Source organism: Manacus candei, unplaced genomic scaffold (assembly GCF_025592945.1).
Source record: "Manacus candei isolate 608988 ecotype Guabito, Panama unplaced genomic scaffold, ASM2559294v1 h1tg000076l, whole genome shotgun sequence".
Taxonomy (NCBI): domain Eukaryota; kingdom Metazoa; phylum Chordata; class Aves; order Passeriformes; family Pipridae; genus Manacus; species Manacus candei.
In genome coordinates, this window is record NW_026138124.1 from 11,909 (window position 1) to 156,087 (window position 144,179).

The following is a 144,179-nucleotide window of genomic DNA, read 5'->3' on the forward strand; positions in this document are numbered from 1 at the left end:
TAAACTTGACTTAGTTAAAGCAACTTACCAGGGTTGGTAAATCTTGTGCCAGCCACAGCGGTCACACAAGAAACCCAAATTAACTTTATACGGCGTAAAGAGTGGTTTTTCATTATCACTTCAACTAAGACTGAAATGTAACCAAGCTGTTATAAGCACAAGATGCATCCAATACTCCCATAGAAATGATCTTAGCTTCATGATCAACAAAACTCCACGAAAGCCAGGACACAAACTGGGATTAGATACCCCACTATGCCTGGCCCTAAATCCCGATGCTTTCACCACTTAAGCATCCGCCTGAGAACTACGAGCACAAACGCTTAAAACTCTAAGGACTTGGCGGTGCTCCAAACCCACCTAGAGGAGCCTGTTCTATAACCGAGAACCCACGATACACCCAACCATCCCTTGCCAAATCAGCCTATATACTGCCCTCGTCAGCCCACCCCTAAACTGAGGGTTTAACAGTGGGCACAACAGCAACATCCCACTAATAAGACAGGTCAAGGTATAGCTCATGAGATAGTAGAAATGGGTTACATTTTCTAGCATAGAATACCTCACGACAAGGAGTGTGAAATCACTCCTAAAAGGCGGATTTAGCAGTAAAGCAGGATAATAATGCCTCCTTTAAACTGGTTCTGAAGCACGTACATACCGCCCGTCACCCTCCTCACAAGCTAGGATTAATTTTATTTATAATAAACCCCTAAGCTAGAGATGAGGCAAGTCGTAACAAGGTAAGTGTACCAGAAGGTGCACTTAGTCTACCAAGATGTAGCTATAACTAAAGCATTCAGCTTACACCTGAAAGATATCTGTTCCATATCAGATCACCTTGAAGCCTAACTCTAGCTCTTCTACCAGATTACATAGAAACTAAGTTAATACTACCCATTAAATCAAAACATTCTCTCACTCAACCTAGTCTAGGCGATAGAAAGGTAAACTCAAGACGCAATAGAGATCATGTACCGTAAGGGAAGAATGAAATAGTAATGACAAACCAAGCAATAAATAGCAAAGACCAACCCTTGTACCTTTTGCATCATGATTTAGCGAGAACTACCCAAGCAAAACACCAATTTAAGCTTACTTCCCTGAAACCCAAGCGAGCTACTTACGAGCAGCTATCTACTGGGCAAACCTGTCTCTGTTGCAAAAGAGTGGGAAGACTCATTAGTAGTGGTGAAAAGCCAATCGAGCTGGGTGATAGCTGGTTGCCTATGAAATGAATCTTAGTTCCCTCTTAATTCACCTCCCAGGACTACACTCAACCCACATGAAGCGAATTAAGGGCTATTTAAAGGAAGTACAGTTCCTTTAAAAAAGAATACACTCTCCCCTAGTGGATAAATTTAATTACAGCTTAATTGTGGGCCTTCAAGCAGCCACCATTAAAGAATGCGTCAAAGCTCCTCACCTAAAAAAATCTAAACTTCCTCATGACTCCCTCTTCCCCAATAGGCCAACTTATATTAAATAAGAGAATTTATGCTAAAATAAATAACTAGGGATCCCCTCTATGGCACAAGCTTACATTACAACATTATTAACAATCCACAGGATTTTTTTTAACCTTAACAAGACCTTATACCCAAAACTCTGTTAACCCACCTATGGAGCGCCTCCAAAGACGATTAAAATCTGTAAAAGGAACTAGGCAAATCCAAGGCCCGACTGTTTACCAAAAACATAGCCTTTAGCAAACCAAGTATTAAAGGTGAAGCCTGCCCAGTGACAATTCATTCAACGGCTGCGGTATCCTAACCGTGCAAAGGTAGCGCAATCAATTGTCCCATAAATCGGGACTTGTATGAATGGCTTAACGAGGTCTTAGCTGTCTCCTACAGATAATCAGTGAAATTGATCTTCCCGTGCAAAAGCAGGAATAACCCCATAAGACAAGAAGACCCTGTGGAACTTTAAAATCTGCTACCACTCCCATAAACAATACTCACCCACAGGGCCTACTCCCCCGGGATTTTGCTGGTGTGCATTTTTTGGTTGGGGTGACCTTGGAGACAAACTTAACCTCCAAATATCAGACAATCCATCTTAACCAAGAACTACCCATCAACGTGCTAATAGTAACCAGACCCAATATAATTGATTAATGAACCCAGCTACCCCAGGTGTGTAGCAGTACGTTCGGATACATGTCCGGAATAAAGACAAGTGGCAAAAATACTCAAGCACACAAAATATCTTTTATTACAGTGAGAATAATAAGAATAGTAATAAACTTAGCAAGAGGAATTAAAAACTAAAAAGAAAAAAAAAAAGGATACAAAATTACTATCTTATCGGGTGTCATTAAAACAAATACTACGAACAGCATTAAATACAGTATTTACTAGTGAAAAAGGGATACCAAAAAAGGATCTTAACACAATATTATGGATAACACGATATTGGTTAGTAAAAAGGGAAACTAAAGGAAAAAATACTATAAACATAAAAGGGGAATTAAAGGAACACAAAAAGGATATTAAAAAGTTTGTTCTCTCAGTTGCTTCCTATCAATAAACTGTGCTTACCCACACAGACAGGCCAGGGCTGTCAGGATCTGCATCAGCTGGTCGGTACCCATGCTTAGCGGGCGTCCCCGCAGAGCAGCACTGTCTCGGTGGTGGGATGAGTATCGTTCAACTCAGCAGCTCTGACACCCCATTTTTATCAGTTCCACATTACACTACGTAGGGCCAGTACGTAGTATAAGGTGATGCCTGAGTGGCAGCCAAACACCGCCTGATCATTACCTAATGGCAACAGTCTGCGCATGCCCTACTTGTAGGGCAAGGGGCGAGCGACCCCTGCCCACATAATCTTCCTCCCATCATCATCTTTCTCACCCCTGTGTATGACCTCTACCATTGTGTTTCAAGGGTAGATGTATCTATCTTGCAATATGGAGCAAAACCAAGGAAGAACTCAGCTCTGATAATAGGGGATATCAGGTTGACTTGCTAAAAAGCACAATGGACCTTACAATTAGCTTGTGCCATGAAGTTACATTGTACCATACTCTAGCTGGTTTCACATCCTAATATGATTCCGTTCTCACACCTCTATGCTCCATTGATCATCTAATTCAAAAGTACCCCCCTTACAAGGTGTTGCAAAACAATTTAAATTAGTAGTAGAATGGCTAAGGCTTAGTAGAAGAGTAGGCCTAGAAAGCAATGCTTCAAAGTAGTAAGCTAGCAACCTTGTTTGTGAGTGTGGAATGTACTGAAGAGATGGCAACAATAACCAAAGGATTAAGTCAAGCATGTATATAATGATTTGTTACCTGGGATGTGGTAAGGGTCTGTTAATCAGTTTCTAGGGGTAAGACAGCTTAAGTAAGATTTATGATTAGAATAGATGATTATTAATCGTTACCAGTATGAAGTATGAGCTTGTTTGTAACTGCACCTGGTTTACTGTGGAAACTGTAACTGTTTTGCCGTGGAAACTGCACTTAAACTTGTTTGTGTATAAAAGCTGAACTGAAAATGAGGGTCGGTGGAATCCTGACTTGGGGTGTTAGCCCGCAGGTTCCCGGGGCCCCGAATAAAGCACCGCATAAACCGTCACTCTGTTGGTTTGTGTTTCTTTTGGATTACGGGCAACACAGGGATAACAGCGCAATCTCCTTCAAGAGCCCACATCGACAAGGAGGTTTACGACCTCAATGTTGGATCAGGACATCCTAGTGGTGCAACCGCTACCAAGGGTTCGTTTGTTCAACGATTAACAGTCCTACGTGATCTGAGTTCAGACCGGAGTAATCCAGGTCGGTTTCTATCTGTGTTACAACTCCTTCTAGTATGAAAGGATCGAAGAAGTAAGGCCTATGCCACAAGCACGCCTTCGCACCCAGTAATGAACCCAACTAAATTACTAAGAGCTCCACCATAACCCCCTCCTAGAAAAGGACCGCTAGCGTGGTAGAGCTTGGCAAATGCAGAAGGCTTAAACCCTTTACCCAAAGGTTCAAATCCTCTCCCTAGCTCCAACGCAAACCACATGACAATTCACTTAACCCTCACTTACTTTATTATATCAATATCCTATGCTCTCTCCATCCTCATCACCGTAGCATTTCTTACCCTAGTTGAACGTAAGATTCTAAGTTATATGCAAGCCCGAAAAGGGTCTAATATTGTAGGACCATTTGGCCTCTTACAACCTATAGCAGATGGAGTAAAGCTATTCATTAAAGAACCAATTCGTCCATCAACTTCATCCCCTTACTTATTTATATCTACTCCTATCTTCGCCCTTCTCCTAGCAATTACAATCTGAACACCACTTCTCCTACCCTTTCCCCTTACTGACCTAAACCTTGGCATACTCTTCCTTCTAGCTCTATCTAGCTTGGCAGTCTACTCAATTCTATGATCAGGGTGAGCCTCTAACTCAAAATATGCCTTAATTGGCGCCCTCCGAGCAGTCGCACAAACTATCTCTTACGAAGTTACCCTAGCCATTATTCTCCTATCCCTAATTATCCTTAGTGTTAACTACACCCTCAATACCCTAGCTACAACTCAAGAACCTCTCTACCTCATTTTCTCCTCCTGACCCTTAGCAATAATATGATATATCTCCACTCTTGCTGAAACAAACCGCGCTCCATTTGACCTGACAGAAGGAGAATATGAACTAGTCTCAGGGTTCAACGTAGAATATGCTGCAGGGCCATTCGCCTTGTTTTTTCTTGCCGAATATGCTAATATTATACTAATAAATGCACTCACAACCATTCTATTCCTAAACCCCAGCTCACTTAATCTCCCTCAAGAACTCATTCCCCCTACTTTAGCTACAAAAACCTTCCTCCTTTCCGCAGGATTCTTATGAATCCGCGCCTCTTACCCTCGATTCTGTTATGATCAACTCATACATTTGCTTTGAAAAAACTTCTTACCCCTAACATTAACCTTATGCCTATGGCATACCAGCCTTCCTATCTCCTATGCAGGCCTACCCCCCTACCTAAGACACTCAAGGAAATGTACCTGAATCCAAAAGGGTTACAATGATAAAGTAAACATAGAGGTATACCAATCCTCTAATTTCCTAATTTTAGAAAAGTAGGAATCGAACCTACACTAAAGGAATCAAAATCCTCTATACTCCCTCTATATTATTTTCTAGTAAGGTCAGCTAATTAAGCTATCGGGCCCATACCCCGAAAATGATGGTTTAACTCCTTCCCTTACTAATGAATCCCCAAGCTAAACTAATCTCCACAATAAGCTTACTCCTAGGAACCTCAATCACAATTTCGAGTAACCACTGAATAATAGCATGAGTCGGCTTAGAAATTAACACTTTAGCTATTCTTCCATTAATCTCTAAAAACCACCATCCACAAGCCATTGAAGCCTCTACTAAATACTTTCTAACTCAAGCAGCCACATCTATGCTACTTTTATTCTCCAGCATGACCAATGCATGATTCTCTGGCCAATGGGACATCACCCAACTAACCCACCCCATATCATGTATACTACTAACTATTGCAATTTCAATTAAACTAGGCTTAGTCCCATTTCATTTCTGATTTCCAGAAGTTCTTCAAGGCTCAACTATAACAACATGCCTCCTACTAGCCACAGTCATAAAATTTCCACCAACCACACTATTCTACCTAACATCCCCCTCACTCAACCCAACTCTCCTGTCTTCGATAGCTATTGCTTCCGCAGCCCTAGGTGGCTGAATAGGACTTAACCAAACCCAAACTCGCAAAATTTTAGCTTTCTCATCTATCGCACACCTAGGATGAATAGCTATTATTCTCAACTACAACCCCAATCTGACTTTAATTACGTTCTATCTGTATACTGTAACAACTTCCGCCATCTTCTTCATCCTTAACACAACCAATACCCTAAAACTATCCACTGTTATATCCACATGAACCAAAATTCCATCACTAACCACAATCCTTCTGCTCACTCTCCTCTCCCTTGCAGGTCTTCCTCCCCTAACGGGATTCCTACCCAAATGGTTAATTATTCAAGAGCTCACAAAACAAGAACTAACAGTAGTAGCCACAGCTATTACCCTACTCTCTTTACTTGGACTTTTCTTCTACCTACGACTGGCCTACTGTGCAACCATCACACTACCCCCAAACTTCACTAACTACATAAAACAATGACAAACTAACAAACCAACTAACACCCTAACCACAACCTTTACCTCCTTATCAATTATACTCCTACCACTATCTCCCATAGTACTCGCAATCCCTTAGAAACTTAGGTTATTTAAACCGAAGGCCTTCAAAGCCTTAAACAAGGGCTAATCCCTCTTAGTTTCTGTTAAGGTACACAGGATACTAACCTGCATCTCCTGAATGCAACTCAGATGCTTTAATTAAGCTAGAACCTCCCCCTAGACAGATGGGCTTTGATCCCATAAAATTTTAGTTAACAGCTAAATGCCCCAACCAACAGGCTTCTGTCTACTAGATCCCAGCGCATGTTTAATGCACATCAATGAGCTTGCAACTCAACAGGAACTTCACTACAGAATCGATAAGAAGAGGAATCAAACCTCTGTAAAAAGGACTACAGCCTAACGCTTCTACACTCAGCCATCTTACCTATGACTTTCATCAACCGTTGACTATTTTCCACTAACCACAAAGATATCGGCACACTTTACCTTATTTTTGGCGCATGAGCTGGTATAATCAGCACAGCCCTTAGTCTCCTCATTCGAGCAGAACTAGGACAGCCAGGCCCCCTTTTAGGCGATGACCAAATTTACAATGTAATCGTCACCGCACAGGCCTTCGTTATAATTTTCTTTATAGTAATGCCTATTATAATCGGAGGGTTTGGTAACTGATTAGTACCATTAATAATTGGTGCCCCCGACATAGCATTTCCACGAATAAATAGCATGAGCTTCTGACTACTTCCTCCATCCTTCCTACTTCTCCTAGCATCTTCTACAGTAGAAGCCGGGGCCAGAACAGGATGAACAGTATACTCACCCCTAGCCGGAAATCTAGCCCATGCCGGTGCATCAGTAGACCTTGCCATCTTCTCCCTTCACCTGGCAGGTGTCTCATCCATCCTTGGGGCAATCAACTTTATCACCACAGCAATCAATATAAAACCACCTGCTCTCTCACAATACCAAACCCCTCTATTCGCTTGATCCGTCCTCATTACTGCAGTTCTACTTCTCCTCTCCCTACCAGTCCTCGCTGCTGGCATTACAATGCTTCTAACAGATCGAAACCTAAACACTACATTCTTTGACCCCGCAGGAGGCGGAGACCCAATTTTATATCAACACTTATTCTGATTTTTTGGCCATCCAGAAGTCTACATCCTTATCCTACCAGGATTCGGAATTATTTCCCATGTTGTAGCCTACTACGCCGGTAAAAAAGAACCCTTTGGCTACATAGGCATGGTCTGAGCCATATTATCCATTGCTTTCTTGGGCTTTATCGTATGAGCTCACCACATATTTACAGTTGGAATGGACGTAGATACCCGAGCTTACTTCACATCCGCCACCATAATTATTGCAATCCCCACTGGCATTAAAGTCTTCAGCTGACTAGCAACCCTACACGGTGGAACAATCAAATGAGACCCGCCCATACTATGAGCCCTAGGCTTTATTTTCCTCTTCACCATTGATGGACTAACAGGTATTGTTCTAGCAAAGACAGTCGATTTCAGCTCAACAAACCACAGTCCTACCCTGTGACTTTCTCAATGACCTTTCTGCATTTAAGCTTCTACTCTGCCTTCACCCTAAGTAGTCTAGGACTAGCCTTTCACTGAATACACCTAATTTCTGCCCTGCTATGCTTAGAAAGTATAATACTATCAATATACATTGCCCTCTCCATATGACCTATTCAAACCCAAACAACATCCCCCACCTTAATGCCCATTCTTATGTTAGCATTCTCAGCCTGTGAAGCAGGCGCCGGTCTAGCAGTCCTAGTAGCTTCCACCCGAACTCACGGATCGGATCATTTACACAATCTAAACCTTCTACAATGTTAAAAATTATTCTCCCTACAATCATATTACTCCCCATAACCCTCCTATCTCCTCCAAAATTCCTATGACTCAATGTCACCTCGCACAGCCTCTTAATTGCAACCGCTAGCTTACAATGACTTCCTTCAACCTATTACCCTAGCAAAAACCTATCACCATGACTTGGAACTGATCAAATTTCATCCCCCTTATTAGTTCTATCTTGTTGACTTCTACCTCTTATAATCCTGGCAAGCCAAAATCACCTTCAACAAGAACCTCCTACACTAAAATATATTTTTACCATAACCATAATCCTCACCCAACCATTCATTATCTTGGCCTTCTCAGCCTTAGAACTGAAGCTACCCTAATCCCTACCCTAATTCTAATCACACGATGGGGTAGCCAACCAGAACGTTTAAGTGCTGGAATCTACCTCTTATTTTAGACACTAATTAGTTCTCTTCCCCTATTAGTAGTGATCCTCTATCTTCACACTCAAACAGGAACTATACACATCACTATAATAAAACTTTCACGCTCATCTCTTACAAACTCCTGAACAGGCCTCATATCAAGTCTAGCCCTATTGCTCGCTTTCATAGCGAAAGCTCCCCTTTACGGACTACACCTATGACTCCCAAAAGCCCACGTAGAGGCACCAATCGCAGGATCCATACTCCTAGCTTCGCTCCTCCTCAAACTTGGGGGATACGGCATTATGCGTACCTCAATAATTACAAACTCCCTATTAGACTACCTCTACTACCCATTTTTAACCCTAGCCTTATGAGGGGCACTAATGACAAGCTCCATCTGCCTACGCCAAATCGACCTTAAGTCATTAATCGCCTACTCCTCAGTAAGCCACATAGGTCTAGTCATTGCCGCAACAATAATCCAAACCCACTGATCCTTTTCAGGGGCCATAATCCTAATGATTTCACATGGACTCACCTCTTCCATACTATTTTGCCTAGCTAATACAAACTATGAACGCATACATAGTCGTACTCTCCTTCTAACACGAGGCCTACAACCCCTTTTACCTCTAACAGGAATCTGATGGCTCCTAGCCAACCTAACAAACATAGCCCTTCCTCCTACCACTAACCTGATAGCTGAATTAACTATCATAATTGCACTCTTCAACTGATCTACCTTCACCATTATCCTAACCGGAGCTGCAACTCTACTAACTGCAGCCTATACCCTCTACATACTCCTTATAACCCAACGAGGTCCAACTCCAACCTATATTACAACCACCCAAAATTCAAATACACGAGAACATCTCCTTATAACACTTCATATCCTACCCTCCCTCCTCCTCATCCTAAAACCAGAGCTAATCTCAGGAATTCCCACATGCAAGCATAGTTTTAAACCAAACATTAGACTGTGATCCTAAAAATAGAAGTTAAACTCTTCTTGCCTGCCGAGGGGAGGTTTAACCAACAAGAACTGCTAACTCTTGCATCTGAGCCTAAGACCTCAGCCCCCTTACTTTTAAAGGATAATAGCAATCCACTGGTCTTAGGAGCCATTCATCTTGGTGCAAGTCCAAGTAAAAGTAATGGACTTCCCATTAATCCTCAACACCTCCATATTCTTGACCCTGGCTACCCTCTCTATACCCATCCTACTCCCCCTCCTATCCAAAAACTATCTAAACTCTCCAACAACCATCATACACACTGTTAAAACTTCCTTCATAGTTAGCTTAATTCCCATAATCCTCTCCATCTACTTAAATATGGAAAATACCACTTTCTATTGAGAATGAAAATTTATTGCGAACTTCAAAATCCCTTTTAGCCTTAAAATAGACCAATACTCCTTAACGTTTTTTCCTATTGCACTATTCGTAACATGATCTATTCTTCAATTTACAACATGATATCTAGCCTCAGAACCCCACACCACAAAATTCTCTCTTTACCTTCTAATCTTTCTCATTGCAATACTCATCTTAATCATCACTAATAACATATTCCTCTTATTTATCGGCTGAGAGGGAGTCGGAATTCTATCCTTCCTCCTGATTGGATGGTGACACGGTCAAGCAGAAGCCAACACCGCTGCACTTCAAGCCGTACTTTACAACCGTATTGGGGATATTGGACTAATCCTCTGCATAGCATGACTAGCATCCTCAATAAACACTTGAGAAATTCAACAGCAATCCTCCCCAAACCAAATATCCCTTCTCCCTCTCTTAGGGTTCATCCTAACCGCCACAGGTAAATCCGCCCAATTTGGCCTGCATCCATGACTCCCAGCAGCTATAGAAGGGCCAACCCCTGTATCTGCCCTACTCCATTCCAGCACAATAGTAGTTGCCGGAATCTTTCTACTTATTCGCACTCACCACATATTATGTAACAACCAAATTGCCCTAACTATGTGCCTTTGTATAGGTGCCCTATCCACCCTATTTGCCGCTACATGCGCTCTTACCCAAAACGACATCAAAAAAATTATTGCTTTCTCTACATCCAGCCAACTAGGACTAATAATAGTCACTATTGGCCTAAATCTACCTCAACTAGCCTTCCTACACATCTCTACGCATGCATTCTTTAAAGCCATACTCTTCCTTTGCTCTGGGTCTATCATTCACAGCCTTAACGGTGAACAAGACATTCGAAAAATAGGATTACAGAAACTACTCCCTACAACTACCTCATGCCTGACAATCGGAAATTTAGCTCTCATAGGAACACCATTTTTAGCAGGGTTTTACTCAAAAGATCTCATTATCCAAAGTCTTAACACCTCCTATCTAAACACCTGAGCACTCCTCCTAACCCTCGTAGCTACAGCTTTTACTGCAACTTACAGCCTACGTATAGCCCTACTAGTACAAACTGACTACACCCGGATTCCCTCCGTTACTCCCATCAATGAAAACAACCCAGCAGTCACAAACCCAATTACTCGTCTCGCTCTTGGAAGTATTATAGCTGGTCTATTAATTACCTCTTATATCTCCCCTACAAAAACCCCTCCTATAACCATACCACTGGTCACAAAAACCACTGCTATCATTATTACAACATTAGGCATCATTCTGGCATTAGAACTATCAAAACTCACACATACCTTCTCTGCCCCCAAACAAAATATCACTATAAACTTCTCCAGCACTCTAGGATATTTTAACCCCCTTATACACCGCCTCAGCTCTACTAAACTCCTAAACAACGGCCAGAACATTGCATCCCATTTAATCGACCTATCCTGATATAAAAAAATAGGCCCAGAAGGACTAGCGACCCTTCAACTCAAAGTATCCAAAATCTCAACTACTCTACACTCCGGACTAATCAAAACCTATCTAGGATCCTTCGCTCTATCTATCTTAATTATAATCTTATTTACACAGAACTAAGAATTAATGACCCCTAACTTACGAAAACATCACCCCCTTCTAAAAATAATCAACAATTCTTTAATTGACCTCCCAACACCACCAAACATTTCCGCCTGATGAAACTTTGGATCTCTTCTTGGCATCTGTCTAACAATCCAAATCACCACTGGCCTCCTACTAGCAATACATTATACAGCGGATATCACCCTGGCATTCATGTCCGTCGCACATACATGCCGAAATGTTCAATTCGGCTGACTAATCCGAAACCTCCATGCAAACGGCGCCTCCTTCTTCTTCATATGCATTTACCTACACATTGGACGAGGATTCTACTATGGTTCCTACCTATATAAAGAAACCTGAAACACAGGAGTTATTCTCCTCTTAACTCTAATAGCAACTGCCTTCGTAGGATATGTCCTCCCATGAGGCCAAATATCATTCTGAGGCGCTACAGTAATTACTAACCTATTCTCAGCAATTCCTTACATTGGCCAAACACTTGTAGAATGAGCTTGAGGAGGATTCTCAGTTGACAACCCTACACTTACCCGGTTCTTTGCCCTCCACTTCCTCCTCCCATTCTTAATTGCAGGTCTCACCCTCATCCACTTAACTTTCTTACATGAAACAGGCTCAAACAACCCCCTAGGTATTTATTCAGACTGCGACAAAATCCCATTTCACCCCTATTTCTCAATAAAAGATATTCTAGGCCTTTTGTTCCTCCTCATTCCTCTAATAACACTTGCCATATTCTCACCCAACCTCTTAGGAGATCCAGAAAATTTTACACCTGCAAACCCATTAGTAACACCTCCCCACATTAAACCTGAGTGGTACTTCCTATTTGCATATGCCATCCTACGATCAATCCCCAACAAATTAGGAGGAGTCCTAGCCCTAGCCGCCTCCGTCTTAATTCTATTTCTAGCCCCATTCCTCCACATGTCAAAGCAACGAACTATAACCTTCCGACCTCTCTTCCAACTTCTATTCTGAATCCTAGTAACAAATCTTTTAATCCTTACATGAATCGGTAGCCAACCAGTCGAACATCCACTTATTATCATCGGACAACTCGCCTCAACTACCTACTTCACAATCATTCTCATCTTATTCCCCATTACTAGTCTCCTAGAAAATAAGATACTCAACCTCTAACCACTCTAATAGTTTATAAAAAACGTTGGTCTTGTAAACCAAAGACTGAAGGCCGCCCCCTTCTTAGAGTTTTCCAAAAAATATCCAAGCACCCCCCAACTTTCCAATCAACACGTACATCAAGGGGAGGGGCCCTCCCCTCCCCCCATACCCTACGGTATGTATTACTTTGCATAGCATCCTCCACCACATTAGACATAACATGCATGTAGGAAAATCTGACATACTCTTATTGCAAAACCATCCAAATTTTCATACTATCTCCCATACAACCCAAAACTTGTCATTCACAGACCTCGGCACATTCCCACACAAGGACAGAACATGTCATGTTCTAGGAATAATCCCGCTAACCGAACTAAAACCTAAGACCACCAATTTTCACATAAAATCCTTCTCAATACAAGGAACGTCACAGAACCTAGAATCCATGGTCCATGGACCACTCACCACTTAACCTTGCTCTCTGTACCAACCAAGAAGTGCTGGGTTATTTATTAGTTGTACTCCTCACGAGAAACCAGCAACCCGGCGTTAGTAATGTTTATCATGTCCAGCTTCAGGTGTATTCTTTCCCTTTCCACCAATAACCCACTCTCATAACTTGCTCTTTGTCGCCTCTGGTTCCTCGGTCAGGGCCATAACTTGCTTAATTTTCCTAAACTTGCGCTCGGTTACTAATGGTTGGGGATGCTCGGCCAACCTGGACCTCGTGATCGCGGCATTTTCTCTCTTCTAAACTTTTGGGGGTTTTTTTGGGGGGAGATCTCAATAAGCCCTTCAGAGTGCTCCGCCAGGGGGCTCCCATATATGGTTGACATGTACCCCTTATGGTCGGCAAGCGGTTTTCTCACTTTCGCGTGAAAATTAATGATATGGTTTCAAGTGTTATTCGGTCTCATACTGTTGCACTGATGCACTGTCACGTGCTGTTGGCTTGGTTTTTCCATTACGTCTCTCATCAAGTTGCAGTTTAATTAATGCACGCCAGACATATTTTTTGTCGTCAATTTCACAAAAAATTACAAAAATTTTGTCATTTTTTGCAATGATCTAGGGACTTTCCCTCTATTCATCATTAATTTTTGTTTTTAAATTTTTTAACAAAAATTTCAAATTTTACAAACTTTCCATTCCCCTAATTTTCCAATTAAGACATTTGCATCATCAATCTTTAAATTTTTTTAACACACTTTAATCTACCCCATCATTTCCTTTCATCATTCATTTGTTCATTTGTTTGTTTACACTTTAATCTACCCCATCATTTCCTTTCATCATTCATTTGTTCATTTGTTTGTTTACACTTTAATCTACCCCATCATTTCCTTTCACCCTCTTACCTCCCCAAGTAATCGCCCCCACTACTCTAACTAATATTCCACCCACATACACCTTTAACAGTTGGTCCCAAACTTTTTTCCAACCCTTCAGAAAAAAAGGAATCAAACCTTTATCACCAACTCCCAAAGCTGGCATTTTCATTGAACTATTCTCTGAACCACACCACCTTAAACCACCCGAATTGCCCCACGAGACAACCCTCATACAAGTTCTAGCACAACAAACAACGTCAGCAACAGACCCCAGCCCGCAATTAAAAATTGTCCCACCCCCCAAGAATAAAACATAGCCGCTACCTCAAAATCCAACCGGATAGATAAAACACCCCCACTATCCACCGTGTTTATCCCTAACCACTCTAACTCAGATAGCCCTATAGAAAACACCCCACCCCCCAACACTAAAACTAACCCAGCACCATACCCAACAACCTGCCAGTCCCCTCAGGTCTCAGGAAATGGATCTGCTGCCAATGAAACCGAATACACAAAACCCACTAACATCCCACCTAAATATACCAGAAATAACACTAGTGATACAAAAGACACCCCCAAACTCATTAACCATCCACACCCTACAATAGACGCCAACACTAACCCCACTACTGCATAGTATGGAGAAGGATTGGAAGCAACTGCTAGTCCTCCCAAAATAAAACTAACACTTAAAAATAGTATAAAGTACGTCCTAACAATTCCTGCTTGGCCTCTATCCAAGACCTTTGGCCTGAAAAACCATCGTTGTAATTTCAACTACAAGAACATAAAACCTTAACAAACCCGCCCACAACACTACAATCCTGCCCCTTTCTACTCTTCTAACTTCTCAACAACACATTTTTGTTATCCACTAGAACTACTTCTCCAACCACTAAACAAATCCTAAATCAATAGCAACTATTACTACAACTAAAACAAGCCCCAATAATAATCACTATGCCTATAACAGCCTTAGTCCTTGTAGCTTACAATAAAGCATAACACTGAAGATGTTAAGACGGCTATTACACATACCCAAGGACAAAAAAGACTTAGTCCTAACCTTACAGTTAGTTCTTGCCAAATATATACATGCAAGTATCTGCATCCCAGTGAAAATGCCCTCAGAACCTTAAAAAGACAGCAGGAGCAGGCATCAGGCACACCACTCCAATTGTAGCCCAAAACGCCTTGCCTAGCCACACCCCCACGGGTTTTCAGCAGTAATCAATATTAAGCAATAAGTGTAAACTTGACTTAGTTAAAGCAACTTACCAGGGTTGGTAAATCTTGTGCCAGCCACCGCGGTCATACAAGAAACCCAAATTAACTTTATACGGCGTAAAGAGTGGTTTTTCATTATCACTTCAACTAAGACTGAAATGTAACCAAGCTGTTATAAGCACAAGATGCATCCAATACTCCCATAGAAATGATCTTAGCTTCATGATCAACAAAACTCCACGAAAGCCAGGACACAAACTGGGATTAGATACCCCACTATGCCTGGCCCTAAATCCCGATGCTTTCACCACTTAAGCATCCGCCTGAGAACTACGAGCACAAACGCTTAAAACTCTAAGGACTTGGCGGTGCTCCAAACCCACCTAGAGGAGCCTGTTCTATAACCGAGAACCCACGATACACCCAACCATCCCTTGCCAAATCAGCCTATATACCGCCCTCGTCAGCCCACCCCTAAACTGAGGGTTTAACAGTGAGCATAACAGCAACATCCCACTAATAAGACAGGTCAAGGTATAGCTCATGAGATGGTAGAAATGGGCTACATTTTCTAGCATAGAATACCTCACGACAAGGAGTGTGAAATCACTCCTAAAAGGCGGATTTAGCAGTAAAGCAGGATAATAATGCCTCCTTTAAACTGGTTCTGAAGCACGTACATACCGCCCGTCACCCTCCTCACAAGCTAGGATTAATTTTATTTATAATAAACCCCTAAGCTAGAGATGAGGCAAGTCGTAACAAGGTAAGTGTACCAGAAGGTGCACTTAGTCTACCAAGACATCGCTATAACTAAAGCATTCAGCTTACACCTGAAAGATATCTGTTCCATATCAGATCACCTTGAAGCCTAACTCTAGCTCTTCTACCAGATTACATAGAAACTAAGTTAATACTACCCATTAAATCAAAACATTCTCTCACTCAACCTAGTCTAGGCGATAGAAAGGTAAACTCAAGACACAATAGAGATCATGTACCGTAAGGGGAGAATGAAATAGTAATGACAAACCAAGCAATAAATAGCAAAGACCAACCCTTGTACCTTTTGCATCATGATTTAGCGAGAACTACCCAAGCAAAACACCAATTTAAGCTTGCTTCCCCGAAACCCAAGCGAACTACTTACGAGCAGCTATCTACTGAGCAAACCTGTCTCTGTTGCAAAAGAGTGGGAAGACTCGTTAGTAGTGGTGAAAAGCCAATCGAGCTGGGTGATAGCTGGTTGCCTATGAAATGAATCTTAGTTCCCTCTTAATTCACCTCCCAGGACTACACTCAACCCACATGAAGCGAATTAAGGGCTATTTAAAGGAGGTACAGCTCCTTTAAAAAAGAATACACTCTCCCCTAGCGGATAAATTTAATTACAGCTTAACTGTGGGCCTTCAAGCAACCACCATTAAAGAATGCGTCAAAGCTCCTCACCTAAAAAAATCTAAACTTCCTCATGACTCCCTCTTCCCCAATAGGCCAACTTATATTAAATAAGAGAATTTATGCTAAAATAAATAACTAGGGATCCCCTCTATGGCACAAGCTTACATTACAACATTATTAACAATCCACAGGATATTTTTTAACCTTAACAAGACCTTATACCCAAAACTCTGTTAACCCACCTATGGAGCTCCCCCAAAGATGATTAAAATCTGTAAAAGGAACTAGGCAAATCCAAGGCCCGACTGTTTACCAAAAACATAGCCTTTAGCAAACCAAGTATTAAAGGTGAAGCCTGCCCAGTGACAATTCGTTCAACAGCCGCGGTATCCTAACCGTGCAAAGGTAACGGAATCAATTGTCCCATAAATCGGGACTTGTATGAATGGCTTAACGAGGTCTTAGCTGTCTCCTACAGATAATCAGTGAAACTGATCTTCCCGTGCAAAAGCAGGAATAACCCCATAAGACAAGAAGACCCTGTGGAACTTTAAAATCTGCTACCACTCCCATAAACAATACTCACCCACAGGGCCTACTCCCCCGGGATTTTGCTGGTGTGCATTTTTTGGTTGGGGCGATCTTGGAGACAAACTTAACCTCCAAATATCAGACAATCTATCTTAACCAAGAACTACCCATCAACGTGCTAATAGTAACCAGACCCAATATACTTGATTAATGAACCTAGCTACCCCAGGGATAACAGCGCAATCTCCTTCAAGAGCCCACATCGACAAGGAGGTTTACGACCTCGATGTTGGATCAGGACATCCTAGTGGTGCAACCGCTATCAAGGGTTCGTTTGTTCAACGATTAACAGTCCTACGTGATCTGAGTTCAGACCGGAGTAATCCAGGTCGGTTTCTATCTATGTTACAACTCCTTCTAGTATGAAAGGATCGAAGAAGTAAGGCCTATGCCACAAGCACGCCTTCGCACCCAGTAATGAACCCAACTAAATTACTAAGAGCTCCACCATAACCCCCTCCTAGAAAAGGACCGCTAGCATGGCAGAGCTTGGCAAATGCAGAAGGCTTAAGCCCTTTACCCAGAGGTTCAAATCCTCTCCCTAGCTCCAACACAAACCACATGACAATTCACTTAACCCTCACTTACTTTATTATATCAATATCCTATGCTCTCTCCATCCTCATCGCCGTAGCATTTCTTACCCTAGTTGAACGTAAGATTCTAAGTTATATGCAAGCCCGAAAAGGGTCTAATATTGTAGGACCATTTGGCCTCTTACAACCTATAGCAGATGGAGTAAAGCTATTCATTAAAGAACCAATTCGTCCATCAACTTCATCCCCTTACTTATTTATATCTACTCCTATCTTCGCCCTTCTCCTAGCAATTACAATCTGAACACCACTTCCCCTACCCTTTCCCCTTACTGACCTAAACCTTGGCATACTCTTCCTTCTAGCTCTATCTAGCTTGGCAGTCTACTCAATTCTATGATCAGGGTGAGCCTCTAACTCAAAATATGCCTTAATCGGCACCCTCCGAGCAGTCGCACAAACTATCTCTTACGAAGTTACCCTAGCCATTATTCTCCTATCCGTAATTATCCTTAGTGGTAACTACACCCTCAATACCCTAGCTACAACTCAAGAACCTCTCTACCTCATTTTCTCCTCCTGGCCCTTAGCAATAATATGATATTTCCACTCTTGCTGAAACAAACCGCGCTCCATTTGACCTGACAGAAGGAGAATCTGAACTAGTCTCAGGGTTCAACATAGAATATGCTGCAGGGCCATTCGCCTTGTTTTTTCTTGCCGAATATGCTAATATTATACTAATAAATGCACTCACAACCATTCTATTCCTAAACCCCAGCTCACTTAATCTCCCTCAAGAACTCATTCCCCCTACTTTAGCTACAAAAACCCTCCTCCTTTCCGCAGGATTCTTATGAATCCGCACCTCTTACCCTCGATTCCGATATGATCAACTCATACATTTGCTTTGAAAAAACTTCTTACCCCTAACATATGCCTATGGCATACCAGCCTTCCTATCTCCTATGCAGGCCTACCCCCCTACCTAAGACACTCAAGGAAATGTGCCTGAATCCAAAAGGGTTACTATGATAAAGTAAACATAGAGGTATACCAATCCTCTCATTTCCTAATTTTAAAAAAGTAGGAATCGAACCTTACACTAAAGGAATCAAAATCCTCTATACTCCCTCTATATTATTTTCTAGTAAGGTCAGCTAATTAAGCTATCGGGCCCATACCCCGAAAATGATGGTTTAACTCTACCTTAAACCCCAAACCGTAAACCCTAAAGCCTAAACCCTAACCCTTGCTAACCTTAACCCTAACCCTAACATCTCATAGCAGAGGGAGGGAGGGGCCTGATTCCTCATCAGATATATCAACAGTCAAAAGCCTGTAAGCTCAGCTCTTGCCTTTTCAGGGCTTCACACTGCCAGCACTGGAGGGAGGGAGGGGCCCGACTGCCCATTAGAGGTATCATGCAAGTCAAAAGCCTGAAAAGTCTCCTAGAATGCATAAATCATTAACCATTTCAGTCTCTGACAATTGGTCCACACAGTAACTGCAAGCTATGCCCAAAGCCTGTTCCCTAACCTTAGAAGAGAGACTGCAACCCTCGAGATGTTGGAGGCTCGAGGCATGGTCCATGACACTAATCATGGCTATAACTCATAACTTCGTGGAGTATGGGGACTTCCTTCCTTCACCCCCGGCAGATCAAGGACACCACTTCAACTGACAGACATGGAAGCATCGCTGGACCCCGCGGGCGGTGACTATATAGATCTGTCCACTCTCAACTTTTCTTTCTCTTACTCTCCCTTGCTCTTATCCTGCCTTTCTCTCCCCTATGCATTTTCTTTCCCCCCCCCAAAGGTTATCTCTGTGTCACATTGTGGTATGACAGCACCCAAACTGCTAGCATGCCTGTTGATACAGAATTGTTAAAATAAACCTTGCCAGTATATGTTTTCAGACAACGATTATTTAGTGTCGTTTCACTTTAATCCACCCCAAGGGAATTATTAATAAAAACCTGAGTTACCCCCTCTCCCCTTTTCCTGGGGGGGGTTGTAACACCAATCAGCACTGACTCCGTCCAGTAGGCGGAGCCAGTGACGCAGAACAATCAACACAGACTCCACCTCTTGACTCCACCCAGGGGGCGGGGCCAGTGCTCTATAGAAGCAGAGTACATACCGGACAGCGGTGGGTATTCTGCCAGACACACAACAGAACAGCAACAGCAAAAGCAGAGACCCAAGAGAAAAAGCAAAAGATTGTGACAGCGGTGGGCACTGAATCGGGCTTATAGCCTGAGAGGGGTTTACTGGGCACCACTGCGTTCCTGGAATGGGGTAAACCCGCGATAGTTAGATCGCGCATTGAGACAGATTCTGACTAACCCTAACCCTAACCCCAACCCTAACCCCTAACCCTTACCCTAACGCTAACCCTAACCCTAACCCTAAACCCTAACCCCAACCCTAACCCTTACCCTAACCCTAACCCTACCACTAACCCTAAACCCTAACCCCAACCCTAACCCTTACCCTAACCCCAACCCTAACCCTAGTAGCTTGCAGTCTCTTTTTTAAAGTTAGGGTTAGGGAACTGGTTTTGCACATAGCTTGCATTCACTTTTTTAGGATTAGGGTCAGAGAAAAGGGTTTGCGTATAGCTTGCAGTCTCTTTTTAAAGGTTAGGTTCAGAGAAAAGGGTTTGCGTATAGCTTGCAGTCTCTTTTTTAAGGTTGGGTTAGGTAACAGGGTTTGCGCATAGTTTGCAGTCTCTTTTTTAAGGTTAGGGTTAGGGAAGAGGGTTTGCGCATAACTTGCAGTCTCGTTTTTAGGGTTAGGGTTAGGGAAAAGGGTTTGCGCATAGCTTGCATTCTCACTTTTAAGGTTAGGGTTAGGGAAAAAGGTTTGCGCATAGCTTGCAGTCTCTTGGTTAGGGCTAGGGTTAGGGAACAGGGTTTGCACATAGCTTCCAGTCTCTCTTTTAATGTTGGGGTTAGGGGACAGTGCTCTATAGAAGTAGAGTACATACTGGACGGCGGTGGGTATTCTGCCAGACACGCAACTGAACAGCAACAGCAAAAGCAAAGACCCAAGAGAAAAAGCAAAAGATTCTGACAGCGGTGGGCAATGAATCGGGCTTATAGCCTGAGAGGGGCTTATTGGGCACCGCTGCGTGTCCAGAATGGGCTAAAACCGCGATTGTTAGATCGCGCCTGAGATAAATTCTTCCTAACCCTAACCCTAACCCTAACCCTAACCCTAACAGTAACCCTGTCTTTTGCTAACCCTAAACCAAACCCTAACCCTAACCCTAACCTTAAACCCTAACCCTAACCCTAACACTAAACCCTAAACCAAAAGGAAATTTCCTTTGCTATGCCTCCTGGGCGGAGTCAGTGCTGATTGGTGTTACAACCCCCCCCAGGAAAAGGGGAGAGGGGGTAACTCAGGTTTTTATTAATAATTCCCTTGGGGTGGATTAAAGTGAAATGACACTAAATAATCGGTGTCTGAAAACATATACTGGCAAGGTTTATTTTAACAATTCTGTATCAACAGGCATGCTAGCAGTTTGGGAGTTGGGCTATCAGTTGGGAGGCATGGCTGAAAACAGGAAACAACAGCCCTAATTCCCAGGAAAGAAAGCCTGGAAGCTTTGGCTTTGTGGTGCTGTTGGTGGGCCACACTGGGCACTCCATGGGCAGGCAGCAAGAGTTTTCTGGATCTGGGAGACAATCTGGGGGCCTCGGAGTGTTTGAGGGGAAGTTGGGAGTGTCCTGTGGGACCAGGATGGGATTTGAGGGCTCCTGGAGGGGCTGGGACGGGTGTATACTGCGGGCATCGTCTAGTATTGATGGGGGTAATCACTGAGCTGACTGTTTCATAATCATCCAAATTTTAACATACAATATGATTACTAGAATAAAAAGCAAAAAGGTAATATCAACAAAACAGTAACAGGGTGAAGCTCTTGGTTGAAGACTGGTTTCTTCTTTTTCTCCAGTGATTTTAATTCTTTTTCGTCTGGGTTTTAATCCCAGCTTTGGCATTTTGCTGCGAACATTTTGTCCCCATATCCATTGGAAATTGTATTCACTGTTGATGAGAACAAAGTGGAATCCCAAGGTATGTGATATATTGATAGGATTTCACTGGTTGGCTTTTAATTTGTCCAGGTTTATCGCCATAATGCTTCTGCTCTTTAACCACTTGAATCAGAATGAATTGAGTTGTTTTCTGGGTCGGGTTCTCTTTTTGAGTCCAAGGATTTTTAGTGGATTCAGTATCAGACACAAAGGAAATTGAGGGAGGTAAAGAATAATCTTCCCTTTGTTCATTATCACAGGGATCACTCAGTCTATTTTCATTAATGTGAGGAAAGCTGGGAGACTCTAGAAACATCAGTTGAACTTCAAATTCTCCTTGTTTCTTTCTCTCCTGAGACTTAGAATCAGGGTTCTCTGTGGTTTCCCAAGTCTCAATGCCAGGGTAAGACACTGGTTTATGAAGTTGCCTGACCAAACCAGGAGTCTGGTTTTTTAGCAACAGTTTTCTCTCTGCACTCTGGCGCAACAAGACTTTGAAGGTGGTCAACCTCAGTTTGAAGCAGCTCATTTTTAGCAACAAATTTATCCGATTTTTCTCCTGTTTCCCTCTCAAAGGCTAACGATGACTTCAGCACCACATTTTCTGATTTCAAAACAGTAGATTCAGCATCAGAAATCCATTCATGACTTCCCTGTCAGCACTCCATCCGAATGTCTGTGCTCTCACTTTGACCTGAGACAAACCTCAGGCAGGTGGAAAAGGGTAGATAAAGAAAAAACAGATGGGTCCAGCAGAAGTGATGCTGCTTCTGTCAAAAGCAGAGCAGAGGTCAAAAGCACTTTAGGAAGTTGCTTACAGAAGCACTTGTGCATTCCAAGTTACAGCTCAGGAGTCTCAGTGACTTGTCCATGAGAGTTTCTTTTCCATTTCTCAACCCCAGATTCCTCAGGAGTAGGAAACTGGAAACACTGACTGAGAAAAGCTCCATTTCTTCTTAATAATTGTGCTTTGCCCTTCCCATTTGACAGTGCTCTTGGAAATGTGCTGCTGTGATCTGGATCTGTGAGCAGCCCTGACCTCCCAGAGCACTCATCCAATGGCAGGAAGACCCCACCTGGCTCCTGCTGGGGTTCTTGCCACCACGACCCAGTATGGGTCAATGGAATGGGGAGCAGGGCGGTGGCACCAGTAAGGACCAGTTAAGGGGGTTGGGGGCACTTCAGCATCTCCATCAAGGTCAGACCAGTACAGAGCAGCATAGACCAGTATAGATCGGTATAGACCAGTATAAACCAGTATGGACCAGTATAGACCAATATGGGTCACTGGAATGGGGAATGGGGCAGTGGGACCGATAAGGACCAGTTAAGGGGCTTGGGGGCACTTCAGCATCTCCATCAAGGTCAGACCATTATAGACCACTATAGACCAGTGTAGACCAGTATAGACCAGTGTAGACCAGTATAGACCAGTATAGACCAGTATAGACCAGTAAAAAACCAGTACGGACCAGTATGGACCAGTATGGACCAGTACAGGTCACTAGAACGGCGAGCAGGGTGGTGAGACCAGTAAGGACCAGTTAAGGGGGTTGGGGGCACTTCATCATCTCCATCAAGGTCAGACCAGTACAGACCGGTACAAACCAGTATGGACCAGTATAGACCAGTATAAACCAGGGTAGAGCAGTATAAATGATATAAACCAGTACGGGTCACTGAAACAGGGAATGGGGTGGTGGGATCAGTAAGGACCAATTAAGGGGGTTGGGGGCGCTTCATCATCTCCGTCAAGGTCAGACCAGTACAGACCAGTATAAACCAGTATAGACCAGTATGGACTGGTATAGACCGGTATAGACTAGTATAAACCAGTACAGACCGGTACGGGTCATTGGAATGGGGAATGGGGCAGTGGGACCAGTAAGGACCAGTTAAGGGGGTTGGGGGCACTTCAGCATCTCCATCAAGGTCAGACCAGTACAGACCAGTATAAACCAGGGGAGAGCAGTATAAACCAGTATAAACCAGTAGGGGTCCCTGGAACGGGGAATGGGGTGGTGGGACCAGTAAGAACCAGTTAAGGGGGTTGGGGGCACTTCAGCATCTCCATCAAGGTCAGGTCGGTATAAACCAGTATAGACCCGTATAGACCAGTATGGGCCAGTATAAACCGGTATAAACCAGTATGGACCAGTACAGGTGACTGGAACGGGGAATGGGGCGGTGGGACCAGTAAGGACCAGTTAAGGGGGTTGGGGGCACTTCAGCATCTCCGTCAATGTCAGACCAGTACAGACCAGTATAGACCAGTATAGATTAGTATAAACAATTATGGACCAGTATAGACCAATATAAACCAGTACGGGTCACTGGAACACGGAATGGGGTGGTGGGACCAGTAAGGACCAGTTAAGGGGGTTGGGGGCACTTCATCATCTCCATCAAGGTCAGACCAGTACAGACCAGTATAAACCAGGATAGACCAGTATAAACCAGTATGGACCAGTAGGGGTCCCTGGAACGCGGAATGGGGTGGTGGGACCAGTAAGGACCAGTTAAGGCAGAACTCAGCTGGGACTTAGTGGTTTGGGGGTGGGTGTGTCCCTTCTTTAGGTGGGCGTGGTCTCTCCCTGGTGGGCGTGTCCCATCCCAAGGTGGCCATAGCCTCTGCAAGTGGGCGTGTCTTTTGCATCCTCTCCCCTTCCCTGAACTGGGAGCTCAACTGGGACTTACTGGGTTTTGGGTGGGCGTGTCCCCTCCCAATGATGGACCCACTTTCAGCCCCTCTCCCCACCTTTAAGGGCCCCCCCAAAGCCCCTCCCCCCCCTTCCTGCACCTCCCCAACCCTCAGGGTCCCTCCTGCCCCTCCCCCACCCTCAGGGTCCCTACCTTCCCCTCCCCCCAGTGAACCTGCTACCCCTCCCCCACTCTCAGGAGCCCTCCCTGCCCCTCCCCCACCTTCAGGGGCCCTCAGGACTCGTCCCCCAACCTCAGAGACTCTCCTGCCCCTCCCCCACCCTCGGGGAACTTCCTACCCTTCCCCCACCCTCAGGGACCCTCAGGGCCCCTCCTTCACTTTCCGGGTCCCTCCCTGCCCCTCCCCAACCCTCAGGACCCTCCTGCCCCTCCCCCCACCTCGGGATCCCTCCTGCCCCTCCCCCACCCTCAGGGACCCACCTACCCCTCCCCCACCCTCAGGGACGGTCCTGCCCTTCCCCCACCCTCAGGGACGGTCCTGCCCTTCCCCCATGCTCAAGGACCATCCTGCTCCATCCCCACCCTCAGTGTTCCCTCCTTCCCCTCCCCCCCCCACTGGGGCCGCTACTGGTCCCTTACTGGTCTGTACTGGGAAGGGAGAGGGGACGGTCCTGCCCTTCCCCCATGCTCAAGGACCATCCTGCTCCATCCCCACCCTCAGTGTTCCCTCCTTCCCCTCCCCCCCCCACTGGGGCCGCTACTGGTCCCTTACTGGTCTGTACTGGGAAGGGAGAGGGGAGGGGCCGTCCCCTCGAGGCCCCTCCCCCCAGTGACATCACCGGGTCCCAAAAATAGCCCTGGGGGCCCAAACTGGAGGGGGGACCTGGAGCCGCTCCCAGTGTGACCAGTTCAGGTACTGGGAGGGACTGGGAGGGAACTGGGAGGGACTGGGAGGGACTGGGAGGGGGCAGGGCTTCCCCCCCGCCCCCCCCCTCCGTGTCCTTGGGGTGACCTTGGGGAGGGAGGGGGATGGGCCGCTCCCAGTGGCTCCCAGTAGCTCCCAGTAACCCCAGTGACCCCCCCAGTAGCTCCCAGTAACCCCAGTGTCCATCCCAGTAACCCCAGTGACCCCCCCAGTAGCTCCCAGTAACTCCAGTGTCCATCCCAGTAACCCCACTGACCCCCCCCAGTAGCTTCCAGTAGCTCCCAGTAACTCCCAGTGTCCCCCCCAGTGTCTCCCAGTATGTCCCAGTTTAACCCAGTTCCCCCCCCGTGGGCCCTGGGCCGGGTGGGGGAGGTGCGGGCTCACATTTCCATGGCAACATCCCTTTCCCTCTGGCCCAGTTTCTCCCAGTTCCTCCCAGTTTAACCCAGTTTTTCCACATTTTTCCCCATTTTTCCACATTTCCCCCCATTTTCCCCATTTTTCCCAGATTTTCCCCCATTTTTCCACATTTGCCTGAATTTTTCCCCATTTCTCCCCCATTTTCCAGATTTTTCCCAATTTTCCTACATTTTCCCAGATTTTTTCCCAATTTCCCCCATTTTCCCAGATTTTTCCCCATTTTTCCCAGATTTTCCCAGATTTTCCACCCATTTTCCCAGATTTTTCACCATTTTTCCACATTTTTCCCACATTTTCCCACATTTTCACACATTTTTCTCCAGATTTTCCCAGAATTTTTTTTCCATTTTTTCCACATTTTCTCTGATTTTTTATCACATTTTTCCCAGATTTGCCCAGATTTCTTCCCCCATTTTCCTGGATTTTTCCCAGAATTTCCCATATTTTCCCCATTTATCCAAACTTTTTTTTATCTTTCCCCATTTTTCCCCATTTCCTGGATTTTCTCCCATTTTTTCCACATCTCCCCAGATTTTTCCTCATTTTTCCCAGATTTTCCCAGATTTTTCCCCATTTTCCCAAGATTTTTTCCCATTTTTTTAAATCTTTCCCCATTTTTCCCCATTTTCTGGGATTTTTTCCCATTTTTCTCCATTTCCCCCCATTTTCCCCAGAATTTCCAGCATTTCCCCCCCAGTTTGTCCCCATTTTCCCAGATTTCTCCCCCCATTTTCCCAGATTTTTCCCAATTTTTTCCACATTTTCCCGGATTTTTCCCAGATTTTTCCCCATTTTCCCAGAATTTCCCACATTTTCCCAGATTTTTCCCACTTTTTTTCCCATTTTCTTCACATTTTCTCAGATTTTTCTCCAGATTTTCTTCCAGATTTTCTTCCAGATTTTCCCACATTTTCCCCCATTTTTCTTGATTTTTCCCGATTTTCCCCATTTTACCGGATTTTTTTCCCATTTTTTTCCCATTTTCACACATTTTTCCTCATTTTCCCCCATTTTCACGGATTTCTCCTCATTTCCCCCATTTTCACACAGTTTTTCCCAATTTTTTCACATTTTCCCAGATTTTTCCCCATTTTCCCCAGATTTTTCCCCATTTCGCCCCCATTTTCTCGGATTTTTCCCCATTTTCCCACATTTTCCCAAATTTTTTCCCACATTTTCCCAGATTTTCTCCCTATTTCCCCAGATTTTTCCTAATTTTTCCCATTTTTCCCCAGATTTTTTCCCAATTATTTTCCCCATTTTCCCAGATTTCTCCCCTTTTTTTCCCATATTTCCCCGGATTTTTTCCCAATTTCCCCCCATTTTCCATGATTTTTCCCACATTTTTTCCACATTTTCCCAGATTTTTCCTCATTTTCCCCCATTTTTCCCAGATTTTTCTCCATTTTTCTCAGATTTTTTCCCCCATATTTCCAGATTTTCCCAGAATATTCCCCATTTTCCCCCCATTTTTTCCCTATTTTCCCAGATTTTTCCCATTTTTTCCCCTTTCCCCCCATTTTTTCCACATTTTTCCCAGATTTTCTCCCATTTTCCCCAGAATTTCCCAGGTTTTTTCCCAATTTTTCCCCATTTTCCCAGATTTTTTCTCCATTTCCCCCCATTTTCCCAGATTTTCCCCCCATTTTTCCCACATTTTCCCAGATTTTCACACATTTTTCCCCATTTTCCCCCTTTTTTCCCTCATTTTTCCATATTTTCCCATATTTTTCCCCATTTTCCCCAGAATTTCCCACCTTTTCCCCCATTTTTCCCCATTTCCCCGGATTTTTCTCACATTTTTCCCAGAATTTTCCGCAATTTCCCCATTTGCCCACATTTTCCCAGATTTTTCACCATTTTCCTGATTTTCCCCCCATTTTTCCCACATTTTCACAGATTTTTCTCCAGATTTTCCCCCCATTTTTCCCCCATTTCCCCACATTTTCTTGGATTTTTGGGTCCCCAGTTTTCCAAATTTCCCAAATTTCCCCAGTGGGAAAAAATGGGGGGAAAAAACCAGGAATTTTGGGGAAAATGGGGAAAAATTGGGGAAAAAAGTGGGAAATTTGGTGAACACGAATGAAAAATTGGGAAAAATGGGGGAAAATTTGAGAAAAAAGTGGGAAATTTGGGGAAAATTGATAAAAATGGGGAAAATGGGAGGAAATTTAGGAAAACTGGGGGAAAATCCGGGAAAATGTGGAAAAACGGGGAAATTTTGGGGAAAAAGTCAGAAATTTGGGGAAATGGGGGATTTTGAGGGGAAATGGAGGGAAAACTGGGAAAAAAGTAAGAAATTTGGGAAAAACGGGTGAAAAATCAGGAAAAATGGGGGATAATTGGGAAAAATTAGGGGAAATTTAGGAAAAAATTGGGAAAAAATGGCAGAATTTGGGGAAAATGGGGAAATTTGGGAAAAATGGGGTGAATTGAGAAAAAAATGGGGGAATTTGGGTAAAATTGGATGAAAAATTGGGGAAAGTTGGGAAAAATGGGGGGAAATTTGGGAAAAATGGGAAAAAATGGGGGAAATTTGGGAACAATGGAAGGAATTTGGAAAAAAAATGGGGAAAAATTGAGAAAAATGGGGAAATTTGGGAAAAATGGGGAAATGGGGGGAAAATTGGGGAAAGAGTGGGAAATTTGGGAGAAATGGATAAAAAACTGGGAAAAATGAGGGGAAATTTGGGAAAAACTTGGGTGTCCCCACCAGGTTCGGCCCCGCCATGGCCCCGATAGCCCCAGGATCAGGTGAGACCCCTACCCCATGCCCTGACCCCTCCCCCTCCCCGAGGTCACTGCCCTGACCCCCCGAGTCCAGGCTGTAACCCCTCCCCCACCCCGTGGCCCCTCCCACACTTTATGGCCCCTACCCCATTCTGTAGCCCCTACCCCACTCTGTGACCCCTCTCCCACTTCATGGCCCCTCCCCCACTCTATGGCCCCTCATCCACTCTATGGCCCCTCATCCACTTTATGGCCCCTCCCCCACTCTCAGACCCTTCCCCCACTTTATGGCCCCTCCCCCACTCTGTGGCTCCTCCCCCACTCTGTGACCCCTCCCCCATTCTCTGACCCCTCTCCCACTCTGTGGCCCCTCCCCCACTTTACGACCTCTCCCCCACTCTGTGACCCCTCCCCCACCGACAGCTTCTCCCTGCAGAGAGAACAGCCAACACACTATTTCACTTCTCACTTTAACAAAGCTCTTTTCTCCTTCAAGCCCCTCAAAGGCACCAAGGCCACATAGGAGGCCACACACAAACAGTACTCCTCTTCCCACTTGACTACACCTTCTCCCTCACTCTTCTACAGGGAACACCAGGAATCTGCTCGCAGAGGCCTCTCGTTTCCCATCAGTAGCTCAGCACAAGGAGTTAAAGGAGCTCAAGCCTTAGGCCACAAGAGCTGACAGCGAGGAAACTTTGGGAGCAAACTAATGCTGCTAACACGGACCCAGCTGAATCCAGCACACAATCACAGAATCCAAGAGTCCTTCAGCTTGGAAAAGACCTCCAAGCTCACTGAGTCTTGTGCAGCCCCTCCCCGACCGCCTGCAGGGACTGGATGATGCTTTGCACAAGAACCAAAAGGAATGTTGTGAAAGCCATGGCCTGCAGGAGGACACTGAGAAGGGCTTGGTTGGGGCTGGGAAGGAGGGCGCTGGCACTGGGGGAGCGGGGATGGAGCCTCGGGGATGTGGCGCAGCAAGGACAGGGGCCCAGGCAGCTGGCAGGCGGCAAGGCCTCACCCCCTGCCCCAGCAGCAGCACCGGGCCCTGCCCAAGGCACTCCTGCCAGGGGCTGGGCCCTGCAGGCAGGGGCAGAACCCACTCCCTGGGGCGGCCTTGCTGCCCTGGCCCTCGTCCGGCCCAGCCTCTCCCTGTGTGCGTGCTCCCCACAGCACAGGCTGCACTGGGCAGCATCCCCTGATGGACCCTGCAGAGCTGCCCCACGGGGACACTTCCCTTTTATGTCACAGGTGCCACAGCCTGTCCCAGCCAGCCCTGCCCATTGTCCCCACCCCGGTTCAGTGACTCACAGTGACCCCTGGCAACCAAAGAACCAAAGCCCCACACCCCCAGAGTGCAGCCCTACCCATGAGCAAGGGGCCCCCAAAGGGTTCCCTGCACAAAGCAGCCCCTCCAAACCCTTGTCAGATAGAAAACTGGGGGACGTGACCCTTGGATGCTTTTAGGACAGAGATACAAGCTTTTCTTGAATAATGGAGGGGGTCACTTTTTTATTATTAATATTTACAGTTATCCATTTGGGGACAGGATGTCCTACAGGCTAATGTGGTGTCACATTTGGAGTGAAAAGTACTTTTCAAAGAAACCCAGGGTGCATGGGTGATGCAGAGGAAGCTGCCAAGTCACCCAATGTGAAGCTCAACACTGCTTTGCAACAGCACTGCCCTTTCACACACATCTTTGGCAAAGACAAAGATGTCAGGCTTTAGTTTCTAAATCAGTAACACTTGACAAGACCTCTTTATGAACTGACAGCAAGAGAACTTAGGAGCAGCTTAGGGTTGGCAAGTGTAGGAGCCAAGAAGAGAAGGGCTGATGGGTATGTCATGAACACTGACAGCTGGATGGTCGTGGAGCTGACTAAGGACTGCCAGATACAAAAGACATCACCTGCTGGACTTGGCCCAAACACCAGCCCCCTCCTCTCCCTTCTCAACCACTCAACCACAGCCTGCACACACCCACACCTGCCAGGGCCAACTGGCTGTTTCTCTTCTCTTATCTGCCTGGGGGCGAAGGAAGAAGGACAGGAGGGGTATTTGCCTTCGGGCCAGAGGGAAGGGGAAGGAGATCCCCCCAAATCCATCCCTGGCAGGATGGGGGCTGGAGGAGACATTGGGGGACCCCCAAGAATATTTTCGAGGGGAAGAAAGGATGGGGGCACCCACAGGGGGTTGGGGGGGGGAGGGACCCAGGAATCTCGTGGTGGGACACTGGGGAGTTCCCAGTAGTTTCTTCGGGGGGGTAGACCCCCAGCAGTCCGGAATGGAAAAATGGACGGAGGAATCCGCCGTAAAGGGTTGGTGACACCCAAAAGACTCTAGGAGGGGGTCGGGAGGGGCCCCGGAGTCCTGAAGAGTGTTTGGGGGTCCCCAGGAGGGAGTCTGGGGGTCTGAGGTGGTCCCAGGAGATTTTCAAGGGTTAAGGGGATGCACAGGAGATTTGGGGGACGAGGGGGAAAGGCAGAGGGTCCCCAGGAGTCTTGGGGGGGATCTGGGTGGTTCCCAAGAGTCTTGGGGGAGATTCGGAGGGGTCACCAGGAGCCCCCAGACCCCCTGAACTCACCCCACACCACCATGGCCTCGTTGGGGCCGCACGTGAAAAACAGCGCGGCGGGGGGAGACCCTGGGTCCGGGATCGATTGGGACCAATCGGGTTCAATCCCGATCCTCCCCTCCCCCGCCATCACCGCCCCGCTCCCGGCAGCCCCCGCGGAAGTTTCCACGTTCTATTGGGTGACTCACCGGCACAAGGACAGGGGCCCAGCAGAATTTGGCAATGACGTCATTCCAGCAGAGCCGTTCTATTGGCTGCGACCCACGAGGGAGCCCCAAAACCTGTTCATGGCTTGGGGGGAAAGGACAGCCAGCACGGCCGGGAACGGGGGTGCAGAGGGTGTTCAAGTGCCCAGGAAAGGGGCAAAAAACTTTCCCCTCTCCCTCCCAGGGCCCCCACAGCCCATCCCGGTCTCTCCCCTGTTCTCCCAGTGCCCCCGTCCATTGAGGTCCCAGCCCGGCCCTGCCCCCTGCTCTGCTCCGGCCTGGATTTCTCCCCTGCAGGGGCAGCTGAGGTGGCTCCAGGGTGGGCGGGAGCTTCCGTGGCAGGGTTGGCTCCTGACATGCTGCTGGAACCGCCCCTGTCTGGGCGGGCCCGTCAGCCTGGGGCACCTCCTCACCCGAGCCTGGAGGACGGGCCGGCAACTGGGAGGGGCTTTGGGAAGGAATGGGGAGGCTGAGAAGGGGTTGGAGGTCGTGGGGGTAAGTGGGAAGGTGTTTGGGGGAGTTTGGGGGTTTGGGAGGGAGGTTGGGGAGATTGGGGCAGCTGTGAGGGGTTTTGGGGAATCGTTGGGGATGTGGGAAGGAACTGGGAGAGAGTTTGGGGGCATACTCAAGGGGAAGGGGGCAACTAGGAGAGGGTTTGAAAGGTCCTGGGAGGGCTGGAGGAAACTGGGAGGGGTTTGGGGGCATCTTGAGGATTTTTGTGGGTCTGCGAGACAGTCTGGGGGCCTCGGAGGGTTTAAGGGGAAGTTGGGAGTGTCCTGTGGGACCGGGATGGGATTTGAGGGTTCCTGGAGGGGCTGGGAGGGCTTTATGCCTTTATACTGCGGGCATTGTCTAGTATTGATGGGGGTAATCCGTGAGTTGACTGTTTCATAATCATCCAAATTTTAACAAGACTTTGAAGGTGGTCAACCTCAGTTTGAAGCAGCTCATTTTTAGCAACAAATTTATCCGATTTTTCTCCTGTTTCCCTCTCAAAGGCTAACGATGACTTCAACACCACATTTTCTGATTTCAAAACAGTAGACTCAACATCAGAAATCCATTCATGACTTCCCTGTCACCACTCCATCCGAATGTCTGTGCACTCACTGTGGCCTGAGAGAAACCTGCCTGTTTGCAGTGCACTGACTGGGCAACTTTCCTTTTTGCAGGTGGAAAAGGGTAGATAAAGAAAAAACAGATGGGTCCAGCAGAAGTGGTGCTGCTTCTGTCAAAAGCAGAGCAGAGGCCGAAAGCACTTTAGGAAGTTGCTTACAGAAGCACTTGTGCATTCCAAGTTACAGTTCAGGAGTCTCAGTGACTTGTCCAACATGGGAGCTCCTTTTCCATTTCTCAACCCCCAGATTCCTCAGGAGTAGGAAACTGAAAACACTGACTCAGAAAAGCTCCATTCCTTCCTAATAATTGTACTTTGTCCTTCCCATTTGACAGTGCTCTTGGAAATGTGCTGGTGTGATCTGGGTCTGGGAGCAACCCTGACCTCCCACAGCCCTGACCACACACACCTCATGCAACGGCAGGAAGAACCTGCCTGGCTCCTGCTGGGGTTCTCACCACCCACCGACAGCTTCTTCCTTGCAGAGGGGTGGGCAACTCCCCAGGCAGGATGAGACCTGACCCCAGCAGGCAGCAAAGTCCCTGCCCTGGCACAAAGAACCCCGGAGTACAGGGACCCTGCTCTGCAGGACAGCCCCGGGCATCCCTGGCTGCACCCCCACCTTCCCACCCCGCAGCCATCCCTGGGAGAAGGAGCCCACCTGCGCTGTCCCTCTGACGGTGCTGCAGGGAAGGCCTGCCCTGGAGAACATCCTCCTCCAGCGCAACAGAGAAACTGGGAGAGTCCTGACAGATGTGCAAGGCTGTGGGATGTGGTAGCTTTAGGAGATTCCTCCAGGAACACAAGCGACATTGCCCTGCACCTGTAGACTCACTCTGCAGAGGAGTGTGAAGTTGTGTCCCAAGTTGTGTCTCAGCTGAACACCTCCCATCTTTCTGCTGCCTTTAACCTCCCTTTGCCTTTCTTCTCTTCTCTCGTGCCTACAGGCAGTGCCCTCGGCCCTGCTGGGCTGTGCAGAGGAGCTGCTCCTGGGCAGAGCTGTCTCTCTGCAGTGCTGCCCGCTTGCCAGGATTTCCCTGTGTACCAGGAGCCCGGCCCAGCTGAGCAGCACAGCAAGAGCCAAAGGCAGCCCTTTCTCTGCCCCTCTGCGTTCCCCGCAGGTGTCCCTGGGGCTCCAGGAGAACCTACTGTGGAACAGACTGAAGGAAACAATGATGTTCCCTCTTCTCACCTCTTCAGTGACACTTCTTTCCAGCAGTGACACTTCTTTCCAGCAGTGACATTTCTCCTCTTAGAAAATTACCAGGGTATGATGATCACCTTTTCTAGTTTCATCATTACACAGGACACCAGGAGGGTGACAGCAAAGGATCTGGTAACTCCCTGGCACAGTGGGGGTTTTCCTGGAGTCACACAGAGAAATGTGTCAGGGCTCTGAGAGGTGTCCAACCCTGAGCTGGACTGATGCACACATGGGGGTGTTCAGAGACACGAGTCCTTCCCTGGCACACACACAGGCAGTTCATTGCAGCAGGGGCAGTGTCTCCCTGGGCTCCTGCTACCACTCCCAGAGCCTGGAGCCACCTCAGCCCTGTAATGCTCCCACCCTGCCCACTCCTACACTTCAGATGAACATTGGGGTTTTCTAGTCACTGGAACTGCCCAGACCAGCCCCTCCCTGGTCCCCCCATCTCCCTGCCCCGCCCCAGCCCAGCAGAGCAACACAGTCGTTTCTGGTCCTGCAGCAAGAAAGGGAGGCAATAGAGGACAGGGACAGTGACTGCATGTCTGGACTGCTCAGGAGATCATCAGCTCAGGCGGCAGCTCCTGCAGCCCCAGGGCCAGACCCGCTTCCCAGTGGCCCAGGCAGCTACTACCACGTGGGCACAAGCTCTGCTGCCCAGGAGGGTCCTGTAGTGAAGGACTTTGCAGATGGCCACGTAGCAGTCATAGGACATGATGGTGAGAAGGGCAAACTCCGCTGTGATCAAGAAGAAAAGCAAAAAACACCTGTGCAGCTCATCCTGAGTAGGACATGCCTCTGGTGTTCCAGAGGGAATTGGCCATGGCTTTGGGGAGAGTGGTGCAGATGCAGCCCGGGTGTGTGGGGGAGAGGTGGAGCAGGAAGAAGTCCCTGGGGGGTGTGCAGGTGGTGGTGGCAGGCTACGGCGCTGAGGATGAGGCCGTTGCCCAGGAGGGCAGCCAGGGAGATGCCCAGGAAGAAGCAGAAGTGCAAGAGCTGCAGCCAGGAGGAGGAAGTGGGGGATGGAGCTGCTGTTGGCCATGAGCTTCCTCCGGGCATCAGGAAATGTCCAAGGAGGAAAAGGCAGTGAAAACTTTGGGACAGGTTTCCTAGATCAAACCCATGAATTCCTCTGAGCATCTACCCTCATCCCAAGTATCTGCAGTCACACATATATAGATTCTGGACTGTAGAAGACAGGCTTCGCATGACTTTAAGATGATTTCTTCTCAATTTTTTGATTTATTTTTCTACTGCCAGGTCTGAGAGGGGCATCGTGGAACCAAAGGAACCCTGAGACATTTCAGAATCCCACATGTGTTGGGTCTGTCTGAGCTGGAGTTCATTTTCTCACTGCAGGCGTCACAGTGCTGTGCTTTGCATTGGGAGCTACAAAGGGGTTAATCACACCAGTGCTTTGGCAACTGCTGAGCAGGGCTGGTGCAGCATCTGCATTGTCGGCTTCGTCCCCCGAATCGGGGGCAAGATCATGGGAGGCGATACAGACAGGTCAGTTGAGCCAAATGGACCAAAGGGACATTGCAGAATATATGGCGTCAGTTCAGCTAAAAGAGCTCAGGAAAGGAACAGGAAAGGGGGAAAATCCTTTTTTTTACAATACATGCCTTCTGAGCGGCTTCTCTGTGTGGTGAAGCCCTGCTTCCCATGAAGTGGCCAGGTATCGCTGCTGACAGGAAGTAGAGAGAAAATCTTTTTATTTTCCTCTTCACTTATGCATGCGCAAACTTTGGCTTTTGCTTTAGTAAAGTGCCTGATCTCAAGGTAGAAATAATTTTCCATCTTATTCTGTCTCTGCTGTCTGACTGGGAAGGGCAGCAATAGAGCAGCTTGGTGGGCACCTGGCATCCAGGTAAGGTCAACCCACTGCAACATTGCAGGGTCTCATGGAACCAAAGGACTGCTGGGAGACTGGGGGAACTCACGGAATCAAGTGGCCGTCGTGGCACTGCCCTGCATCATAGAAGCAAATGTTCCCTGGGAAACTACAGAAACCAGGGACTTAAGGGACATCATTGGGATGTGCGGGACCTCATGGAATTAAACAAACCGTGGGATATCTTTGGAACTTCATGGAATCAAAGGGATAAAACAAAAGAATTAAACCCCATAACCAGAAACCCTTGGATCGGACATTTCTTTAATATGCCAGCTGGGGATTCATGGGGGTACTCTGCCATGCATGAATCAAAGAATCAGTATAAATTTTGGAGTATAAATACAGTGATACTTGAAAGACCCTCCCCTTCACAAGCAGTCCAAAATTCTCTTATGATTTTCGGGTCAAATAGCCTCTTGGATTTTATTCGTGGAGCAAGACTGCCATCTAGCGTCCATTTCTTCTGGGAGGGGCAGTCATTTTCACAGAGTGGCCTTCCCCCTTAGCAGGCCTTGTAGCATCTCTGATTGATCTATCCGACCCCTAACCCCTAAACTAAATGCTTTAGGACCAGCTAAGACGTGTCTTAGAACTTCCCATTTGCTTAAACAATGTAAGACTTTCTTCTTAACAGAACAATCTCTTATTAAACAAGTTTTCTGAGGCCTGTAAGCTAATTTCTTGAAGATGGGCGTATGATACACTCTCTATTAGTTTCCATGTATCATCTACATTCTCTCTCCTACAACTAATTGTAGTCTTAAAAGAAAAGAAAAGACTTCTACCATGCCAAGAAAGCAAACCCCTTTGTTGATTAGGATTTTTATCTAAGAAAAACTTCTGATTTATGAAGCCATTAAGGATGGAGATCCTCTCTCATTTCAGTGCCATTGTGACAATATGGGGCCTCATGTAACACATGGAACACAGAACACTGCGCATTCCCAAGCAATCAAGGGGCCATTGTAACACTCCAGGGCCTCATGGAAGACGGAGGCCCCACAGAGAGACCTCAAATCAGAGGTTTGGGCAATCCTCAACCAGAGGACGTTCAACAAGGGGAAGTGCCAGATTCTGTCCCTGGGATGGGGCAACCCCGAATGTCCGGACAGACTGGGAATGATATTCTGCATAGCAGCGCTGGAAAATGGCCTCTGGGGTCCTGGTGGATGGCCAGTTGACCAAGAGTCAGTGGTGCTCTGGCGGGGGCTCACTGCTCGATCACAGGAGGGTTTTCAGACACACGAGTCCTTCGCTTGCACACAGACACAGACAGTTCATGGCAGCAGGGGCAGTATCTCCTGGGGTTCCTGCTGCCACGCCAGGAGCCTGGATGCACCTAAGCCCTTTTGGGGTGCCACCTGCTCTGCCACTATCTGAGATGCCCCACCGCCTGAGAGATGGAAACGCGGAGCTCTGTCCAAGAGAAGCACATCCCAGAGCTGCACGCATGGGCTTTGCCAGGATTTAGAACCGTAAATGCAACGTGAGACCGAGACACTCTTTGTCCCACGTAACTTCAAGGTCTCCCCAGGAGGCTGATGGCAATTGTTCTTGCTCAGGGTCATCTCCCCACACCAACAGCAGGTGTGTGCTCAAGACTTGTCTGTGCAATGCAAACAGATACACCCTGTCTAGTTCTTCTGGTCTCTCCAAGGAAGGCAAAAGAATCTCTGTGTGCCGGGGGAGAAGCCAGTGTTGGAAGATGTGGTTCTCTTGTGAGTGCCAAGAGTGGATGGCAGATCTGTGATGAATGCCCTGAGGAGATGACCTGGGTTTTCCAGTGCACATGGCAATAGATCACACCCTGCTTTGGTGGTCATTTATGTCCTACGGAGGTGACAGAGATAGGAAAGAGAATGAAATTTTTGAATGTACCTCTGAGTGCCCCTCAACCTGCTGCAAATGTGCAGATTCCAGTACATCCAGTTCAGGTGTGAGAGGCTGTTCCCTGGTCCTCTGAGCAAGAAGAGCTGGACGAGGGACACAGCAGAACTCGCTTACTGAGACTGCATCTCCATGAATCCCAAAGCAAGTGCGAGGGGTTATGCCACGTCCGAGTTTTCTCAGGGGAAGGTGTTTCTCCCATGCACTGCCTCCCCGTGGCCCTGGTGCCACAGCCCCCGACAAAACCACAAGTGGTCTTTGTCCCTAGCAAAAGTGTTCCTACTGCTAGCAGGGATGTTCCACGGGAAAGGCCAGGAGAGGTTGAGTCCGGAGGGTACCGAGCCCGGAGGGATGTTCTGCCTCTCGTGCCACTCGACCATTCTCGCAAGCCCAGCCCGGCCTCACCGGTTCTACGGTGCAGAGCACGGACCGCTGCCGCTCTGCTGCCGCTGTCGCCTGGCCTCCGCCTCCAGCCAGCACCCGAGGAGAGCCCGAGAGGCCCCGGTGCCTGTCCCAGCCCCGGGGCGGATTTTTCGGAGGAGGACAGGGGAGGAGGCGGAGAGGAGGCGGCCCACCAGGAGCAGAGAGTCGGGGCTGGCGGGGGCAGCGAGGCGCCGGGAAGCGGATCGGCGGCTGCGGCGCTGTCGGAGAGCGGGGCTGGTGTCCCTGGCCGCGGTTTTGATCTGTGCACAGGGCTGGCGGCTTGAGACCGTATCCATTCCTACCGGCAGCTCCCGGGTCACAGCCCCGATCTCCTCGTACGCGCTGCTAGATGGTCCAGAGAACTGCGGGCGCCAACGGGCTAGCTGTTGGTGACGTGAAACGGTCTTTCCGCCGTCCTCTGGCTCTCCGGACCCCATCATGGGAAGGCGGCTCTGTATTCCTGGGCCCTGGCTGATACGGACTCATTGACCCTGTCTTCAGAGATTTCAGGGGATTCTCTTAGAAACAAAACTCGGTTAATTGGTTCTACAGCAGAGCAAATTAGCACCCCTATGAAAACATGGCTTTTCATTCCTACACAGAGCGCAGGCTTGCGACAGAATGCCTGAGTGCAAAGTGATTTATACAGCACAGGGTAGCGCAAATCTGGGCATCCTGCAGTCAGCTACCATGTGTGTCCCTAGCTTCTCTTTAGGCATCGTCTCCCGGTTACTCTGATCCACTCCAGGCAGGAGCCGCGATTCTCTGGTTCATGAAGATCTTTCTCTTTGGATAGGAGAAGGGGTTCTTGCCTTGCCTGGAGTGTGGAAAAAACAGAGAGTAAGGGTCCGCAAGATTTGGAGTGTCACTCGTCAAGGTTCTGAACACTACATCTCAGACGTGTAGCGAAGAAACTGTGAAGGCAGACAGTGCGAAGGAGCGAGGTACAACCAAGTCAGACCAAGCATTAGAGGTGGTGAGAGAGGAAAGCAAAGAAGTAAGAAAGGAGAGACCTCCAGCCATGTGGCCCTGGCCTCAGGAAGGATGGTTGCAGGACCATCCTTCATTAGCCTCTCAGTAAAAATGCAGAATTCTCAGCTTCCTCTAAATGTGTTATCTCTCCTCTGATACTTAAGATGGTAGAAAATTTTCAGGAGCACACAGGCATAAGGAGGGTGAACTCGATAATGCTCTTCCACCTGGGAAGCATGTGAAAGCCTCTGTTTCCTGTGGTGTGATGGGTGCCTGGGATCCCTCTGGACTTGGTTTCGGGAAGGGGCTGGCTGTAAGGGTCTCCATCTGCCAAGCCCCCAGACCTTCAACTGCCCTGGGTGGGCCAGGGCTCTCCTAGCCCCACCACTCGCAAGCAGCACTCTGGCAGTTACCCCATGTGCTCCCTTCATGTGCGTCAGGGTCTTCATCCTGTTCTCTGCTCATCCCTCAGTACATTCCCTAGGGCATATGCTCTCCTTGCCATCACTGGAGCTGGGATATCCAGCAGCCCTGCTGGAGCCACGTTCCTCTCACACTTTGCGTTTTCGAGGAAGAGAAAGGCAAATCTAGAGACACTGGGCTACTGCCCAGCAGGGCTCATCTCCCTTTCCCGGGGAGCTGGGAGAGAGGCATTCTTCCCAGGCAGATGAAGAAGGACAGGGGAAAAGCCACAGAAGCGGAGGAGACACGTGTTCCCGGAGGAAGTTGCAAGCAGCCCAGAGAGCTGAGGACAGCACGGGAAGATGTGAAAGATGCAGAAGTGTAGAAGCCCGGAACTCCCAAAAGCACATCAGTGGGTGTGCAGCAGAGCAGGCGATTGCAAGTGGAGAGGGGAGGACTGCACTGCGAGCTGACCGGGAACAATCTCTGCCCATGAGTGAGACCCCAGAGCCAGGCAATGCTCAGAATGCCATCGGCTGAGGGAGTCAGACGGGCTGCTGCTTGGGGAGGGAGAAACCCAAAGAGAGCATTTGAGGTACTGAAAGTACAGTTCATTTCTCGGCCCTCCTGCTTCCTTTGCTCCCCCTCTTAGAGATTCGTTTCTGTCAGCTCTCTTCTCTCGGCACAGGGTGGAGATTTCTGACACTCTCGGCAAACAGGCAGGTTCGTCTCAGCATGATTTTTGGCTACCTCGTCGTCACTTTCTGCCTGGTACACCTCCTCTCTGTATCCCAGCTTTTCATAAATGCATTCTTTTTCCTCCCAGGAAATAGTCAACTGCCCTTTCAGGCCCCGTGGGGGAATACAACTGAATAGAGAAACATCGCTGCAGATCATGTAGTTGCTGTCCTTCATGTGTTCACTCCAGGTGATCTTACTTCTCTAAAAAAATAAAGAGGGAAAGAAGAGAAAGCTCAGGCTTCCTTCTCTCTCTCTGCTCGCCACTTCAACTTCGCTATCCCTCTCCGTCTGTCCTCTCCTCCACATGCTGCCACCAAAAGATATCTCGGCTCTCTCTGTAGTCACACATTTCTCCTTTTCTAAAGAAAATCAGGAGATCATTCAAAAGCTGCTCCAGGTCTATTAAACTCTCATCTCACTAACTTTATTAATGCATCACTTTCAAACTGCAGGCTGCCTCTGGCACGACTTCCAGTTTTCCCCGGCTGGCAACATATTCAAATCTCTCTGTTTGCAGTGGGCCATGGCTTACGGGGGCTGTGATACACCGAGAGACCCATCGACATCTGTGGGGAGCGAAGCTGTCAGCAGGAGCATTTCTGCTGGAGACAAATAGCACCTTAGTTTTAGACTTGGGCTGTGGCACCAGTTCTACGCCGAAGCAGTACATGGGTGAAGCACCTGCCCATGAGAAATCACGGCATGGCATCTCCCACCCGCTTTGGACCAATGGAGATACAGTCTCCGTGATGAGATCCCAGTTGTGTCACTTCTCCTGCTCAGAACACTAGGGAACACCTGAAATATGTATGCTTGTCCTGAAAACAGAGAGTTCTAACTATTTGGGCAGCCTGGAGAAAACTGGAGGTCGTGCCAGAGGCAGCCTGGAAGCAGAATCTGACGCATTATTAAGTTTAGTGAGATGAGGTTTTGATAGACCAGGGGTAAATTCAGTGTTCTAGGACTGGTGCCTCTTGCGCTGCGCTGTTCTTTTTACGTCACTTGGCGCCCAGGTACTCAAGCCTGTTCTCTTTGTATGGCTGAAACCCCTGTTTTACTAGAAGCGCTAATACCCAACTCGTCTCCATGACGGTGCCCGGAGAGCCAGGGGACGGTGGAAATACCATCACCAGTCACCCACAGCCGCCACGTTGGCGCCCGCAGCTCTCTGGACCATTTAGCAGCTCTCTGGACCATTTAGCACCGAGGAACTCGGGGCTGTGACCCGGGAGCTGCCGGTAGGAATGGATAAATTCACCGTTTCGTATGTTGGCATGTGAGCACTTGGTGATTTCACTGCTCTCGCTGGTCTCTACCAATGGGTCCTGTTGCACCTGGGCTCTACCTGCAGACACTGGCAGGAAGATGAAGAAAAGCCGTCGGAAGTGTTTTTGCACTGGATGTTTTTTCCCAAAACAAAGGGCACTGCAGCAGTCAAGCCAATACGGAGAAGAATTTTAAGAGGATATAAAGGTGTGTAGTAGTTGAAATGTCCATTAATATTTGCCGGAGAGAGGTGAGCGGAAACGAGAAATGGATTGGTGAAGTCACTGAAGAATGGAAAGCTGCGGGATTAAGCCAAACGAAGAGAGGAAGAAAAGTAGGAAAGGGGAAGGACGGACTGCACGAATTCACTGAAGGACAGAGAGTAAAGTAAGGAAGGAATAACGGCTCGAAAAAGAAAAAAGCGATGAGTGTTCCCAGAGAATACTTTATGGACCAGAGGGAGGGAGGGCTGGGAAGAGAGTTCGGGAGAAGAGCTTTCTGAAGAACCTACCAGACAGGAGGGCAGCCTCAAAGAATATGCACGTCCCCCCAGGGGGATTCCCCGGCCCCTACGGTCTCCGGTCGCCAGCCCTGCGCACAGATCAAAACCGCGGCCAGCGACACCAGCCCCGCTCTCCGACAGCGCCGCAGCCGCCGATCCGCTTCCCGGCTCCCCGCTGCCCCCGCCAGCCCCGCCTCTCTGCTCCTGGCGGGTCGCCTCCTCTCCACCTCCACTGTCTTCCTCTCCCTCCTCCCCTGTCCTCCTCCGACAAATCCGCCCCGGGGCTGGGACAGGCACCGGCGCCTCTCGGGCTCTCCTCGGGTGCTGGTTGGAGGCGGAGGCCAGGTGACAGCGGCGGCAGCGCGGCGGCGGTCCGTGCTCTGCACAGTAGAACCGGCGGGGCATGGCTGGGTGGCAGGGGTGGTGTTTGGTATCGAGGATCTTCAGATTGACAGGCCATGTGCTTCTTACACCGCCATCGTCTCTTCCCTCACATCTCTCTTTTGGCACGTGGAGACTCCTGAATTGTCCTCCAGGGCAAGCGCTTCCGAGAATGGTCGAGGGGCACGAGAAGCAGAACATCCCTCCGGGTTCAGTGCCCTCCGGACTCAACCTCTCCTGGCCTTTCCCGTGGAACATCCCTGCTAGCAGTAGGAACACTTTTGCTAGGGACAAAGACCACTTGTGGTTTTGTCGGGGGCTGTGGCACCAGGGCCACGGGGAGGCAATGCATGGGAGAAACACCTTCCCCTGAGAAAACTCGGATGTGGCATAACCCCTCGCACTTGCTTTGGGATTCATGGAGATGCAGTCTCAGTAAGCGAGTTCTGCTGTGTCCCTCGTCCAGCTCTTCTTGCTCAGAGGACCAGGGAACAGCCTCTCACACCTGAACTGGATGTACTGGAATCTGCACATTTGCAGCAGGTTGAGGGGCACTCAGAGGTACATTCAAAAATTTCATTCTCTTTCCTATCTCTGTCACCTCCGTAGGACATAAATGACCACCAAAGCAGGGTGTGATCTATTGCCATGTGCACTGGAAAACCCAGGTCATCTCCTCAGGGCATTCATCACAGATCTGCCATCCACTCTTGGCACTCACAAGAGAACCACATCTTCCAACACTGGCTTCTCCCCCGGCACACAGAGATTCTTTTGCCTTCCTTGGAGAGACCAGAAGAACTAGACAGGGTGTATCTGTTTGCATTGCACAGACAAGTCTTGAGCACACACCTGCTGTTGGTGTGGGGAGATGACCCTGAGCAAGAACAATTGCCATCAGCCTCCTGGGGAGACCTTGAAGTTACGTGGGACAAAGAGTGTCTCGGTCTCACGTTGCATTTACGGTTCTAAATCCTGGCAAAGCCCATGCGTGCAGCTCTGGGATGTGCTTCTCTTGGACAGAGCTCCGCGTTTCCATCTCTCAGGCGGTGGGGCATCTCAGATAGTGGCAGAGCAGGTGGCACCCCAAAAGGGCTTAGGTGCATCCAGGCTCCTGGCGTGGCAGAAGGAACCCCAGGAGATACTGCCCCTGCTGCCATGAACTGTCTGTGTCTGTGTGCAAGCGAAGGACTCGTGTGTCTGAAAACCCTCCTGTGATCGAGCAGTGAGCCCCCACCAGAGCACCACTGACTCTTGGTCAACTGGTCATCCACCAGGACCCCAGAGGCCATTTTCCAACGCTGCTATGCAGAATATCATTCCCAGTCTGTCCGGACATTCGGGGTTGCCCCATCCCAGGGACAGAATCTGGCACTTCCCCTTGTTGAACGTCCTCTGGTTGAGGATTGCCCAAACCTCTGATTTGAGGTCTCTCTGTGGGGCCTCCGTCTTCCATGAGGCCCTGGAGTGTTACAATGGCCCCTTGATTGCTTGGGAATGCGCAGTGTTCTGTGTTCCATGTGTTACATGAGGCCCCATATTGTCACAATGGCACTGAAATGAGAGAGGATCTCCATCCTTAATGGTTTCATAAATCAGAAGTTTTTCTTAGATAAAAATCCTAATCAACAAAGGGGTTTGCTTTCTTGGCATGGTAGCAGTCTTTTCTTTTCTTTTAAGACTACAATTAGTTGTAGGAGAGAGAATGTAGATGATACATGGAAACTAACAGAGAGTGTATCATACGCCCATCTTCAAGAAATTAGCTTACAGGCCTCAGAAAACTTGTTTAATTGTTCTGTTAAGAAGAAAGTCTTACATTGTTTAAGCAAATGGGAAGTTCTAAGACACGTCTTAGCTGGTCCTAAAGCATTTAGTTTAGGGGTTAGGGGTCGGATAGATCAATCAGAGATGCTACAAGGCCTGCTAAGGGAGAAGGCCACTCTGTGAAAATGACTGCCCCTCCCAGAAGAAATGGACGCTAGATGGTAGTCTTGCTCCACGAATAAAATCCAAGAGGCTATTTGACCCTAAAATCATAAGAGAATTTTGGACTGCTTGTGAAGGGGAGGGTCTTTCAAGTATCACTGTATTTATACTCCGAAATTTATACTGATTCTTTGATTCATGCATGGCAGAGTACCCCCATGAATCCCCAACTGGCATATTAAAGAAATGTCCGATCCAATGGTTTCCGGTTATGGGGTTTAATTCTTTTGTTTTATCCCTTTGATTCCATGAAGTTCCAAAGATATCCCACGGTTTGTTTAATTCCATGAGGTCCCGCACATCCCAATGATGTCCCTTAAGTCCCTGGTTTCTGTAGTTTCCCAGGGAACATTTGCTTCTATGATGCAGGGCAGTACCATGACGGCCACTTGATTCCGTGAGTTCCCCCAGTCTCCCAGCAGTCCTTTGGTTCCATGAGACCCTGCAATGTTGCAGTGGGTTGACCTTATCTGGATGCCAGGTGCCCACCAAGCTGCTCTATTGCTGCCCTTCCCAGCCAGACAGCAGAGACAGAATAAGATGGAAAATTATTTCTACCTTGAGATCAGGCACTTTACTAAAGCAAAAGCCAAAGTTTGCGCATGCATAAGTGAAGAGGAAAATAAAAAGATTTTCTCTCTACTTCCTGTCAGCAGCGATACCTGGTCACTTCATGGGAAGCAGGGCTTCACCACACAGAGAAGCCGCTCAGAAGGCATGTATTGTAAAAAAAAGGATTTTCCCCCTTTCCTGTTCCTTTCCTGAGCTCTTTTAGCTGAACTGACGCCATATATTCTGCAATGTCCCTTTGGTCCATTTGGCTCAACTGACCTGTCTGTATCGCCTCCCATGATCTTGCCCCCGATTCAGGGGACGAAGCCGACAATGCAGATGCTGCACCAGCCCTGCTCAGCAGTTGCCAAAGCACTGGTGTGATTAACCCCTTTGTAGCTCCCAATGCAAAGCACAGCACTGTGACGCCTGCAGTGAGAAAATGAACTCCAGCTCAGACAGACCCAACACATGTGGGATTCTGAAATGTCTCAGGGTTCCTTTGGTTCCACGATGCCCCTCTCAGACCTGGCAGTAGAAAAATAAATCAAAAAATTGAGAAGAAATCATCTTAAAGTCATGCGAAGCCTGTCTTCTACAGTCCAGAATCTATATATGTGTGACTGCAGATACTTGGGATGAGGGTAGATGCTCAGAGGAATTCATGGGTTTGATCTAGGAAACCTGTCCCAAAGTTTTCACTGCCTTTTCCTCCTTGGACATTTCCTGATGCCCGGAGGAAGCTCATGGCCAACAGCAGCTCCATCCCCCACTTCCTCCTCCTGGCTGCAGCTCTTGCACTTCTGCTTCTTCCTGGGCATCTCCCTGGCTGCCCTCCTGGGCAACGGCCTCATCCTCAGCGCCGTAGCCTGCCACCACCACCTGCACACCCCCCAGGGACTTCTTCCTGCTCCACCTCTCCCTCACACACCCGGGATGCATCTGCACCACTCTCCCCAAAGCCATGGCCAGTTGCCTCTGGAACACCAGGGGCATGTCCTACTCAGGATGAGCTGCACAGGTGTTTTTTGCTTTTCTTCTTGATCACAGCGGAGCTTGCCCTTCTCGCCATCATGTCCTATGACCGCTACGTGGCCATCTGCAAAGTCCTTCACTACAGGACCCTCCTGGGCAGCAGAGCTTGTGCCCACGTGGTAGTAGCTGCCTGGGCCACTGGGAAGCGGGTCTGGCCCTGGGGCTGCAGGAGCTGCCGCCTGAGCTGATGATCTCCTGAGTAGTCCAGACATGCAGTCACTGTCCCTGTCCTCTATTGCCTCCCTTTCTTGCTGCAGGACCAGAAACGACTGTGTTGCTCTGCTGGGCTGGGGCGGGGCAGGGAGATGGGGGGACCAGGGAGGGGCTGGTCTGGGCAGTTCCAGTGACTAGAAAACCCCAATGTTCATCTGAAGTGTAGGAGTGGGCAGGGTGGGAGCATTACAGGGCTGAGGTGGCTCCAGGCTCTGGGAGTGGTAGCAGGAGCCCAGGGAGACACTGCCCCTGCTGCAATGAACTGCCTGTGTGTGTGCCAGGGAAGGACTCGTGTCTCTGAACACCCCCGTGTGTGCATCAGTCCAGCTCAGGGTTGGACACCTCTCAGAGCCCTGACACATTTCTCTGTGTGACTCCAGGAAAACCCCCACTGTGCCAGGGAGTTACCAGATCCTTTGCTGTCACCCTCCTGGTGTCCTGTGTAATGATGAAACTAGAAAAGGTGATCATCATACCCTGGTAATTTTCTAAGAGGAGAAATGTCACTGCTGGAAAGAAGTGTCACTGAAGAGGTGAGAAGAGGGAACATCATTGTTTCCTTCAGTCTGTTCCACAGCAGGTTCCCCTGGAGCCCCAGGGACACCTGCGGGGAACGCAGAGGGGCAGAGAAAGGGCTGCCTTTGGCTCTTGCTGTGCTGCTCAGCTGGGCCGGGCTCCTGGTACACAGGGAAATCCTGGCAAGCGGGCAGCACTGCAGAGAGACAGCTCTGCCCAGGAGCAGCTCCTCTGCACAGCCCAGCAGGGCCGAGGGCACTACCTGTAGGCACGAGAGAAGAGAAGAAAGGCAAAGGGAGGTTAAAGGCAGCAGAAAGATGGGAGGTGTTCAGCTGAGACACAACTTGGGGACACAACTTCACACTCCTCTGCAGAGTGAGTCTACAGGTGCAGGGCAATGTCGCTTGTGTTCCTGGAGGAATCTCCTAAAGCTACCACATCCCACAGCCTTGCACATCTGTCAGGACTCTCCCAGTTTCTCTGTTGCGCTGGAGGAGGATGTTCTCCAGGGCAGGCCTTCCCTGCAGCACCGTCAGAGGGACAGCGTAGGTGGGCTCCTTCTCCCAGGGATGGCTGCGGGGTGGGAAGGTGGGGGTGCAGCCAGGGATGCCCGGGGCTGTCCTGCAGAGCAGGGTCCCTGTGCTCCGGGGTTCTTTGTGCCAGGGCAGGGACTTTGCTGCCTGCTGGGGACAGGTCTCATCCTGCCTGGGTAGTTGCCCACCCCTCTGCAGGGAGAAGCTGTCGGTGGGTGGTGAGAACCCCAGCAGGAGCCAGGCAGGTTCTTCCTGCCGTTGCATGAGGTGTGTGTGGTCAGGGCTGTGGGAGGTCAGGGCTGCTCCCAGATCCAGATCACACCAGCACATTTCCAAGAGCACTGTCAAATGGGAAGGACAAAGTACAATTATTAGGAAGGAATGGAGCTTTTCTGAGTCAGTGTTTTCAGTTTCCTACTCCTGAGGAATCTGGGGGTTGAGAAATGGAAAAGGAGCTCCCATGTTGGACAAGTCACTGAGACTCCTGAGCTGTAACTTGGAATGCACAAGTGCTTCTGTAAGCAACTTCCTAAAGTGCTTTCGGCCTCTGCTCTGCTTTTGACAGAAGCAGCATCACTTCTGCTGGACCCATCTGTTTTTTCTTTATCTGCCCTTTTCCACCTGCAAAAAGAAAAGTTGCCCAGTCAGTGCGCTGCAAACAGGCAGGTTTCTCTCAGGTCACAATGAGTGCACAGACATTCGGATGGAGTGGTGACAGGGAAGTCATGAATGGATTTCTGATGTTGAGTCTACTGTTTTGAAATCAGAAAATGTGGTGTTGAAGTCATCGTTAGCCTTTAAGAGGGAAACAGGAGAAAAATCGGATAAATTTGTTGCTAAAAATGAGCTGCTTCAAACTGAGGTTGACCACCTTCAAAGTCTTGTTAAAATTTGGATGATTATGAAACAGTCAACTCACGGATTACCCCCGTCAATACTAGACAATGCCCGCAGTATAAAGGCATAAAGCCCTCCCAGCCCCTCCAGGAACCCTCAAATCCCATCCCGGTCCCACAGGACACTCCCAACTTCCCCTTAAACCCTCCGAGGCCCCCAGACTGCCTCGCAGACCCACAAAAACCCACAAGATGCCCCCAAACCCCTCCCAGTTACCTCCAGCCCTCCCAGGACCTTTCAAACCCTCTCCTAGTTGCCCCCTTCCCCTTGAGTATGCCCCCAAACTCTCTCCCAGTTCCTTCCCACATCCCCAACGATTCCCCAAAACCCCTCACAGCTGCCCCAATCTCCCCAACCTCCCTCCCAAACCCCCAAACTCCCCCAAACACCTTCCCACTTACCCCCACGACCTCCAACCCCTTCTCAGCCTCCCCATTCCTTCCCAAAGCCCCTCCCAGTTGCCGGCCCGTCCCCCAGGCTCGGGTGAGGAGGTGCCCCAGGTTGACGGGCCCGCCCAGACAGGGGCGGTTCCAGCAGCATGTCAGGAGCAACCCCCTGCCCCGGAAGCTCCCGCCCGCCCTGGAGCCACCTCAGCTGACCCTGCAGGGGAGAAATCCAGGCCGGAGCAGAGCAGGGGGCAGGGCCGGGCTGGGACCTCAATGGACGGGGGCACTGGGAGAACAGGGGAGAGACCGGGATGGGCTGTGGGGGCACTGGGAGGGAGAGGGGAAAGTTTTTTGCCCCTTTCCTGGGCACTTGAACACCCTCTGCACCCCCGTTCCCGGCCGTGCTGGCTGTCCTTTCCCCCCAAGCCATGAACAGGTTTTGGGGCTCCCTCGTGGGTCGCAGCCAATAGAACGGCTCTGCTGGAATGACGTCATTGCCAAATTCTGCTGGGCCCCTGTCCTTGTGCCGGTGAGTCACCCAATAGAACGTGGAAACTTCCGCGGGGGCTGCCGGGAGCGGGGCGGTGATGGCGGGGGAGGGGAGGATCGGGATTGAACCCGATTGGTCCCAATCGATCCCGGACCCAGGGTCTCCCCCCGCCGCGCTGTTTTTCACGTGCGGCCCCAACGAGGCCATGGTGTTGTGGGGTGAGTTCAGGGGGTCCGGGGGCTCCTGGTGACCCCTCCGAATCTCCCCCAAGACTCTTGGGATCCGCCCAGATCCCCCCCAAGACGCCTGGGGACCCTCCGCCTTTCCCCCTCGTCCCCCAAATCTCCTGTGCATCCCCTTAACCCTTGAAAATCTCCTGGGACCACCTCAGACCCCCAGACTCCCTCCTGGGGACCCCCAAACACTCTTCAGGACTCCGGGGCCCCTCCTGACCCCCTCTTAGAGTCTTTTGGGTGTCACCAACCCTTTACGGCGGATTCCTCCATCCATTTTATAACCCCGGACTGCTGGGGGTCCACCCCCCCAAGAAACTACTGGGAACTCCCCAGTGTCCCACCAGGAGATTCCTGGGTCCCTCCCCCCCCCAACCCCCTGTGGGTGCCCCCATCCTTTCTTCCCCTCGAAAATATTCTTGGGGGTCCCCCAATGTCTCCTCCAGCCCCCATCCTGCCAGGGATGGATTTGGGGGGATCTCCTTCCCCTTCCCTCTGGCCCAAAGGCAAATGCCCCCCCTGTCCTTCTTCCTTCGCCCCCAGGCAGATAAGAGAAGAGAAACAGCCAGTTGGCCCTGGCAGGTGTGGGTGTGTGCAGGCTGTGGTTGAGTGGTTGAGAAGGGAGAGGAGGGGGCTGGTGTTTGGGCCAAGTCCAGCAGGTGATGTCTTTTGTATCTGGCAGTCCTTGGTCAGCTCCACGACCATCCAGCTGTCAGTGTTCATGACATACCCATCAGCCCTTCTCTTCTTGGCTCCTACACTTGCCAACCCTAAGCTGCTCCTAAGTTCTCTTGCTGTCAGTTCATAAAGAGGTCTTGTCAAGTGTTACTGATTTAGAAACTAAAGCCTGACATCTTTGTCTTTGCCAAAGATGTGTGTGAAAGGGCAGTGCTGTTGCAAAGCAGTGTTGAGCTTCACATTGGGTGACTTGGCAGCTTCCTCTGCATCACCCATGCACCCTGGGTTTCTTTGAAAAGTACTTTTCACTCCAAATGTGACACCACATTAGCCTGTAGGACATCCTGTCCCCAAATGGATAACTGTAAATATTAATAATAAAAAAGTGACCCCCTCCATTATTCAAGAAAAGCTTGTATCTCTGTCCTAAAAGCATCCAAGGGTCACGTCCCCCAGTTTTCTATCTGACAAGGGTTTGGAGGGGCTGCTTTGTGCAGGGAACCCTTTGGGGGCCCCTTGCACATGGGTAGGGCTGCACTCTGGGGGTGTGGGGCTTTGGTTCTTTGGTTGCCAGGGGCCACTGTGAGTCACTGAGCCGGGGTGGGGACAATGGGCAGGGCTGGCTGGGACAGGCTGTGGCACCTGTGACATAAAAGGGAAGTGTCCCCGTGGGACAGCTCTGCAGGGTCCATCAGGGGATGCTGCCCAGTGCAGCCTGTGCTGTGGGGAGCGCGCACACAGGGAGAGGCTGGGCCGGACGAGGGCCAGGGCAGCAAGGCCGCCCCAGGGAGTGGGTTCTGCCCCTGCCTGCAGGGCCCAGCCCCTGGCAGGAGCGCCTTGGGCAGGGCTTGGTGCTGCTGCTGGGGCAGGGGGTGAGGCCTTGCCTCCTGCCAGCTGCCTGGGCCCCTGTCCTTGCTGCACCACATCCCCGAGGCTCCATCCCCGCTCCCCCAGTGCCAGCTCCCTCCTTCCCAGCCCCAACAAAACCCTTCTCTGTGTCCTCCTGCAGGCCATGGCTTTCACAACATTCCTTTTGGTGCCTGTGCAAAGCATCATCCAGTCCCTGCAGGCGGTCGGGGAGGGGTTGCACAAGACTCAGTGAGCTTGGAGGTCTTTTCCAAGCTGAAGGACTCTTGGATTCTGTGATTGTGTGCTGGATTCAGCTGGGTCCGTGTTAGCAGCATTAGTTTGCTCCCAAAGTTTCCTTGCTGTCAGCTCTTGTGGCCTAAGGCTTGAGCTCCTTTAACTCCTTGTGCTGAGCTACTGATGGGAAACGAGAGGCCTCTGCGAGCAGATTCCTGGTGTTCCCTGTAGAAGAGTGAGGGAGAAGGTGTAGTCAAGTGGGAAGAGGAGTACTGTTTGTGTGTGGCCTCCTATGTGGCCTTGGTGCCTTTGAGGGGCTTGAAGGAGAAAAGAGCTTTGTTAAAGTGAGAAGTGAAATAGTGTGTTGGCTGTTCTCTCTGCAGGGAGAAGCTGTCGGTGGGGGAGGGGTCACCGAGTGGGGGAGAGGCCGTAAAGTGGGGGAGGGGCCACAGAGTGGGAGAGGGGTCAGAGAATGGGGGAGGGGTCACAGAGTGGGGGAGGAGCCACAGAGTGGGGGAGGGGCCATAAAGTGGGGGAAGGGTCTGAGAGTGGGGGAGGGGCCATAAAGTGGATGAGGGGCCATAGAGTGGGGGAGGGGTCAGAGAGTGGGGGAGGGGCTACAGAATGGGGTAGGGGCCACAGAATGGGGAAGGGGCCATAAAGTGTGGGAGGGGCCACGGGGTGGGGGAGGGGTCACAGCCTGGACTCGGGGGGTCAGGGCAGTGACCTCGGGGAGGGGGAGGGGTCAGGGCATGGGGTAGGGGTCTCACCTAATCCTGGGGCTATCGGGGCCATGGCGGGGCCGAACCTGGTGGGGACACCCAAGTTTTTCCCAAATTTCCCCTCATTTTTCCCAGTTTTTCATCCATTTCTCCCAAATTTCCCACTCTTTCCCCAATTTTCCCCCCATTTCCCCCATTTTTCCCAAATTTCCCCATTTTTCTCAATTTTTCCCCATTTTTTTTCCAAATTCCTTCCATTGTTCCCAAATTTCCCCCATTTTTTCCCATTTTCCCCAAATTTCCCCCCATTTTTCCCAACTTTTCCCAATTTTTCATCCAATTTTACCCAAATTCCCCCATTTTTTTCTCAATTCACCCCATTTTTCCCAAATTTCCCCATTTTCCCCAAATTCTGCCATTTTTTCCCAATTTTTCCCTAAATTTCCCCTAATTTTTCCCAATTATCCCCCATTTTTCCTGATTTTTCACCCGTTTTCCCCAAATTTCTTACTTTTTTCCCAGTTTTCCCTCCATTTCCCCTCAAAATCCCCCATTTCCCCAAATTTCTGACTTTTTCCCCAAAATTTCCCGTTTTTCCACATTTTCCCGGATTTTCCCCCAGTTTTCCTAAATTTCCCCCCATTTTTCCCCATTTTTATCAATTTTCCCCAAATTTCCCACTTTTTTCTCAAATTTTCCCCCATTTTTCCCAATTTTTCATTCGTGTTCACCAAATTTCCCACTTTTTTCCCCAATTTTTCCCCATTTTCCCCAAAATTCCTGGTTTTTTCCCCCCATTTTTTCCTACTGGGGAAATTTGGGAAATTTGGAAAACTGGGGACCCAAAAATCCAAGAAAATGTGGGGAAATGGGGGAAAAATGTGGGGGAAATCGGGAGAAAAATCTGTGAAAATGTGGGAAAAATGGGGGGAAAATCAGGAAAATGGTGAAAAATCTGGGAAAATGTGGGCAAATGGGGAAATTGCGGAAAATTCTGGGAAAAATGTGAGAAAAATCCGGGGAAATGGGGAAAAATGGGGGAAAAGGTGGGAAATTCTGGGGAAAATGGGGGAAAATATGGGAAAATATGGAAAAATGAGGAAAAAAGGGGGAAAATGGGGAAAAATGTGTGAAAATCTGGGAAAATGTGGGAAAAATGGGGGGAAAATCTGGGAAAATGGGGGGAAATCGAGAAAAAATCTGGGAAAATGGGGAAAAATGGGGAAAAACTGGGAAAATGGGGAAAAATTGGGAAAAAACCTGGGAAATTCTGGGGAAAATGGGAGAAAATCTGGGAAAAATGTGGAAAAAATGGGGGGAAAGGGGAAAAAATGGGAAAAATCTGGGAAAATAGGGGAAAAATGGGGGGAAAATGGGGAATATTCTGGGAAAATCTGGAAATATGGGGAAAAAAATCTGAGGAAAATGTGGAAAAATCTGGGAAAAATGGGGGAAAATGAGGAATAATCTGGGAAAATGTGGAAAAAATGTGGGAAAAATCATGGAAAATGGGGGGAAATTGGGAAAAAATCCGGGGAAATATGGGAAAAAAAGGGGAGAAATCTGGGAAAATGGGGAAAATAATTGGGAAAAAATCTGGGAAAAAATGGGAAAACTGAGGAAAAATCTGGGGAAATAGGGAGAAAATCTGGGAAAATGTGGGAAAAAATTTGGGAAAATGTGGGAAAATGGGGAAAAATCCGAGAAAATGGGGGCAAAATGGGGAAAAATCTGGGGAAAATGGGGAAAATGGGGAAAAATCTGGGAAAATGTGAAAAAATTGGGAAAAACTGTGCGAAAGATGGGGAAATGAGGAGAAATCCGTGAAAATGGGGGAAAAAGAGGAAAAATGTGTGAAAATGAGAAAAAATGGGAAAAAAATCCGGCAAAATTGGGAAAATCGGGAAAAATCAAGAAAAATGGGGGGAAATGTGGGAAAATCTGGAAGAAAATCTGGAGAAAAATCTGAGAAAATGTGGGAAAAATGGGAAAAAATGTGGGAAAAATCTGGGAAAATGTGGGAAATTCTGGGAAAAGTGGAGGAAAAATCTGGGAAAAATCCGGGAAAATGGGAAAAAATAGGGAAAAATCTGGGAAAATCTGGGAGAAATCTGGGAAAATGGGGACAAACTGGGGGGGAAATGCTGGAAATTCTGGGGAAAATGGGGGGAAATGGAGAAAAAATGGGAAAAAATCCCAGAAAATGGGGAAAAATGGGGAAAGATTTTAAAAAATGGGAAAAAATCTGGGAAAAATGGGGAAAAATCTGGGAAAATCTGGGAAAAATGAGGAAAAATCTGGGAAAATGTGGAAAAAATGGGAGAAAATCCAGGAAATGGGGAAAAATGTGATAAAAAATCGGAGAAAATGTGGAAAAAATGGGAAAAAAAATTCTGGGAAAATCTGGAGAAAAATGTGTGAAAATGTGGGAAAATGGGGGAAAAATGTGGAAAAAATGGGGAAAAATCTGGGAAAATGGGGGAAAAATGGGAAAAAATCTGGGAAAATGTAGGAAAATTGGGAAAAATCTGGAAAATGGGGGGGAAATGGGGAAAAATTCAGAAAAGTGGGGGAAAATCTGGGAAAAATGGGGAAAATGGGGTGAAATGTGGAAAAATGGGGAAAAAATGTGGAAAAACTGGGTTAAACTGGGAGGAACTGGGAGAAACTGGGCCAGAGGGAAAGGGATGTTACCATGGAAATGCGAGCCCGCCCCTCCCCCACCCGGCCCAGGGCCCACGGGGGGGGGGAACTGGGGTAAACTAGGACATACTGGGAGACACTGGGGGGGACACTGGGAGTTACTGGGAGCTACTGGAAGCTACTGGGGGGGTCAGTGGGGTTACTGGGATGGACACTGGAGTTACTGGGAGCTACTGGGGGGGACACTGGGAGTTTCTGGGAGCTACTGGAAGCTACTGGGGGGGTCAGTGGGGTTACTGGGATGGACACTGGAGTTACTGGGAGCTACTGGGGGGGTCACTGGGGTTACTGGGATGGACACTGGGGTTACTGGAAGCTACTGGGGGGGTCACTGGGGTTACTGGGAGTTACTGGGAGCTACTGGGGGGTTTACTGGGAGTTACTGGGAGCTACTGGGGTGGACACTGGGGTTACTGGGAGTTACTGGGATGGACACTAGGATTTCTGGGAGTTACTGGGATGGACACTAGGATTACTGGGAGTTACTGGGAGCTACTGGGATAGACACTGGGGTTACTGGGAACTACTAGGAGCTACTGGGGGGGTCACTGGGGTTACTGGGGGGGTTGCTGGAGATACCGGAGGCATTACTGGGGTTACTGGGAGCTACTGGGAGCCACTGGGAGCGGCCCATCCCCCTCCCTCCCCAAGGTCACCCCAAGGACATGGAGGGGGGGAAGGGGAAGCCCTGCCCCCTCCCAGTCCCTCCCAGTCCCTCCCAGTTCCCTCCCAGTCCCTCCCAGTACCTGAACTGGTCACACTGGGAGCGGCTCCAGGTCCTCCCTCCAGTTTGGGCCCCCGGGGCTATTTTTGGGACCCGGTGACGTCACTGGGGGGGAGGGGCCTCGAGGGGGCGTCCCCTCCCCTCTCCCTTCCCAGTACAGACCAGTAAGGGACCAGTAATGGCCCCAGTGGGGGGGGGAGGGGAAGGAGGGAACACTGAGGGTGGGGATGGAGCAGGATGGTCCTTGAGCATGGGGGAAGGGCAGGACCGTCCCTGAGGGTGGGGGAAGGGCAGGACCGTCCCTGAGGGTGGGGGAGGGGTAGGCGGGTCCCTGAGGGTGAGGGAGGGGCAGGAGGGACCCCGAGGTGGGAGGAGGGGCAGGAGGGTCCTGAGGGTTGGGGAGGGGCAGGGAGGGACCCCGAAAGTGAAGGAGGGGCCCTGAAAGGCCCTGAGGGTGGGGGAAGGGTAGGAAGTTCCCCGAGGGTGGGGGAGGGGCAGGAGAGTCTCTGAGGTTGGGGGAGGGGTCCTGAGGGCCCCTGAAGGTGGGGGAGGGGTAGCAGGTTCACTGGGGGGAGGGGAAGGAAGGGACCTTGAGGGTGGGGGAGGGACAGGAGGGACCCTGAGGGTTGGGGAGGTGCAGGAAATGGGGGGGAGGGTCTTTGGGGGGGCCCTTAAAGGTGGGGGGAGGGGCGAAAGTGGGTCCATCATTGGGAGGGGACATGCCCACCCAAAACCCAGTAAGTCCCAGTTGAGCTCCCAGTTCAGGGAGGGGGAGAGGATGCAAAAGACACGCCCACTTGCAGAGGCTATGGCCACCTTGGGATGGGACACGCCCACCAGTGAGAGACCACGCCCACCTAAAGAAGGGACACGCCCACCCCCAAACCACTAAGTCCCAGCTGAGTTCTGCCTTAACTGGTCCTTACTGGTCCCACCACCCCATTCCGCGTTCCAGTGACCCGTACTGGTCCATACTGGTTTATACTGGTCTATCCTGGTTTATACTGGTCTATCCTGGTTTATACTGGTCTGTACTGGTCTGACCTTGATGGAGATGCTGAAGTGCCCCCAACCCCCTTAACTGGTCCTTACTGGTCCCACCACCCTGCTCGCTGTTCTAGTGACCTGTACTGGTCCATACTGGTCCATACTGGCCCGTACTGGTTTTTTACTGGTCTATACTGGTCTATACTGGTCTATACTGGTCTATAATGGTCTGACCTTGATGGAGATGCTGAAGTGCCCCCAAGCCCCTTAACTGGTCCTTATCGGTCCCACTGCCCCATTCCCCATTCCAGTGACCCATATTGGTCTATACTGGTCCATACTGGTTTATACTGGTCTATACCGATCTATACTGGTCTATGCTGCTCTGTACTGGTCTGACCTTGATGGAGATGCTGAAGTGCCCCCAACCCCCTTAACTGGTCCTTACTGGTCCCACCGCCCTGCTCCCCATTCCATTGACCCATACTGGGTAGTGGTGGCAAGAACCCCAGCAGGAGCCAACTGGGGTCTTCCTGCCATTGGATGAGTGCTCTGGGAGGTCAGGGCTGCTCACAGATCCAGATCACAGCAGCACATTTCCAAGAGCACTGTCAAATGGGAAGGGCAAAGCACAATTATTAGGAAGGAATGGAGCTTTTCTCAGTCAGTGTTTCCAGTTTCCTACTCCTGAGGAATCTGGGGTTGAGAAATGGAAAAGAAACTCTCATGTTGGACAAGTCACTGAGACTCCTGAGCTGTAACTTGGAATGCACAAGTGCTTCTGTAAGCAACTTCCTAAAGTGCTTTTGACCTCTGCTCTGCTTTTGACAGAAGCAGCATCACTTCTGCTGGACCCATCTGTTTTTTCTTTATCTGCCCTTTTCCACCTGCCTGAGGTTTCTCTCAGGTCAAAGTGAGAGCACAGACATTTGGATGGAGTGCTGACAGGGAAGTCATGAATGGATTTCTGATGCTGAATCTACTGTTTTGAAATCAGAAAATGTGGTGTTGAAGTCATCGTTAGCCTTTGAGAGGGAAACAGGAGAAAAATCGGATAAACTTGTTGCTAAAAATGAGCTGCTTCAAACTGAGGTTGACCACCTTCAAAGTCTTGTTGTGCCAGAGTGCAGAGAGAAAACTGTTGCTAAAAAAACAGGCTCCTGGTTTGGTCAGGCAACTTCCTAAACCAGTGTCTTACCCTGGCATTGAGACTTGGGAAACCACAGAGAACCCTGATTCTAAGTCTCAGGAGAGAAAGAAACAAGGAGAATTTGAAGTTCAACTGATGTTTCTACAGTCTCCCAGCTTTCCTCACATTAATGAAAATAGACTGAGTGATCCCTGTGATAATGAACAAAGGGAAGATTATTCTTTACCTCCCTCAATTTCCTTTGTGCCTGATACTGAATCCACTAAAAAACCTTGGACTCAAAAAGAGAACTCGACCCAGAAAACAACTCAATTCATTCTGATTCAAGTGGTTAAAGAGCAGAAGCATTATGGCGATAAACCTGGACAAATTAAAAGCCAACCAGTGAAATCCTATCAATATATCACATACCTTGGGATTCCACTTTGTTCTCATCAACAGTGAATACAATTTCCAATGGATATGGGGACAAAATGTTGGCAGCAAAATGCCAAAGATGGGATTAAAACCCAGACGAAAAAGAATTAAAATCACTGGAGAAAAAGAAGAAACCAGTCTTCAACCAAGAGCTTCACCCTGTTACTGTTTTGTTGATATTACCTTTTTGCTTTTTATTCTAGTAATCATATTGTATGTTAAAATTTGGATGATTATGAAACAGTCAGCTCAGTGATTACCCCCATCAATACTAGACGATGCCCGCAGTATACACCCATCCCAGCCCCTCCAGGAGCCCTCAAATCCCATCCTGGTCCCACAGGACACTCCCAACTTCCCCTCAAACACTCCGAGGCCCCCAGATTGACTCCCAGATCCAGAAAACTCTTGCTGCCTGCCCATGGAGTGCCCAGTGTGGCCCACCAACAGCACCACAAAGCCAAAGCTTCCAGGCTTTCTTTCCTGGGAATTAGGGCTGTTGTTTCTTGTTTTCAGCCATGCCTCCCAACTGATAGCCCAACTCCCAAACTGCTAGCATGCCTGTGGATACAGAATTGTTAAAATAAACCTTGCCAGTATATGTTTTCAGACACCGATTATTTAGTGTCGTTTCACTTTAATCCACCCCAAGGGAATTATTAATAAAAACCTGAGTTACCCCCTCTCCCCTTTTCCTGGGGCGGGTTGTAACACCAATCAGCACTGACTCCGCCCAGTAGGCTTAGCAAAGGAAATTTCCTTTTGGTTTAGGGTTTAGTGTTAGGGTTAGGGTTAGGGTTAGGGTTTAAGGTTAGGGTTAGGGTTAGGGTTAGGGTTAGGGTTAGGGTTAGGGTTAGGTTTTGAGTTAGGGTTAGGGTTAGAAAGGGTTAGGGTTAGGGTTAGGAAATTTAGGGTTAGAGTTAGAGTTAGCAAAAGTTAGGGTTAGGGTTAGGGTTAGGTTTAGGGTTAGCAAAAGACAGGGTTACTGTTAGGGTTAGGGTTAGGGTTAGGGTTAGGGTTAGGGTTAGGGTTAGGGTTAGGGTTAGGGTTAGGGTTAGGGTTAGGGTTAGGGTTAGGGTTAGGGTTAGGGGTATGGGTAAGGGTTTGGGTTAGGAAGAATTTGTCTCAGTGCGCGATCTAACAATTGCGGTTTTAGCCCATTCTGGACACGCAGCGGTGCCCAATAAGCCCCTCTCAGGCTATAAGCCCGATTCATTGCCCACCGCTGTCACAATCTTTTGCTTTTTCTCTTGTGTCTCTACTTTTGCTGTTGCTGTTCTGTTGCGCGTCTGGCAGAATACCCACCGCTGTCCAGTATGTACTCTACTTCTATAGAGCACTGTCCCCTAACCCCAACATTAAAAGAGAGACTGGAAGCTATGCACAAACCCTGTTCCCTAACCCTAACCCTAACCAAGAGACTGCAAGCTATGCGCAAACCTTTTTCCCTAACCCTAACCTTAAAAGTGAGAATGCAAGCTATGCGCAAACCCTTTTCCCTAACCCTAACCCTAAAAACGAGACTGCAAGTTATGCGCAAACCCTCTTCCCTAACCCTAACCTTAAAAAAGAGACTGCAAACTATGCGCAAACCCTGTTACCTAACCCTAACCTTAAAAAAGAGACTGCAAGCTATACGCAAACCCTTTTCTCTGAACCTAACCTTAAAAAAGAGACTGCAAGCTATGCGCAAACCCGATTCCCTGACCCTAATCCTAAAAAAGCGAATGCAAGCTATGTGCAAACCAGTTCCCTAACCTTAACCTTAAAAAAGGAGACTGCAAGCTATGCACAAAACCAGTTCCCTAACCCTAACTTTAAAAAAGAGACTGCAAGCTACTAGGGTTAGGGTTAGGGTTAGGGTAAGGGTTAGGGTTGGGGTTAGGGTTTAGGGTTAGGGTTAGGGTTAGGGTTAGGGTAAGGGTTAGGGGTTAGGGTTGGGGTTAGGGTTAGGGTTAGGGTTAGTCAGAATCTGTCTCAATGCGCGATCTAACTATCGCGGGTTTACCCCATTCCAGGAACGCAGTGGTGCCCAGTAAACCCCTCTCGGGCTATAAGCCCGATTCAGTGCCCACCGCTGTCACAATCTTTTGCTTTTTCTCTTGGGTCTCTGCTTTTGCTGTTGCTGTTCTGTTGCGTGTCTGGCAGAATACCCACCGCTGTCCGGTATGTACTCTGCTTCTATAGAGCACTGGTCCCGCCCACTGGGTGGAGTCAAGAGGTGGAGTCCGTGTTGATTGTTCTGCGTCACTGGCTCCGCCTACCGGGCGGAGTCAGTGCTGATTGGTGTTACAACCGGCCCCAGGAAAAGGGGAGAGGGGGTAACTCAGGTTTTTATTAATAATTCCCTTGGGGTGGATTAAAATGAAACGACACTAAATAATTGGTGTCTGAAAACATATACTGGCAAGGTTTATTTTAACAATTCTGTATCAACAGGCATGCTAGCAGTTTGGGTGCTGTCATACCACAATGTGACACAGACATAACCTTTGGGGGGGGAAAGAAAATGCATAGGGGAGAGAAAGGCAGGATAAGAGCAAGGGAGAGTAAGAGAAAGAAAAGCTGAGAGTGGACAGATGTATATAGTCACCGCCCGCGGGGTCCAGCGATGCTTCCATGTCTGTCAGTTGAAGTGGTGGCCTTGATCTGCCGGGGGTGATGGAGGGAAGTCCCCATACTCCAAGAAGTTATGAGTTATAGCTATGATTAGTGTCACGGACCATGCCTCGAGCCTCCAACATCTCGAGGGTTGCAGTCTCTCTTCTAAGGTTAGGGAACAGGCTTTGGGCATAGCTTGCAGTTACTGTGTGGACCAATTGTCAGAGACTGAAATGGTTAATGATTTATGCATTCTAGGAGACTTTTCAGGCTTTTGACTTGCATGATACCTCTGATGAGCAGTCGGGCCCCTCCCTCCCTCCAGTGCTGACGGTGTGAAGCCCTGCAAAGGCAAGAGCTGAGCTAACAGGCTTTTGACTGTTGATATATCTGATGACGAATCAGGCCCCTCCCTCCCTCTGCTATGAGATGTTAGGGTTAGGGTTAGGGTTAAGGTTAGCAAGGGTTAGGGTTTAGGTTTTAGGGTTTACGGTTTGGGGTTTAAGGTAGAGTTAAACCATCATTTTCGGGGTATGGACCCGATAGCTTAATTAGCTGACCTTACTAGAAAATAATATAGAGGGAGTATAGAGGATTTTGATTCCTTTAGTGTAGGTTCGATTCCTACTTTTCTAAAATTAGGAAATGAGAGGTTGGTATACCTCTATGTTTATCATAGTAACCCTTTTGGATTCAGGCACATTTCCTTGAGTGTCTTAGGTAGGGGGGTAGGCCTGCATAGGAGATAGGAAGGCTGGTATGCCATAGGTATATGTTAGGGGTAAGAAGTTTTTTCAAAGCAAATGTATGAGTTGATCATAACAGAATCGAGGGTAAGAGGCGCGGATTCATAAGAATCCTGCAGAAAGGAGGAGGGTTTTTGTAGCTAAAGTAGGGGGAATGAGTTCTTGAGGGAGATTAAGTGAGCTGGGGTTTAGGAATAGAATGGTTGTGAGTGCATTTATTAGTATAATATTAGCATATTCAGCAAGAAAAAACAAGGCGAATGGCCCTGCAGCATATTCTACGTTGAACCCTGAGACTAGTTCAGATTCTCCTTCTGTCAGGTCAAATGGAGCGCGGTTTGTTTCAGCAAGAGTGGAAATATCATATTATTGCTAAGGGCCAGGAGGAGAAAATGAGGTAGAGAGGTTCTTGAGTTGTAGCTAAGGTATTGAGGGTGTAGTTACCACTAAGGATAATTACGGATAGGAGAATAATGGCTAGGGTAACTTCGTAAGAGATAGTTTGTGCGACTGCTCGGAGGGCGCCGATTAAGGCATATTTTGAGTTGGAGGCTCACCCTGATCATAGAATTGAGTAGACTGCCAAGCTAGATAGAGCTAGAAGGAAGAGTATGCCAAGGTTTAGGTCAGTAAGGGGAAAGGGTAGGGGAAGTGGTGTTCAGATTGTAATTGCTAGGAGAAGGGCTAAGATAGGAGTAGATATAAATAAGTAAGGGGATGAAGTTGATGGACGAATTGGTTCTTTAATGAATAGCTTTACTCCATCTGCTATAGGTTGTAAGAGGCCAAATGGTCCTACAATATTAGACCCTTTTCGGGCTTGCATATAACTTAGAATCTTACGTTCAACTAGGGTAAGAAATGCTACGGCGATGAGGATGGAGAGAGCATAGGATATTGATATAATAAAGTAAGTGAGGGTTAAGTGAATTGTCATGTGGTTTGTGTTGGAGCTAGGGAGAGGATTTGAACCTCTGGGTAAAGGGCTTAAGCCTTCTGCATTTGCCAAGCTCTACCACGCTAGCGGTCCTTTTCTAGGAGGGGGTTATGGTGGAGCTCTTAGTAATTTAGTTGGGTTCATTACTGGGTGCGAAGGCGTGCTTGTGGCATAGACCTTACTTCTTCGATCCTTTCATACTAGAAGGAGTTGTAACATAGATAGAAACCGACCTGGATTACTCCGGTCTGAACTCAGATCACGTAGGACTGTTAATCGTTGAACAAACGAACCCTAGCGGTTGCACCACTAGGATGTCCTGATCCAACATCGAGGTCGTAAACCTCCTTGTCGATGTGGGCTCTTGAAGGAGATTGCGCTGTTATCCCTGGGGTAGTTAGGTTCATTAATCAATTATATTGGGTCTGGTTACTATTAGCACGTTGATGGGTAGTTCTTGGTTAAGATGGATTGTCTGATATTTGGAGGTTAAGTTTGTTTCCAAGGTCACCCCAACCAAAAAATGCACACCAGCAAAATCCCGGGGGAGTAGGACCTGTGGGTGAGTATTTGCCTACACCCATGACTCCCTGCAGCTATAGAAGGACCAACCCCTGTATCCGCCCTACTCCATTCCAGCACAATAGTAGTTGCCGGAATCTTCTTACTTATTCGCACTCACCACATATTATGTAACAACCAAATTGCCCTAACTATGTGCCTTTGTATAGGTGCCCTATCCACCCTATTTGCCGCTACATGCGCTCTTACCCAAAACGACATCAAAAAAATTATTGCCTTTTCTACATCCAGCCAACTAGGACTAATAATAGCCACTATTGGCCTAAATCTACCCCAACTAGCCTTGCTACACATCTCTACACATGCATTCTTTAAAGCCATACTCTTCCTTTGCTCTGGGTCTGTCATTCACAACCTTAATGGCGAGCAAGACATTCGAAAAATAGGAGGATTACAGAAACTACTCCCTACAACTACCTCATGCCTGACAATCGGAAATTTAGCTCTCATAGGAACACCATTTTTAGCAGGGTTTTACTCAAAAGATCTCATTATCGAAAGCCTTAACACCTCCCACCTAAACACCTGAGCACTCCTCCTAACCCTCGTAGCTACAGCTTTCACCGCAACTTACAGCCTACGTATAGCCCTACTAGTACAAACCGACTACACCCGAATTCCCTCCATTACTCCTATCAATGAAAACAACCCAGCAGTCACAAACCCAATTACTCGTCTCGCCCTAGGAAGTATTATAGCTGGCCTACTAATTACCTCCTATATCTCCCCTACAAAAACCCCTCCTATAACTATACCACTAGTCACAAAAACCACTGCTATCATTGTTACAACACTAGGCATTATTCTGGCATTAGAATTATCAAAACTCACACATACCTTCTCTACCCCCAAACAAAATACCGCTACAAACTTCTCCAGCACTCTAGGATATTTTAATCCCCTTATACACCGCCTCAGCTCTACTAAGCTCCTAAACAACGGCCCGAACATTGCATCCCATTTAATCGACCTATCCTGATATAAAAAAATAGGCCCAGAAGGGCTAGCAACCCTTCAACTCAAAATATCCAAAATCTCAACTACCCTACACTCCGGACTAATCAAAACCTATCTAGGATCCTTCACTTTATCTATCTCCTACTAGCAATACATTATACAGCAGATATCACTCTGGCATTTACATCCGTCGCCCACACATGCCGAAATGTTCAATTCGGCTGATTAATTCGAAACCTCCATGCAAACGGCGCCTCCTTCTTCTTCATATGCATTTACTTGCACATCGGACGAGGGTTCTACTATGGTTCCTACCTATATAAAGAAACCTGAAACACAGGAGTTATTCTCCTCTTAACTCTAATGGCAACTGCCTTCGTAGGGTATGTCCTCCCATGAGACCAAATATCATTCTGAGGCGCTACAGTAATTACTAACCTATTCTCAGCAATTCCTTACATTGGCCAAACACTTGTAGAATGAGCTTGAGGAGGATTCTCAGTTGACAACCCTACACTTACCCGGTTCTTTGCCCTCCACTTCCTCCTCCCATTCCTAATTGCAGGTCTCACCCTCATCCACTTAACTTTCTTACATGAAACAGGCTCAAACAACCCCCTAGGTATTTATTCAGACTGCGACAAAATCCCATTCCACCCCTATTTCTCAATAAAAGATATTCTAGGCCTTTTGTTCCTCCTCATTCCTCTAATAACACTTGCCATATTCTCACCTAACCTCCTAGGAGACCCAGAAAATTTTACACCTGCAAACCCATTAGTAACACCTCCCCACATCAAACCTGAGTGGTACTTCCTATTTGCATACGCTATCCTACGATCAATCCCCAACAAATTAGGAGGAGTCCTAGCCCTAGCCGCCTCCGTCTTAATCCTATTTCTAGCCCCATTCCTCCACATGTCAAAACAACGAACTATGACCTTCCGACCTCTCTCCCAACTCTTATTCTGAATCCTAGTAACAAATCTTTTAATCCTTACATGAATCGGTAGCCAACCAGTCGAACATCCATTTATTATCATCGGACAACTCGCCTCAACTACCTACTTCACAATCATTCTCATCTTATTCCCCATTACTAGTCTCCTGGAAAATAAGATACTCAACCTCTAACCACTCTAATAGTTTATAAAAAACGTTGGTCTTGTAAACCAAAGACTGAAGGCCGTCCCCTTCTTGAAGTTTTCTAAAAAATATCCAAGCACCCCCCAACTTTCCAATCAACACGTACATCAAGGGGAGGGGCCCCCCCCTCCCCCCATACCCTACGGTATGTATTACTTTGCATAGCATCCTCCACCACATTAGACATAACATGCATGTAGGAAAATCTGACATACTATCATTGCAAGTCCACCCAAATATTTCATACTATCTCCCATACAATCCAAAACTTGTCATCAACAGACCTAGGCACATTCCCACACAAGGACATAACATGTCATGTTCTAGGAATAACACCGCTAACCGAACTAAAACCTAAAATCGCCAATTTTCGCATAAAATCCTTCTCAATACGAGGAACGCCACAGGACCTAGAATCCATGGTCCATGGACCACTCACCACTTAACCTTGCTCTCTGTACCAACCAAGAAGTGCTGGGTTATTTATTAGTTGTACTCCTCACGAGAAACCAGCAACCCGGCGTTAGTAATGTTTATCATGTCCAGCTTCAGGTGTATTCTTTCCCTCTCCACCAATAACCCACTCTCATAACTTGCTCTTTGTCGCCTCTGGTTCCTCGGTCAGGGCCATAACTTGCTTAATTTTCCTAAACTTGCGCTCCGTTACTAATGGTTGGGGATACTCGGCCAATTTGGACCTCGTGATCGCGGCATTTTCCCTCTTCTAAACTTTTGGTTTTTTTTTTTTTGGGTAGATCTCAATAAGCCCTTCAGAGTGCTCCGCCAGGGGGCTCCCATATATGGTTGACATGTACCCCTTATGGTCGGCGAGCGGTTTTCTCACTTTCGCATGAAAATTAATGATATGGTTTCCAAGTGTGCTATTCGGTCTCATACTGTTGTACTGATGCACCGTCACGTGCTGTTGGCTTGGTTTTTCCATTACGTCTCTCATCAAGTTGCAATTTAATTAATGCACGTCAGACATATTTTTTGTCGTCAATTTCACAAAAAATTGCAAAAAATTGCAAAAAATTTGTCATTTTTTGCAATGATCTAGGGACTTTCCCTCTAATCATCATTAATTTTTGTTTTTTAAATTTTTAACAAAAATTTCAAATTTTACAAACTTTCCATTCCCCTAATTTTCCAATTAAAACATTTGTATCATCAATTTGTTAAATTTTTTAATACACTTTAATTTACCCCATCATTTCCCTTTATCATTCATTTGTTGTTTGTTTGTTTGTTTGTTTGTTTATTTACACTTTAATTTACCCCATCATTTCCCTTTATCATTCATTTGTTGTTTGTTTGTTTGTTTGTTTGTTTACACTTTAATTTACCCCATCATTTCCCTTTATCATTCATTTGTTGTTTGTTTGTTTGTTTGTTTGTTTACACTTTAATTTACCCCAACATTTCCCGTTATCATTCATTTGTTGTTTGTTTGTTTGTTTGTTTGTTTACACTTTAATCTACCCCATCATTTCCCTTTATCATTCATTTGTTGTTTGTTTGTTTGTTTACACTTTAATTTACCCCATCATTTCCTTTCACCCTCTTACCTCCCCAATTAATCACCCCTACTACTCTAACTAATATCCCGCCCACATAGGCCTTTAACAGTTAATCCCAAACTTTTTCCAACCCTTCAGAAAAAAAGGAATCAAACCTTTATCACCAACTCCCAAAGCTGACATTTTCATTAAACTATTCTCTGAACCACACCACCTTAAACCGCCCGAATCGCCCCACGAGACAGCCCTCATACAAGTTCTAGTACAACAAACAACGTCAGCAACAGACCCCAACCCGCAATTAAAAATTGTCCAGCCCCCCAAGAATAAAACATGGCCGCTCCCTCAAAATCCAACCGAACAGATAAAACACCCCCACTATCCACCGTGTTCATCCCCAACCACTCTAACTCAGATAGCCCTACAATAAATACCCCACCCCCCAACACTAAAACTAACCCAGCACCATACCCAACAACCCGCCAGTCCCCTCAGGTCTCAGGAAATGGATCTGCTGCCAATGAAACCGAATACACAAAAACCACCAACATCCCACCTAAATACACCAGAAATAACACTAATGATACAAAAGACACCCCCAAACTCATTAACCATCCACACACTACAATAGACGCCAACACTAACCCCACTACTGCATAGTATGGGGAGGGATTAGAAGTAACTGCTAATCCTCCCAAAATAAAGCTAACACTTAAAAATAGTATAAAGTACGTCATAACAATTCCTGCTCGGCTTCTATCCAAGACCTTTGGCCTGAAAAACCATCGTTGTAATTTCAACTGCAAGAACATAAAACCTTAACAAACCCACCCCTTTCTACCCTTCTAACCCCTCAACAACACATTTTTGTTATCCAATTGAACTACTTCTCCAACCACTAAACAAACCCTAAATCAATGTCAACTATCACTACAACTAAAACAAGCCCCAATAATAATCACTATGCCTAAAACAGCCTTAGTCCTTGTAGCTTACAATAAAGCATAACACTGAAGATGTTAAGACGGCTATTGCACATACCCAAGGACAAAAAAGACTTAGTCCTAACCTTACAGTTAGTTCTTGCCAAATATATACATGCAAGTATCCGCATCCCAGTGAAAATGCCCTCAGCACCTTAAAAAGAAAGCAGGAGCAGGCATCAGGCACACCACTCCAATTGTAGCCCAAAACGCCTTGCCTAGCCACGCCCCCACGGGTTTTCAGCAGTAATCAATATTAAGCAATAAGTGTAAACTTGACTTAGTTAAAGCAACCTACCAGGGTTGGTAAATCTTGTGCCAGCCACCGCGGTCACACAAGAAACCCAAATTAACTTTATACGGCGTAAAGAGTGGTTTTTCATTATCACTTCAACTAAGACTGAAATGTAACCAAGCTGTTATAAGCACAAGATGCATCTAATACTCCCATAGAAATGATCTTAGCTTCATGATCAACAAAACTCCACGAAAGCCAGGACACAAACTGGGATTAGATACCCCACTATGCCTGGCCCTAAATCCCGATGCTTTCACCACTTAAGCATCCGCCTGAGAACTACGAGCACAAACGCTTAAAACTCTAAGGACTTGGCGGTGCTCCAAACCCACCTAGAGGAGCCTGTTCTATAACCGATAACCCACGATACACCCAACCATCCCTTGCCAAATCAGCCTATATACCGCCGTCGTCATCCCACCCCTAAACTGAGGGTCTAACAGTGGGCACAACAGCAACATCCCACTAATAAGACAGGTCAAGGTATAGCTCATGAGATGGTAGAAATGGGCTACATTTTCTAGCATAGAATACCTCACGACAAGGAGTGTGAAATCACTCCTAAAAGGTGGATTTAGCAGTAAAGCAGGATAATAATGCCTCCTTTAAGCTGGCTCTGGAGCACGTACATACCGCCCGTCACCCTCCTCACAAGCTAGGATTAATTTTATTTATAATAAACCCCTAAGCTAGAGATGAGGCAAGTCGTAACAAGGTAAGTGTACCAGAAGGTGCACTTAGTCTACCAAGACGTAGCTATAACTAAAGCATTCAGTTTACACCTGAAAGATATCTGTCCCATATCAGATCGCCTTGAAGCCTAACTCTAGCTCTTCTACCAGATTACATATTGACCAAGTTAATACTACCTATTAAATCAAAACATTCTCTTACTCAACCTAGTATAGGCGATAGAAAGGTAAACTCAAGACGCAATAGAGATCATGTACCGTAAGGGAAGGATGAAATAGTAATGACAACCCAAGCAATAAATAGCAAAGACCAACCCTTGTACCTTTTGCATCATGATTTAGCGAGAAACTACCCAAGCAAAACGCCAATTTAAGCTTGCCTCCCCGAAACCCAAGCGAGCTACTCACGAGCAGCTATCTACTGAGCAAACCCGTCTCTGTTGCAAAAGAGTGGGAAGACTCGTTAGTAGTGGTGAAAAGTCAATCGAGCTGCGTGATAGCTGGTTGCCTATGAAATGAATCTTAGTTCCCTCTTAATTCACCTCCCAGGACTACACTCAACCCACATGAAGCAAATTAAGGGCTATTTAAAGGAGGTACAGCTCCTTTAAAAAAGAGTACACTCTCCCCTAGCGGATAAATTCAATTACAACTTAACTGTGGGCCTTCAAGCAACCACCATTAAAGAATGCGTCAAAGCTCCTCACCTAAAGAAATCCAAACTTCCTTATGACTCCCTCTTCCCCAATAGGCCAACTTATATTAAATAAGAGAATTTATGCTAAAATAAGTAACTAGGGATCCCCTCTATGGCGCAAGCTTACATTACAACATTATTAACAATCCACGGGATATTTTTTAACCTTAACAAGACCTTATACCCAAAACTCTGTTAACCCACCTATGGAGCTCCCCCAAAGACGATTAAAATCTGTAAAAGGAACTAGGCAAATCCAAGGCCCGACTGTTTACCAAAAACATAGCCTTTAGCAAACCAAGTATTAAAGGTGAAGCCTGCCCAGTGACAATACGTTCAACGGCCGCGGTATCCTAACCGTGCAAAGGTAACACAATCAATTGTCCCATAAATCGGGACTTGTATGAATGGCTTAACGAGGTCTTAGCTGTCTCCTGCAGATAATCAGTGAAATTGATCTCCCTGTGCAAAAGCAGGAATATCCCCATAAGACAAGAAGACCCTGTGGAACTTTAAAATCTGCTACCACTCCCATTAACAATACTCAGCCACAGGGCCCACTCCCCCAGGATTTTGCTGGTGTGCATTTTTTGGTTGGGGCGACCTTGGAGACAAACTCAACCTCCAAATACCAGACAATCCATCTTAACCAAGAACTACCCATCAACGTGCTAATAGCAACCAGACCCAATATAATTGATTAATGAACCTAGCTACCCCAGGGATAACAGCGCAATCTCCTTCAAGAGCCCACATCGACAAGGAGGTTTACGACCTCGATGTTGGATCAGGACATCCTAGTGGTGCAACCGCTACCAAGGGTTCGTTTGTTCAACGATTAACAGTCCTACGTGATCTGAGTTCAGACCGGAGCAATCCAGGTCGGTTTCTATCTATGTTACAACTCCTTCTAGTACGAAAGGACCGAAGAAGTAAGGCCTATACCACAAGCACGCCTTCGCACCCAGTAATGAACCCAACTAAATTACTAAGAGCTTCACCACAACTCCCTCCTAGAAAAGGACCGCTAGCATGGCAGAGCTTGGCAAATGCAGAAGGCTTAAGCCCTTTACCCAGAGGTTCAAATCCTCTCCCTAGCTCCAACACAAATCACATGACAATTCACTTAACCCTCACTTACCTTATTATATCAATATCCTATGCTCTCTCCATCCTCATCGCCGTAGCATTTCTTACCCTAGTTGAATGTAAGATTCTAAGTTATATGCAAGCCCGGAAAGGCCCTAATATTGTAGGACCATTTGGTCTCTTACAACCTATAGCAGATGGAGTGAAACTATTCATCAAAGAACCAATTCGTCCATCAACTTCATCCCCCTATCTATTTATATCTACCCCTATATTAGCCCTTCTCCTAGCAATTACAATCTGAACACCACTTCCCCTACCCTTTCCTCTTACTGACCTAAACCTTGGCATACTCTTCCTTCTAGCTCTATCTAGCTTGGCAGTCTATTCAATTCTATGGTCAGGATGAGCCTCCAACTCAAAATATGCCTTAATCAGCGCCCTCCGAGCAGTCGCACAGACTATCTCCTACGAAGTTACCCTAGCCATTATTCTCCTATCCGTAATTATCCTTAGTGGTAACTACACCCTCAATACCCTAGCTACAACTCAAGAACCTCTCTACCTCATTTTCTCCTCCTGACCCCTAGCAATAATATGATATATCTCCACTCTTGCCGAAACAAACCGCGCTCCATTTGACCTGACAGAAGGAGAATCTGAACTAGTCTCAGGGTTCAACGTAGAATATGCCGCAGGGCCATTCGCCTTATTTTTTCTCGCCGAATATGCTAATATTATACTAATAAATGCACTCACAACCATTCTATTCCTAAACCCCAACTCACTTAATCTCCCTCAGGAACTCATTCCCCCTGCTCTAGCTACAAAAACCTTCCTCCTTTCCGCAGGATTCTTATGAATCCGCGCCTCTTACCCTCGATTCCGATATGATCAACTCATACATTTGCTTTGAAAAAACTTCTTACCCCTAACATTAGCCTTATGCCTATGGCATACCAGCCTTCCTATCTCCTATGCAGGCCTACCCCCCTACCTAAGACACTCAAGGAAATGTGCCTGAATCCAAAAGGGTTACTATGATAAAGTAAATATAGAGGTATACCAACCTCTCATTTCCTAATTTTAGAAAAGTAGGAATCGAACCTACACTAAAGGAATCAAAATCCTCTATACTCCCTCTATATTATTTTCTAGTAAGGTCAGCTAATTAAGCTATCGGGCCCATACCCCGAAAATGATGGTTTAACTCCTTCCCTTACTAATGAATCCCCAAGCTAAACTAATCTCCACAATAAGCTTACTCCTAGGAACCTCAATCACAATTTCGAGTAACCACTGAATAATAGCATGAGTCAGCTTAGAAATTAACACTTTAGCTATTCTTCCATTGATCTCTAAAAGCCACCATCCACGAGCCATTGAAGCCTCTACTAAATACTTTCTAAATCAAGCAGCCGCATCTACGCTACTTTCATTCTCCAGCATGACCAATGCATGATTCTCTGGCCAATGGGACATCACCCAACTAACCCACCCCATATCATGTATACTACTAACTATTGCAATTTCAATTAAACTAGGCTTAGTCCCATTTCATTTCTGATTTCCAGAAGTTCTTCAAGGCTCAACTATAACAACATGCCTCCTACTAGCCACAGTCATAAAATTTCCACCAACCACACTATTCTACCTAACATCCCCCTCACTCAACCCAACTCTCCTATCTTCAATAGCCATTGCTTCCGCTGCCCTAGGTGGCTGAATAGGACTTAACCAAACCCAAACTCGCAAAATTTTAGCTTTCTCATCTATCGCACACCTAGGATGAATAACCATTATTCTCAACTACAACCCCAATCTGACTTTAATTACGTTCTATCTGTATACTGTAACAACTTCCGCCATCTTCTTCATCCTTAACACAACCAATACCCTAAAACTATCCACTGTTATATCCACATGAACCAAAATCCCATCACTCACCACAATTCTCATGCTCACCCTCCTCTCCCTCGCAGGTCTTCCTCCCCAAACAGGATTCCTACCCAAGTGGTTAATTATTCAAGAGCTCACAAAACAAGAACTAACAGTATTAGCCACAGCTATTACCCTACTCTCTTTACTTGGACTTTTCTTCTACCTACGACTGGCCTACTGTGCAACCATCACACTACCCCCAAACTTCACCAACTACATAAAACAGTGACAAACTAACAAACCAACTAACACCATAACCACAACCTTTACCTCCTTATCAATTATGCTCCTGCCACTATCTCCCATAGTACTCACAATCCCCTAGAAACTTAGGTTATTTAAACCGAAGGCCTTCAAAGCCTTAAACAAGGGCTAATCCCTCTTAGTTTCTGTTAAGGTACACAGGATACTAACCTGCATCTCCTGAATGCAACTCAGATGCTTTAATTAAGCTAGAACCTCCCCCTAGACAGATGGGCTTTGATCCCATAAAATTTTAGTTAACAGCTAAATGCCCCAACCAACAGGCTTCTGTCTACTAGATCCCGGCGCATGTTTAATGCACATCAATGAGCTTGCAACTCAACATGAATTTCACTACAGAATCGATAAGAAGAGGAATTAAACCTCTGTAAAAAGGACTACAGCCTAACGCTTCTACACTCAGTCATCTTACCTATGACTTTCATCAACCGTTGACTATTCTCCACTAACCACAAAGATATCGGCACACTTTACCTTATTTTTGGCACATGAGCTGGTATAATTGGCACAGCCCTTAGTCTCCTCATTCGAGCAGAGCTAGGACAGCCAGGCACCCTTTTAGGCGATGACCAAATTTACAATGTAATCGTCACTGCACATGCCTTCGTTATGATTTTCTTTATAGTAATGCCTATTATAATCGGAGGATTTGGCAACTGATTTGTACCACTAATAATTGGTGCCCCCGACATAGCATTTCCACGAATAAATAACATGAGCTTCTGACTACTTCCTCCATCCTTCCTACTTCTTCTAGCATCTTCTACAGTAGAAGCCGGGGCCGGAACAGGATGAACAGTATACCCACCCCTAGCCGGAAATCTAGCCCACGCCGGTGCATCAGTAGACCTTGCCATCTTCTCCCTTCACCTGGCAGGTGTCTCATCCATCCTTGGGGCAATCAACTTTATCACCACAGCAATCAATATAAAACCACCTGCTCTCTCACAATACCAAACCCCTCTATTTGTTTGATCTGTCCTAATTACTGCAGTTCTACTTCTCCTCTCCCTACCAGTCCTCGCTGCTGGCATTACAATGCTTCTAACAGATCGAAACCTAAACACTACATTCTTTGACCCCGCAGGAGGCGGAGACCCAATTTTATATCAACACTTATTCTGATTTTTTGGCCATCCAGAGGTCTACAAATGTTTTAATTGGAAAATTAGGGGAATGGAAAGTTTGTAAAATTTGAAATTTTTGTTAAAAAATTTAAAAACAAAAATTAATGATGAACAGAGGGAAAGTCCCTAGATCATTGCAAAAAATGACAAAATTTTTGTAATTTTTTGTGAAATTGACGACAAAAAATATGTCTGGCGTGCATTAATTAAACTGCAACTTGATGAGAGACGTAATGGAAAAACCAAGCCAACAGCACGTGACAGTGCATCAGTGCAACAGTATGAGACCGAATAACACTTGAAACCATATCATTAATTTTCACGCGAAAGTGAGAAAACCACTCGCCGACCATAAGGGGTACAGGTCAACCATATATGGGAGCCCCCTGACGGAGCACTCTGAAGGGCTTATTGAGATCTACCCCAAAAAAAAACCCCAAAAGTTTAGAAGAGAGAAAATGCCGCGATCACGAGGTCCAGGTTGGCCGAGTATCCCCAACCATTAGTAACGGAGCGCAAGTTTAGGAAAATTAAGCAAGTTATGGCCCTGACCGAGGAACCAGAGGCGACAAAGAGCAAGTTATGAGAGTGGGTTATTGGTGGAAAGGGAAAGAATACACCTGAAGCTGGACATGATAAACATTACTAACGCCAGGTTGCTGGTTTCTCGTGAGGAGTACGACTAATAAATAACCCAGCACTTTTTGGTTGGTACAGAGAGCAAGGTTAAGTGGTGAGTGGTCCATGGACCATGGATTCTAGGTTCTGTGACGTTCCTTGTATTGAGAAGGATTTTATGTGAAAATTGGCAGTTTTAGTTTGGTTAGCGGGATTATTCCTAGAACATGACATGTTCTGTCCTTGTGTGGGAATGTGTCGAGGTCTGTGAATGACAAGTTTTGGATTGTATGGGAGATAGTATGAAAATTTGGATGGTTTTGCAATAAGAGTATGTCAGATTTTCCTACATGCATGTTATGTCTAATGTGGTGGAGGATGCTATGCAAAGTAATACATACCGTAGGGTATGGGGGGAGGGGGGGGCCCCTCCCCTTGATGTACGTGTTGATTGGAAAGTTGGGGGGTGCTTGGATATTTTTTGGAAAACTCTAAGAAGAGGGCGGCCTTCAGTCTTTGGTTTACAAGACCAACGTTTTTTATAAACTATTAGAGTGGTTAGAGGTTGAGTATCTTATTTTCTAGGAGACTAGTAATGGGGAATAAGATGAGAATGATTGTGAAGTAGGTAGTTGAGGCGAGTTGTCCGATGATAATAAATGGATGTTCGACTGGTTGGCTACCGATTCATGTAAGGATTAAAAGATTTGTTACTAGGATTCAGAATAGAAGTTGGGAGAGAGGTCGGAAGGTCATAGTTCGTTGCTTTGACATGTGGAGGAATGGGGCTAGAAATAGAATTAAGACGGAGGCGGCTAGGGCTAGGACTCCTCCTAATTTGTTGGGGATTGATCGTAGGATGGCATATGCAAATAGGAAGTACCACTCAGGTTTAATGTGGGGAGGTGTTACTAATGGGTTTGCAGGTGTAAAATTTTCTGGATCTCCTAAGAGGTTGGGTGAGAATATGGCAAGTGTTATTAGAGGAATGAGGAGGAACAAAAGGCCTAGAATATCTTTTATTGAGAAATAGGGGTGGAATGGGATTTTGTCGCAGTCTGAATAAATACCTAGGGGGTTGTTTGAGCCTGTTTCGTGTAAGAAAGTTAAGTGGATGAGGGTGAGACCTGCAATTAGGAATGGGAGGAGGAAGTGGAGGGCAAAGAACCGGGTAAGTGTAGGGTTGTCAACTGAGAATCCTCCTCAAGCTCATTCTACAAGTGTTTGGCCAATGTAAGGAATTGCTGAGAATAGGTTAGTAATTACTGTAGCGCCTCAGAATGATATTTGGCCTCATGGGAGGACATATCCTATGAAGGCAGTTGCTATTAGAGTTAAGAGGAGAATAACTCCTGTGTTTCAGGTTTCTTTATATAGGTAGGAACCATAGTAGAATCCTCGTCCAATGTGTAGGTAAATGCATATGAAGAAGAAGGAGGCGCCGTTTGCATGGAGGTTTCGGATTAGTCAGCCGAATTGAACATTTCGGCATGTATGTGCGACGGACGTGAATGCCAGGGTGATATCCGCTGTATAATGTATTGCTAGTAGGAGGCCAGTGGTGATTTGGATTGTTAGACAGATGCCAAGAAGAGATCCAAAGTTTCATCAGGCGGAAATGTTTGGTGGTGTTGGGAGGTCAATTAAAGAATTGTTGATTATTTTTAGAAGGGGGTGATGTTTTCGTAAGTTAGGGGTCATTAATTCTTAGTTCTGTGTAAATAAGATTATAATTAAGATAGATAGAGCGAAGGATCCTAGATAGGTTTTGATTAGTCCGGAGTGTAGAGTAGTTGAGATTTTGGATACTTTGAGTTGAAGGGTCGCTAGTCCTTCTGGGCCTATTTTTTTATATCAGGATAGGTCGATTAAATGGGATGCAATGTTCTGGCCGTTGTTTAGGAGTTTAGTAGAGCTGAGGCGGTGTATAAGGGGGTTAAAATATCCTAGAGTGCTGGAGAAGTTTATAGTGATATTTTGTTTGGGGGCAGAGAAGGTATGTGTGAGTTTTGATAGTTCTAATGCCAGAATGATGCCTAATGTTGTAATAATGATAGCAGTGGTTTTTGTGACCAGTGGTATGGTTATAGGAGGGGTTTTTGTAGGGGAGATATAAGAGGTAATTAATAGACCAGCTATAATACTTCCGAGAGCGAGACGAGTAATTGGGTTTGTGACTGCTGGGTTGTTTTCATTGATGGGAGTAATGGAGGGAATCCGGGTGTAGTCAGTTTGTACTAGTAGGGTTATATGTAGGCTGTAAGTTGCAGTAAAAACTGTAGCTACGAGGGTTAGGAGGAGTGCTCAAGTGTTTAGATAGGAGGTGTTAAGACTTTCGATAATGAGATCTTTTGAGTAAAACCCTGCTAAAAATGGTGTTCCTATGAGAGCTAAATTTCCGATTGTCAGGCATGAGGTAGTTGTAGGGAGTAGTTTCTGTAATCCTCCTATTTTTCGAATGTCTTGTTCACCGTTAAGGCTGTGAATGATAGACCCAGAGCAAAGGAAGAGTATGGCTTTAAAGAATGCATGTGTAGAGATGTGTAGGAAGGCTAGTTGAAGTAGATTTAGGCCAATAGTGACTATTATTAGTCCTAGTTGGCTGGATGTAGAGAAAGCAATAATTTTTTTGATGTCGTTTTGGGTAAGAGCGCATGTAGCGGCAAATAGGGTGGATAGGGCACCTATACAAAGGCACATAGTTAGGGCAATTTGGTTGTTACATAATATGTGGTGAGTGCGAATAAGTAGAAAGATTCCGGCAACTACTATTGTGCTGGAATGGAGTAGGGCAGATACAGGGGTTGGCCCTTCTATAGCTGCTGGGAGTCATGGATGCAGGTCAAATTGGGCGGATTTACCTGTGGCGGCTAGGATGAGCCCTAAGAGAGGGAGAAGGGATATTTGGTTTGGGGAGGATTGCTGTTGAATTTCTCAAGTGTTTATTGAGGATGTTAGTCATGCTATGTAGAGGATTAGTCCAATATCCCCAATACGGTTGTAAAGTACGGTGTTGGCTTCTGCTCGACCGTGTCACCATCCAATCAGGAGGAAGGATAGAATTCCGACTCCCTCTCAGCCGATAAATAAGAGGAATATGTTATTAGCGATGATTAAGATGAGTATTGCAATGAGAAAGATTAGAAGGTAAAGAGAGAATTTTGTGGTGTGGGGTTCTGAGGCTATATATCATGTTGTAAATTGAAGAATAGATCATGTTACGAATAGTGCAATAGGAAAAAACGTTAAGGAGTATTGGTCTATTTTAAGGCTAAAAGGGATTTTGAAGTTCACAATAAATTTTCATTCTGAATAGAAAGTGGTATTTTCCATATTTAAGTAGATGGAGAGGATTATGGGAATTAAGCTAACTATGAAGGAAGTTTTAACAGTGTGTATGATGGTTGTTGGAGAGTTTAGATAGTTTTTGGATAGGAGGGGGAGTAGGATGGGTATAGAGAGGGTAGTCAGGGTCAAGAATATGGAGGTGTTGAGGATTAATGGGAAGTCCATTACTTTTACTTGGACTTGCACCAAGATGAATGGCTCCTAAGACCAGTGGATTGCTATTATCCTTTAAAAGTAAGGGGGCTGAGGTCTTAGGCTCAGATGCAAGAGTTAGCAGTTCTTGTTGGTTAAACCTCCCCTCGGCAGGCAAGAAGAGTTTAACTTCTATTTTTAGGATCACAGTCTAATGTTTGGTTTAAAACTATGCTTGCATGTGGGAATTCCTGAGATTAGCTCTGGTTTTAGGATGAGGAGGAGGGAGGGTAGGATATGAAGTGTTATAAGGAGATGTTCTCGTGTATCTGAATTTTGGGTGGTTGTAATATAGGTTGGAGTTGGACCTCGTTGGGTTATAAGGTGTATGTAGAGGGTATAGGCTGCAGTTAGTTGAGTTGCGGCTCCGGTTAGGATAATGTTGAAGGTAGATCAGTTGAAGAGTGCAATTGTGATAGTTAATTCAGCTATCAGGTTAGTGGTAGGAGGAAGGGCTATGTTTGTTAGGTTGGCTAGGAGCCATCAGATTCCTGTTAGAGGTAAAAGGGGTTGTAGGCCTCGTGTTAGAAGGAGAGTACGACTATGTATGCGTTCATAGTTTGTATTAGCTAGGCAAAATAGTATGGAAGAGGTGAGTCCATGTGAAATCATTAGGATTATGGCCCCTGAAAAGGATCAGTGGGTTTGGATTATTGTTGCGGCAATGACTAGACCTATGTGGCTTACTGAGGAGTAGGCGATTAATGACTTGAGGTCGATTTGGCGTAGGCAGATGGAGCTTGTCATTAGTGCCCCTCATAAGGCTAGGGTTAAAAATGGGTAGTAGAGGTAGTCTAATAGGGAGTTTGTAATTATTGAGGTACGCATAATGCCGTATCCCCCAAGTTTGAGGAGGAGCGCAGCTAGGAGTATGGATCCTGCGATTGGTGCCTCTGCGTGGGCTTTTGGGAGTCATAGGTGTAGTCCGTAAAGGGGAGCTTTCACTATGAAAGCGAGCAATAGGGCTAGACTTGATATGAGGCCTGTTCAGGAGTTTGTAAGAGATGAGCGTGAAAGTTTTATTATAGTGATGTGTATAGTTCCTGTTTGAGTGTGAAGATAGAGGATCACTACTAATAGGGGAAGAGAACTAATTAGTGTCTAAAATAAGAGGTAGATTCCAGCACTTAAACGTTCTGGTTGGCTACCCCATCGTGTGATTAGAATTAGGGTAGGGATTAGGGTAGCTTCGAATGCGATATAAAATAATATCAGTTCTAAGGCTGAGAAGGCCAAGATAATGAATGGTTGGGTGAGGATTATGGTTATGGTAAAAATATATTTTCGTGTGGGAGGTTCTTGTTGAAGGTGATTTTGGCTTGCCAGGATTATAAGAGGTAGAAGTCAACAAGATAGAACTAATAAGGGGGGTGAAATTTGATCAGTTCCAAGTCATGGTGATAGGTTTTTGCTAGGGTAATAGGTTGAAGGAAGTCATTGTAAGCTAGCGGTTGCAATTAAGAGGCTGTGCAAGGTGACATTGAGTCATAGGAATTTTGGAGGAGATAGGAGGGTTATGGGGAGTAATATGATTGTAGGGAGAATAATTTTTAACATTGTAGAAGGTTTAGATTGTGTAAATGATCCGATCCGTGAGTTCGGGTGGAAGCTACTAGGACTGCTAGACCGGCGCCTGCTTCACAGGCTGAGAATGCTAACATAAGAATGGGCATTAAGGTGGGGGATGTTGTTTGGGTTTGAATAGGTCATATGGAGAGGGCAATGTATATTGATAGTATTATACTTTCTAAGCATAGCAGGGCAGAAATTAGGTGTATTCGGTGAAAGGCTAGTCCTAGACTACTTAGGGTGAAGGCAGAGTAGAAGCTTAAATGCAGAAAGGTCATTGAGAAAGTCACAGGGTAGGACTGTGGTTTGTTGAGCTGAAATCAACTGTCTTTGCTAGAACGATACCTGTTAGTCCATCAATGGTGAAGAGGAAAATAAAGCCTAGGGCTCATAGTATGGGCGGGTCTCATTTGATTGTTCCACCGTGTAGGGTTGCTAGTCAGCTGAAGACTTTAATGCCAGTGGGGATTGCAATAATTATGGTGGCGGATGTGAAGTAAGCTCGGGTATCTACGTCCATTCCAACTGTAAATATGTGGTGAGCTCATACGATAAAGCCCAAGAAAGCAATGGATAATATGGCTCAGACCATGCCTATGTAGCCAAAGGGTTCTTTTTTACCGGCGTAGTAGGCTACAACATGGGAAATAATTCCGAATCCTGGTAGGATAAGGATGTAGACTTCTGGATGGCCAAAAAATCAGAATAAGTGTTGATATAAAATTGGGTCTCCGCCTCCTGCGGGGTCAAAGAATGTAGTGTTTAGGTTTCGATCTGTTAGAAGCATTGTAATGCCAGCAGCGAGGACTGGTAGGGAGAGGAGAAGTAGAACTGCAGTAATGAGGACGGATCAAACGAATAGAGGGGTTTGGTATTGTGAGAGAGCAGGTGGTTTTATATTGATTGCTGTGGTGATAAAGTTGATTGCCCCAAGGATGGATGAGACACCTGCCAGGTGAAGGGAGAAGATGGCAAGGTCTACTGATGCACCGGCGTGGGCTAGATTTCCGGCTAGGGGTGAGTATACTGTTCATCCTTTTCTGGCCCCGGCTTCTACTGTAGAAGATGCTAGAAGAAGTAGGAAGGATGGAGGAAGTAGTCAGAAGCTCATGTTATTTATTCATGGAAATGCTATGTCGGGGGCACCAATTATTAATGGTACTAATCAGTTACCAAACCCTCCGATTATAATAGGCATTACTATAAAGAAAATTATAACGAAGGCCTGTGCGGTGACGATTACATTGTAAATTTGGTCATCGCCTAAAAGGGTGCCTGGCTGTCCTAGTTCTGCTCGAATGAGGAGACTAAGGGCTGTGCCGATTATACCAGCTCATGTGCCAAAAATAAGGTAAAGTGTGCCGATATCTTTGTGGTTAGTGGAAAATAGTCAACGGTTGATGAAAGTCATAGGTAAGATGACTGAGTGTAGAAGCGTTAGGCTGTAGTCCTTTTTACAGAGGTTTGATTCCTCTTCTTATCGATTCTGTAGTGAAGTTCCTGTTGAGTTGCAAGCTCATTGATGTGCATTAAACATGCGCCGGGATCTAGTAGACAGAAGCCTGTTGGTTGGGGCATTTAGCTGTTAACTAAAATTTTATGGGATCAAAGCCCATCTGTCTAGGGGGAGGTTCTAGCTTAATTAAAGCATCTGAGTTGCATTCAGGAGATGCAGGTTAGTATCCTGTGTACCTTAACAGAAACTAAGAGGGATTAGCCCTTGTTTAAGGCTTTGAAGGCCTTCGGTTTAAATAACCTAAGTTTCTAAGGGATTGCGAGTACTATGGGAGATAGTGGTAGGAGTATAATTGATAAGGAGGTAAAGGTTGTGGTTAGGGTGTTAGTTGGTTTGTTAGTTTGTCATTGTTTTATGTAGTTAGTGAAGTTTGGGGGTAGTGTGATGGTTGCACAGTAGGCCAGTCGTAGGTAGAAGAAAAGTCCAAGTAAAGAGAGTAGGGTAATAGCTGTGGCTACTACTGTTAGTTCTTGTTTTGTGAGCTCTTGAATAATTAACCATTTGGGTAGGAATCCCGTTAGGGGAGGAAGACCTGCAAGGGAGAGGAGAGTGAGCAGAAGGATTGTGGTGAGTGATGGAATTTTGGTTCATGTGGATATAACAGTGGATAGTTTTAGGGTATTGGTTGTGTTAAGGATGAAGAAGATGGCGGAAGTTGTTACAGTATACAGATAGAACGTAATTAAAGTCAGATTGGGGTTGTAGTTGAGAATAATAGCTATTCATCCTAGGTGTGCGATAGATGAGAAAGCTAAAATTTTGCGAGTTTGGGTTTGGTTAAGTCCTATTCAGCCACCTAGGGCTGCGGAAGCAATAGCTATCGAAGACAGGAGAGTTGGGTTGAGTGAGGGGGATGTTAGGTAGAATAGTGTGGTTGGTGGAAATTTTATGACTGTGGCTAGTAGGAGGCATGTTGTTATAGTTGAGCCTTGAAGAACTTCTGGAAATCAGAAATGAAATGGGACTAAGCCTAGTTTAATTGAAATTGCAATAGTTAGTAGTATACATGATATGGGGTGGGTTAGTTGGGTGATGTCCCATTGGCCAGAGAATCATGCATTGGTCATGCTGGAGAATGAAAGTAGCGTAGATGCGGCTGCTTGATTTAGAAAGTATTTAGTAGAGGCTTCAATGGCTCGTGGATGGTGGCTTTTAGAGATCAATGGAAGAATAGCTAAAGTGTTAATTTCTAAGCTGACTCATGCTATTATTCAGTGGTTACTCAAAATTGTGATTGAGGTTCCTAGGAGTAAGCTTATTGTGGAGATTAGTTTAGCTTGGGGATTCATTAGTAAGGGAAGGAGTTAAACCATCATTTTCGGGGTATGGGCCCGATAGCTTAATTAGCTGACCTTACTAGAAAATAATATAGAGGGAGTATAGAGGATTTTGATTCCTTTAGTGTAGGTTCGATTCCTACTTTTCTAAAATTAGGAAATGAGAGGTTGGTATACCTCTATGTTTACTTTATCATAGTAACCCTTTTGGATTCAGGCACATTTCCTTGAGTGTCTTAGGTAGGGGGGTAGGCCTGCATAGGAGATCGGAAGGCTGGTATGCCATAGGCATAAGGCTAATGTTAGGGGTAAGAAGTCTTTTTAAAACAAAGCTATGAGTTGATCATATCGGAATCGAGGGTAAGAGGCGCGGATTCATAAGAATCCTGCGGAAAGGAGGAGGGTTTTTGTAGCTAAAGTAGGGGGAATGAGTTCTTGAGGGAGATTAAGTGAGCTGGGGTTTAGGAATAGAATGGTTGTGAGTGCATTTATTAGTATAATATTAGCATATTCGGCAAGAAAAAACAAGGCGAATGGCCCTGCAGCATATTCTACGTTGAACCCTGAGACTAGTTCAGATTCTCCTTCTGTCAGGTCAAATGGAGCGCGGTTTGTTTCGGCAAGAGTGGAGATATATCATATTATTGCTAGGGGTCAGGAGGAGAAAATGAGGTAGAGAGGTTCTTGAGTTGTAGCTAGGGTATTGAGGGTGTAGTTACCACTAAGGATAATTAGGGATAGGAGAATAATGGCTAGGGTAACTTCGTAAGAGACAGTTTGTGCGACTGCTCGGAGGGTGCCGATTAAGGCATATTTTGAGTTAGAGGCTCACCCTGATCATAGAATTGAGTAGACTGCCAAGCTAGATAGAGCTAGAAGGAAGAGTATGCCAAGGTTTAGGTCAGTAAGGGGAAAGGGTAGGGGAAGTGGTGTTCAGATTGTAATTGCTAGGAGAAGGGCTAAGATAGGAGTAGATATAAATAAGTAAGGGGATGAAGTTGATGGACGAATTGGTTCTTTAATGAATAGCTTTACTCCATCTGCTATAGGTTGTAAGAGGCCAAATGGTCCTACAATATTAGACCCTTTTCGGGCTTGCATATAACTTAGAATCTTACGTTCAACTAGGGTAAGAAATGCTACGGCGATGAGGATGGAGAGAGCATAGGATATTGATATAATAAAGTAAGTGAGGGTTAAGTGAATTGTCATGTGGTTTGTGTTGGAGCTAGGGAGAGGATTTGAACCTCTGGGTAAAGGGCTTAAGCCTTCTGCATTTGCCAAGCTCCGCCACGCTAGCGGTCCTTTTCTAGGAGGGGGTTATGGTGGAGCTCTTAGTAATTTAGTTGGGTTCATTACTGGGTGTGAAGGCGTGCTTGTGGCATAGGCCTTACTTCTTCGATCCTTTCATACTAGAAGGAGTTGTAACATAGATAGAAACCGACCTGGATTACTCCGGTCTGAACTCAGATCACGTAGGACTGTTAATCGTTGAACAAACGAACCCTTGATAGCGGTTGCACCACTAGGATGTCCTGATCCAACATCGAGGTCGTAAACCTCCTTGTCGATGTGGGCTCTTGAAGGAGATTGCGCTGTTATCCCTGGGGTAGTTAGGTTCATTAATCAATTATATTGGGTCTGGTTACTATTAGCACGTTGATGGGTAGTTCTTGGTTAAGATGGATTGTCTGATATTTGGAGGTTAAGTTTGTTTCCAAGGTCACCCCAACCAAAAAATGCACACCAGCAAAATCCCGGGGGAGTGGGCCCTGTGGGTGAGTATTGTTTATGGGAGTGGTAGCAGATTTTAAAGTTCCACAGGGTCTTCTTGTCTTATGGGGTTATTCCTGCTTTTGCACGGGAAGATCAATTTCACTGATTATCTGTAGGAGACAGCTAAGACCTCGTTAAGCCGTTCATACCAGTCCCGATTTATGGGACAATTGATTGCGCTACCTTTGCACAATTAGGATACCGCGGCTGTTGAACGAATTGTCACTGGGCAGGCTTCACCTTTAATACTTGGTTTGCTAAAGGCTATGTTTTTGGTAAACAGTCGGGCCTTGGATTTGCCTAGTTCCTTTTACAGATTTTAATCGTCTTTGGGGGAGCTCCATAGGTGGGTTAACAGAGTTTTGGGTATAAGGTCTTGTTAAGGTTAAAAAATATCCTGTGGATTGTTAATAATGTTGTAATGTAAGCTTGTGCCATAGAGGGGATCCCTAGTTATTTATTTTAGCATAAATTCTCTTATTTAATATAAGTTGGCCTATTGGGGAAGAGGGAGTCATGGGGAAGTTTAGATTTTTTTAGGTGAGGAGCTTTGACGCATTCTTTAATGGTGGTTGCTTGAAGGCCCACAATTAAGCTGTAATTAAATTTATCCACTAGGGGAGAATGTATTCTTTTTTAAAGGAGCTGTACCTCCTTTAAATAGCCCTTAATTTGCTTCATGTGGGTTGAGTGTAGTCCTGGGAGATGAATTAAGAGGGAACTAAGATTCATTTCATAGGCAACCAGCTATCACCCAGCTCGATTGGCTTTTCACCACTACTAACGAGTCTTCCCACTCTTTTGCAACAGAGACGGGTTTGCTCAGTAGATAGCTGCTCGTAAGTAGCTCGCTTGGGTTTCGGGGAAGCAAGCTTAAATTGGCGTTTTGCTTGGGTAGTTCTGGCTAAATCATGATGCAAAAGGTACAAGGGTTGGTCTTTGCTATTTATTGCTTGCGTTGTCATTACTATTTCATTCTTCCCTTATGGTACATGATCTCTATTGCGTCTTGAGTTTACCTTTCTATCGCCTATACTAGGTTGAGTGAGAGAATGTTTTGATTTAATGGGTAGTATTAACTTAGTTTCTATGTAATCTGGTAGAAGAACTAGAGTTAGGCTTCAAGGCGATCTGATATGGAACAGATATCTTTCAGGTGTAAACTGAATGCTTTAGTTATAGCTACGTCTTGGTAGACTAAGTGCACCTTCTGGTACACTTACCTTGTTACGACTTGCCTCATCTCTAGCTTAGGGGTTTATTATAAATAAAATTAATCCTAGCTTGTGAGGAGGGTGACGGGCGGTATGTACGTGCTTCAGAGCCAGCTTAAAGGAGGCATTATTATCCTGCTTTACTGCTAAATCCACCTTTTAGGAATGATTTCACACTCCTTGTCGTGAGGTATTCCATGCTATACCTTGACCTGTCTTATTAGTGGGATGTTGCTGTTGTGCCCACTGTTAAACCCTCAGTTTAGGGGTGGGCTGACGACGGCGGTATATAGGCTGATTTGGCAAGGGATGGTTGGGTGTATCGTGGGTTATCGGTTATAGAACAGGCTCCTCTAGGTGGGTTTGGAGCACCGCCAAGTCCTTAGAGTTTTAAGCGTTTGTGCTCGTAGTTCTCAGGCGGATGCTTAAGTGGTGAAAGCATCGGGATTTAGGGCCAGGCATAGTGGGGTATCTAATCCCAGTTTGTGTCCTGGCTTTCGTGGAGTTTTGTTGATCATGAAGCTAAGATCATTTCTATGGGAGTATTAGATGCATCTTGTGCTTATAACAGCTTGGTTACATTTCAGTCTTAGTTGAAGTGATAATGAAAAACCACTCTTTACGCCGTATAAAGTTAATTTGGGTTTCTTGTGTGACCGCGGTGGCTGGCACAAGATTTACCAACCCTGGTAAGTTGCTTTAACTAAGTCAAGTTTACACTTATTGCTTAATATTGATTACTGCTGAAAACCCATGGGGGCGTGGCTAGGCAAGGCGTTTTGGGCTACAATTGGAGTGGTGTGCCTGATGCCTGCTCCTGCTTTCTTTTTAAGGTGCTGAGGGCATTTTCACTGGGATGCGGATACTTGCATGTATATATTTGGCAAGAACTAACTGTAAGGTTAGGACTAAGTCTTTTTTGTCCTTGGGTATGTGTAATAGCCGTCTTAACATCTTCAGTGTTATGCTTTATTGTAAGCTACAAGGACTAAGGCTGTTATAGGCATAGTGATTATTATTGGGGCTTGTTTTAGTTGTAGTAATAGTTGCTATTGATTTAGGATTTGTTTAGTGGTTGGAGAAGTAGTTCTAGTGGATAACAAAAATGTGTTGTTGAGAAGTTAGAAGAGTAGAAAGGGGCAGGATTGTAGTGTTGTGGGCGGGTTTGTTAAGGTTTTATGTTCTTGTAGTTGAAATTACAACGATGGTTTTTCAGGCCAAAGGTCTTGGATAGAGGCCAAGCAGGAATTGTTAGGACGTACTTTATACTATTTTTAAGTGTTAGTTTTATTTTGGGAGGACTAGCAGTTGTTTCCAATCCTTCTCCATACTATGCAGTAGTGGGGTTAGTGTTGGCGTCTATTGTAGGGTGTGGATGGTTAATGAGTTTGGGGGTGTCTTTTGTATCACTAGTGTTATTTCTGGTATATTTAGGTGGGATGTTAGTGGGTTTTGTGTATTCGGTTTCATTGGCAGCAGATCCATTTCCTGAGACCTGAGGGGACTGGCAGGTTGTTGGGTATGGTGCTGGGTTAGTTTTAGTGTTGGGGGGTGGGGTGTTTATTATAGGGCTATCTGAGTTAGAGTGGTTAGGGATAAACACAGTGGATAGTGGGGGTGTTTTATCTATTTGGTTGGATTTTGAGGGAGCGGCTATGTTTTATTCTTGGGGGGTGGGACAATTTTTAATTGCGGGCTGGGGTCTGTTGCTGACGTTGTTTGTTGTGCTAGAACTTGTATGAGGGTTGTCTCGTGGGGCAATTCGGGCGGTTTAAGGAGGTGTGGTTCAGAGAATAGTTTAATGAAAATGCCAGCTTTGGGAGTTGGTGATAAAGGTTTGATTCCTTTTTTTCTGAAGGGTTGGAAAAAAGTTTGGGACCAACTGTTAAAGGTGTATGGGGGCGGAATATTAGTTAGAGTAGTGGGGGCGATTACTTGGGGAGGTAAGAGGGTGAAAGGAAATGATGGGGTAGATTAAAGTGTAAACAAACAAATGAACAAATGAATGATGAAAGGAAATGATGGGGTAGATTAAAGTGTAAACAAACAAATGAACAAATGAATGATGAAAGGGAATGATGGGAGAGATTAAAGTGTAAACAAACAAATGAACAAATGAATGATGAAAGGAAATGATGGGGTAGATTAAAGTGTAAACAAACAAATGAACAAATGAATGATGAAAGGAAATGATGGGGTAGATTAAAGTGTAAACAAACAAATGAACAAATGAATGATGAAAGGAAATGATGGGGTAGATTAAAGTGTAAACAAACAAATGAACAAATGAATGATGAAAGGAAATGATGGGGTAGATTAAAGTGTAAACAAACAAATGAACAAATGAATGATGAAAGGAAATGATGGGGTAGATTAAAGTGTAAACAAACAAATGAACAAATGAATGATGAAAGGAAATGAGCCCATCCGATTGGACACACCTTTTCACCTGTCCAAACTTGGAAACTAGGTCTGCCAACTGGGAAAAGATTATCTCAAGTACTGTTGACTCCAAGTAAATGACCACTGTAATCCTCTTAGATCTCCGCACTGGGGATAGACATGATTATATTATTGTCTGTATTTTCACTGTTACTCAGTTGTTATGTTGTTTACATTTTTAGAAATGACACTTCATCAATACACTGTTCGAGTCATTCACCAGTGTCATGGTCCAACCATGGACCACGCGGTGGGATGGAATCCAACAGCCCCCAGGAGCTGGTTTCTCCCCTGAGGGTGCAGAGCAGCAGGGCCTTTTCCAGACCCAACTGTACCTTCCAGAAAGATATCAGCTATACTTTGCTTCTTTGCTGACTTCTGTTTTAGATGTCAATGTGTGGACCACCCTGGCCAACGGGACGAAGATGGACATGATATGTGTGTCCATGGTAACTCCCACGAGTCCTTTTCGCACCTGTCTGGTTGGAATACCCATTGATAACTACTGGTGGGGAACTCTATATAATGAGACCGTGTTAGCAAACTGCACATATCCAGGAGTTGACATTTCTTCTTAGAGATATATACCAGAACGCATCAGCTTGGTGCAATGAGACTCTGCAAAAACGATTTATTCCTGGATCCGATGTGATAGGTCTCCCAAATGATCTGTTTCTCATTTGTGGACAAAGAGCATGGAAAGGTATTCCGGGAAAGGCTGTAGGAGGCCCTTGTACCTTTGGACGATTAACCTTTTTTCATCCTCGCAGCGTAACCTTGCCTAAACTAAGAAGACGCAGACGTAGCACACAGCGGTTTACTCCGGACTGTAACTCTGATGTAGAGTTTTGGAATAAGGCTGAAAGAATAACTGCTAGTGTAATATCTCAGATAGGGACTGCTCATACTTTGGCTTCTCTAAATAAACTAGGATGCTGGTTGGCTAAAGAAGCTAATGCTACTTCTGCTGCTTTGAGTGCATTGCTCACAGATGTAGACTCTGTTAGACATGCAAGTTTACAAAATAGAGCTGCTATTGATTTTTTTTTTTTGTTGTTAGCCCAGGGACATGGCTGTCAAGATTTTGAGGGCATGTGCTGCATGAATTTAAGTGATCATTCTGAATCTGTTCATGCTAGCATCCAGAAATTAAAAGCCCTTACTCAACAATTACATGCTCATGATGAATGGAACCTCTTTGGTGATTGGAAATGGGGATGGCCCTGGTTACAAAAAGCGTTAATAGGCTTGCCAATAGTTGGACGTATAATAACATGCATATTGTGTATGATTCCCTGTATACTAACATGCGTATGTCAAATGATAAACACCAGGCTAAATGCGTTGCAATTTTGAGTAGTTCGTTATCACCCTCTTGCTACCATTGATCACACGGTGGTATGTAAGGGGGGTACTTTTGAATTAGATGATCAATGGAGCATAGAGGCGTGAGAACGGAATCATATTAGGATGTGAAACCAGCTAGAGTATGGTACAATGTAACTTCATGGCAGAAGCTAATTGTAAGGTCCATTGTGCTTTTCAGCAAGTCAGCCTGATATCCCCTATTATCAGAGCTGAGTTCTTCCTTGGTTTTGCTCCATATTGCAAGATAGATACATATACCCTTGAAACACAATGGTAGAGGTCATCCATAGGGGTGAGAAAGATGATGATGGGAGGAAGATTATGTGGGCAGGGGTCGCTCGCCCCTTGCCCCACAAGTAGGGCATGCGCAGACTGCTGCCATGAGGTAATGATTAGGCGGTGTTTGGCTGCCATTCAGGCATCACCTTATACTGCGTACTGGCCCTACGTAGTGTAATGTGGAACTGATAAAAATGGGGTGTCGGAGCTGCTGAGTTGAGCGATACTCATCCTACCACCGAGACTGTGTTGCTCCGCGGGGACGCCCGCTAAGCATGGGTACCGACCAGCTGCTGCAGATCCTGACAGCCCTGGACTGTCTGTGTGGGTAAGCACAGTTTTTTGATAGGAAGCAACTGAGAGAACAAACTTTTTTAATATCCTTTTAGTGTTCCTTTAATTCTCCTTTTATGTTTATACTATTTTTCCTTTAGTTTCCCCTTTTACTAAGATCCTTTTTTTTTTTGGTATCCCTTTTCACTAGTTAATACTGTATTAAATGCTGTTCGTAGTATTTGTTTTAATGTCACCCGATAAGATAGTTACTTTGTATCCTTTTTTAGTTTTTAATTCCTCTTGCTAAGTTTATTACTATTCTTATTATTCTCACTGTAATAAAAGATATTTTGTGTGCTTGAGTATTTTTTGGCACTTGTCTTTATTCCGGACATGTATCCGAACGTACTGCTACACACAGAGATAACCTTTAGGGGGGGGAAAGAAAATGCATAGGGGAGAGAAAGGCAGGATAAGAGCAAGGGAGAGTAAGAGAAAGAAAAGCTGAGAGTGGACAGATGTATATAGTCACCGCCCGCGGGGTCCAGCGATGCTTCCATGTCTGTCAGTTGAAGTGGTGGCCTTGATCTGCCGGGGGTGAAGGAAGGAAGTCCCCATACTCCAAGAAGTTATGAGTTATAGCCATGATTAGTGTCACGGACCATGCCTCGAGCCTCCAACATCTCGAGGGTTGCAGTCTCTCTTCTAAGGTTAGGGAACAGGCTTTGGGCATAGCTTGCAGTTACTGTGTGGACCAATTGTCAGAGACTGAAATGGTTAATGATTTATGCATTCTAGGAGACTTTTCAGGTTTTTGACTTGCATGATACCTCTGATGAGCAGTCGGGCCCCTCCCTCCCTCCAGTGCTGACGGTGTGAAGCCCTGCAAAGGCAAGAGCTGAGCTTACAGGCTTTTGACTGTTGATATATCTGATGACGAATCAGGCCCCTCCCTCCCTCTGCTATGAGATGTTAGGGTTAGGGTTAGGGTTAAGGTTAGCAAGGGTTAGGGTTTAGGTTTTAGGGTTTACGGTTTGCGTTCCTGGAATGGGGTAAACCCACGATAGTTAGATCGCGCATTGAGACAGATTCTGACTAACCCTAACCCTAACCCCAACCCTAACCCCTAACCCTTACCCTAACCCTAACCTTAACCCTAACCCTTACCCTAACCCTAACCCTAACCCTAACCCTAGTAGCTTGCAGTCTCTTTTTAAAGTTAGGGTTAGGGAACTGGTTTTGTGCATAGTTTGCAGTCTCTTTTTTAAGGTTAAGGTTAGGGAACAGGGTTTGCACATAGCTTGCATTCACTTTTTTAGGATTAGGGTCAGGGAATCGGGTTTGCGCATAGCAACACAAACCCTAAAAAGAGGCTGCAAGCTATGCGCAAACCCAGTTCCCTAACTGTAAAAAAACCCCTAACCCTAACCCTAACCCTAAACCCTAACCCCAACCCTAAACCTAACCCTAATCCTAACCCTAACCCTAACCCTGATTCTAAGTCTGAGGAGACACAGAAATCAGGAGACTTTGAAGTTCAACTGATGTTTCTACAGTCTCTCAGCTTTCCTCACATTAATGAAAATTGGCTCATTGAGGATAATGAGGATGCAGCTTCTGCTATGGGGAATTCTAAGCATTCTGGGGTCGGTAAGACAACCTGGTAAGTAACACTTGAGTGAATGGGGGGTTGTCTTGTGGGCTTGTTTCCCTTCTCTTTTCTGTCTCTCGGTTTCTCATTTTGTTTGCTACTTTCTTTGGAATAAATGTTGTTTTGTTCAGCTTTCAACTGTGTACTGGTTTCAGTTTTGGCAATCTCCCTGCTGCCACGGTCCGGGGGGATGGGAAATAGGACTGAGCACTGCAATAACGGTTCTTGGCACAGTTGAGGGTTCGTGCAGCAATGCCACTTTATTCAGGGACAACAGGGGTTTAAATAAGGGGTTTAAAGTCTGAGGGGAGGATTCTGAACTGGGGAGGAGCATGGGACTGACAACTCAGGGAAAAGTGTGATAGGGAGACAGGGAAAAGGCGGGTGGAACTTCGGAGTCTCCAGGAGAAAGGGCCAATGGGAGCTCTCTTTGCACTGCATCAAACTGTAGCCAATCAGTGGCAGAGGAGCGGGAAAGCAGGGGAAGACAGGGTGACAAACAACTTTGGGCAGGAAAATCTGAGGGAGAAAGGGGAACAATATGGAGGTATAACAAACTTCATAAAAATTCAACAGTAAACTGGGGTACATAAAATTCCATGACAATACAGCAATAAACTGGGGTAAAACTGGGGAACAACTGTCAGTCCGGTGGATGAATTGTCCAGTGTATAAAAGTCCATCTAGTTCCCATAGATGCTTCTCCATGCCACATATCTTTCCCAATTGGTTTTTTCTTCCACCACACCCTGCTACATGCAAACATAACAAACGACAGCATCAGCAGATGTCTTTCCATTCCTCTTTCCCTTCCCATTCTCCGTTCCTCTTCCCTTCCCATTCCCACAGCCAAGACACTATTTCACTTCTCACTTTAACAAAGCTCTTTTCTCCTTCAAGCCCCTCAAAGGCGCCAAGGCCACATAGGAGGCCACACACAAACAGTACTCCTCTTCCCACTTGACTACACCTTCTCCCTCACTCTTCTACAGGGAACACCAGGAATCTGCTCGCAGAGGCCTCTCGTTTCCCATCAGTAGCTCAGCACAAGGAGCTAAAGGAGCTCAAGCCTTAGGCCACAAGAGCTGACAGCGAGGAAACTTTGGGAGCAAACTAATGCTGCTAACACGGACCCAGCTGAATCCAGCACACAATCACAGAATCCAAGAGTCCTTCAGCCTGGAAAAGACCTCCAAGCTCACTGAGTCTTGTGCAACCCCTCCCCGACTGCCTGCAGGGACTGGATGATGCTTTGCACAAGCACCAAAAGGAATGTTGTGAAAGCCATGGCCTGCAGGAGGACACAGAGAAGGGCTTGGTTGGGGCTGGGAAGGAGGGAGCTGGCGCTGGGGGAGTGGGGATGGAGCCTCGGGGATGTGGCGCAGCAAGGACAGGGGCCCAGGCAGCTGGTAGGAGGCAAGGCCTCACCCCCTGCCCCAGCAGCAGCACCAGGCCCGGTCCAAGGCACTCCTGCCAGGGGCTGGGCCCTGCAGGCAGGGGCAGAACCCACTCCCTGGGGCGGCCTTGCTACCCTGGCCCTTGTCCGGCCCAGCCTCTCCCTGTGTGCGTGCTCCCCACAGCACAGGCTGCACTGGGCAGCATCCCCTGATGGGCCCTGCAGAGCTGCCCCACGGGGACACTTCCCTTTTATGTCACAGGTGCCACAGCCTGTCCCAGCCAGCCCTGCCCATTGTCCCCACCCCGGCTCAGTGACTCACAGTGGCCCCTGGCAACCAAAGAACCAAAGCCCCACACCCCCAGAGTGCAGCCCTACCCATGTGCAAGGGGCCCCCAAAGGGTTCCCTGCACAAAGCAGCCCCTCCAAACCCTTGTCAGATAGAAAACTGGGGGACGTGACCCTTGGATGCTTTTAGGACAGAGATACAAGCTTTTCTTGAATAATGGAGGGGGTCACTTTTTAATTATTAATATTTACAGTTATCCATTTGGGGACAGGATGTCCTACAGGCTAATGTGGTGTCACATTTGGAGTGAAAAGTACTTTTCAAAGAAACCCAGGGTGCATGGGTGATGCAGAGGAAGCTGCCAAGTCACCCAATGTGAAGCTCAACTCTGCTTTGCAACAGCACTGCCCTTTCACACATCTTTGGCAAAGACAAAGATGTCAGGGTTTAGTTTCTAAATCAGTAACACTTGACAAGACCTCTTTATGAACTGACAGCAAGAGAACTTAGGAGCAGCTTAGGGTTGGCAAGTGTAGGAGCCAAGAAGAGAAGGGCTGATGGGTATGTCATGAACACTGACAGCTGGATGGTCGTGGGGCGGACTAAGGACTGCCAGATACAAAAGACATCACCTGCTGGACTTGGCCCAAACACCAACCCCCTCCTCTCCCTTCTCAACCACTCAACCACAGCCTGCACACACCCACACCTGCCAGGGCCAACTGGCTGTTTCTCTTCTCTTTTCTGCCTGGGGGCGAAGGAAGAAGGACAGGGGGGGCATTTGCCTTTGGGCCAGAGGGAAGGGGAAGGAGATCCCCCCAAATCCATCCCTGGCAGGATGGGGGCTGGAGGAGACATTGGGGGACCCCCAAGAATATTTTTGAGGGGAAGAAAGGATGGGGCACCCACAGGGGGTTGGGGGGGGGGAGGGACCCAGGAATCTCGTGGTGGGACACTGGGGAGTTCCCAGTAGTTTCTTGGGGGGGTGGACCCCCAGCATTCCGGGGTGGAAAAATGGACGGAGGAATCCGCCGTAAAGGGTTGGTGACACCCAAAAGACTCTAGGAGGGGGTCGGGAGGGACCCCGGAGTCCTGAAGAGTGTTTGGGGGTCCCCAGGAGGGAGTCTGGGGGTCTGAGGTGGTCCCAGGAGATTTTCAAGGGTTAAGGGGATGCACAGGAGATTTGGGGGAGGAGGGGGAAAGGCGGAGGGTCCCCAGGAGTCTTGGGGGGGAGCCCCAAAACCTGTTCATGGCTTGGGGGGGAAGGACAGCCGGCACGGCCGGGAACGGGGGTGCAGAGGGTGTTCAAGTGCCCAGGAAAGGGGCAAAGAACTTTCCCCTCTCCCTCCCAGTGCCCCCTCAGCCCATCCCACTGTCTCCCCTCTCTCCCAGTGCCCTCTCAGCCCATCCCGGTCTCTCCCCTGCTCTCCCAGTGCCCCCGTCCATCGAGGTCCCAGCCCGGTCCTGCCCCTTGCTCTGCTCCGGCCTGGATTTCTCCCCTGCAGGGGCAGCTGAGGTGGCTCCAGGGCGGGCGGGAGCTTTCGGGGCAGGGGGTGGCTCCTGACTTGCTGCTGGAACCACTCCTGTCTGGGCAGGCCCGTCAACCTGGGGCACCTCCTCACCCAAGTCTGGGGGACGGGTCGGCAACTGGGAGGGGCTTTGGGAAGGAATGGGGAGGCCTAGAAAGGCTTGGAGGTCGTGGGGGTAAGTGGGAAGGTGTTTGGGGGAGTTTGGGGGTTTGGGAGGGAGGTTGGGGAGATTGGGGCAGCTGTGAGGGGTTTTGGGGAATCGTCGGGGATGTGGGAAGGAACTGGGAGAGAGTTTGGGGGCATACTCAAGGGGAAGGGGGCAACTAGGAGAGGGTTTGAAAGGTCCTGGGAGGGCTGGAGGTAACTGGGAGGGGTTTGGGGGCATCTTGAGGGTTTTTGTGGGTCTGGGAGGCAGTCTGGGGGCCTCGGAGGGTTTAAGGGGAAGTTGGGAGTGTCCTGTGGGACCGGGATGGGATTTGAGGGTTCCTGGAGGGGCTGGGAGGGCTTTATGCCTTTATACTGCGGGCATTGTCTAGTATTGATGGGGGTAATCCGTGAGTTGACTGTTTCATAATCATCCAAATTTTAACAAGACTTTGAAGGTGGTCAACCTCAGTTTGAAGCAGCTCATTTTTAGCAACAAATTTATCCGATTTTTCTCCTGTTTCCCTCTCAAAGGCTAACGATGACTTCAACACCACATTTTCTGATTTCAAAACAGTAGACTCAACATCAGAAATCCATTCATGACTTCCCTGTCATCACTCCATCCGAATGTCTGTGCACTCACTGTGGTCTGAGAGAAACCTGCCTGTTTGCAGCGCACTGACTGGGCAACTTTTCTTTTTGAAGGTGGAAAAGAGCAGATAAAGAAAAAACAGATGGGTCCAGCAGAAGTGATGCTGCTTCTGTCAAAAGCAGAGCAGAGGCCGAAAGCACTTTAGGAAGTTGCTTACAGAAGCACTTGTGCATTCCAAGTTACAGCTCAGGAATCTCAGTGACTTGTCCAACATGGGAGCTCCTTTTCCATTTCTCAACCCCCAGATTCCTCAGGAGTAGGAAACTGAAAACACTGACTCAGAAAAGCTCCATTCCTTCCTAATAATTGTGCTTTGTCCTTCCCATTTGACAGTGCTCTTGGAAATGTGCTGGTGTGATCTGGATCTGGGAGCAGCCCTGACCTCCCACAGCCCTGACCACACACACCTCATGCAACAGCAGGAAGAACCTGCCTGGCTCCTGCTGGGGTTCTCACCACCCACCGACAGCTTCTCCCTGCAGAGGGGTGGGCAATTACCCAGGCAGGATGAGACCTGACCCCAGCAGGCAGCAAAGTCCCTGCCCTGGCACAAAGAACCCCGGAGCACAGGGACCCTGCTCTGCAGGACAGCCCCGGGCATCCCTGGCTGCACCCCCACCTTCCCACCCCGCAGCCATCCCTGGGAGAAAGAGCCCACCTGCGCTGTCCCTCTGACGGTGCTGCAGGGAAGGCCTGCCCTGGAGAACATCCTCCTCCAGCGCAACAGAGAAACTGGGAGAGTCCTGACAGATGTGCAAGGCTGTGGGATGTGGTAGCTTTAGGAGATTCCTCCAGGAACACAAGCGACATTGCCCTGCACCTGTAGACTCACTCTGCAGAGGAGTGTGAAGTTGTGTCCCCAAGTTGTGTCTCAGCTGAACACCTCCCATCTTTCTGCTGCCTTTAACCTCCCTTTGCCTTTCTTCTCTTCTCTCGTGCCTACAGGTAGTGCCCTCGGCCCTGCTGGGCTGTGCAGAGGAGCTGCTCCTGGGCAGAGCTGTCTCTCTGCAGTGCTGCCCGCTTGCCAGGATTTCCCTGTGTACCAGGAGCCCGGCCCAGCTGAGCAGCACAGCAAGAGCCAAAGGCAGCCCTTTCTCTGCCCCTCTGCGTTCCCCGCAGGTGTCCCTGGGGCTCCAGGGGAACCTGCTGTGGAACAGACTGAAGGAAACAATGATGTTCCCTCTTCTCACCTCTTCAGTGACACTTCTTTCCAGCAGTGACATTTCTCCTCTTAGAAAATTACCAGGGTATGATGATCACCTTTTCTAGTTTCATCATTACACAGGACACCAGGAGGGTGACAGCAAAGGATCTGGTAACTCCCTGGCACAGCGGGGGTTTTCCTGGAGTCACACAGAGAAATGTGTCAGGGCTCTGAGAGGTGTCCAACCCTGAGCTGGACTGATGCACACACGGGGGTGTTCAGAGACACGAGTCCTTCCTGGCACACACAGAGGCAGTTCATTGCAGCAGGGGCAGTGTCTCCCTGGGCTCCTGCTACCACTCCCAGAGCCTGGAGCCACCTCAGCCCTGTAATGCTCCCACCCTGCCCACTCCTACACTTCAGATGAACATTGGGGTTTTCTAGTCACTGGAACTGCCCAGACCAGCCCCTCCCTGGTCCTCCCATCTCCCTGCCCCACCCCAGCCCAGCAGAGCAACACAGTCGTTTCTGGTCCTGCAGCAAGAAAGGGAGGCAATAGAGGACAGGGACAGTGACTGCATGTCTGGACTGCTCAGGAGATCATCAGCTCAGGCGGCAGCTCCTGCAGCCCCAGGGCCAGACCCGCTTCCCAGTGGCCCAGGCAGCTGCTGCCACGTGGGCACAAGCTCTGCTGCCCAGGAGGGTCCTGTAGTGAAGGACTTTGCAGATGGCCACGTAGCAGTCATAGGACATGATGTTGAGAAGGGCAAGCTCCGCTGTGATCAAGAAGAAAAGCAAAAAACACCTATGCAGCTCATCCTGAATAGGACATGCCCCTGGTGTTCCAGAGGGAATTGGCCATGGTTTTGGGGAGAGTGGTGCAGATGCAGCCCAGGTGTGTGAGGGAGAGGTGGAGCAGGAAGAAGTCCCTGGGGGGTGTGCAGGTGGTGGTGGCAGGCTACGGCGCTGAGGATGAGGCCGTTGCCCAGGAGGGCAGCCAGGGAGATGCCCAGGAAGAAGCAGAAGTGCAAGAGCTGCAGCCAGGAGGAGGAAGTGGGGGATGGAGCTGTGTGGGAGGCGTGTCTGGATGCACAGGGGATGTGCCAGGGCGATGGGCCCGAGGGGACATGCGCAGTCACATATAACTCTATTGGCTGAAGAAGTCACATGGTACGCAGGGATTTAAGAGTGGGAATTTTGAATAAACTTCTCTTTGTCTCACCACCGCACGAGGAGCATCATTCATTCCTTGTTATACAAGGGTCGCCTGCTACATGTGGGGCCCGAACAGGGACATCTTTAGCTTATATTAAGTGAGATATCTATCCTGGATCAGGAGATCAACTGGTGTCTCCGGGACTGTCTTAATTTTCGGAGACGGGAGACTTCACCAGAAAAAACCCTGACGTCAATAAACCCCGTGCTCTTAGTGGCTTCTAAGAGACGGACAGTTAGTTTAGCAAGCTCAATAATAGTAAGATAGTGCACGGAAGAGAAGAAAGAGTTAAGGAAGAAACCGAGAGGTTAAAGCAGCCACCGGAGAGATCGGAGAGGGTCAACGCAACATCGAAAGTGGTGAGTGACCGGGACGCACCCCGCACGTCTAAGACTGCTCCCTGGGCGAAAGCATGCCTGCAACTCGGAGAACGAGCACCTTAAGATCGTCAGGGAAAGGCCTGTTAGTCCCCTGAGTGTCGGTCATCTGGTAAAGCGACTCTTTGCTACCGACTGTGTGGACCACGTGCAAGAAGCGGCTTGCCGCTGCCGCATCCTAGCAACCCCAACCACCGCTGACCCCTGTGGAGCCCCTGTTCCAGTTTTCTGTCCAGCAGAAACTGGTTGCGGCTCCCCGCCTGCTCACCGCTGCTGACTGACCCTGCGGCGTGCTTAAAAAGCACTGCCAGTAAAAAGCCCCTGCGCCGTATTCAGACCGCGTGGGCTTCACCGAGGCGCCGCGCCGCGCCTTCCGAAACAGGGCGCCCCTGACCCCCGCGCCGCCCAGTGAACCGCGGGAACCCCCGGAGCCGCCGCTGCCACTGCTGCAAACGCCGCGCTCACTGGAGACGGAGCCGGGACCACGCCGAGCCGCTGCCACGTGACTGAGACACCGCCGCCAGCGACGCCACTTCGTTCGCCGCTTTGCAGCCGATCGCCGCAGCCCCAAGCCACCGCCTCTACAGCCAGCCCCCACATCCGTCGCTATAGCTGCCCGTGCCTGCCGCCGCCGCTTGCCGCTTGCCGCCTGCACCGGGACATCAGCCGCCGCCGCCGGGACGCCACAGCCAACCGACAGTGAGCCAACACAAATCAACAAACCGACAGACCCTCTTCAGCAGCGCACCCCAGCAGCGCCGAGACACAAAGGTAACATGGGAAACTTTTTCCCTACCGAAGTATCACGGGACACAGAAGTACTGGCTGCTCTGCTGAATCCTTACTATGTTCAGGTTACAAGGGCTGAATTATCAGAGTTGGTGCGGCTCATTAAAGCAGCCGTACCAGAACTACCTCTAGTTGAAGCCCTCAGCATTCACATATGGGACAAAATAGGCAATCTTATCAAACTCAAGGCTCAGAGAGGGGATTCCCAAGCAAACAATGCTTACCCAGCCTGGCAAGCTATAATGACTGCATTAAGCAGATCCCACCAAAGAACGACGAACACATACACTCCCACTCAGGCTGCAAGCAGCAGCCCCACTTTTACGCGCCGCAGTTTGAACTCACAAAGCTCGGTGGGGGGAGGGGGTGGAGTCGTTCACAATTCAACTCCGGGGAAGGGAACCGGGAGCCCAAGGGACACGGACCGGCGGGAGGGAGCGGGGCCCCAGATGCGAGGTTCCAGTCAGTGGGACAGCAGCAGGGGGTCCCGTGACGGGAGTGGGGGGGCTAGCCCAGCTTACTCGCCAACCTATCCCGCGCATGAATGCCGAGTACGCGCCCAGGAGCGGGCACCACCATCTTGCCTGCCACGCGGTTCGGACACCGACCCGTCCTTCCCCGCCCCCGCACCGTACTCCCCAACCACCACCACCACCCACCCACAGACAGCCGCTTTCGCCGGAGCTGCGGGGGGGGGGGGAATGGGAGGAATGGGGGGAGGAGGAGGGGATTTCGGGATAGCTCCGCCGGCAAGGGATGAAGCAACATACCGAGAAGGTACAATTGATAGGTGGGCTTTATGCAGAGAAGAGGCATTGCGTACTGGGGACTTACAAGTTATACAAGCATGTCCAGTAATTATCGGTCCATGTCAAAGCCGCAGGTTCCAACCATTACCACATGAACTAACCAAAGAACTAAGACAGTTAATGAGAGAAACTGGTGTATCATCCCCTAACACGCTTGCATTTTTAGAGTCACTAAGTTCCACATACATCTTCATGCCTCATGACTGGAGAACCTTGTTACAAATAAACCTTTCTAACACACAATACAATGTATTGCTGAACGATTTTAGAGAAATCTGTTCTGCTTACGCTAATGACCCGCAAGCAGGGGTATCAGCACACCAACTCACAGGGGATGGGAACTATTGTTCCATAGACGCTCAAACCGGTTACAATAGAGAGGTATACGAGGTAATAGCAAAACATGCCATGCGGGCAATAAGAAAATTACCTACATCAGACAGAGATGCAAACTTGTCATTTACCAAAATAATACAGGGCCCAACAGAACCTTACACAAAATTCCTAGATCGGCTGCAATCTGCTCTGGATAGGCAGATTGAAAATGAGGAAGCCAGGGAAATCCTTAGTAGAAGACTGGCTTTCGAAAATGCTAATGTGGATTGTAAAAGAGTTCTGCAAACCCTTCCTAAGAGGGAAACTTGCAGTATCTCAGAATTAGTTCGTGCCTGCCAAGAAGTGGGTTCTTTAACACATCAATCAGATTTGCTAGCAGTAGCACTGAGTACTCAGTTAAGGACACAGCAGGGGGCCAGACCCAAAGATGGTTGTTTCATTTGTGGGGCCCCTGACCATTTCAAAGGGACTGCCCTCAGAAACCTCTAGCATTGGCACCTCGAAAGCAACCCAAAGCAAGGAGGATGCCAAAAAACTGGAGGCGAGGGGCGCTGTCGCACGCCCCGGTACAGCAATCACATGCGACACAGGGGAACAGGCTGGCGATTTGTGCCCCCCCAGCTCAGCCAGCGCTCTGTGCCCCTGCACCCCAGCCAGCGATCTGTGCCCCGCCACATCAGCCAGCGTTGGGCTGGACTTATCCAACAGGGACACAGTCCTCATAACTTCCACTGAGGTGGTGCTAATCCCGACTGGACATCGGGGTCCCCTTAATCCAGGGGTACATGCACTGCTGATTGGAAGGTCCTCTACCACCAGAATGGGTTTGTTTGTGCTGCCAGGTGTAATAGACTCGGATTCTCATAGCGACATTCTGATAATGGCATGGACCCCTTCACCCCCCTGCTTCATCCCAAAAGGACAGAAGCTTGCTCAGTTAATCCCCTTCTACAGTACGTCGCCTGCAGGGGAGGGGGGGAGGGAGCGGGGTTCAGGGCCCTTTGGCAGCACGGGACAACCACAGGTTTACTGGGCAGCAACCATCACAGCAGCACAGCCGCTCATGACGTGCCAGGTTAATGGGCACTGATTTACAGGCCTTTTGGATTCGGGAGCCGATGTTTCCATCATAAAGGACTCCGAATGGCCACTTGACTGGCCTACTGTTTGCCCAGCTGCAACCATTCAAGGGGTGGGAGGCACACAAAGACCCAGACAGAGTGCTCAAGTACTCACTGTCTTGGGACCAGAGGGGCAAGTAGCAAAGGTAGCTCCATTCATAGCCCCGATCCCTTGCTCTCTGTGGGGACGTGATATACTTTCACAGTTTGGCACAGTAATGCAAATTCCTCCTGCAAGCAACCAGGTTTTTCAATAGGGGCCATTGGTCAGCCGTCCCAAGCACCGATTAAGCTGGTCTGGAAAAGTGACCAGCCGGTCTGGGTAGACCAATGGCCCATGAAAAAAGAAAGGCTTGAACATTTAAAGATGTTTGTAGAGGAACAATTGGAAGCAGGACACATTGTGCCAACAAATAGTCCCTGGAACACTCCTGTATTTTGCATTCCCAAAAAAACTGGCAAATGGAGGATGATTCAGGATCTCAGAGCAGTAAATGCAGTCATTGAGTCTATGGGGGCATTGCAACCAGGATTACCCTCACCTGCTATGCTCCCAGCGAACTGGCCTCTGACAATAATTGATTTAAAGGACTGCTTTTTCACCATATTCCTGCACCCCGAGGATGCCCCAAGGTTTGCATTTTCTATTCCAGCATTAAACAACTCACAGTCTATGCAAAGGTATCACTGGGTTGTTCTCCCTCAGGGGATGAAGAACAGTCCAACCATATGCCAAACAGTAGTTGCAAATGCTATTCAACCCGTCAGAAAACGTTTTCCCTCTGCAATAATCTACCAATACATGGATGATATTTTAATAAGCATGGCCACAGAAAATGAACTGCAAATTGTTGTTACTGCTTTAACTGATGCTGTCCAAGAAGCAGGCTTACAGGTTGCAGAAGAGAAAATCCAGCGATCGCAGCCCTGGAGCTATCTTGGATGGAGAATCACGCAACAACAGATTTCCCCACAGCCGCTGCAGCTCGAGGTAAAAGACACTTTAACCTTACATGAGTTGCAAAAACTCCTGGGAGCTATTAATTGGTTAAGGCCTGTTCTAGGCTTAACCACAGAGGAGCTACACCCTCTCTTTGTGTTACTAAAGGAGGACTCTGATCTGACGTCTAATAGGGCTCTGACAGCAGAGGCCAAACAGGCGTTAGACATCTGTGCCAAGGCGATCGAATCTAGGCAGAGCAGAAGGAGAGATCCTGAACTGCAAATCTGCCTGGTCTTAATTCCCAGCAGGTACCAACCATTTGCAGTCTTATTCCAGTGGGACCAGACTGAAAAGGACCCACTGCTGGTTCTAGAATGGCTATTTCTGCCCCACACCCCACCTAAAACTGTATGGACAATTAATGAAATGTTTGCTAAGCTTGTTATTAAAGGCAGAGTTCGATTACAGGAACTAGATGGAAGGGATCCAGCGGTCATCTACATTCCAGCCACGAAGGACAATTTAGCTTGGATGCTAGCTGAGGACACCGAGTTCCAAGCTGCCTTAGCAGGTTTTGATGGTAACATTTCAGTTAATCTCCCTAAGCACAAACTTTGGGCAGAAATCGGTAATTTGCCTTTAAGAACCACGACTAGATGCAGAAGTGAGCCAGTAAAAGGCCTCACAGTTTTTACAGATGCATCTGGGCGATCACAGAAAGCTGCAGTGACTTGGATAAATCCTGATACCGGACAATGGGAACAAAAAGTACAGACCATGAACCAATGTTCTATGCAGGTTCTGGAACTGGCTGCCATTCGTATTGCCTTGGAAAAGTTTTCTGAACAACCTGTTAATATTGTCACTGATTCTTGTTATGCTGCAGGGCTAGTTTCACGTCTAGAATGTTCATTTCTTCGGGATGTTTCTAACCCTCATTTGTTGTTTGAAATGCGTTGTATTTGGTTCCTTGTCAATCACAGAAGGTTTGATTTTTATATAATGCACATCAGGTCTCACACTGACATGCCAGGGCCAATAGCTGAAGGGAACCGAGAAGCTGACAAAGCAGCAATGTTCAACACAGTACCTAGGACCCTTGAGCAAGCAAAATTGTCCCATTCATTTTTCCACCAGAATGCACGCTCTCTAAAGAGACAATTCAAAATTACTATCAATCAGGCCCGAGATATCATATTGACTTGTCCAGACTGTCAAAAAATTACCCCCATGCCATCTCAGGAAGGTGCTAACCCCAGAGGGTTAATATCCAATCAGATATGGTAAACAGATTTTACACACATCCCAGAATTTGGCCCCTTGAAATATGTACATGTAACTGTAGACACACATTCACAGTACATCACTGCTACAGCACACACAGGTGAGAAAGCCAAGGATGTAATAAGACACTGGCTAAGCTGTTTTGCTACCCTTGGCACTCCACAACAGATTAAGACAGATAACGGACCAGCATACGTCTCTGAAAAGGTAAGGAATTTCCTATCAGAATGGGGAATTTCACATATTACAGGAATTCCACACTCACCTACGGGACAAGCAATTGTAGAAAGGGCACACCGCACACTGAAAGAGATGCTAATAAAACAAAGAGGGGGGGAGAAGCTATACAGTCCGCAAGAACGTTTGTGGAAAGCCACATATGTTATCAATTTTTTAAATTGTGACAGTGCTGAAAGAAGCAGATATGAGAAGCAGCACAAATCTCAGGCGTTTGCCTCTCCCAGGCCATTAGTCATGGTAAAAGATTTGATCTCGGGACAATGGACAGGACCTTTAGATCTTCTGACTTGGGGGAGAGGTTACGCTTGTGTGGCAACAGGAAAAGAACTGAAGTGGATTCCCTCCAGGTGTGTAAAGCCCTATTTGGATACACAATCACAGCTGCAGGAACCAGATAACTCAGGAGTTTAAAAACAGTTATGTTATGTTTCAGTTTATATTAATGACCAATGTGGTGACAAGCAAACTGCAAATATTGGGGTGCGTATGTGTATGCGTGAATGATGACGGCCGTCGTGTGTGAGATGAGTGAATGAATAAGAGAGTTGTGTAACTGGAAAACATAAAAACACAGAATACCTCACAAGACCACATTACCTACACCACAAGGTCACCTTGAAAGAATTGAGTTTTGATATGCTTACCCTGTTTCTTGAATAAAGTTTGAAATCCCCAGTTATTAAAAAACCCTCAGATTAATAAAAGTTATAGTTTACACACAGTTGGGCTAAAGGCCCCAAGTTAATAAAATAATTATCCAAGTTGCACTACCCTATAGGAATATAAGGTTTTAAAAGGTTTATATTAGAGTTAAGAAGCTAAGCGAAGCAATGCGCTGGGTCGCTGCGAAGCTTGGTGGTTTACAATGTTCTGGTTGTTTGCACTGTTTTTTGCACTGCTTTTTGTGACTTCTTTAAGATATTAGAGAGAAGGGATATGTGGGAGGCGTGTCTGGATGCACAGGGGATGTGCGTGGGCGATGGGCCCGAGGGGACATGCGCAGTCACATATAACTCTATTGGCTGAAGAAGTCACATGGTACGCAGGGATTTAAGAGTGGGAATTTTGAATAAACTTCTCTTTGTCTCACCACCGCACGAGGAGCATCATTCATTCCTTGTTATACAAGGGTCACCTGCTGCTGTTGGACATGAGCTTCCTCCGGGCATCAGGAAATGTCCAAGGAGGAAAAGGCAGTGAAAACTTTGGGACAGGTTTCCTAGATCAAACCCATGAATTCCTCTGAGCATCTACCCTCATCCCAAGTATCTGCAGTCACACATATATAGATTCTGGACTGTAGAAGACAGGCTTCGCATGACTTTAAGATGATTTCTTCTCAATTTTTTGATTTATTTTTCTACTGCCAGGTCTGAGAGGGGCATTGTGGAACCAAAGGAACCCTGAGACATTTCAGAATCCCACATGTGTTGGGTCTGTCTGAGCTGGAGTTCATTTTCTCACTGCAGGCATCACAGTGCTGTGCTTTGCATTGGGAGCTACAAAGGGGTTAATCACACCAGTGCTTTGGCAACTGCTGAGCAGGGTTGGTGCAGCATCTGCATTGTCGGCTTCGTCCCCCGAATCAGGGGCAAGATCATGGGAGGCGATACAGACAGGTCAGTTGAGCCAAATGGACCAAAGGGACATTGCAGAATATATGGCGTCAGCTCAGCTAAAAGAGCTCAGGAAAGGAACAGGAAAGGGGGAAAATCCATTTTTTTACAATACATGCCTTCTGAGCGGCTTCTCTGTGTGGTGAAGCCCTGCTTCCCATGAAGTGGTCAGGTATCGCTGCTGACAGGAAGTAGAGAGAAAATCTTTTTATTTCTCATCTATCGCACACCTAGGATGAATAACTATTATTCTCAACTATAACCCCAATCTGACTTTAATTACGTTCTATCTATATACTGTAACAACTTCCGCCATCTTCTTCATCCTTAACACAACCAATACCCTAAAACTATCCACTGTTATATCCACATGAACCAAAATTCCATCACTAACCACAATCCTTCTGCTCACTCTCCTCTCCCTTGCAGGTCTTCCTCCCCTAACGGGATTCCTACCCAAATGGTTAATTATTCAAGAGCTCACAAAACAAGAACTAACAGTAGTAGCCACAGCTATTACCCTACTCTCTTTACTTGGACTTTTCTTCTACCTACGACTGGCCTACTGTGCAACCATCACACTACCCCCAAACTTCACTAACTACATAAAACAATGACAAACTAACAAACCAACTAACACCCTAACCACAACCTTTACCTCCTTATCAATTATACTCCTACCACTATCTCCCATAGTACTCGCAATCCCTTAGAAACTTAGGTTATTTAAACCGAAGGCCTTCAAAGCCTTAAACAAGGGCTAATCCCTCTTAGTTTCTGTTAAGGTACACAGGATACTAACCTGCATCTCCTGAATGCAACTCAGATGCTTTAATTAAGCTAGAACCTCCCCCTAGACAGATGGGCTTTGATCCCATAAAATTTTAGTTAATGCCCCAACCAACAGGCTTCTGTCTACTAGATCCCGGCGCATGTTTAATGCACATCAATGAGCTTGCAACTCAACAGGAACTTCACTACAGAATCGATAAGAAGAGGAATCAAACCTCTGTAAAAAGGACTACAGCCTAACGCTTCTACACTCAGTCATCTTACCTATGACTTTCATCAACCGTTGACTATTTTCCACTAACCACAAAGATATTGGCACACTTTACCTTATTTTTGGCACATGAGCTGGTATAATCGGCACAGCCCTTAGTCTCCTCATTCGAGCAGAACTAGGACAGCCAGGCACCCTTTTAGGCGATGACCAAATTTACAATGTAATCGTCACCGCACAGGCCTTCGTTATAATTTTCTTTATAGTAATACCTATTATAATCGGAGGGTTTGGTAACTGATTAGTACCATTAATAATTGGTGCCCCCGACATAGCATTTCCACGAATAAATAACATGAGCTTCTGACTACTTCCTCCATCCTTCCTACTTCTCCTAGCATCTTCTACAGTAGAAGCCGGGGCCAGAAAAGGATGAACAGTATACTCACCCCTAGCCGGAAATCTAGCCCACGCCGGTGCATCAGTAGACCTTGCCATCTTCTCCCTTCACCTGGCAGGTGTCTCATCCATCCTTGGGGCAATCAACTTTATCACCACAGCAATCAATATAAAACCACCTGCTCTCTCACAATACCAAACCCCTCTATTCGTTTGATCCGTCCTCATTACTGCAGTTCTACTTCTCCTCTCCCTACCAGTCCTCGCTGCTGGCATTACAATGCTTCTAACAGATCGAAACCTAAACACTACATTCTTTGACCCCGCAGGAGGCGGAGACCCAATTTTATATCAACACTTATTCTGATTTTTTGGCCATCCAGAAGTCTACATCCTTATCCTACCAGGATTCGGAATTATTTCCCATGTTGTAGCCTACTACGCCGGTAAAAAAGAACCCTTTGGCTACATAGGCATGGTCTGAGCCATATTATCCATTGCTTTCTTGGGCTTTATCGTATGAGCTCACCACATATTTACAGTTGGAATGGACGTAGATACCCGAGCTTACTTCACATCCGCCACCATAATTATTGCAATCCCCACTGGCATTAAAGTCTTCAGCTGACTAGCAACCCTACACGGTGGAACAATCAAATGAGACCCGCCCATACTATGAGCCCTAGGCTTTATTTTCCTCTTCACCATTGATGGACTAACAGGTATCGTTCTAGCAAAGACAGTTGATTTCAGCTCAACAAACCACAGTCCTACCCTGTGACTTTCTCAATGACCTTTCTGCATTTAAGCTTCTACTCTGCCTTCACCCTAAGTAGTCTAGGACTAGCCTTTCACTGAATACACCGAATTTCTGCCCTGCTATGCTTAGAAAGTATAATACTATCAATATACATTGCCCTCTCCATATGACCTATTCAAACCCAAACAACATCCCCCACCTTAATACCCATTCTTATGTTAGCATTCTCAGCCTGTGAAGCAGGCGCCGGTCTAGCAGTCCTAGTAGCTTCCACCCGAACTCACGGATCGGATCATTTACACAATCTAAACCTTCTACAATGTTAAAAATTATTCTCCCTACAATCATATTACTCCCCATAACCCTCCTATCTCCTCCAAAATTCCTATGACTCAATGTCACCTTGCACAGCCTCTTAATTGCAACCGTTAGCTTACAATGACTTCCTTCATCCTATTACCCTAGCAAAAACCTATCACCATGACTTGGAACTGATCAAATTTCACCCCCCTTATTAGTTCTATCTTGTTGACTTCTACCTCTTATAATCCTGGCAAGCCAAAATCACCTTCAACAAGAACCTCCCACACGAAAATATATTTTTACCATAACCATAATCCTCACCCAACCATTCATTATCTTGGCCTTCTCAGCCTTAGAACTGATATTATTTTATATCGCATTCGAAGCTACCCTAATCCCTACCCTAATTCTAATCACACGATGGGGTAGCCAACCAGAACGTTTAAGTGCTGGAATCTACCTCTTATTTTAGACACTAATTAGTTCTCTTCCCCTATTAGTAGTGATCCTCTATCTTCACACTCAAACAGGAACTATACACATCACTATAATAAAACTTTCACGCTCATCTCTTACAAACTCCTGAACAGGCCTCATATCAAGTCTAGCCCTATTGCTCGCTTTCATAGTGAAAGCTCCCCTTTACGGACTACACCTATGACTCCCAAAAGCCCACGTAGAGGCACCAATCGCAGGATCCATACTCCTAGCTGCGCTCCTCCTCAAACTTGGGGGATACGGCATTATGCGTACCTCAATAATTACAAACTCCCCATTAGACTACCTCTACTACCCATTTTTAACCCTAGCCTTATGAGGGGCACTAATGACAAGCTCCATCTGCCTACGCCAAATCGACCTTAAGTCATTAATCGCCTACTCCTCAGTAAGCCACATAGGTCTAGTCATTGCCGCAACAATAATCCAAACCCACTGATCCTTTTCAGGGGCCATAATCCTAATGATTTCACATGGACTCACCTCTTCCATACTATTTTGCCTAGCTAATACAAACTATGAACGCATACATAGTCGTACTCTCCTTCTAACACGAGGCCTACAACCCCTTTTACCTCTAACAGGAATCTGATGGCTCCTAGCCAACCTAACAAACATAGCCCTTCCTCCTACCACTAACCTGATAGCTGAATTAACTATCACAATTGCACTCTTCAACTGATCTACCTTCACCATTATCCTAACCAGAGTCGCAACTCTACTAACTGCAGCCTATACCCTCTACATACTCCTTATAACCCAACGAGGTCCAACTCCAACCTATATTACAACCACCCAAAATTCAAATACACGAGAACATCTCCTTATAACACTTCATATCCTACCCTCCCTCCTCCTCATCCTAAAACCAGAGCTAATCTCAGGAATTCCCACATGCAAGCATAGTTTTAAAACAAACATTAGACTGTGATCCTAAAAATAGAAGTTAAACTCTTCTTGCCTGCCGAGGGGAGGTTTAACCAACAAGAACTGCTAACTCTTGCATCTGAGCCTAAGACCTCAGCCCCCTTACTTTTAAAGGATAATAGCAATCCACTGGTCTTAGGAGCCATTCATCTTGGTGCAAGTCCAAGTAAAAGTAATGGACTTCCCATTAATCCTCAACACCTCCATATTCTTGACCCTGACTACCCTCTCTATACCCATCCTACTCCCCCTCCTATCCAAAAACTATCTAAACTCTCCAACAACCATCATACACACTGTTAAAACTTCCTTCATAGTTAGTTTAATTCCCATAATCCTCTCCATCTACTTAAATATGGAAAATACCACTTTCTATTCAGAATGAAAATTTATTGCGAACTTCAAAATCCCTTTTAGCCTTAAAATAGACCAATACTCCTTAACGTTTTTTCCTATTGCACTATTTCTAACATGATCTATTCTTCAATTTATAACATGATATATAGCCTCAGAACCCCACACCACAAAATTCTCTCTTTACCTTCTAATCTTTCTCATTGCAATACTCATCTTAATCATCACTAATAACATATTCCTCTTATTTATCGGCTGAGAGGGAGTCGGAATTATATCCTTCCTCCTGATTGGATGGTGACACGGTCGAGCAGAAGCCAACACCGCTGCACTTCAAGTCGTACTTTACAACCGTATTGGGGATATTGGACTAATCCTCTACATAGCATGACTAACATCCTCAATAAACACTTGAGAAATTCAACAGCAATCCTCCCCAAACCAAATATCCCTTCTCCCTCTCTTAGGGCTCATCCTAGCCGCCACAGGTAAATCCGCCCAATTTGGCCTGCATCCATGACTCCCAGCAGCTATAGAAGGACCAACCCCTGTATCTGCCCTACTCCATTCCAGCACAATAGTAGTTGCCGGAATCTTTCTACTTATTCGCACTCACCACATATTATGTAACAACCAAATTGCCCTAACTATGTGCCTTTGTATAGGTGCCCTATCCACCCTATTTGCTGCTACATGCGCTCTTACCCAAAACGACATCAAAAAAATTATTGCTTTCTCTACATCCAGCCAACTAGGACTAATAATAGTCACTATTGGCCTAAATCTACCTCAACTAGCCTTCCTACACATCTCTACGCATGCATTCTTTAAAGCCATACTCTTCCTTTGCTCTGGGTCTATCATTCACAGCCTTAACGGTGAACAAGACATTCGAAAAATAGGAGGATTACAGAAACTACTCCCTACAACTACCTCATGCCTGACAATCGGAAATTTAGCTCTCATAGGAACACCATTTTTAGCAGGGTTTTACTCAAAAGATCTCATTATCCAAAGTCTTAACACCTCCTATCTAAACACCTGAGCACTCCTCCTAACCCTCGTAGCTACAGCTTTTACTGCAACTTACAGCCTACGTATAGCCCTACTAGTACAAACTGACTACACCCGGATTCCCTCCATTACTCCCATCAATGAAAACAACCCAGCAGTCACAAACCCAATTACTCGTCTCACTCTCGGAAGTATTATAGCTGGTCTATTAATTACCTCTTATATCTCCCCTACAAAAACCCCTCCTATAACCATACCACTGGTCACAAAAACCACTGCTATCATTATTACAACATTAGGCATCATTCTGGCATTAGAACTATCAAAACTCACACATACCTTCTCTGCCCCCAAACAAAATATCACTATAAACTTCTCCAGCACTCTAGGATATTTTAACCCCCTTATACACCGCCTCAGCTCTACTAAACTCCTAAACAACGGCCAGAACATTGCATCCCATTTAATCGACCTATCCTGATATAAAAAAATAGGCCCAGAAGGACTAGCGACCCTTCAACTCAAAGTATCCAAAATCTCAACTACTCTACACTCCGGACTAATCAAAACCTATCTAGGATCCTTCGCTCTATCTATCTTAATTATAATCTTATTTACACAGAACTAAGAATTAATGGCCCCTAACTTACGAAAGCATCACCCCCTTCTAAAAATAATCAACAATTCTTTAATTGACCTCCCAACACCACCAAACATTTCCGCCTGATGAAACTTTGGATCTCTTCTTGGCATCTGTCTAACAATCCAAATCACCACTGGCCTCCTACTAGCAATACATTATACAGCGGATATCACCCTGGCATTCACGTCCGTCGCACATACATGCCGAAATGTTCAATTCGGCTGACTAATCCGAAACCTCCATGCAAACGGCGCCTCCTTCTTCTTCATATGCATTTACCTACACATTGGACGAGGATTCTACTATGGTTCCTACCTATATAAAGAAACCTGAAACACAGGAGTTAGTCTCCTCTTAACTCTAATAGCAACTGCCTTCGTAGGATATGTCCTCCCATGAGGCCAAATATCATTCTGAGGCGCTACAGTAATTACTAACCTATTCTCAGCAATTCCTTACATTGGCCAAACACTTGTAGAATGAGCTTGAGGAGGATTCTCAGTTGACAACCCTACACTTACCCGGTTCTTTGCCCTCCACTTCCTCCTCCCATTCTTAATTGCAGGTCTCACCCTCATCCACTTAACTTTCTTACACGAAACAGGCTCAAACAACCCCCTAGGTATTTATTCAGACTGCGACAAAATCCCATTTCACCCCTATTTCTCAATAAAAGATATTCTAGGCCTTTTGTTCCTCCTCATTCCTCTAATAACACTTGCCATATTCTCACCCAACCTCTTAGGAGATCCAGAAAATTTTACACCTGCAAATCCATTAGTAACACCTCCCCACATTAAACCTGAGTGGTACTTCCTATTTGCATATGCCATCCTACGATCAATCCCCAACAAATTAGGAGGAGTCCTAGCCCTAGCCGCCTCCGTCTTAATTCTATTTCTAGCCCCATTCCTCCACATGTCAAAGCAACGAACTATAACCTTCCGACCTCTCTCCCAACTTCTATTCTGAATCCTAGTAACAAATCTTTTAATCCTTACATGAATCGGTAGCCAACCAGTCGAACATCCATTTATTATCATCGGACAACTCGCCTCAACTACCTACTTCACAATCATTCTCATCTTATTCCCCATTACTAGTCTCCTGGAAAATAAGATACTCAACCTCTAACCACTCTAATAGTTTATAAAAAACGTTGGTCTTGTAAACCAAAGACTGAAGGCCGCCCCCTTCTTGAAGTTTTCTAAAAAATATCCAAGCACCCCCCAACTTTCCAATCAACACGTACATCAAGGGGAGGGGCCCCCCCCTCCCCCATACCCTACGGTATGTATTACTTTGCATAGCATCCTCCACCACATTAGACATAACATGCATGTAGGAAAATCTGACATACTATTATTGCAAAAACCATCCAAATTTCCATACTATCTCCCATACAATCCAAAACTTGTCATTCACAGATCTAGGCACATTCCCACACAAGGACATAACATGTCATGTTCTAGGAATAATCCCGCCAAACAAACTAAAACCTAAACCTGCTAATTTTCGCATAAAATCCTTCTCAATGCGAGGAACGTCACAGAACCTAGAATCCATGGTCCATGGACCACTCACCACTTAACCTTGCTCTATGTACCAACCAAGAAGTGCTGGGTTATTTATTAGTCGTACTCCTCACGAGAAACCAGCAACCCGGCGTTAGTAATGTTTATCATGTCCAGCTTCAGGTGTATTCTTTCCCTCTCCACCAATAACCCACTCTCATAACTTGCTCTTTGTCGCCTCTGGTTCCTCGGTCAGGGCCATAACTTGCTTAATTTTCCTAAACTTGCGCTCCGTTACTAATGGTTGGGGATGCTCGGCCAACCTGGACCTCGTGATCGCGGCATTTTCTCTCTTCTAAACTTTTGGTTTCAAGTGTTATTCGGTCTCATAATGTTGCACTGATGCACTGTCACGTGCTGTTAGCTTGGTTTTTCCATTACGTCTCTCATCAAGTTGCAATTTAATTAATGCACGCCAGACATATTTTTTGTCGTAATTTCACAAAAAATTACAAAAATTTTGTCATTTTTTGCAATGATCTAGGGACTTTCCCTCTATTCATCATTAATTTTTGTTTTTAAATTTTTTAGCAAAAATTTCAAATTTTACAAACTTTCCATTCCCCTAATTTTCCAATTAAGACATTTGCATCATCAATTTGTTAAATTTTTTTAACACACTTTTTAATCTACCCCATCATTTCCTTTCATCATTCATTTGTTCATTTGTTTGTTTACACTTTAATCTACCCCATCATTTCCTTTCATCATTCATTTGTTCATTTGTTTGTTTACACTTTAATCTACCCCATCATTTCCTTTCATCAGTCATTTGTTCATTTGTTTGTTTACACTTTAATTTACCCCATCATTTCCTTTCACCCTCTTACCTCCCCAAGTAATCGCCCCCACTACTCTAACTAATATTCCACCCACATACACCTTTAACAGTTGGTCCCAAACTTTTTTCCAACCCTTCAGAAAAAAAGGAATCAAACCTTTATCACCAACTCCCAAAGCTGGCATTTTCATTAAACTATTCTCTGAACCACACCTCCTTAAACCGCCCAAATTGCCCCACAAGACAACCCTCATACAAGTTCTAGCACAACAAACAACGTCAGCAACAGACCCCAGCCCGCAATTAAAAATTGTCCCACCCCCCAAGAATAAAACATAGCCGCTCCCTCAAAATCCAACCAAATAGATAAAACACCCCCACTATCCACCGTGTTTATCCCTAACCACTCTAACTCAGATAGCCCTATAATAAACACCCCACCCCCCAACACTAAAACTAACCCAGCACCATACCCAACAACCTGCCAGTCCCCTCAGGTCTCAGGAAATGGATCTGCTGCCAATGAAACCGAATACACAAAAACCACTAACATCCCACCTAAATATACCAGAAATAACACTAGTGATACAAAAGACACCCCCAAACTCATTAACCATCCACACCCTACAGTAGACGCCAACACTAACCCCACTACTGCATAGTATGGAGAAGGATTGGAAGCAACTGCTAGTCCTCCCAAAATAAAACTAACACTTAAAAATAGTATAAAGTACGTCATAACAATTCCTGCTTGGCCTCTATCCAAGACCTTTGGCCTGAAAAACCATCGTTGTAATTTCAACTACAAGAACATAAAACCTTAACAAACCCGCCCACAACACTACAATCCTGCCCCTTTCTACTCTTCTAACTTCTCAACAACACATTTTTGTTATCCACTAGAACTACTTCTCCAACCACTAAACAAATCCTAAATCAATAGCAACTATTACTACAACTAAAACAAGCCCCAATAATAATCACTATGCCTATAACAGCCTTAGTCCTTGTAGCTTACAATAAAGCATAACACTGAAGATGTTAAGACGGCTATTACACATACCCAAGGACAAAAAAGACTTAGTCCTAACCTTACAGTTAGTTCTTGCCAAATATATACATGCAAGTATCCGCATCCCAGTGAAAATGCCCTCAGCACCTTAAAAAGAAAGCAGGAGCAGGCATCAGGCACACCACTCCAATTGTAGCCCAAAACGCCTTGCCTAGCCACGCCCCCACGGGTTTTCAGCAGTAATCAATATTAAGCAATAAGTGTAAACTTGACTTAGTTAAAGCAACTTACCAGGGTTGGTAAATCTTGTGCCAGCCACCGCGGTCACACAAGAAACCCAAATTAACTTTATACGGCGTAAAGAGTGGTTTTTCATTATCACTTCAACTAAGACTGAAATGTAACCAAGCTGTTATAAGCACAAGATGCATCCAATACTCCCATAGAAATGATCTTAGCTTCATGATCAACAAAACTCCACGAAAGCCAGGACACAAACTGGAATTAGATACCCCACTATGCCTGGCCCTAAATCCCGATGCTTTCACCACTTAAGCATCCGCCTGAGAACTACGAGCACAAACGCTTAAAACTCTAAGGACTTGGCGGTGCTCCAAACCCACCTAGAGGAGCCTGTTCTATAACCGATAACCCACGATACACCCAACCATCCCTTGCCAAATCAGCCTATATACCGCCGTCGTCAGCCCACCCCTAAACTGAGGGTTTAACAGTGGGCACAACAGCAACATCCCACTAATAAGACAGGTCAAGGTATAGCATAGAATACCTCACGACAAGGAGTGTGAAATCATTCCTAAAAGGTGGATTTAGCAGTAAAGCAGGATAATAATGCCTCCTTTAAGCTGGCTCTGAAGCACGTACATACCGCCCGTCACCCTCCTCACAAGCTAGGATTAATTTTATTTATAATAAACCCCTAAGCTAGAGATGAGGCAAGTCGTAACAAGGTAAGTGTACCAGAAGGTGCACTTAGTCTACCAAGACGTAGCTATAACTAAAGCATTCAGTTTACACCTGAAAGATATCTGTTCCATATCAGATCGCCTTGAAGCCTAACTCTAGTTCTTCTACCAGATTACATAGAAACTAAGTTAATACTACCCATTAAATCAAAACATTCTCTCACTCAACCTAGTATAGGCGATAGAAAGGTAAACTCAAGACGCAATAGAGATCATGTACCATAAGGGAAGAATGAAATAGTAATGACAACGCAAGCAATAAATAGCAAAGACCAACCCTTGTACCTTTTGCATCATGATTTAGCCAGAACTACCCAAGCAAAACGCCAATTTAAGCTTGCTTCCCCGAAACCCAAGCGAGCTACTTACGAGCAGCTATCTACTGAGCAAACCCGTCTCTGTTGCAAAAGAGTGGGAAGACTCGTTAGTAGTGGTGAAAAGCCAATCGAGCTGGGTGATAGCTGGTTGCCTATGAAATGAATCTTAGTTCCCTCTTAATTCATCTCCCAGGACTACACTCAACCCACATGAAGCAAATTAAGGGCTATTTAAAGGAGGTACAGCTCCTTTAAAAAAGAATACATTCTCCCCTAGCGGATAAATTTAATTACAGCTTAATTGTGGGCCTTCAAGCAACCACCATTAAAGAATGCGTCAAAGCTCCTCACCTAAAAAAATCTAAACTTCCCCATGACTCCCTCTTCCCCAATAGGTCAACTTATATTAAATAAGAGAATTTATGCTAAAATAAATAACTAGGGATCCCCTCTATGGCACAAGCTTACATTACAACATTATTAACAATCCACAGGATATTTTTTAACCTTAACAAGACCTTATACCCAAAACTCTGTTAACCCACCTATGGAGCTCCCCCAAAGACGATTAAAATCTGTAAAAGGAACTAGGCAAATCCAAGGCCCGACTGTTTACCAAAAACATAGCCTTTAGCAAACCAAGTATTAAAGGTGAAGCCTGCCCAGTGACAATTCGTTCAACAGCCGCGGTATCCTAACTGTGCAAAGGTAGCGCAATCAATTGTCCCATAAATCGGGACTGGTATGAACGGCTTAACGAGGTCTTAGCTGTCTCCTACAGATAATCAGTGAAATTGATCTTCCCGTGCAAAAGCAGGAATAACCCCATAAGACAAGAAGACCCTGTGGAACTTTAAAATCTGCTACCACTCCCATAAACAATACTCACCCACAGGGCCTACTCCCCCGGGATTTTGCTGGTGTGCATTTTTTGGTTGGGGTGACCTTGGAGACAAACTTAACCTCCAAATATCAGACAATCCATCTTAACCAAGAACTACCCATCAACGTGCTAATAGTAACCAGACCCAATATAATTGATTAATGAACCTAGCTACCCCAGGGATAACAGCGCAATCTCCTTCAAGAGCCCACATCGACAAGGAGGTTTACGACCTCGATGTTGGATCAGGACATCCTAGTGGTGCAACCGCTATCAAGGGTTCGTTTGTTCAACGATTAACAGTCCTACGTGATCTGAGTTCAGACCGGAGTAATCCAGGTCGGTTTCTATCTATGTTACAACTCCTTCTAGTATGAAAGGATCGAAGAAGTAAGGCCTATGCCACAAGCACGCCTTCACACCCAGTAATGAACCCAACTAAATTACTAAGAGTTCCACCATAACCCCCTCCTAGAAAAGGACCGCTAGCGTGGCAGAGCTTGGCAAATGCAGAAGGCTTAAGCCCTTTACCCAGAGGTTCAAATCCTCTCCCTAGCTCCAACACAAACCACATGACAATTCACTTAACCCTCACTTACTTTATTATATCAATATCCTATGCTCTCTCCATCCTCATCGCCGTAGCATTTCTTACCCTAGTTGAACGTAAGATTCTAAGTTATATGCAAGCCCGAAAAGGGTCTAATATTGTAGGACCATTTGGCCTCTTACAACCTATAGCAGATGGAGTAAAGCTATTCATTAAAGAACCAATTCGTCCATCAGCTTCATCCCCTTACTTATTTATATCTACTCCTATCTTAGCCCTTCTCCTAGCAATTACAATCTGAACACCACTTCCCCTACCCTTTCCCCTTACTGACCTAAACCTTGGCATACTCTTCCTTCTAGCTCTATCTAGCTTGGCAGTCTACTCAATTCTATGATCAGGGTGAGCCTCTAACTCAAAATATGCCTTAATCGGCACCCTCCGAGCAGTCGCACAAACTGTCTCTTACGAAGTTACCCTAGCCATTATTCTCCTATCCCTAATTATCCTTAGTGGTAACTACACCCTCAATACCCTAGCTACAACTCAAGAACCTCTCTACCTCATTTTCTCCTCCTGGTCCTTAGCAATAATATGATATATCTCCACTCTTGCTGAAACAAACCGCGCTCCATTTGACCTGACAGAAGGAGAATCTGAACTAGTCTCAGGGTTCAACGTAGAATATACTGCAGGGCCATTCGCCTTGTTTTTTCTTGCCGAATATGCTAATATTATACTAATAAATGCACTCACAACCATTCTATTCCTAAACCCCAGCTCACTTAATCTCCCTCAAGAACTCATTCCCCCTACTTTAGCTACAAAAACCCTCCTCCTTTCCGCAGGATTCTTATGAATCCGCGCCTCTTACCCTCGATTCCGATATGATCAACTCATAGCTTTGTTTTAAAAAGACTTCTTACCCCTAACATTAGCCTTATGCCTATGGCATACCAGTCTTCCGATCTCCTATGCAGGCCTACCCCCCTACCTAAGACACTCAAGGAAATGTGCCTGAATCCAAAAGGGTTACTATGATAAAGTAAACATAGAGGTATACCAACCTCTCATTTCCTAATTTTAGAAAAGTAGGAATCGAACCTACACTAAAGGAATCCAAATCCTCTATACTCCCTCTATATTATTTTCTAGTAAGGTCAGCTAATTAAGCTATCGGGCCCATACCCCGAAAATGATGGTTTAACTCTACCTTAAACCCCAAACCGTAAACCCTAAAACCTAAACCCTAACCCTTGCTAACCTTAACCCTAACCCTAACATCTCATAGCAGAGGGAGGGAGGGGCCTGATTCCTCATCAGACATATCAACAGTCAAAAGCCTGTTAGCTCAGCTCTTGCCTTTGCAGGGCTTCACACCGTCAGCACTGGAGGGAGGGAGGGGCCCGACTGCTCATCAGAGGTATCATGCAAGTCAAAAGCCTGAAAAGTCTCCTAGAATGCATAAATCATTAACCATTTCAGTCTCTGACAATTGGTCCACACAGTAACTGCAAGCTATGCCCAAAGCCTGTTCCCTAACCTTAGAAGAGAGACTGCAACCCTCGAGATGTTGGAGGCTCGAGGCATGGTCCGTGACACTAATCATGGCTATAACTCATAACTTCTTGGAGTATGGGGTCTTCCTTCCTTCACCCCCGGCAGATCAAGGCCACCACTTCAACTGACAGACATGGAAGCATCGCTGGACCCCACGGACGGTGACTATATACATCTGTCCACTCTCAGCTTTTCTTTCTCTTACTCTCCATTGCTCTTATCCTGCCTTTCTCTCCCCTATGCATTTTCTTTCCCCCCCCAAAGGTTATGTCTGTGTCACATTGTGGTATGACAGCACCCAAACTGCTAGCATGCCTGTTGATACAGAATTGTTAAAATAAACCTTGCCAGTATATGTTTTCAGACAACGATTATTTAGTGTCGTTTCACTTTTATCCACCCCAAGGGAATTATTAATAAAAACCTGAGTTACCCCCTCTCCCCTTTTCCTGGGGTGGGTTGTAACACCAATCAGCACTGACTCCGCCCAGTAGGCGGAGCCAGTGACGCAGAACAATCAACACAGACTCCACCTCTTGACTCCACCCAGTGGGCGGGACCAGTGCTCTATAGAAGCAGAGTACATACCGGACTGCGGTGGGTATTCTGCCAGACACGCAACAGAACAGCAACAGCAAAAGCAGAGACCCAAGAGAAAAAGCAAAAGATTCTGACAGCAGTGGGCACTGAATCGGGCTTATAGCCCGAGAGGGGTTTACTGGGCACCACTGCGTTCCTGGAATGGGGTAAACCCGCGATAGTTAGATCGCGCATTGAGACAGATTCTGACTAACCCTAACCCTAACCCCAACCCTAACCCCTAACCCTTACCCTAACCCTAACCCTAACCCTAAACACTAACCCCAACCCTAACCCTTACCCTAACCCTAACCCTAACCATAGTAGCTTGCAGTCTCTTTTTTAAAGTTAGGGTTAGGGAACTGGTTTTGTGCATAGCTTGCAGTCTCTTTTTTAAGGTTAAGATTAGGGAACAGGGTTTGCACATAGCTTGCATTCGCTTTTTTAGGATTAGGGTCAGGGAATCGGGTTTGCGCATAGCTTGCAGTCTCTTTTTTAAGGTTAGGGTTAGGTAACAGGGTTTGCGCATAGTTTGCAGTCTCTTTTTTAAGGTTAGGGTTAGGGAAAAAGGTTTGCGCATAGCTTGCAGTCTCTTGGTTAGGGTTAGGGTTAGGGAACAGGGTTTGCGCATAGCTTCCAGTCTCTCTTTTAATGTTGGGGTTAGGGGACAGTGCTCTATAGAAGTAGAGTACATACTGGACGGCGGTGGGTATTCTGCCAGACACGCAACTGAACAGCAACAGCAAAAGCAGAGACCCCAGAGAAAAAGCAAAAGATTCTGACAGCGGTGGGCAATGAATCGGGCTTATAGCCTGAGAGGGGCTTATTGGGCACTGCTGCGTGTCCAGAATGGGCTAAAACCACGATTGTTAGATCGCGCACTGAGACAAATCCTTCCTAACCCTAACCCTTAACCATACCCCTAACCCTAACCCTAACCCTAACCCTAACTCTAACCCTAACAGTAACCCTGTCTTTTGCTAACCCTAAACCTAACCCTAACCCTAACCCTAACTTTTGCTAACTCTAACCCTAAATTTCCTAACCCTAACCCTTTCTAACCCTAACCCTAACTCAAAACCTAATCCTAACCCTAACCCTAACCCTAACCCTAACCTTAAACCCTAACCCTAACCCTAACCCTAACACTAACCCTAACACTAAACCCTAAACCAAAAGGAAACTTCCTTTGCTATGCCTACTGGGCGGAGTCAGTGCTGATTGGTGTTACAACCCGCCCCAGGAAAAGGGGAGAAGGGGTAACTCAGGTTTTTATTAATAATTCCCTTGGGGTGGATTAAAGTGAAACGACACTAAATAATTGGTGTCTGAAAACATATACTGGCAAGGTTTATTTTAACAATTCTGTATCAACAGGCATGCTAGCAGTTTGGGAGTTGGGCTATCAGTTGGGAGGCATGGCTGAAAACAGGAAACAACAGCCCTAATTCCCAGGAAAGAAAGCCTGGAAGCTTTGGCTTTGTGGTGCTGTTGGTGGGCCACACTGGGCACTCCATGGGCAGGCAGCAAGAGTTTTCTGAATCTGGGAGTCAATCTGGGGGCCTCGGAGTGTTTGAGGGGAAGTTGGGAGTGTCCTGTGGGACCAGGATGGGATTTGAGGGCTCCTGGAGGGGCTGGGACGGGTGTATACTGCAGGCATCGTCTAGTATTGATGGGGGTAATCACTGAGCTGACTGTTTCATAATCATCCAAATTTTAACATACAATATGATTATTAGAATAAAAAGCAAAAAGGTAATATCAACAAAACAGTAACAGGGTGAAGCTCTTGGTTGAAGACTGGTTTCTTCTTTTTCTCCAGTGATTTTAATTCTTTTTCGTCTGGGTTTTAATCCCATCTTTGGCATTTTGCTGCCAACATTTTGTCCCCATATCCATTGGAAATTGTATTCACTGTTGATGAGAACAAAGTGGAATCCCAAGGTATGTGATATATTGATAGGATTTCACTGGTTGGCTTTTAATTTGTCCAGGTTTATCGCCATAATGCTTCTGCTCTTTAACCACTTGAATCAGAATGAATTGAGTTGTTTTCTGGGTCAGGGTCTCTTTTTGAGTCCAAGGTTTTTTAGTGGATTCAGTATCAGGCACAAAGGAAATTGAGGGAGGTAAAGAATAATCTTCCCTTTGTTCATTATCACAGGGATCACTCAGTCTATTTTCATTAATGTGAGGAAAGCTGGGAGACTCTAGAAACATCAGTTGAACTTCAAATTCTCCTTGTTTCTTTCTCTCCTGAGACTTAGAATCAGGGTTCTCTGTGGTTTCCCAAGTCTCAATGCCAGGGTAAGACACTGGTTTAGGAAGTTGCCTGACCAAACCAGGAGCCTGTTTTTTTAGCAACAGTTTTCTCTCTGCACTCTGGCGCAACAAGACTTTGAAGGTGGTCAACCTCAGTTTGAAGCAGCTCATTTTTAGCAACAAGTTTATCCGATTTTTCTCCTGTTTCCCTCTCAAAGGCTAACGATGACTTCAGCACTACATTTTCTGATTTCAAAACAGTAGATTCAACATCAGAAATCCATTCATGACTTCCCTGTCAGCACTCCATCCAAATGTCTGTGCTCTCACTTTGACCTGAGAGAAACCTCAGGCAGGTGGAAAAGGGCAGATAAAGAAAAAACAGATGGGTCCAGCAGAAGTGATGCTGCTTCTGTCAAAAGCAGAGCAGAGGCCGAAAGCACTTTAGGAAGTTGCTTACAGAAGCACTTGTGCATTCCAAGTTACAGCTCAGGAGTCTCAGTGACTTGTCCAACATGAGAGTTTCTTTTCCATTTCTCAACCCCAGATTCCTCAGGAGTAGGAACCTGGAAACACTGACTGAGAAAAGCTCCATTCCTTCCTAATAATTGTGCTTTGCCCTTCCCATTTGACAGTGCTCTTGGAAATGTGCTGGTGTGATCTGGATCTGTGAGCAGCCCTGACCTCCCAGAGCACTCATCCAATAGCAGGAAGACCCCACCTGGCTCCTGCTGGGGTTCTTGCCACAACGACCCAGTATGGGTCAATGGAATGGGGAGCAGGGCGGTGGGACCAGTAAGGACCAGTTAAGGGGGTTGGGGGTACTTCAGCATCTCCATCAAGGTCAGACCAGTACAGAGCAGCATAGACCAGTATAGATCGGTATAGACCAGTATAAACCAGTATGGACCAGTATAGACCAATATGGGTCACTGGAATGGGGAATGGGGCAGTGGGACCAATAAGGACCAGTTAAGGGGCTTGGGGATACTTCAGCATCTCCATCAAGGTCAGACCATTATAGACCAGTATAGACCAGTGTAGACCAGTATAGACCAGTATAGACCAGTATAGACCAGTAAAAAACCAGTACGGACCAGTATGGACCAGTATGGACCAGTACAGGTCACTAGAACGGCGAGCAGGGTGGTGGGACCAGTAAGGACCAGTTAAGGGGGTTGGGGGCACTTCAGCATCTCCATCAAGGTCAGACCAGTACAGACCGGTACAAACCAGTATGGACCAGTATAGACCAGTATAAACCAGGGTAGAGCAGTATAAACCGATATAAACCAGTACGGGTCACTGAAACAGGGAATGGGGTGGTGGGATCAGTAAGGACCAGTTAAAGGGGTTGGGGGCGCTTCATCATCTCCGTCAAGGTCAGACCAGTACAGACCAGTATAAACCAGTATAGACCAGTATGGACTGGTATAGACCGGTACAGACCAGTATAAACCAGGACAGACCGGTACGGGTCATTGGAATGGGGAATGGGGCAGTGGGACCAGTAAGGACCAGTTAAGGGGGTTGGGGGCACTTCAGCATCTCCATCAAGGTCAGACCAGTACAGACCAGTATAAACCAGGGGAGAGCAGTATAAACCAGTATAAACCAGTACGGGTCCCTGGAACGGGGAATGGGGTGGTGGGACCAGTAAGAACCAGTTAAGGGGGTTGGGGGCACTTCAGCATCTCCATCAAGATCAGGTCAGTATAAACCAGTATAGACCCGTATAGACCAGTATGGGCCAGTATAAACCGGTATAAACCAGTATGGACCAGTACGGGTGACTGGAACGGGGAATGGGGCGGTGGGACCAGTAAGGACCAGTTAAGGGGGTTGGGGGTACTTCAGCATCTCCATCAACGTCAGACCAGTACAGACCAGTATAGACCAGTATAGATTAGTATAAACCAGTATGGACCAGTATAGACCAATATAAACCAGTACGGGTCACTGGAACACGGAATGGGGTGGTGGGACCAGTAAGGACCAGTTAAGGGGGCTGGGAGCACTTCAGCATCTCCATCAAGGTCAGACCAGTACAGACCAGTATAAACCAGGATAGACCAGTATAAACCAGTATGGACCAGTACAGGTCACTGGAACGCGGAATGGGGTGGTGGGACCAGTAAGGACCAGTTAAGGCAGAACTCAGCTGGGACTTAGTGGTTTGGGGGTGGGCGTGTCCCTTCTTTAGGTGGGCGTGGTCTCTCCCTGGTGGGCGTGTCCCATCCCAAGGTGACCATAGCCTCTGCAAGTGAGCGTGTCTTTTGCATCCTCTCCCCCTCCCTGAACTGGGAGCTCAACTGGGACTTACTGGGTTTTGGGTGGGCGTGTCCCCTCCCAATGATGGACCCACTTTCAACCCCTCTCCCCACCTTTAAGGGCCCCCCCAAAGCCCCTCCCCCCCCTTCCTGCACCTCCCCAACCCTCAGGGTCCCGCCTGTCCCTCCCCCACCCTCAGGGTCCCTTCCTTCCCCTCCCCCCAGTGAACCTGCTACCCCCCCCCCCACTCTCAGGAGCCCTCCCTGTCCCTCCCCCACCTTCAGGGGCCCTCAGGACCCCTCCCCCAACCTCAGAGACTCTCCTGCCCCTCCCCCACCCTCGGGGAACTTCCTACCCTTCCCCCACCCTCAGGGACCCTCAGGGCCCCTCCTTCACTTTCGGGGTCCCTCCCTGCCCCTCCCCGACCCTCAGGACCCTCCTGCCCCTCCCCCCTCCTCGGGGTCCCTCCTGCCCCTCCCCCACCCTCAGGGACCTGCCTACCCCTCCCCCACCCTCAGGGACGGTCCTGCCCTTCCCCCATGCTCAAGGACCATCCTGCTCCATCCCCACCCTCAGTGTTCCCTCCCTCCCCTCCCCCCCCCACTGGGGCCATTACTGGTCCCTTACTGGTCTGTACTGGGAAGGGAGAGGGGAGGGGCCGCCCCCTCGAGGCCCCCCCCCCTCAGTGACATCACCGGGTCCCAAAAATAGCCCCGGGGGCCCAAACTGGAGGGGGGACCTGGAGCCGCTCCCAGTGTGACCAGTTCAGGTACTGGGAGGGACTGGGAGGGAACTGGGAGGGACTGGGAGGGACTGGGAGGGTGCAGGGCTTCCCCCCCTCCCCCCCTCCGTGTCCTTGGGGTGACCTTGGGGAGGGAGGGGGATGGGCCGCTCCCAGTGGCTCCCAGTAGCTCCCAGTAACCCCAGTAATGCCTCCGGTATCTCCAGCAACCCCCCCAGTAACCCCAGTGACCCCCCCAGTAGCTCCTAGTAGCTCCCAGTAACCCCAGTGTCTATCCCAGTAGCTCCCAGTAACTCCCAGTAACCCCAGTGTCCACCCCAGTAGCTCCCAGTAACTCCCAGTAACCCCAGTGTCCACCCCAGTAGCTTCCAGTAACTCCCAGTAAGCCCCCCAGTAGCTCCCAGTAACTCCCAGTAACCCCAGTGACCCCCCCAGTAGCTCCCAGTAACCCCAGTGTCCATCCCAGTAACCCCAGTGACCCCCCCAGTAGCTCCCAGTAACTCCAGTGTCCATCCCAGTAACCCCACTGACCCCCCCAGTAGCTTCCAGTAGCTCCCAGTAACTCCCAGTGTCCCCCCCAGTGCCTCCCAGTATGTCCCAGTTTAACCCAGTTCCCCCCCCCCCGTGGGCCCTGGGCCGGGTGGGGGAGGTGCGGGCTCACATTTCCATGGCAACATCCCTTTCCCTCTGGCCCAGTTTCTCCCAGTTCCTCCCAGTTTAACCCAGTTTTTCCACATTTTTCCCCATTTTTCCACATTTCCCCCCATTTTCCCCATTTTTCCCAGATTTTCCCCCATTTTTCCACATTTTCATGAATTTTTCCCCATTTCCCCCCCATTTTCCAGATTTTTCCCAATTTTCCTACATTTTCCCAGATTTTTTCCCATTTTTCCCCCATTTTCCCAGATTTTTCCCCATTTTTCCCAGATTTTCCCAGATTTTCCCCCCATTTTCCCAGATTTTTCCCCATTTTTTCCACATTTTTCCCACATTTTCACACATTTTCACACATTTTTCTCCAGATTTTCCCAGATTTTTTTTCCCATTTTTTCCACATTTTCCCCGATTTTTTATCACATTTTTCCCAGATTTGCCCAGATTTCTTCCCCCATTTTCCTGGATTTTTCCCAGAATTTCCCATATTTTCCCCATTTTTCCAAAATTTTTTTTATCTTTCCCCATTTTTCCCCATTTCCTGGATTTTCTCCCATTTTTTCCACATTTTCCCAGATTTTTCCTCATTTTTCCCAGATTTTCCCAGATTTTTCCCCATTTTTCCCAGATTTTTTCCCATTTTTTTAAATCTTTCCCCATTTTTCCCCATTTTCTGGGATTTTTTCCCATTTTTCTCCATTTCCCCCCATTTTCCCCAGAATTTCCAGCATTTCCCCCCCAGTTTGTCCCCATTTTCCCAGATTTCTCCCCCCATTTTCCCAGATTTTTCCCTATTTTTTCCCCATTTTCCCGGATTTTTCCCAGATTTTTCCTCCACTTTTCCCAGAATTTCCCACATTTTCCCAGATTTTTCCCACATTTTTTCCCATTTTTCCCACATTTTCTCAGATTTTTCTCCAGATTTTCTTCCAGATTTTCCCACATTTTCCCAGATTTTCCCCCATTTTTCTTGATTTTTCCCAATTTTCCCCATTTTCCCAGATTTTTTTCCCATTTTTTCCCATTTTCACACATTTTTCCTCATTTTCCACCATTTTCACGGATTTCTCCTCATTTCCCCCATTTTCCCACAGTTTTTCCCAATTTTTTCACATTTTCCCAGATTTTTTCCACATTTTCCCCATTTTCCCCAGATTTTTCCCCATTTTGCCCCCATTTTCTCAGATTTTTCCCCATTTTCCCACATTTTCCCAAATTTTTTCCCACATTTTCCCAGATTTTCTCCCTCTTTCCCCAAATTTTTCCTCAGTTTTCCCATTTTTCCCCAGATTTTTTCCCAATTATTTTCCCCATTTTCCCGGATTTCCCCCCTTTTTTTCCCACATTTCCCCGGATTTTTTCCCAATTTCCCCCTCTTTTCCATGATTTTTCCCACATTTTTTCCACATTTTCCCAGATTTTTCCTCATTTTCCCCCATTTTTCCCAGATTTTTCCACATTTTTCTCAGATTTTTTTCCCCATATCTCCAGATTTCCCCAGAATATTCCCCATTTTCCCCCCATTTTTTCCCTATTTTCCCAGATTTTTCCCATTTTTTCCCCTTTCCCCCCCATTTTTTCCACATTTTTCCCAGATTTTCTCCCATTTTCCCCAGAATTTCCCAGGTTTTTTCCCAATTTTTCCCCATTCTCCCAGTTTTTTCCCAATTTTTTCCCCATTTTCCCAGATTTTTTCTCCATTTCCCCCCATTTTCCCAGATTTTCCCCCCATTTTTCTCACATTTTCCCAGATTTTCACACATTTTTCCCCATTTTCCCCCTTTTTTTCCTCATGTTTCCATATTTTCCCATATTTTCCCCCATTTTCCCCAGAATTTCCCACATTTTCCCCCATTTTTCCCCATTTCCCCGGATTTTTCTCACATTTTTCCCAGAATTTTCCGCAATTTCCCCATTTGCCCACATTTTCCCAGATTTTTCACCATTTTCCTGATTTTCCCCCCATTTTTCCCACATTTTCACAGATTTTTCTCCAGATTTTCCCCCCATTTTTCCCCCATTTCCCCACATTTTCTTGGATTTTTGGGTCCCCAGTTTTCCAAATTTCCCAAATTTCCCCAGTGGGAAAAAATGGGGGGAAAAAACCAGGAATTTTGGGGAAAATGGGGAAAAATTGGGGAAAAAAGTGGGAAATTTGGTGAACACAAATGAAAAATTGGGAAAAATGGGGGAAAATTTGAGAAAAAAGTGGGAAATTTGGGGAAAATTGATAAAAATGGGGAAAAATGGGGGGAAATTTAGGAAAACTGGGGGAAAATCCGGGAAAATGTGGACAAACGGGGGAATTTTGGGGAAAAAGTCAGAAATTTGGGGAAATGGGGGATTTTGAGGGGAAATGGAGGGAAAACTGGGAAAAAAGTAAGAAATTTGGGGAAAACGGGTGAAAAATCAGGAAAAATGGGGGATAATTGGGAAAAATTAGGGGAAATTTAGGTAAAAATTGGGAAAAAATGGTAGAATTTGGGGAAAATGGGGAAATTTGGGAAAAATGGGGTGAATTGAGAAAAAAATGGGGGAATTTGGGTAAAATTGGATGAAAAATTGGGGAAAGTTGGGAAAAATGGGGGGAAATTTGGGGAAAATGGGACAAAATGGGGGAAATTTGGGAACAATGGAAGGAATTTGGAAAAGAAATGAGGAAAAATTGAGAAAAATGGGGAAATTTGGGGAAAATGGGGGAAATGGGGGGAAAATTGGGGAAAGAGTGGGAAATTTGGGAGAAATGGATGAAAAACTGGGAAAAATGAGGGGAAATTTGGGAAAAACTTGAGTGTCCCCACCAAGTTCGGCCCCGCCATGGCCCCGATAGCCCTGGGATCAGGTGAGACCCCTACCCCATGCCCTGACCCCTCCCCCTCCCCAAGGTCACTGCCCTGACCCCCCGAGTCCAGGTTGTCACCCCTCCCCCACCCCGTGGCCCCTCCCACACTTTATGGCCCCTTCCCCATTCTGTGGCCCCTACCCCATTCTGTAGCCCCTACCCCACTCTGTGACCCCTCATCCACTTTATGGCCCCTCCCCCACTCTCTGACCCCTCCCCCACTCTATGGCCCCTAATCCACTTTATGGCCCCTCCCCCACTCTCAGACCCTTCCCCCACTTTATGGCCCCTCCCCCACTCTGTGGCTCCTCCCCCACTCTGTGACCCCTCCCCCATTCTGTGACCCCTCTCCCACTCTGTGGCCCCTCCCCCACTTTACGGCCTCTCCCCCACTCGGTGACCCCTCCCCCACTGACAGCTTCTCCCTGCAGAGAGAACAGCCAACACACTATTTCACTTCTCACTTTAACAAAGCTCTTTTCTCCTTCAAGCCCCTCAAAGGCGCCAAGGCCACATAGGAGGCCACACACAAACAGTACTCCTCTTCCCACTTGACTACACCTTCTCCCTCACTCTTCTACAGGGAACACCAGGAATCTGCTCGCAGAGGCCTCTCGTTTCCCATCAGTAGCTCAGCACAAGGAGTTAAAGGAGCTCAAGCCTTAGGCCACAAGAGCTGACAGCGAGGAAACTTTGGGAGCAAACTAATGCTGCTAACACGGACCCAGCTGAATCCAGCACACAATCACAGAATCCAAGAGTCCTTCAGCTTGGAAAAGACCTCCAAGCTCACTGAGTCTTGTGCAGCCCTGTCAGAGACTGAAGTGTTTGATGATTTATGCATTCTAGGAGACTTTTGCAGGCTTTTGACTTTTTGATGGGCAGCTGGGCCCATCCCCCCTCCTCCAGCACAGAAGATGTCAAGCCCAAAAAGGCGGGAAGAGCCGAGCTTGCAGGCTTTTGACTGTTGCACTGCACCTCTGATGGCCCATAGAAGCCCATCCCCCCGCCAGTCGGGAAAGGGCGGGAACCAGGCCAGACACAGCAGCTCTTGCAGGGCCCAGGGAGAGGTTGGAGGCTCGAGGCATGGCCCGTGACACTGGCCATGGATATGATAATTCATAACTTCTTGGAGTGTGGGGGCTTCCCTCCTTCACCCCCAGCAGATCAAGGCCACCACTTCAACCGACAGACATGGAAGCTGCAACTATCAAGTTTCATCGCTGGACCCTGTGGGTGGTGACTATGGACATCTGTCCACTCTCAGCTTTTCTTTCCCTTACTCTCCCTTGCTCTTATCCTGCCTTTCTCTCCCCCATGCATTTTTCTCCTCCCCAGAAAGGTTATGACAGCACCTAAAAATGTTAACTTACCTATTGATTCAAAATTGTTAAAACAAATCTTAACAATATATGTTTTTTCATACACCGATTATTTAGTGTCGTTTCCCTTTAATCCACCCCAAAGGAATTTTTGATAAAACCTGGGTTACCCCCTCCCCCCTCTTTTCCTGGGGCGGGTCGTAACAAGCCCCTCCCCGACCGCCTGCAGGGACTGGATGATGCTTTGCACAAGCACCAAAAGGAATGTTGTGAAAGCCATGGCCTGCAGGAGGACACAGAGAAGGGCTTGGTGTGGGCTGGGAAGGAGGGAGCTGGCGCTGGGGGAGCGGGGATGGAGCCTCGGGGATGTGGCGCAGCAAGGACAGGGGCCCAGGCAGCTGGCAGGAGGCAAGGCCTCACCCCCTGCCCCAGCAGCAGCACCGGGCCCTGCCCAAGGCACTCCTGCCAGGGGCTGGGCCCTGCAGGCAGGGGCAGAACCCACTCCCTGGGGCGGCCTTGCTGCCCCGGCCCTCGTCCGGCCCAACCTCTCCCTGTGTGCGTGCTCCCCACAGCACAGGCTGCACTGGGCAGCATCCCCTGATGGACCCTGCAGAGCTGTCCCACGGGGACACTTCCCTTTTATGTCACAGGTGCCACAGCCTGTCCCAACCAGCCCTGCCCATTGTCCCCACCCCGGCTCAGTGACTCACAGTGGCCCCTGGCAACCAAAGAACCAAAGCCCCACACCCCCAGAGTGCAGCCCTACCCATGTGCAAGGGGCCCCCAAAGGGTTCCCTGCACAAAGCAGCCCCTCCAAACCCTTGTCAGATAGAAAACTGGGGGACGTGACCCTTGGATGCTTTTAGGACAGAGATACAAGCTTTTCTTGAATAATGGAGGGGGTCACTTTTTAATTATTAATATTTACAGTTATCCATTTGGGGAAAGGATGTCTTACAGGCTAATGTGGTGTCACATTTGGAGTGAAAAGTACTTTTCAAAGAAACCCAGGGTGCATGGGTGATGCAGAGGAAGCTGCCAAGTCACCCAATGTGAAGCTCAACACTGCTTTGCAACAGCACTGCCCTTTCACACACATCTTTGGCAAAGACAAAGATGTCAGGCTTTAGTTTCTAAATCAGTAACACTTGACAAGACCTCTTTATGAACTGACAGCAAGAGAACTTAGGAGCAGTTTAGGGTTGGCAAGTGTAGGAGCCAAGAAGAGAAGGGCTGATGGGTATGTCATGAACACTGACAGCTGGATGGTCGTGGGGCGGACTAAGGACTGCCAGATACAAAAGACATCACCTGCTGGACTTGGCCCAAACACCAGCCCCCTCCTCTCCCTTCTCAACCACTCAACCACAGCCTGCACACACCCACACCTGCCAGGGCCAACTGGCTGTTTCTCTTCTCTTTTCTGCCTGGGGGCGAAGGAAGAAGGACAGGGGGGGCATTTGCCTTTGGGCCAGAGGGAAGGGGAAGGAGATCCCCCCAAATCCATCCCTGGCAGGATGGGGGCTGGAGGAGACATTGGGGGACCCCCAAGAATATTTTTGAGGGGAAGAAAGGATGGGGGCACCCACAGGGGGTTGGGGGGGGGGAGGGACCCAGGAATCTCGTGGTGGGACACTGGGGAGTTCCCAGTAGTTTCTTGGGGGGGTGGACCCCCAGCAGTCCGGGGTGGAAAAATGGACAGAGGAATCCGCCATAAAGGGTTGGTGACACCCAAAAGACTCTAGGAGGGGGTCGGGAGGGGCCCCGGAGTCCTGAAGAGTGTTTGGGGGTCCCCAGGAGGGAGTCTGGGGGTCTGAGGTGGTCCCAGGAGATTTTCAAGGGTTAAGGGGATGCACAGGAGATTTGGGGGACGAGGGGGAAAGGCGGAGGGTCCCCAGGAGTCTTGGGGGGGATCTGGGCAGTTCCCGAGAATCTTGGGGGAGATTCGGAGGGGTCACCAGGAACCCCCAGAACCCCTGAACTCACCCCACACCACCATGGCCTCGTTGGGGCCGCACATGAAAAACAGCGCGGCGGGGGGAGACCCTGGGGCCGGGATCGATTGGGACCAATCGGGTTCAATCCCGATCCTCCCCTCCCCCGCCATCACCGCCCCGCTCCCGGCAGCCCCCGCGGAAGTTTCGACGTTCTATTGGGTGACTCACCGGCACAAGGACAGGGGCCCAGCAGAATTTGGCAATGACGTCATTCCAGCAGAACCGTTCTATTGGCTGCGACCCACGAGGGAGCCTCAAAACCTGTTCATGGCTTGGGGGGGAAGGACAGCCGGCACGGCCGGGAATGGGGGTGCAGAGGGTGTTCAAGTGCCCAGGAAAGGGGCAAAAAACTTTCCCCTCTCCCTCCCAGTGCCCCCTCAGCCCATCCCAGTGTCTCCCCTCTCTCCCAGTGCCCCCTCAACCCATCCCGGTCTCTCCCCTGCTCTCCCAGTGCCCCCGTCCATCGAGGTCCCAGCCCAGCCCTGCCCCCTGCTCTGCTCCGGCCTGGATTTCTCCCCTGCAGGGGCAGCTGAGGTGGCTCCAGGGCGGGCGGGAGCTTCCGGGACAGGGGGTGGCTCCTGACATGCTGCTGGAACCGCCCCTGTCTGGGCGGGCCCGTCAGCCTGGGGCACCTCCTCACCCGAGCCTGGGGGACGGGCTGGCAACTGGGAGGGGCTTTGGGAAGGAATGGGGAGGCTGAGAAGGGGTTGGAGGTCGTGGGGGTAAGTGGGAAGGTGTTTGGGGGAGTTTGGGGGTTTGGGAGGGAGGTTGGGGAGATTGGGGCAGCTGTGAGGGGTTTTGGGGAATCGTCGGGGATGTGGGAAGGAACTGGGAGAGAGTTTGGGGCATACTCAAGGGGAAGGGGGCAACTAGGAGAGGGTTTGAAAGGTCCTGGGAGGGCTGGAGGTAACTGGGAGGGGTTTGGGGGCATCTTGAGGGTTTTTGTGGGTCTGCGAGGCAGTCTGGGGGCCTCGGAGGGTTTAAGGGGAAGTTGGGAGTGTCCTGTGGGACCGGGATGGGATTTGAGGGTTCCTGGAGGGGCTGGGAGGGCTTTATGCCTTTATACTGCGGGCATTGTCTAGTATTGATGGGGGTAATCCATGAGTTGACTGTTTCATAATCATCCAAATTTGAACAAGACTTTTAAGGTGGTCAACCTCAGTTTGAAGCAACTCATTTTTAGCAACAAATTTATCCGATTTTTCTCCTGTTTCCCTCTCAAAGGCTAACGATGACTTCAACACCACATTTTCTGATTTCAAAACAGTAGACTCAACATCAGAAATCCATTCATGACTTCCCTGTCACCACTCCATCCGAATGTCTGTGCACTCACTGTGACCTGAGAGAAACCTGCCTGTTTGCAGTGCACTGACTGGGCAACTTTTCTTTTTGCAGGTGGAAAAGGGTAGATAAAGAAAAAAAAGGAGGGGTCCAGTAGAAGTGATGCTGCTTCTGTCAAAAGCAGAGCAGAGGCCGAAAGCACTTTAGGAGGTTGCTTACAGAAGCACTTGTGCATTCCAAGTTACAGCTCAGGAATCTCAGTGACTTGTCCAACATGGGAGCTCCTTTTCCATTTCTTAACCCCCAGATTCCTCAGGAGTAGGAAACTGAAAACACTGACTGAGAAAAGCTCCATTCCTTCCTAATAATTGTGCTTTGCCCTTCCCATTTGACAGTGCTCTTGGAAATGTGCTGGTGTGATCTGGATCTGGGAGCAGCCCTGACCTCCCACAGCCCTGACCACACACACCTCATGCAACGGCAGGAAGAACCTGCCTGGCTCCTGCTGGGGTTCTCACCACCCACCGACAGCTTCTCCCTGCAGAGGGGTGGGCAACTACCCAGGTAGGATGAGACCTGACCCCAGCAGGCAGCAAAGTCCCTGCCCTGGCACAAAAAACCCCGGAGCACAGGGACCCTGCTCTGCAGGACAGCCCCGGGCATCCCTGGCTGCACCCCCACCTTCCCACCCCGCAGCCATCCCTGGGAGAAGGAGCCCACCTGCTCTGTCCCTCTGACGGTGCTGCAGGGAAGGCCTGCCCTGGAGAACATCCTCCTCCGGCGCAACAGAGAAACTGGAAGAGTCCTGACAGATGTGCAAGGCTGTGGGATGTGGTAGCTTTAGGAGATTCCTCCAGGAACACAAGCGACATTGCCCTGCACCTGTAGACTCACTCTGCAGAGGAGTGTGAAGTTGTGTCCCCAAGTTGTGTCTCAGCTGAACACCTCCCATCTTTCTGCTGCCTTTAACCTCCCTTTGCCTTTCTTCTCTTCTCTCGTGCCTACAGGTAGTGCCCTCGGCCCTGCTGGGCTGTGCAGAGGAGCTGCTCCTGGGCAGAGCTGTCTCTCTGCAGTGCTGCCCGCTTGCCAGGATTTCCCTGTGTACCAGGAGCCCGGCCCAGCTGAGCAGCACAGCAAGAGCCAAAGGCAGCCCTTTCTCTGCCCCTCTGCGTTCCCCGCAGGTGTCCCTGGGGCTCCAGGAGAACCTGCTGTGGAACAGACTGAAGGAAACAATGATGTTCCCTCTTCTCACCTCTTCAGTGACACTTCTTTCCAGCAGTGACATTTCTCCTCTTAGAAAATTACCAGGGTATGATGATCACCTTTTCTAGTTTCATCATTACACAGGACACCAGGAGGGTGACAGCAAAGGATCTGGTAACTCCCTGGCACAGCGGGGGTTTTCCTGGAGTCACAGAGAAATCTGTCAGGGCTCTGAGAGGTGTCCAACCCTGAGCTGGACTGATGCACACACGGGGGTGTTCAGAGACACGAGTCCTTCCTGGCACACACAGAGGCAGTTCATTGCAGCAGGGGCAGTGTCTCCCTGGGCTCCTGCTACCACTCTCAGAGCCTGGAGCCACCTCAGCCCTGTAATGCTCCCACCCTGCCCACTCCTACACTTCAGATGAACATTGGGGTTTTCTAGTCACTGGAACTGCCCAGACCAGCCCCTCCCTGGTCCCCCCATCTCCCTGCCCCGCCCCAACCCAGCAGAGCAACACAGTCGTTTCTGGTCCTGCAGCAAGAAAGGGAGGCAATAGAGGACAGGGACAGTGACTGCATGTCTGGACTGCTCAGGAGATCATCAGCTCAGGCGGCAGCTCCTGCAGCCCCAGGGCCAGACCCGCATTCCCAGTGGCCCAGGCAGCTGCTACCACGTGGGCACAAGCTCTGCTGCCCAGGAGGGTCCTGTAGTGAAGGGCTTTGCAGATGGTCACGTAGCGGTCCTAGGACATGATGGCGAGAAGGGCAAGCTCCGCTGTGATCAAGAAGAAAAGCAAAAAACACCTGTGCAGCTCATCCTGAGTAGGACATGCCCCTGGTGTTCCAGAGGGAATTGGCCATGGCTTTGGGGAGAGTGGTGCAGATGCATCCCGGGTGTGTGAGGGAGAGGTGGAGCAGGAAGAAGTCCCTGGGGGATGTGCAGGTGGTGGTGGCAGGCTACGGTGCTGAGGATGAGGCCGTTGCCCAGGAGGGCAGCCAGGGAGATGCCCAGGAAGAAGCAGAAGTGCAAGAGCTGCAGCCAGGAGGAGGAAGTGGGGGATGGAGCTGCTGTTGGCCATGAGCTTCCTCCGGGCATCAGGAAATGTCCAAGGAGGAAAAGGCAGTGAAAACTTTGGGACAGGTTTCCTAGATCAAACCCATGAATTCCTCTGAGCATCTACCCTCATCCCAAGTCTCTGCAGTCACACATATATAGATTCTGGACTGTAGAAGACAGGCTTAGCATGACTTTAAGATGATTTCTTCTCAATTTCTTGATTTACTTTTCTACTGCCAGGTCTGAGAGGGGCATCGTGGAACCAAAGGAACCCTGAGACGTTTCAGAATCCCACATGTGTTGGGTCTGTCTGAGCTGGAGTTCAGCTCAGCTACAAGAACTCAGGAAAGGAACAGGAAAGGGGGAAAATCCATTTTTTTACGATTCATGCCTTCTGAGCGGCTTCTCTGTGTGGTGAAGCCCTGCTTCCCATGAAGTGACCAGGTATCGCTGCTGACAGGAAGTAGAGAGAAAATCTTTTTATTTTCCTCTTCACTTATGCATGCGCAAACTTTGGCTTTTGCTTTAGTAAAGTGCCTGATCTCAAGGTAGAAATAATTTTCCATCTTATTCTGTCTCTGTTGTCTGGCTGGGAAGGGCAACAATAGAGCAGCTTGGTGGGCACCTGGCATCCAGGTAAGGTCAACCCACTGCAACATTGCAGGGTCTCATTGAACCAAAGGACTGCTGGGAGACTGGGGGAACTCACGGAATCAAATGGCCGTTGTGGTACTGCCCTGCATCATAGAAGTAAATGTTCTCTGGGAAACTACAGAAACCAGGGACTTAAGGGACATCGTTGGGATGTGCGGGACCTCATGGAATTAAACAAACCGTGGGATATCTTTGGAACTTCATGGAATCAAAGGGATAAAACAAAAGAATTAAACCCCATGACCAGAAACCATTGGATCGAACATTTCTTTAATATGCCAGCTGGGGATTCATGGGGGTACTCTACCATGCATTACTCAAAGAATCAGTATAAATTTTGGAGTATAAATACAGTGATACTTGAAAGACCCTCCCGTTCACAAGCAGTCCAAAATTCTCTTATGATTTTAGGGTCAAATAGCCTCTTGGATTTTATTCGTGGAGCAAGACTGCCATCTAGCGTCCATTTCTTCTGGGAGGGGCAGTCATTTTCACAGAGTGGGCTTCTCCCTTAGCAGGCCTTCTAGCATCTCTGATTGATCTATCCGACCCCTAACCCCTAAACTAAATGCTTTACGACCAGCTAAGACGTGTCTTAGAACTTCCCATTTGCTTAAACAATGTAAGACTTTCTTCTTAACAGAACAATCTCTTATTAAACAAGTTTTCTGAGGCCTGTAAGCTAATTTCTTGAAGATGGGCATATGATACACTCTCTATTAGTTTCCATGTATCATCTACATTCTCTCTCCTACAACTAATTGTAGTCTTAAAAGAAATGACTGCTACCATGCCAAGAAAGCAAACCCCTTTGTTGATTAGGATTTTTATCTAAGAAAAACTTCTGATTTGCGAAGCCATTAAGGATGGAGATCCTCTCTCATTTCAGTGCCACTGTGACAATATGGGGCCTCATGTAACACATGGAACACAGAACACTGCACATTCCCAAGCAATCAAGTCCGGACAGACTGGGAATGATATTCTGCATAGCAGCGCTTGAAAATGGCCTCTGGGGTCCTGGTGGATGGCCAGTTGGCCAAGAGTCAGTGGTGCTCTGGCGGGGGCTCGCTACTCGGTCACAGGAGGGTTTTCAGACACACGAGTCCTTGACTTGAACCTGTACAGACACAGACAGTTCATGGTAGCAGGGGCAGTATCTCCTGGGGTTCCTGCTGCCACGCCAGGAACCTGGATGCACCTAAGCCCTTGTGGGCTACCACCTGCTCTGCCACTATCTGAGATGCCCCACCGCCTGAGAGATGGAAACGCGGAGCTCTGTCCAAGAGAAGCACATCCCAGAGCTGCACGCATGGGCTTTGCCAGGATTTAGAACCGTAAATGCAACGTGAGACCGAGACACTCTTTGTCCCACATAACTTCAAGGTCTCCCCAGGAGGTTGATGGCAATTGTTCTTTCTCAGGGTCATCTCCCCACACCAACAGCAGGTGTGTGCTCAAGACTTGTCTGTGCAATGCAAACAGATACACCCTGTCTAGTTCTTCCGGTCTCTCCAAGGAAGGCAAAAGAATCTCTGTGTGCCGGGTGAGAAACCAGTGCTGGAAGTTGTGGTTCTCTTGTGAGTGCCAAGAGTGGATGGCAGGTCTGTGATGAATGCCCTGAGGAGATGACCTGGGTTTTCCAGTGCACATGGCAATAGATCACACCCTGCTTTGGTGGTCATTTATGTCCTACGGAGCTGACAGAGATAGGAAAGAGAATGAAATTTTTGAATGTGCCTCTGAGTGCCCCTCAACCTGCTGCAAATATGCAGATTCCAGTACATCCAGTTCAGGTGTGAGAGGCTGTTCCCTGGTCCTCTGAGCAAGAAGAGCTGGACGAGGGACACAGCAGAACTCGCTTACTGAGACTGCATCTCCATGAATCCCAAAGCAAGTGCGAGGGGTTATACCACGTCCGAGTTTTCTCAGGGGAACGTGTTTCTCCCATGCATTGCCTCCCCGTGGCCCTGGTGCCACAGCCCCCGACAAAACCACAAGTGGTCTTTGTCCCTAGCAAAAGTGCTCCTACTGCTAGCAGAGATGTTCCACGGGAAAGGCCAGGAGAAGTTGAGTCCGGAGGGCACTGAGCCCGGAGGGATGTTCTGCTTCTCGTGCCCCTCGACCATTCTCGCAAACGCTTGCCCTGGAGGAGAATTCAGGAGTATCCATGTGCCAAAAGAGAGATGTGAGGGAAGAGACGATAGCGGTGTAAGAAGCACATGGCCTGTCAATCTGAAGATCCTCGATACCAAAAACCACCCCTGCCCCCCAGCCATGCCCCGCCGGTTCTACGGTGCAGAGCACGGACCTCCGCCGCGCTGCCACCCTTGTCGCCTGGCCTCCGCCTCCAACCAGCACCCGAGGAGAGCCCGAGAGGCACCGGCGCCTGTCCCAGCCCCGGGGCGGATTTGTCGGAGGAGGACAGGGGGGAGGGAGAGGAAGGCAGAGGAGGCAGAGAGGAGACGACCCGCCAGGAGCACAGAGTCGGGGCTGGCGGGGGCAGCGGGGCACCGGGAAGCGGATCGGTGGCTGCGGCGCTGTCGGAGAGCGGGACTGGTGTCGCTGGCCGCGGTTTTGATCTGTGCGCAGGGCTGGCGGCAGGGGCAGGGCAGGGGCAGCCCCCTGGGCTGGACGTGCATATTCCTCTAGGTTGCCCTCCTGTCTGGTAGGTTCTTCACAAAGCTCTTCTCCCGAACTATCTTCCCAGCCCTCTCTCCCTCTGGTCCCTAAAGTATTCTCTGGGAACACTCATCGCTTTTTTCTTTGTTGAGCCGTTATTCTTTCCTTGCTTTACTCTCTGTCCTTCAGTGAATTCGTGCAGTCCGTCCTTCCCCTTTCCGACTTTTCTTCCTCTCTCCGCTTGACTTAATCCCGCAGCTTTCCATTCTTCAGTGACTTCACCAATCCATTTCTCCTTTCCGTTCACATCTCTCCAGCAAATTTTAATGGACATTTCAACTACTACACAACTTTATATCCTCTTAAAATTCTTCTCCGTATTGGCTTGACTGCTGCAGTGCCCTTCGTTTTGGGAAAAAACATCCAGTGCAAAAACACTTCCGACGGCTTTTCTTCATCTCCCTGCCAGTGTCTGCAGGTAGAGCCCAGGTGCAGCAGGACCCATTGGTAGAGACCAGCGAGAGCAGTGAAATCACCAAGTGCTCACACGCCAACATATGAAACGGTGAATTTATCCATTCCTACCGGCAGCTCTCGGGTCACAGCCCCGAGTTCCTCGGTGCTAAATGGTCCAGAGAGCTGCTAAATGGTCCAGAAAGCTGCGGGGGCCAACAGGACGGCTGTGGGTGACGGGTGATGGTCTTTCCACCGTCCTCTGGCTCTCCGGGTACCGTCATGGAGACGAGTTGGGTATTAGCGCTTCTAGTAAAACAGGGTTTTCAGCCATAGAAAGAGAACAGGCTTGAGTACCTGGGTGCCAAGTGACGTAAAAAGCACAGCGCAGCTCAAGAGGCACCAGTGCTAGAACACTGAATTTACCCCTGGTCTATCAAATCCTCTTCTCACTAAACTTAATAATGCGTCAGATTCTGCTTCCAGGCTGCCTCTGGCACGACCTTCAGTTTACTCCAGGCTGCCCAAATAGTTAGAGCTCTCTGTTTTCAGGACAAGCATACATATTTCAGGTGTTCCCTAGTGTTCTGAGCAGGAGAAGTGACACAACTGGGATCTCATCACGGAGACTGTATCTCCACTGGTCCAAAGCGGGTGGAAGATGCCATGCCGTGATTTCTCATGAGCAGGTGCTTCACCTATTCACTACTTCGGGGTAGAACTGGTGCCACAGCCCAAGTCTAAAACTAAGGTGCTATTTGTCTCCAGTAGAAATGCTCCTGCTGACAACTCCGCTCTCCACAGACGTCGATCGGTCTCCCAGGGTATCGCAGCCCCGTAAACCATGGCCCACTGCAAACAAAGAGAATATGTTGCCAGCCGGGGAAAACTGGAAGTCGTGCCAGAGGCAGCCTGCAGGTTGAAAGTGATGCATTAATAAAGTTAGTGAGATGAGAGTTTGATAGACCTGGAGCAGCTTTTGAATGATCTACTGATTTTCTTTAGAAAAGGAGAAATGTGTGACTACAGAGAGAGCCGAGATATCTTTTGGTGGCAGCATGTGGAGGAGAGGACAGACGGAGAGGGATAGTGAAGCTGAAGTGGCGAGCAGAGAGAGAGAAGGAAGCCTGAGCTTTCTCTTCTTTCCCTCTTTATTTCTTTAGAGAATTAAGATCGCCTGGAGTGAACACATGTAGGACAGCAAGTACATGATCGGCAGCGATGTTTCTCTATTCAGTTGTATTCCCCCACGGGGCCTGAAAAGGCAGTTGACTATTTCCTGGGAGGAAAAAGAATGCATTTTTACAAAGCTGGGATATAGAGAGGAGGTGTACCAGGCAGAAAGTGACGACGAGTCAGCCAAAATTCATGCTGAGACGAACCTGCCTGTTTGCCGAGAGTGTCAGAAATCTCCACCCTGTGCCGAGAGAAGAGAGCTGCCAGAAACGAATCTCTTAGAGGGGGAGCAAAGGAAGCAGGAGGGCCGAGAAATGAACTGTACTTTCAGTACCTCAAATGCTCTCTTTGGGTTTCTCCCTCCCCAAGCAACAACCCGTCTGGTTCCCCCAACCGATGGCATTCTGAGCATTGCCTGGCTCTGGGGTCTCACTCATGGGCAGAGATTGTTCCCGGTCAGCTCGCAGTGCAGTCCTCCCCTCCCCAGTTGCAATCACCTCCTCTGCTGCACACCCACTGATGTGCTTTTGGGAGCTCCGGGCTTCTACCCTTCTGCACCTTTCACATCTTCCCGTGCTGTCCTCAGCTCTCTGGGCTGCTTGCAGCTTCCTCGGGGAACACGTGTCTCCTCCGCTTCTGTGGCTTTTCCCCTGTCCTTCTTCCTCTGCCTGGGAAGAATGCCTCTCTCCCAGCTCCCCGGGGAAAGAGAGATGAGCCCTGCTGAGCAGCAGCCCAGTGTCTCTAGATTTGCCTTTCTCTTCTGCCAAAACGCGAAGTCTGAGAGGAACGTGGCTCCAGCAGGGCTGCTGGATATCCCAGCTCCAGCGATGGTAAATAGAGCATATGCTCTAGGGAATGTACTGACGGATGAGCAGGGAACAGAATTAAGACCCTGACGCATATGCAGGGAGCACATGGGGCAACTGCCAGAGTGCTGCTTGCGAGTGGTGGGGCTAGGAGAACCCTGACCCATCCAGGGCAGTTGAATGTCTGGGGGCTTGGCAGATGGAGACCCTTACACCCAACCCCTTCCCTAAACCAAGTCCAGAGGGATCCCAGGCACCCATCACACCACAGGAAACAGAGGCTTTCACATGCTTCCCATGTGGAAGAGCATTATCGAGTTCACCCTCCTTATGCCTGTGTGCTCCTGAAAATTTTCTACCATCTTAAGTATCAGAGGAGAGATAACACATTTAGAGGAAGCTGAGAATTCTGCATTTTTACTGAGAGGCTAATGAAGGATGGTCCTGCAACCATCCTTCCTGAGGCCAGGGCCACATGGCTGGAGGTCTCTCCTTTCTTACTGCTTTGCTTTCCTCTCTCACCACCTCTAACACTTGGTCTGGCTTGGTTGCACCTCGCTCCTTCGCACTGTCTGCCTTCACAGCTTCTTCAGAACACGTCCGAGATGTAGTGTTCAGATCCTTGACGAGTGACACTCCAAATCTTGCGGACCCTTACTCTCTTTTTTTTCAACACTCCAGGCAAGGCAAGAACCCCTCCTCCTATCCAAAGATCTTCATGAACCAGAGAATCGCGGCTCCTGCCTGGAGTGGATCAGAGTAACCGGGAGACGATGCCTAAAGAGAAACTAAGGACACACATGGTAGTTGACTGCAGGATGCCCAGATTTGCGCTACCCTGTGCTGTATAAATCACTTTGCACTCAGGCATTCTGTCGCAAGCCTGCGCTCTGTGTAGGAATGAAAAGCCATGTTTTCATAGAGGTGCTAATTTGATCTGCTGTAGAACCAATTAACCGAGTTTTGTTTCTAAGAGAATCCCCTGAAATCTCTGAAGACGACTAGGTCAATGAGTCCGTATCCGCCAGGGCCCAGGAATACAGAGCCGCCTTCCCATGATGGGGTCCGGAGAGCCAGAGGACGGCGGAAAGACCGTCTCCCGTCACCAACAGCCACCCCGTTGGCGCCCGCAGCTCTCTGGACCATCTAGCAGCGCGTACGAGGAGATCGGGGCTGTGACCCGGGAGCTGCAGGTAGGAATGGATACGGTCTCCGGCCGCCAGCCCTGCGCACAGATCAAAACCGCGACCAGCGCCGCCAGCCCCACTACCCGACAGCGTCGCAGCCGCCGATCCGCTTCCCGGCGCCTCGCTGCCCCCGCCAGCCCCGACTCTCTGCTCCTGGTGGGCCGCCTCCTATCCGCCTCCTCCCCTGTCCTACTCCGACAAATATACCCCAGGGCTGGGACAGGCGTCGGTGCCTCTCGTGTTCTCCTCGGGTGCTGGTTGGAGGCGGAGGCCAGGGGATAGGGGCGACAGCGCGGCAGAGGTCCGTGCTCTGCACCGTAGAACCGGTGGGGCCGGGCTGGGCTTGCGAGAATGGTCGAGGGGCACGAGAGGCAGAACATCCGTCCGGTCTCAGTGCCCTCCGAGCTCAAACTTTCCTGGCCTTTCCCGTGGAACATCCCTGCTAGCAGCAGAGCACTTTTGCTAGGGACAAAGACCACTTGTGGTTTTGTCGGGGGCTGTGGCACCAGGGCCACGGGGAGGTAATGCATGGGAGAAACACCTTCCCCTGAGAAAACTCGGACGTGGCATAACCCCTCGCACTTGCTTTGGGATTCATGGAGATGCAGTCTCAGTAAGCGAGTTCTGCTGTGTCCCTCGTCCAGCTCTTCTTGCTCAGAGGACCAGGGAACAGCCTCTCACACCTGAACTGGATGTACTGGAATCTGCATATTTGCAGCAGGTTGAGGGGCACTCAGAGGCACATTCAAAAATTTCATTCTCTTTCCCATCTCTGTCAGCTCCGTAGGACATAAATGACCACCAAAGCAGGGTGTGATCTATTGCCATGTGCACTGGAAAACCCAGGTCACCTCCTCAGGGCATTCATCACAGACCTGCCATCCACTCTTGGCACTCACAAGAGAACCACAACTTCCAGCACTGGTTTCTCACCCGGCACACAGAGATTCTTTTGCCTTCCTTGGAGAGACCGGAAGAACTAGACAGGGTGTATCTGTTTGCATTGCACAGACAAGTCTTGAGCACACACCTGCTGTTGGTGTGGGGAGATGACCCTGAGCAAGAACAATTGCCATCAACCTCCTGGGGAGACCTTGAAGTTATGTGGGACAAAGAGTGTCTCGGTCTCACGTTGCATTTACGGTTCTAAATCCTGGCAAAGCCCATGCGTGCAGCTCTGGGATGTGCTTCTCTTGGACAGAGCTCCGCGTTTCCATCTCTCAGGCGGTGGGGTATCTCAGATAGTGGCAGAGCAGGTGGTAGCCCACAAGGGCTTAGGTGCATCCAGGTTCCTGGCGTGGCAGCAGGAACCCCAGGAGATACTGCCCCTGCTACCATGAACTGTCTGTGTCTGTACAGGTTCAAGTGAAGGACTCGTGTGTCTGAAAACCCTCCTGTGACTGAACAGTGAGCCCCCGAAGGAGCACCACTGACTCTTGGCCAACTGGCCATCCACCAGGACCCCAGAGGCCATTTTCCAGCGCTGCTATGCAGAATATCATTCCCAGTCTGTCCGGACATTCGGGGTTGCCCCATCCCAGGGACCGAATCTGGCACTTCCCCTTGTTGAACGTCCTCTGGTTGAGGATTGCCCAAACCTCTGATTTGAGGTCTCTCTGCGGGGCCTCCGTCTTCCATGAGGCCCTGGAGTGTTACAATGGCCCCTTGATTGCTTGGGAATGCGCAGTGTTCTGTGTTCCATGTGTTACATGAGGCCCCATATTGTCACAATGGCACTGAAATGAGAGAAGATCTCCATCCTTAATGGTTTCGTAAATCAGAAGTTTTTCTTAGATAAAAATCCTAATCAACAAAGGGGTTTGCTTTCTTGGCATGGTAGAAGTCTTTTCTTTTCTTTTAAGACTACAATTAGTTGTAGGAGAGAGAATGTAGATGATACATGGAAACTAATAGAGAGTGTATCATATGCCCATCTTCAAGAAATTAGCTTACAGGCCTCAGAAAACTTGTTTAATAAGAGATTGTTCTGTTAAGAAGAAAGTCTTACATTGTTTAAGCAAATGGGAAGTTCTGAGACACGTCTTAGCTGGTCCTAAAGCATTTAGTTTAGGGGTTAGGGGTTGGATAGATCAATCAGAGATGCTACAAGGCCTGCTAAGGGAGAAGCCCACTCTGTGAAAATGACTGCCCCTCCCAGAAGAAATGGACGCTAGATGGCAGTCTTGCTCCACGAATAAAATCCAAGAGGCTATTTGACCCTAAAATCAGAAGAGAATTTTGGACTGCTTGTGAAGGGGAGGGTCTTTCAAGTATCACTGTATTTATACTCCGAAATTTATACTGATTCTTTGATTCATGCATGGCAGAGTACCCCCATGAATCCCCAGCTGGCATATTAAAGAAATGTTCGATCCAATGGTTTCTGGTCATGGGGTTTAATTCTTTTGTTTTATCCCTTTGATTCCATGAAGTTCCAAAGATATCCCACGGTTTGTTTAATTCCATGAGGTCCCGCACATCCCAACGATGTCCCTTAAGTCCCTGGTTTCTGCAGTTTCCCAGGGAACATTTGCTTCTATGATGCAGGGCAGTACCACAACGGCCACTTGATTCCGTGAGTTCCCCCAGTCTCCCAGCAGTCCTTTGGTTCCATGAGACCCTGCAATGTTGCAATGGGTTGACCTTACCTGGATGCCAGGTGCCCACCAAGCTACTCTATTGCTGCCCTTCCCAGCCAGACAACAGAGACAGAATAAGATGGAAAATTATTTCTACCTTGAGATCAGGCACTTTACTAAACAAAAGCCAAAGTTTGCGCATGCATAAGTGAAGAGGAAAATAAAAAGATTTTCTCTCTACTTCCTGTCAGCAGCGATACCTGACCACTTCATGGGAAGCAGGGCTTCACCACACAGAGAAGCCGCTCAGAAGGCATGTATTGTAAAATAATGGATTTTCCCCCTTTCCTGAGCTCTTTTAGCTGAGCTGACGCCATATATTCTGCAATGTCCCTTTGGTCCATTTGGCTCAACTGACCTGTCTGTATCGCCTCCCATGATCTTGCCCCCAATTCAGGGGACGAAGCTGACAATGCAGATGCTGCACCAGCCCTGCTCAGCAGTTGCCAAAGCCCTGGTGTGATTAACCCCTTTGTAGCTCCCAATGCAAAGCACAGCACTGTGACGCCTACAGTGAGAAAATGAACTCCAGCTCAGACAGATCCAACGCATGTGG

At 47.5% G+C, this 144,179-nt stretch overlaps 2 long non-coding RNA genes across 3 annotated transcripts; one reads left to right on the forward strand and one right to left on the reverse strand.

Annotated features, from left to right (window-relative positions):
* Nucleotides 1–4,086: 4,086 nt before the first annotated feature.
* On the reverse strand, nt 4,087–116,712 carry LOC127480925 (uncharacterized). 2 transcript variants are annotated; one of them, XR_007908045.1, is made up of 3 exons: nt 116,561–116,712; nt 69,749–69,813; nt 4,087–4,180 (listed from the first exon to the last, which is right to left on the reverse strand). It is a non-coding gene; the product is annotated as an uncharacterized LOC127480925 (long non-coding RNA). The 2 variants fall into 2 exon arrangements; XR_007908044.1 differs by lacking the exon at nt 4,087–4,180 and adding an exon at nt 17,702–17,826.
* LOC127480926 (uncharacterized) lies at nt 63,667–111,309 on the forward strand. Its single transcript, XR_007908046.1, has 3 exons — nt 63,667–64,144; nt 85,744–85,796; nt 111,112–111,309. It is a non-coding gene; the product is annotated as an uncharacterized LOC127480926 (long non-coding RNA).
* Nucleotides 116,713–144,179: the final 27,467 nt, after the last annotated feature.